The following is a 137,926-nucleotide window of genomic DNA, read 5'->3' on the forward strand; positions in this document are numbered from 1 at the left end:
TGCCCACTGTTGCTTTGGAAGGAACGGGCTGAGCAGCAGTGACACTGGATCTGACAAAGCCCAAACACAGTACATGCTGGTGCAAACCGTGTTTAGGGTCAGCATGAAAGTTTGATAAATCACAGACACAGCAAAACCACACGAAGACGTCTTGTATCATCACTTTCTCCATTAGGCTACCAGAATCCCCTACGTCCCAACAGCCACAACCAGATACAATTTCTGAGTGAAAATGTGTCCCGAGAACCCCAGAGGAATACCAGCTTGATGGCGATGGAGCACTGGCACAGGCTGCCCAGGTAAGCTGTGGAGTCTCCTCTGGAGACAGTCAGGACCCATCTGGACACTTCCCGGTTTGTTCTGCTATAGGGAATTTCTTTAGCAGAGACTCAGACTATGTGATCTCCAAGGTCCTTTCCAGCCCTTTTGATTCTCTGATTCTCTTTTCTGATCCCCAGAACAAGATTCACCAGAGGAATTCACGGTGTAGCCAGCAGCAAAACCAGCTGTCCTAACCACCATGGCTCTGCAAACATGCCCTTGTCCTCTGGAAAGGGAGAGCTGGACATTTGTTTGTTAACTCAGGAAGGTGAGGGAGTATCATACAGTTTTAAATAGCATCAGGGGCATGACAATACAGAAGCAAGTTCTGGGACAATAGAAGGAAAATAAGTCCAAGAATACAGATACATATAAATGAAGTAAGTTGGCACACATACATAGAAGTGCTATAAATGATGCAGTGCAGTGCAGGACTCTTTGTCCTCTCCTAGCTGCCTTTTAAGTCTATAGATTTCTACAACAGACATTCATTTTTTCATGTCTTCTTACTGTGTCAGGCACTAAACGTTGCTCTGCAGTCAGTGTGTTTGATGAAATGACCTGGATTTATGAAAAGGAATGAACTCCTTGCACTGAACGCATCCGGCCCACGACAATAACAGCAAGCCCACAAACCACAAGCACTGGGGCTGGCAGCACTGAGGAGTCAAAAGAAGAAACACCGGCGGTGCTTTTCAAGTTAGCTTTGCTGCCAGAAAACAAAGACAACAAGGAGATTCGTTTTACATTTAATGCCTTCTTAATTCCATAGGAAACTTGATACAGGTGCTATTCTCCAGAGGCCTGGGGCTGAGTTCCTTTATATCTGCAAGAGAAGGTAACTCACAATGAGCCAGGAGGAAAGAAGAAGAATTGGTTCCTCCACAGCTTTTTAAAAACCATGTTTAAACTCAGAACTACATCTGCGTTTCTGCATTGGTTGTTAGCCTTTTGCTCTTGCGTGCCTCACCAGGAGGTGTGATATGTCCCTGGAGCAGATGAGGGAGAGAAGCAAATAGCTGGATATGGGGCTCTCTCTTATGCTTCAAACCTTTCACAGCTTTTTCCAGATAGATGGATAAGTCTTAACCTGTCATTGCCTGCTTCCTGTGCCCAGGTCCTACAGGTACAGTCCCCCTGCAAGGACACAGTACTGGTCTCTCAGCAGGCCCCACAGAGGTTTTGCAAAGGACTCATTATCCAAGGCTGAATATGTGGCGTACGTCACAGGAACTTTTGTTATCTGTCCTTTATCAAAATGATTTCAGTTCTACCTTATGTCCTATATTTCCTATATTCCTTTCTCTATTTCTTACCACTTTTACATCTTAAATCTTCCCTCTTTTCCCTGCAGTACTCCCTGTTGCCCCTTCCAACAAGGCCCAAGCTCCCACTCAACTCTCGATATAACAGGCTCATTGTTAACCTCAAGCACCGATAACATGGAGAACGTCTTGAGAGCAAAGGAATTCATCTTCAAAACGTGTTGCTGGAAAGCATGCACAGAGACTCTGGAACTCACCCCCTCTGTCTGTACTTTCACAATTTCTTTCTGAGTGAGAATATTCACCTCGAGATAGCACCGAATATGGTGCCCAGATACAGCTTTGGCACCCAGTCTGCTCTGATTTTTTGCCTGTCATCCTAATGAAGAAATGCAAACCCCAGCATTTTCTGCTGGCAGAATCCTTGTTTCTGATAGGTGTTTTAAGGCATAGAAAAGGGATTTTTTGGGGCTGCTGAAAAAATGCTGCACTGCTGTGGTAAACTAAACTACATATCTTGACCTGACATTTCCTGTACATCTCTACGGGCTTGTTTTTACTCCATGCTCTGCTCTCTCAAGATGAGCCCCCCTTTGAACATGGGTGGGAGGAAAAAAGGGAGACAAAAGGGGATGAGAAAAATTCACTGGTGCTGAGAAAAGACTCCCACCTCCTGCTGACTGCACCGTGCTCGTTCAGTGCTGAAAGCACAGAGATGAGAGCAAAACAAAACTGAGCTGCTGCAAAAGGGAAGCAGTACTTGAAGAGCTCTCTAAATTAACACAGGTGTCTGCTGAAAGGATCTGAAATTCTGGCTGCTGAGCTTATCATCACAAGAAAGTGTTCATGCAGGACAGATGGGTGCATCGACTGCTTTAAAATCCTCTAATTAAATTGTAGTTTGGGTTAAGATAGCAGAAAAGTCCTTCTGCTTAGCAGAACTCAGACACTCGAAGGCAGGCAGCAGTTATTGATCCCCCTCCAGGATAGCAAACATCTCCATCTTGGGGCTGCAGTAAGGCAGCTGCCAATTAACAGTAGCCATGGTGTGTTTGTCGGGGAGAGGAAATGTGGCTGCTCTGCAAACATAGCATGGCCATAGAGCATCACGGGGCCTCTCTGACCATTGGGAGACCTGTGTGCTCTAAGCAAGTTTGAAGCGCCTTGGTGACATAGGATCATAGAATCATTAAGGTTGGAAAGACCGCTGAGATCACCTAGTCCAACCATCAACCCATCGTCTCAGTACTTGACCAGTGATTCAGGATGTTTAACGATTTACATGTCCTCCCCTTCACCTCCTAAAAGGTGACATCAGTGCCATAATGCTTGGGGCTCATGTGTTCTGAAAAGCCTCTGTTCCCCCTGTTGGTGCTGCCAACAGCAGGCTGCTTCCCGGGCAACCCAGGTCAGGAGTCCCTTGCTCACCTCTGACCCAGGATGTCAGGTCAGGAAAGCAGACATAAAGCGACAATACTGGAAGCACTGCATTGCACACACTAGTTTTCTTCATTCTGATAGTTCTCTGTTCCTCTCCCTTGCTGCTCCAAGCTTAACATCGAACCATTCAACTCATCAATACTACTACAAAAACACTGATGACAAAGACAGTATTTCATGTGTTATCAGGCTCCCACAAACATGGAGTAGTGTTGCTGAGCTGCTGCACTACACGTGTTATAAAACACAAGCCTTCTAGGTAGGGCAGGAAGAACCTTGCTTAAGAAAGTTAGAAATACTGGTACAGTGCCCCTTCCTGGAAAGCTGGGCACATTTAGCTGTAACTGCATTCAATCACTAGCTTTCTCCTGTACTTAAATTAGATGTGAATTAGGGCTCTCAGCAAGTCATCTGAGGTCCCAACTTGCAAATATAATGAAGCTCGGGAGAAACACAGAGCCAAGAATTAGGCTGCATGCACAACTTCAGAGGTGCCATTGGTTTGCAGAAGGAGAAAAAATTACTCCAGTGTATGGAGGAAATTGTGTGCTTTTGCACTCCATCAGGAGAATACAACCTGTGCTTCTCATCTGATGGCATCCATTTTGGCCTTAGTCTCGCAGGGCTGCTACGTCAGTTTAATGCTGGATGCATAATCACATTGCTTATGATACACAGCATCTACTGACTTCGGTTTATGAAGCATTTTGGTATGTTTCAAGGATATACAGTCCTGTACAATGCCTTTTCTCTGAAGCTTTAAGAAGCATTTTAGCACAGACTCATTTCTGTATAGCTTCCCTCTGAATTCAGCATTGCTTAATCTGAACAAATGGGCACCATTGAAACACGAGATCCCACTATACGATGGCAGCAAAAAAAGTTAGCATTGAGTCACAGTGTTCAGCGTGTGAATCACGCATGCAATTATACATGCTTATCTGGTGAGATGGTAGAAAACTTCTGCAGGAGACAAATGGCCTCAAAGTTGTGTGGTTATTTTTTTAACAGAGAAAAGAAACTACGAACAGTGTCCTTAAAACAACTTCCTTAGCATGCAGCTGTATGGAAGGACATTCTGATGTTCACATGTCCATCAACGTGTTTATTCAGACGAGTTATCTGGGAAAACTCTTATATATTCTGAAAGTTAACAGTTTTTAAAAGAAAAATAATTCCATCTTTTCTTTGCCCTCCTTGGTCTTGTTACCAGGAAAGCCGCTTGCAAGGGTAGTCAGAACTGCCATCTCTGCCTTACAAAGTGACCCTTGGTGGCTGTCCTGCAGCGTCAAGCTGTGACATGCACATCTAAGAGATGTGAGATGCACATATAGGAGAAAGCTGCAAACCAGAATGATCAGCATTCACCACAACTATTCCAAGTAGCTGTAGCACTCACAGTGTGACTGTCCAGCTACAACAGACCATTGCTACCAAGGATTACAGAAGATAACATATGTCCTCCTCTCCATTTTAGCCTCATTTCATACTCCTAAAATAGGGCTTCACTTTGATTAAAGGGTAGAGTGATGTATGAAACCGATGCTTTATCCAGGATGCTATGGCTCACAGCAACAATGAACAAGACTAAGCATGCACTTAGTCTTGTACTGAAGAGAAGTCTCAGAGAGACACCAAGTACTAACACCCTTCCCTTCTTTGTCTTACTTCAGTTTTAAGCTTCAGTGATACTACTACATTTTGGTTTTCCACTGAAGTGCAGACACAGCACGTCATCAGCCCCAGCATACTTCTCCAGCTCTTGAAGTGCCTAACAATATGCCAGCATTGTGTTTCCAGGTGAGGCTGGAAACTTGCTAGCTCTCTTTACCGGTCTCCTCACCTCCCAGGGAATGCTGTCCAGCTCCTTAACTTCCTTAAGGAAAGCTTTCCTTTCCAGCAGCTGCAGAGCGTGACCTAAAGGCTTGTTCCACAAACTACTTGGTTGCAGAAAACTTTCTGCTACAGCTTCAAGCCGTGTTAAAGACTGAAGCGCCATCTGTTCCTGCAGTGCTCGCACAGAGGGATGGCACTGCTGGCTGCATGGCACTATTCACTCCCCACCCATTCACAACGCCTGTACTCCACCTGATCATAAAGATAGAGAGCTGAACCCAAACACATACATCAGCGATGATGCAGAAGGATGCGCGGCTTTTATTTATCGGTTAGATCAGCATTTGAACAGAAGTATCTAAATAGCAATCAAACTGTACAGTTTCCACCTATAAACACTTTGCTATTTTAGCTTTCAGATAACAGAAGGAGGAGAGCCATTCACGCAAATATTTTCTGCATCTCTGGACAGTACTACAAATAAAGCACAGTCTAAACCACATGGCGATAATTTTTGACATCAGTAATTGCCCATAGAGTAAATTTTTCCCAAGCATCAACTATAGAACCAGGAAAAAGACACAGAGATACTTCTAAGCAGCACATTTTCTGAAGAGTAAAGCACTTTAGCAGTTAAGCAGACACAAAAGTCATTAAGCACCAGATGTAAAAAGAAAGATACAGTACCCTAGATTAGAAACAAAACCAAAACTGAAATCAAAGGATCACTCTGCTGGGTTACAAATCTGAAGTGGCCAGAGCAGAGCTCACCTAGAGCCAGTCAGGAATGCCATATTCCTTGGAGGATGTTATCTCCTTGGTCAGGGAGCACAGTGAAACATGTGGCACTTGTTGAGACAGCTTGCTCCCCGAAAGGCACAACCTTTGCTCGTGACAAAATAAGGCCTCCGTGATGAGCCCATAACCTCATTTTCCAGCCAACACATATGGACAGTCAGTCAAGTCCATGCCCTGGATACTGCATTCAGAGGCTTTAACCCAAAACTCCAAAAAACCAAAACCACCTCTCAAACAACTCCTCAAAAATATATAATACTTTCTCTGTCCTCTGAGAAACATTAAAATGTGTGTGTCAGTAGAGGAGAATCACTCCATAGCCTTGAAACACACTGTGGGACAAGGCAGCCATTTTCTGTGCACCTGTGCTCTTCTTAACAAATGCTAATTGCTGACAGCTTTTACTACAAGGAAACTAGAACGTGCTTTCCTCCCTGTACCCAAACTCACTGCTAAGCAGGAAGTAGTAAAAAATAACACTTTTTCTGTAACAGCTGTGTATGGGGCAGGACAAGTGCTTTTATCTGCTTACCAGATATTTGTTTGAATAGAGGGACGAAACCACAACACTGTTAATCCGAAAGGTTTAGTAGTTGAGTGATTCAGGTCAAATTCACCACTGTAATGCATTGCTGACTGCTTTTCAAGAGCTGTCTACATAGTCACCACTCCAAGTAAGTCTTTATCTCAGTGCACGTGCACACTGGTCAGATCTATGAGATCTCATAGGTATTCAGCTGCACTGCAGAGATGCCTGGGCTTATCAGCAAGTGCATGCAACCACAAAGAGTAGACTGAAGCTGGCACATGAATTATTCTTTTCTTTGTTTGTTTGTTTCCTCCTTACTGTCTCTGACTTGGCAGGCTCACATCCACAAACACGTCTATTGACTCCTAGTGCTGTGGTACTCCTATTGCCCTTCAGCAAGAGTGTCACAGTGGGGGTTCACATTCCCCCTCATGGGGGAATGGTAGAGCAGGAAACAAGGGCATTCAGTTGCTTTAGAGGTTGTACTGAGGGATGTGGTTTAAGGGGAAGTATTGGTGTTAGGTGGATAGTTAGACTGGATGATCTTAGAGGTCTTTTCCAACCTTAGGGATTCTATGGCAAAGGGAGGTGGGAGCAGAATACAGCCAGGGGTGTCTGACTGATAACAGTATCCCAAAAGGACAGCCTGACCTGGGTCTCCAGCAGCTCCTGAAGAGCTTGGAAGTTTTTCTGCATCCAGAAGAGGGATTAGACCAAAGCCCAGTTAAGAGTCAACACAAACCCTTCATTGATAACACAGGTTGTGTGTCAAACAGGAATTACAAATATCCAAGTAAATGGATTATATCAACTTTACTAGGAAATTCACTTTTTCTCGTGGCTTTTGAAAGAAGTACCATCAGACATTACATCTCTCAGAACACGGCAGCTTTCTGAGCAGAAAATAAAATGCACTGAGTTCAGTGAAAAAGCCACACTTCTGCAGGTTTGGGATGAAGGGACGTGAACAGTCTGGTTGATTTGCCCTGTGCAGAGACTGCTCAGCAATTTCACATCACGCAACACAAAAAACCCCACCCAAAGCTGCACAAGTGTGCAGTGCTAGCTTTCAGTGGAAATTTTGACAGTGCAGAATTACTAAGATAAGAAGCATTCTCTTGCTATTCCTCTTTAGTGTCTTTGATAATAAGGTTTTGTAGCATTCGGGCAAAAATAACCTGTGGTTTCCCCACAGGAAACCCATGATACTGCTTGTAATAGGAGCCATAATTTCAGGGCAATTAACGAGATAGCATTGTGCTTAGCAGTGCTTTAAGATAAAACAGCAAAATTCACAGCGTTGTCTACAATGCAAAAAAGACACCAATTAAATTTATCATAAGTGCAAAGATCCACTGTATTAGTCAGAATCACTCTTTGCAGCATTTGAGGTTGGCTTGAAAGGTCTCTCCTGGCAGCAGTTTTATGCCAGCTTTGCTGCTCATTTCTGGTTACAACTGGTGGCACACCATGTCTGCACCTGCAGTCTAAGCAAGGAGCTACATGCTAAGGTTTAAAGAATGGTTCTACTTCCTTGATGTGTTCATGAGATTAGAGACAATGTAGACGACACTTTAGCATGAGCTCCCCTCACAGAATCACAGAATGGCCTGGATTGGAAGGGACCTCAGGGATCATGAATCTCAAACCCCTACCACCACAGGCAGGGCCACCAACCTCCATATTTTAATACTAGACCAGGCTGCCCAGGGCCCATCCAACCTGGTCTTGAACACCTCCAGGGATGGGGCATCCACAACTTCTCTGTCCAACCTGTTCCAACCAGTATATTTCACTCATAGCAAAGGGGATTTCCACAATCATTTGTGCATCACCTATTTTGTAATGTATATATGTTGTGTATATGTACATATGTAGTATATATACTTATATATATACACATATATATGTATTATTATAATTACTATTATCTTTTTTTTCCTCTTCCTTTTCTGCCTTATTAAACAGTTTTTATCTCAACCCATGAGTTCATGCCACTGGGAGGGGGTGAGCTAATGACTGTGCGGTGCTCAGCTACCTGCTGGGTTAAACCACAACACATTTTTAAAAGAAAGCCTGTAATTTGAGTAGTGATAGAGAAAGTAAGCCTGTGAAACCTGATTCTACTGTCAGTTATGCAATTTATTTCACTTTCAGAAAGTCAGAATAAATGTGCACTCTGAGGCCTTCAAAAAGTACCGCTTTCTGACAACATGAATATGTCATAAAAAGTACCGAACTAAATGAGTTCTTAAGTAAATTAGAGATGTGAATTTATGCAGTCAAACGTATTGGAACCTTGTGCCAACTGCCTCTCCAACTACATTTGAAAAAAAGTTATATTCTGTTTTAATACTCATTTTCTATGAAACAAATAGGGCAATCCCAAGAATTGGGGATAGCAAAGACTTTCTCTCTTGAAAATAAGGAGGGCTTTTTGATTTCTTGAAAAAAGGAAAAGGGAAGTGCAAACTCTTAAAGGACTTTCAGGTCAATAAGACTGGAATCACTTTTCCCTAGAGATTTTCAGTCACACACAGAAAAGTCCAGGCTTGGCAGAGTGCTGGAAATGGTCCTGGATTGCAGCCACAGTAAAAGTTCCATCCTGCTAGAGGACATCCAGAACCAGCAAAACAATTTAAACACTTAAGTTCCAGTAGTAGCCTTGTTTCTGCAAGACAGCTGACCTCCTCTGGGTCTTAGCAACTTCTCCTTAATCAGTCACTTGTTGCATCCAACAGTCACTGTCTCAGCTACATGTTCTGTAGCAGTGGCCAAATAGCTCATCACAGAAAGTGGATATATGTAGGTCACTACTATGTAGGTCAGTAATACCTTCTATTTATTTCCATGGAACACGTACAAAGAACACTATAACACTGATAGAGCAAATTCTCAGTTACAGAAACATATTTTTCAGCACAGTCACCATTGGCCAATCTGTGCAGACAAGCTGACAGACAATGTACTTCATTCTGTGGTGTGACAGCTGTGTATGGCTGTCTAGAACATGTCTTTCACATCACTGTTGTCTCTGCTGAAATACACCACTCACTATTCTCACATCCATTGGTTGGTCTCCAGAAACATTCATTCATTGAAGAATGTCCATAGGTGCGTTTTTTTCCGCATGAAATAATTCAGTGACACACCTTTGCTTCCTATGCACTTCCATGTCAGATGCCATTCTGTCAGACTGCCCCTCTGCTGCCATCTGTCACACAGCAACAACATTTAAAGGATTATCTGTGGGAAAGTTTAACCTCTACTGACACACCACCAACACCTGCCTCAGATTTTGCGGGCCAAGATAATAACATAGGAACCATTGCTTTCAGAGAAGCCATCATAGATATTTACCACATGTTTAGCTGCTGTCACTTATCTCCCTCCTCAAATATGTGCGGAAACCTTCCAATTCCATACATGTCACAGATGCATATCTTACAAGTTTAATAAACTTCACGGTAAGTGCAAGCTACTGTTACCTAGAACATGAGTACTTAACAGAAAGGAACTACCAGAACCAATAGCTATTCCATTCTGCAATTAGCACAACATACTTTCAAGAAAATAATAATTATATATATATATATACATATATATCTCTGTACACACAGGTCTGTAACATACTACTAACTCTATTTTTTTTCTTGTTTTGTTCCTAACATCAGTATCAATATCGCTAATATCAAGCTTAGAAAGACTCAACTAAGAATCAATTCAAAACCCATCTTCTCTCTTCTAAACACCATGTTGCCTTTCATACTTGCTTTAGGATTCTTCTGCTTCCTTTCCTTAAAACAGACAAGAAAATACTACTTCATAAACTCTTCTTTATTTTGTCAAGTGATCTCTCAGTCAGGTTCATGTGACCATCCACATCTTCTGCCAGACTGTACTGTTAACGTGACTCAACTGAGCACAGACATACTCCTTCATATATGCCTATGCACATAGAAACTTAATAGTACTATTTACCCTTTTGGAGAACTTACGTAGCAAGAACCACTCCCAAGTGAATTGGAAACCACTTGACACTATTCATATCTTGGGGACACCAGCAGCTTGTGTTTGCCAATGATCACATAAGTACTTCAGCAGTAAAATATACCTCTCCAGAATATGCACCCAGCAGCTTAGCTCTGGGACTTCAAAACCAGAGGAACCAGCTTTGTACACTGTACATGCAGATAGAGCAGCACTGCTTTGTTATGCCTTTCTAAAATCAGGCACAATTTGTCCTTGCCTTTGCTGTCCTGAATAACAGCATTTTAAGGAGATTGCTGGTTTTTAACTTAGCATAGTTATAAAAGACAAGAAAGAGAATTAAGATGTATTCACTATAGATTTCAGAGTCTGCAGTGAAACGTTTCGTGCTATCTAAAAGAACTTGCAGTGTGTTGCAGGCTGCCCAGAAGAGCTTATTGAACTCATACCTAATCCAACAGACTTTGTTTCTCGGCAGCATCTTTGGCTGCAGAAGCAATGACTTGCTCTTGGAGAACAGATTTTTTCTAACATACTACCCCAGGCCTACAGGCCCAGAAATCCTCTGCTGCATTCTCACTATTTACCTATCCATTATGTCCATAATTATCTCCAAAGGAGTTTATTCCTTGTAAGCTTCTTGTTCAGGCTGATAAGCAATTCATTCTGAATCCTCTGCAGATCTCAGATTTACTCTTCACACTCTCAGCTGAGAAACTAAGTAGCTGTCTCAATTTACACCATACGTATTTCCCCACCTCCTATTCTCCATCTTCTCACTCAATTCAAGATCCTTCTTTTCCTTCACTAAAGGCATGTTTTTGAGTTGCATACTCTCATCGTGTGGCTTCAGGACTCTTCTGTTCAGCTGAGTCTACAACACGGAACTGTTAAATCCAGCTGTTATAACTGGTTGAGTCCTTCTTCTAAGCTCATGACAGACCTCTTACTTTCAAACGTACCAGTTGCAATTCACATTTCACAGAACTGGATATTTTCTGTGTTGAAGACTTCAGTTTAGACCACAGATCACAGCCTGCATCACTTTTTGAAAGGAGCTCTCATTCTAAATCCCATTTTTCAATGAAATGTGATGTACATATACTTCTTTATTTAATACTGAGATAATATCTATCTGTAATTTTGATGCTACTCATATTTGAGCAGGATGTTTATTGTTTATTGTAAGGTGTTATTTAGTAACTAGCAAACACCAAAGCTATGACCATTTAAAAAAATGTCATTTTTCATACATTTTTCATCAAGATAATTACAGCCTCAAAAATAATGCTCATTGTGTCTCAATTTCTCATTATTGATGCGCTTCATTCTGATATAGCTTTTCATAGTTAAGAGCTGTTCTTGCCTTAGGACTCAAATGAAATAGTATATCATATTAAGCCTAACCTGCACCTGCATAGAATGCTAAACCAGTAAATTATTTCTTAAGCATTAATCTAAGGCAGTTAATATAAAAACAATATCTAAGAGTAATAGCATCCCAAATAAACATATACTGCCAAAGACATTATCTCCTATAAGAGCCCTGCTTGAAGAGAAAGGTCTTGTGTTGTTCCTTAGATTATACTAGGGACAGTTTAAATGCACGTATTCCAAAAAGATAAACACAGACAAGTGATTCACTTTTTTTTCTTAAGCAAACTTTCCCACTTCTACATTATGAGTAATTGAACATAAAATCAACTAATCTTAAAAAGAAAAAAATAGCGAAAACCAAAACCACTCAGACTCTCAGAATTTAAAAGAAAGTCTCTTCAACAGTTCTGTTCAAGCTGGCTTCCTCTGGAAGAAGCAACTGCAATTCTGAGAATAAAATGGCTTCTCCAGACAAACACAGGCACGTTTTGTTACATTTAAAAACAAACATTCATGGCAAGCCACATGCTGATTTACTCTCTCTATCCACAACTTGCATTTGATCACGGGCCCAGATTCACAGACTTGAAAGAACAGTGTGAGAAAAGCTGCCAACAGTGTAATTCGTACATTGCACCACTGCATCTTTTTATTGTTTGCAAAACTGCAGGCTCTCTCAGCAAAAGACTTTCCAGACTTGGCTTAGAAACCTAAAGACAGAAAGAGTCAAATAGCATTCCTATGGAAAATATTTCTGTCATTTAGTTTAATAGGCACCCAAATACTTCCGCGGAATTCAGCATAAGAGCAAGACAAGATGTCTGACAGTACAGATCCTACAAAAGTAGGATTGTATTATATGAATTGAACAAATAGTCCTGTACATACTCTTCTGTAGCAAAATGGGTGGATATTTCATGCAAGTATACATAAAATATTTTATTCCTTCTCAGAACCGTATGATCAAGGAGACTGTCAGTTCGCTAGCGAAGTCATAAAAGCCAGAGCTACATTTCCTGTTTGTAAGAAAGCAGGTGAAGAGAAGATTAGAGCCCTTTCAGATTGACGACAACTCCAGAGATAGACTTGTGCTGCCAAGTCTGATATAAAAGAGCATTCAAGGCCTACCAGCACAACATAAATTTATTTCCTCTTGGATAAGGAGGTGCAGGGCATTCCTACAAGCAACATAACCAGGTAAGCCTTATTCTTTTAGTATTATACATTTGGAAACAACGGAAAGGCAGAAATGTACTTAGATTGACTATCAGTTCTGAAGTGAAATGTTTAATAATAAGCATAATGGTGAGGATGAGTCATCACCAACTTAAACATTCATTAATCTTCAGCAAAGTGGGCAAAAGCACAATGGCTTGTTGATGAAGACTAAGCATTGGCATCATTTCTGTGCCTAAAACATCTACTAAACTGGGAGTTTCTTATTTTATGGTGTGCTTCTTCCCTTCTGAAGTTCAAAGTTGATATCTTAGAAAGCAATTAGTTGTGCACTAATTAATTGCAGCTTAAGGAATCCTTTCCGGTGAATTAATCCTGTCTTAAAAGCGCACACAGATGGAAGCATTATTAATGTTAATTTAATATTCATCAGACTCTTAACAGGTTTCTTTTTAGAAGAGGTCATTAGTACAGAATATTATTTATCTCATCATTTAATTGGAGAGGAGAAAAATTAATTTTGTCTTGTTGTTGAAAAACTTTCGGTAAGAAACAAGGAGAAACAAACCATTTTGTGCTCCCGCTTGTCTTTTAAAACTTCATAGCTATCAAGTAGTCATTCACACAAGCAGGTTTAAGATCTGATACTATAGATGGCATATTGTTAAGCAACTCTTGCTAGACAGTTATCTATATATCCTATCTCTTGCTTCTCTTCAATAGGAAAGTGTAATAAAAAAATGTTGTGTTCCTGTTACCCTTGCAGAGGCATTCCCTAAATTAAAATACATTAGAAAATGACAGAACAGAGCTTAGTATCTTCTGCTAAGTATTCATATACTGTTAGGAGAATAAACACTTATTTCTAGTTCCAAATTGTAGAATCCAGTTTCTTTCACCAAAATGTATGTATGTGATTAGGAAAGGATGATCCTGCTCATTCCTTCAAGTTGCAGTAATTGCAGAACTGCAGAAATTTATCCTAGAAATATTAGAGTGTTTTGTTTTTGGCTTTTGTCATAGACTCACAGAATGGCTTGGGTTGGAAAGGACCCCCAGCTGTAGGCAGGGCTGCCCCCAACCAGCCCAGGGCGCCATCCAACCTGGCCTTGAGCACCTCCAGGGATGGGCATTCATAGTTTCTCTGGGCAGCCTTTCAGTGCCTCACTAAGCTATGAGCAAAAAATTTCCTCCTACTATCTAATCTAAATCTCCTCTTAGTTTAAAATGATTCCCACTTGTCCTATCAGCGTCTACCCAGGCAAAAAGTCAATCTTCAGCTTGTTTACAAGCTCTCAAGTACCAGAAGGCTGCTATGAGACCCCTCCCAGCACCTTCTTTTCTCCAAGCCAAACAAGCCCAGCTTGCTTAGTCTTTTTTCATAAGAGAGGTGCTCCAGCCCTCTGAACACCTTCACTGTCCTACTCTGGATCTGCTGCAACAGCTCCACAACTTTCCTGTACTGGGAAACCCAGACCTGGATATAGTACTCTAGCTGAGGCATCATGAGGGCAGAGTAGAGGGGCACAATTACCTCCCTCACTCTGCTGGCTACTCCTCTTTTGATGCAGCCCAGGATATAGTTGGCTTTCCAGGCTTAAAGTGCACACTGGTGGCTCAAGTCCAGCTTTCATGAACCAAGACTCCTGAGTTCTTCTCCCAGCCTGCCTGGGATTGCCTTAGCTCAGCTGCAACACCTTGCACTTGGCCCTGTTGAATCTCATTAGATTCTCATGGGCCCACTTTTCAAGCCTGTCCAGGACCCTCTGGATAGCAACTCTTCCTTCTCTTTGGTCAACTGCACAGCTCAGCTTAGTAACTTCCTGAGGGTAAACTTCTTTGCCTTTTATCCCCACTCTAATTACAGCAGAATAGACTCTGTAAACAAACTTAGAAACAAGCCAACAAATGCTTATTTATTCCCATGTCTTGTACCTATTGGTGGAGAAAGCAGCTAAGAGATTTTAAAATTAAATAAACTACAATTAACTATGTACTTAGAAAGGCTTTTCTGTGCCTTAGTTTTGCTGACTTGTTTAAAGCAGTGCAACGTATAGCGAGGATGTGAATAACCCCATTCCTTTAAGAACCAGTTTCAATATAATTTCTTTTAAAAATGTGACTATTGCTCTTAGTTTGTCTGAGATAGGAAAGCCTACCATAGGAAACTCACAGAAATTGCACTTATCACTCCTGTGGTAATAGCCAATAATAATTCCATAAGGAATTCGCAGGCTTTTTTCCCCAAAGATACGAAAACATTTTTTCATACAATTCCACGAGTGAAAAATTCCTGAACACTGTTCTACGGGTTCTTTAGAATAAATGTATAATTTCAAAACAATCTGGATTTGTTGTATTTGACAAGAGATGAATTTAAATTAAAATCAGATCATGGAATAAAACTATTTCAGAATACTCTAAGCTACAGTTGGACATCTCTTTATTTCTTGTTCTCCTTCCACACTTGTGTTATCCTTTTGTCTTTAGCACAAGTTGCTGCTACAGACTACATCCACTATTTTAACACACACAGACAGCAGCACAGTTACCTGAGGACTGTATTTTATCTGTTTTTATCTCTCCCCAAGCCCGTGTATTTTCTAAACTACGTATTAGAAAGAGCTACAGTTTGTAAATTAAAACAAAAAGAAGAAAAAAAGATACGTATTACTAGAAATTCAGATTTTAGGCCTTTTGTTTTGCTTTAATAGTTTGGAAGTCCTATAGCAATAACATCTTGCCAACCTTTATTTATTTATTCTTTTTCCAGTCAGTAATTCCAATATAACTCAGAAGCTAAACTGTGAAAAAACACCCTGCTTGTCCTCAAAAATTTGATTCCCTTGTTCACGTCAATTAAGAATTTTCCTCCTACTCTGGAAACACCAGGAACTCAGGTTTCAAACTCTATGTTAGGAATCTATTTCCTCTTTTTATTCTAATGAATTACAGGGTAGTAGTTTCCATCGCAGGTACATGAGAAGGAAAGCTCTCAGGCCACGATACAGCTTTTGGTCACTGAACAATAACTTTTAGAAAAAGCAGTAAGAAATGAACATAAGAAAAATGAGACAGTCATGTCACAAAAGATAGAAGGGAAGAAGGAGGAAATGCGACTTAATATTTAGGCACCGCACTGGCCATAAAGGTTCTGGTATTGACAGACTACTGGTAGTTTTGGGCAGTCTGCATAAGATGCAAATTTTTTTTTGCACTGGTTGTTTTTGAGGTAATAACATCTTCTCAAGGTGAGACATCCCTTTTAATTCTTTCTCTGGAAAATGGGAATATGTAGCTGATTCATTGGGGTGCTGTTTCTTGTCTTAAATATCTGTTATCTCGCTTCATGCTGTGAAACACTTCCTTGCTAAGTATAACTGCAGTCATTGAGAGCCCTCAAGTTCCTTTGGGATAACTACAGTAGGAGAAAAGAAACGAGGAAAATTGAACATTTAGTTTAAAAGGAAGCGTAAGTGGCCACTGGAAGGATCACATGAAGAAAAGCTACAAATTGGTCAGCTTGTTTGTTCTGTTTTGGTCTTTTAAGAAGAGTTCTGTCAAGGAAGAAAAGCTGCACCTTAGCTCACGTGACTCATGATTTCTCGCCACTTAGGAATACTTATCTTGTTTCATTGTAAGAACATCTGTGGATTGGAATAAAACAAAACTAAAAAATCTTTCACAACAGCAGCATAATTAGGGAACAAAAAACAGAAGGGGAACTTCCTGAGGTGAGCTGGAACCAATGAGCCAAAGAGCAATCCTCTATTTTCAGCATTGCCCTCAACTACAACATGGGAATGCATATTTCTCTATTTCTTCAAACCAGCTTTTCTTTAAGAATAAAATCTTAAGCTCCTGATGGATTCCAGCTACATAAAAAGCAAATGGGAATATTACAATCTATATTACTATCTATATATTATTATCTAGCTCTGATGGTATCGTCTAACCTCTACTGTTATTAAATCTAGAATTTATTCCAAACACTCCAAATCTAGAAGAACATGAAACATGCCTCTGAGAAATGTGAAGAATTTAGAATCATGCTCATTTCACCACTTCAATTGGCTTAGTCTGTTCGCTGTCAGGCAAAAGTTTCACGGGCCATTTGTGGCAATCCAGATCATTCTGGCCTTCAGACTGTGACAATCAGTCTATAGTCATCAGAAAGGTTTGGGATGGAAAATTCACACAAGCTATGTTAACTGATGAATTAGTTAAACAACAAGATAAACTGAGTACAGGTTACTTCTTGTGTTTCCAACAAGGACTTCAGCAAGAAGCAGTTTTAGACCAAAGAGAGGCTTTGCTCAATGAAACAGATCCACATGGTATAGTTATTTCAGGAACTGTTCAGAGTTTTCTCTGCAGTTGTCCATGGGTAGTCCAACTCCCAGCTTCTGCTCATCCTTTCCTATTACATCACTTGCTTTCTCAGGAAGGAGGGCAAGGATTTGAGTGAATATAAGTGGCTTTAATAGGAGATGCAAGAAAATGCACAACTGATCTTTGAAATCTGTCGCACAGAGAAATTTCCAGTGAAGTTCTGTCTGAATTCATCTTTGGAAATTTATTCATAGACCCTAACATTCAGCAAAAATTTACTGAAAATGAGAAAAAAATAAAATAAAATCAAAGCTGTTCATTAAAATGAAGCTTTCTTTTCCTTGTTAATTTCTGATTTTTACTGTGTTTTACAGGCAAACAAATATTCCACTCTTCGATTTGCTGTGAAACAGCATCTCTGTTAAAATTCACAGATGTTTTCTTATTACTTAGCAGCTGGCTTGGGTATTAATTCTTTAGTTCGTACAGCTATAGCTCATACGGTGTGGAAAAAAAAAAAAAAAATAGAAGCTTGAATTAAAGGAAGGAAAAAAAAAAAAATCAACCAGCCACAAAAAATACAGCGTGACTCTTAGATGACACATATTATAAAACAATTTTCTTCCAGTTACAGGAATGGACTGCCATTATTCTGTCTGGGGAGTTCTGGCCTTTTTAAGTTTGGCTCTGATTTTTTCACTGATACTGAATATTTCACACTATATGAAAAAGAAGCAAGAAGGTAAGCAATGTTTTCTTTGAAAGGGATGGAATTTGAGAGCTTAAGACTATCTGCAGAGAATGCTATTGATTTTGACAGATGTCAAACCAACAAACTACCTCTCTGAACCTTACAGTTATCTTTTGACTAGAACGATTATAGTTGTGAGGATGAAACTGTTAAGATTTCTTAGAAGAGTCACATAGCATTACAGGATGATCGCTAGATGCCTAACCCACTACTAAAAACAGCTATCCATATTCATCCTTTGAAGATAAACCAACAGCAATGTGTATAAATGTGAACTTATTTCTGGCTAATGTGTTATTTTAAGTATATTTTTCAGGTTAATAATTACCCTTTCATAGAATATATTTTATGCAACTGATTTAACGTATGTACTTTAAAGACGATTTTGAGTAGCTGTAGAAATACAAAATACACTTAAGAAAATTGTATCCTCTTCAAATTCCTAAAACCTTCTTTGAATTTGAGACATCATAAATTTCTGCTTAGTTTATTTGGAAAAACAAAACCTTGAATTGCTTTTCATCATGGGATTCTAGCTTTTAATCCAATTTGTCAATAACAATAATAATTTAACTTATGGAACTAATTTGTTTTATTTACGTTAAGAGGATGACTACAGTCATGCTCTGTTCTATGCTAAAATTAACTAGGATTTTTTTACATAACCAACTAACGCAGTACTACCAATCAATCAGCTGTACAATCATCACCACACCCATTCAGGAAAAAGTGCCTATACCATGAGAAATCTGCACTTTGTGCTGCATGCATATGGATGGGCAAGCAAAACCTGGTAGACTGAACCACTTTAAATATATTCACATGCATAGATAATCCAGGTAAGCAGGAAGCTCATGCCTATAAGCAAAATTCACGATGAATAAGAGAATTGGTCTGACAGCCTATTAAAAGAGATGCTGGAGAGGGAGGAGTGTTGCCTTTTTGTTGTCTTTTGTCTTTTATTGTTACTAGGCAGATATTTGTGTGATGAAAAATCACAGTCATTTACAAAACTAACCTTGAGCAAGGTTGCAGTCAGATTGGCTGATGCTGCAATATTCATGGTATCAGAGTTTTACCATGGCAAATTCTGGAGTTCTGGAGAACAAGATCGAAAGTCATGAATTCCTGAGTTATTAATCAAGCTCTAGCAATAAATCTCTCTGCCTCAGTTTCTTCATCTGTAGATCTCTCGCTTTCAGAGACAGAAGCAACTGAGGCAGTAAAACAAATGAACCTTTCATCTTCTATCATAAACACATGATGCGCCTCCCTAGAAAGAGAAAAAACAAACAGCTGGAAGCAGAAAGAGGAGGAAACAAGAAATTAATCCCATGCTCTGTAGTACACTATTGGGAGGAGGGACTGTATTTGATGTGGCTTAACAAAATAGAGATTGAAGACCTTCTTGTAAATTAACACAGAGTCTGTAGCACAGCACAGAAACATAACACAAGCAGCTTTTAAAATTACTGTTCAAAAGTAATTGAGTGAAGCAGGGGACAACTGAAAGTGCTAAGATGCCTCAGCTTTCATTTTCACTCTCTATAGCGAAGTCAAAAGCACCACGGTTAAGACAATTATCTGAATGGTTCTTAAGGAGCACATTTCATTCACTTTTCACTATTTTAATCTTATTTTCTTTTCAGCTAAAATGTATAAAGACAGTGAAGAAAACACTCAAAGGTAAGCTGTATAAATAGCCCTTTCCTGAGAAAAGTAAAATAAGCACTAAATGATGATAGATGTCTTTGAATTTTCCTCTGTGCCATCCCTCCAATATCTTATGTGGCCTGCCTGGAGATACCGGAAAGCAGAATGGTGGTTTAAAAAAAAAAAAAAGTAAGAAGGCAGGAGAAAAATATTCATGTAAGAGATGCCCTCCAGACATTTCATCAAGAATAAAAACTGCATGCCAGTATGGTAACCTTACATACTGAAGGAAGCATGACACATTATGTTAAGGCACTATTTACTGCTTGAAAGCAATTAATCTATAAAGCAAGGAGAACACTCAGAAAACAATGAGGAATTATGATCTGTTATTTTGTTCTTGTGGAACAGTAATTTGTTTTTAGATTTCTTTTACACATTACACATTCCAAAGCAATAAAGCAGTTTGTGTTGATTCCAGATGCTGGACAGCTCCCCATTGGTCACCAAGTTTGTTGAATTTACTCCGTATTAACGTTACTGTGGAAAACAGAGTCAAAAGGAATTTCATCTCAACTCAAATATATCAGGCCCTTGAATCAAAACCACAAAAGCTGATGTCTGCCCTCCAAAAATCAATCCTCATTAATATATTGCCTGGAAATTGGGAAGTCCCTCTGCTTTATTTGTTACTGCCTGTTCAGCTGAGAAATACCACTGAAATAAAGTGGTATATTTCATTACTTTATCCTCAACAAGGCACGGGATAGGGATGCAGTAGGATCAAACAGTGAACCTCTCTAACAATCCTCATTCTTACAAACATGTTTGAAAACATTTTCAAACAACACCAGGTAGCAAAACACAGAAATATTCAAAGCTGAACTTTGCTTTGATCTTGTCTAGGTGCATCGACATAAGAATTTTCATTCAATTTAATTTCAGTCTTGGTTTAGAATATGGAAAGTGTCCTTCTCCTTCTGTGAAGCTGGTGTTACTATTTTCTCATCTTGGTTTTTAGGTTACATACAGTCTTCTGCTATGCATATGTGAAATGGTAAGAGTAGAATAGGGGTTCCTAATAAAGCTTAGGAAGCAATTTAAAATTACCTTTCTATTCCTATTCTAGCTGTGATGACTGTGACACAGGATATGACCCAGTCTATGGCAATCTCAGTCAAAACATTTTAGGTAAGTTTCATTTTAAGAACATGTGTCTATTCAATACCTATAAGAAATGCAGAATTAAAAGCAGAATGGCCAACACATTCTGTGTTTCTCAGCAGTCTTGAGAGTCTTTCCCTTTTAAAAAAATGCCTTACTCATACCTACTTAAGGCCTACATCAAATTACCGTACTGCACTATTTGTAAGAGGAGGTTCTATATGTAAAGCTGCACCCATTTAAATATAACACTTAGCGCATATAATTCCAAGCAATCTAAGACTCGAACTGCCATCTGCTCAGAGTCAGTGCCCCCAGACAAGCAAGCAGAAAGAAGCACCTGCCTGCTCTCTGCGCTGGCCATTCACATAACAGAAATGCTGAAGCACAGCCCATGGTTGCAGGACAGCGGGCAGACTGCTTCACTGGGCAAACGTGAAGAATCCCCCACAGCAGCAATCCATACCATATTAGAGGCAGTAAAATCATATAACTGCAGTTGGATATAGACATGTCAGTGTTATGTCACTCAAAACCTACGAGTTTCTGCATAGCTCTGTAGCGGAAGAGCTGCTTGTACTGACAAATACGAAGGTATGTCAAATTACTCTTAACTGAAGATGTTCTAGCAGCTCCAAATAATGGCCAGTTACGGAATGAGAAACTTCCCATCCATTTGCATGGGAAGAACTTTTTTTGCTTCGGAGTATCTGTATCAGACATTCTTAGCTAGTTGCCTCTCTATAAGCAAAGGAAGAAGGAAGTAATATCTGTGTCACTACAAAACAAGTGAAACGTCTAATAGTAAACTGGTGGGGATGAGGGGGTACTTCTGTAACAGAGGATCTGTTAATTGGATCTTTTAATTCTGTGAAGCATTATGTCTTAGTAATGGAAATGTTTTTCTGTTTTGGTACATTACAGAGGAATGTTGTTACGAGCAGATGAAGTCCCAGCCTCAAAGGCCAGTTAATGAACTACAGGTATCTTTACTTTTAATTCTGGATTTTTGAATCAGAGTGATGTGGTCTGTCACATCACATGACAACGAGTAACAAAAATCTTCCTGCTGCACATCACAAAAATCACCATACTTCAGTGTCTCAGTTTACCAGGGAATGTAAGCATGTTTAAGTTTTTGTTCAATCTGAGTCCTTAGTAAGGGAGGAGAAAGATTACAGACAGCTCAATTCCATCCAAGTGGCATAACAGTGCTCAGTCACAAGCATGCAAATCAGGCTCAATTAGACACTGATCACATGATGATCACAAATTTGACTGATTCTCTCCTGCCCAGTATAAAAATCTGTATTTCTTAACTTGTTAAAGACAACCAATTTTCTATTGATTTGTATTTTGTTATTACTTTGAGACCTAAAAGCATACAAGTTTCAATTGAAATCTGTCTATAATCGAAGCATTCCTAACATCAGTTTTGGAGTTGCATTCCAGGTATTTCGTGAGAAATTATTCCTACTCTCTCCCTTCTTATTTAAAGATTTGTTTTCATAAGCATCACAGAAACAGAATCATCTATGAAAATTCCAGAGCCAAAAGTGCACAACAATTTGGCTTGAAAAACACAGAGAGAAGCAGTGCAAACACAAAGCATAAATTTTACACCAGAAATCAGATAACATATGCAGAAAAGAGTCACTCATTACTACATTTTTTCTGTACAAAGCCTGTGAAAAGTGGTGTTACTAATAATGGGATTCTAATAAATCAACCTGAGTGAAGAAAAACAGATCAAACAATGCCTGCATCTTAAAGAACTTGGAATTATTACACAAACTGCTCTTATTTCCCCACAGAGAAACCTTGAAATGATACCTGGAAGAGGGTTTCTTCTCTGCCACAATTATGAGTCAATTATCATTAAGTTACATTAGTCTGTTTTCTGTGCTGCTGTAACAATCATTTGTATTTTTAACGATATAATTTACAGATAGTTTAGGTAAACCTCAGCCCCTACTATGATTACCATGTAGACGTGTTCAAAGCCTCAGATATAATTTTAAAGCAAACACAACTACTGAATGCTAATCATAAAGTAAACTTCCTTCCAGGTGGAATCAGTTGATCAGATGTGTTATGCCTCGCTTGATCACAGCACCAAGGGAAAACGTAGAAAACCAAGGAGGAAGAAAGACCCTCCATTAGAGGGTGAAGAAGGAAGACTATCTAAATCCACCATTACAGCTTCCAAAGTTTGCATTTACCTTAACAGTGAGCAACTGGCTGCTGAAAATACAGCAAACGTAGAAGCCATTCATGATGATCCCGTAAGATTAATGGGCTTAATTCATAGGACAAATGGAGAGAATGTTTGAAGTGGCTTCATAAACCAAACATGAAATCAAAGTGAGATCAGCTTTATTCATTCTGGAAGAACGGTGAATGATCAGAGACAATACCCTGGCAAACATAAATAACAAACAATGGTGCGAAGCAGCTAAATGCAATATTCCAAGTCATCTTCTAAGCACACATATGGATTAAGCAAAAAATAGCTGCAGGTTCATTCTGCCCTTTTAAAGAACCTTTCCTTCTGAATGCATTTTGAAAGGGAGCTCTGAACACAGAGGTATCAGTTTCTATGTGGTAAAGTAAAATTAATTCTTTGTTTAAAAACAATCATCAACCTTCATACAGCCCCAGAAGACCGACTAAGTTGCCTGTAGAACTCTAATAGAGTATGACTATTCTTCTACATTCATTTAAACAGTACTTTTGGAAAGAAACAGTGTTTCACATATGCACACAAAGCATTCAGATGCTTTCCCAATTAAAAATTGGTCTGCATTCAAGACTACACCCTCAGCATGTTTGCTGATGACACCAAGCTGAGTGGTGTGGTTGACACAGTGGAAGGAAGGGATACCATTCAGACTCAACAGACTTAAAAGGCAGGCCTGGGTGAATCTAATGAGTTTCAACACAGAAAAGTTTAAGGTTTTGCACCTGGGCCAGAGGAATCCCAGGCATATATACGGACTGGGAGGAGCAGTCCTTGAGAGCAGTCCTGCACTGAAGGACCTGGGGGTCCCAGTGGATGAAAAACTTAACATGGACCAGCAGTGTGCTCTTGCAGTTTGGAAAGCAAATGGTATCCTGGGCTCCATCAGAAGAGGGGTGGCCAGCAGGGACAGGGAGTTGATTGTCTCTCTCTACTCCACCTTTGTGAGGCCCCATCTGGAGTACTGTGTCCAACTCCGGAGCTCCCAATACAAGAAAGATGGGGAGCTGTTGGAAAGGGTCCAGAGGAGGGCCACTAAGATGATGAGATGGCTGAAACATCTCCCGTACAAAGACAGACTGAGGGATCTGGGCTTGTTCAGCCTAGAGATGGCTGATGGGTGAACTCATTGCTGCCTTTCAGTACCTAAAGGGAGCCTATAAACAGGAGGGAAGTCAACTCTTTGAAAGGGTAGATAATAGCAAGACAAAGGGAAAAGGTTTTAAAGTTGAAGGAGGAAAGATTTGGGTTGGATGTCAGGGGGAAGTTCTTTACTATGAGTGTGGTGAGGTGCTGGAACAGACTGCTCAGAGAGGTTGTGGATGCCCCGTCCCTGGAGGTGTTCAAGGCCAGGTTGGATGGGGCTCTGGGCAGCCTGGCCTAGTATTAAATGTGGAGGTTGGTGGCATGTGGCAGGGGGAGGGGTTGGAAATTCATGATCCCTGAGGTCCCTTCCAACCCAGGCCATTCCGTAATTCTCTGATTCCTACGGTGCACAGCATGGGTGCCCAGCCCTTCAGCTTGCCCAGGCTGCACTGAGTGAGAAGAAATTGTCTTGGACCAATCTTGAATAATGGGGTGCACTCAGGACCAGCGTGGACAGCTTGGTTGGGAAGAGCAACTGCCATGATGGCACAGGGTGGAGAGTGAGGCTAATTACTAACTGACTTGGGCTTCATGCAGCATGTTATATATATCTCCCCACTTTCCTTTCGTGGAAAATATTGGCATAATCTCAAATCTTTGCCCCTCTACTTACGTAACACTGTATTCATTTGCATTCAAGCATAAGGAACAACACTGGCAAATAATTCGTAACAATCAGCCTCTGCAAGAGGAGAGACAACAGACAGAAAGAGCACAATAACGCTATTTGATAGAGCAAATTCTTAGCTACAAAACACTGCTTTTTTGGTATAGTCACCACCATCAGCCATATATTTTCACCAGCAACGAACAAGAGGCTGCATGTTGCCCTTGTAAAAATCTGCACCAGTGGAGCTGACTGACTGCTGCTGTCACCACTGCTGAAACACAACACCCACAGCCTCACTGTGTTCACATCCCCTGTCTGCCTCCAGAAACGTTCAGAAAGAGTTGAAGAATAATGGGAGCACATTGGAGGAATTCAATTACATGCCTTTACTTCCTATGCACTTCCATGCCTGATGCTCATTTTGTCAGACGGCCCCTCTGCCGCTGTCCGTGACAACAACATGTAAGAAAATATTGCCCACTGCCATAGCACCACCATCTGCCTCTAACATAATAAAATAGGAAGTATGACTTTCAGAGCTACCCTCGTGATTATAACAAAAAAGAAGAAAAGGAGATGTTAGGTGTAGTCTTGGTAACAAAACCTGTTCTCATAGCACTATACATATTTTGATGCAGAGGGAAGCAACGTGAAACTCCTTCTAAAAGAAAGCTTAGCACTTAAATAACAATTCAATACAACAGGTAAAAACAAGTACACTGGAGAAGTATATTAGATGATGGCAGAAGCAGAAGACTTTGAAGGGAAGAACAGAGATAAAAAACAGTATTAAGTAGCACCATTGAATTTTCATAAGTCTATGCCAGATATACTCCAGCAATCATGACAGACTCTTGGTGATATCACACATTTAGAATGTAGATAAAAAGAATGTTGGGGGGTCAAACTCCAAAAATAATATGCAACTTTCTCCTATTCCTTGCTGCTGCTGACACACACACAAAAAATAATGGAACTGGGATAAGCTCATCTTCCAGCACCTAAAGTTTTTCAAGAACAACCTTATGATTCCAATTAATTTCCATACATGAATTAACTATTTCTGTTCTTTAAATAAATCTGCTTTCCTACCTGGATAAGCTTGTATTCTGTTGCTGTTTAGAAAACATACATCCAAAGACTAATTTACAGTTTACATTTACAACAGAAAGCATGAAATTTCATACTAAGTACTTTCTCAAGAAATAAAGGGAAATGCTTACCTCAACAAATCAAAGATTTGGTTCTTAAAGAATATTCCCGACTGTTCATCTATATCTGGAGACAGAAGAAAAGTGACCTACTAAAGCATTTCTAAAAGACAGTCTTAAATTGTTGAAGAAAACGTAACTCAGGAATGAGGTAAGATAGATTGTGCCTGCAGAAACTACCCACTGAAGATTGTCATCTTACCCTAGTGTAGGATTTACCGAATATGTTTCCTTATTCCATTCAACAGCACTTAAAATCACCAGAGCCTTGATTGTAAGTGCTACAACAGTGTAAAAGCAGAAACAAAGAGCACATGCCCTAGAATGAAGTTCAGTCAAATAAATTTCTCCTTTTCTGAATTTTGGAAAATTGACGTGGGGCAATGCAGTTAAAACAGTGTAATTGATCTGACTCCTCTAAGACAGTCTCTTTGCTAAGAAAGCACACACTAAGAAAAACCCTTGGGACCCTGCCAAATCCTTTTCACGTATTTGTTGTGATATATAAGCCTTTCCTGAGAATTTATTCCTGAAATAAAGTTTTTAAAGCAGTACAATGCAATACTAAGCACAGCAACGACAGCAGAGCAGTAAGGTCCCAGGTTGCAGAAAGGGAGGGCTTGCTCGAATGCAACAGCTGTAGGCACAGAAATAAAGGAAAAAAGCTGCTTACCTCCAGAAGGCCTCAGGTACACGGAGATCACCAAATGAGATAACCTTGCCTCCACTGCCAACCCCTAAAAGAGGTCTGAGAAGGGGTGGCTCCAGATTCCACCCCTTTTGATTACTCAGGTGCACTGCATGCACCTGAGCTCCCCTGGCTTTGCCCTGCCTTCCTTCCAGGTGCTCCATCACTGTTTCAACACTTCCACTACAAGCAGGTTTCTTCAGGACATGTATTTATTGAGAGTATATATAGTATGTCAGGTAGAATTTTGACAGGACATAGAGGAATATAACTACCTAGCTTATTTCGGGCATTTCTTATTAACATGTCTGCATAACAGGAAGGGGACAGAATTCAGCAGATGCTGAGTTTGTTAAGGTCTTAGTACTAGTAGATTAAGAATCAAGACTAAAATCAAAATTGAATCATAAAACTTTATCAACAGATTAAAAGATAACATTATAACATTATAAATACTGCTAACCATGTAATTCAAATAAATTTACAGAAAGGTAACCTGGTTCCTTGCAACACCTGATGAAGCCCAAGAACTATGAAGGGCACTGTAAGAAGAAGGCTGGAATTAGTTCCTGAAGATTTGTGTTACAGGGAAGAATAAAACAGCATTAATTGAACATTAACAGTAACGTTCCTATCTACTAAGGATTTCTTCCTTAAAATACTTAAGTTGTATTAATACTTCTGTGATTTTTGAGGAAACAAGCAAGCCACAAACAAAAACTACAAAACACTGCCATTTTCTCTGTACGCCATGAAGGTTCCTTGATGAGTTTTGATCGAGACGTTGTCTAAGGGATTGCTAGGATTTCGGTCCTTCCCATCAGTGTAGCTTAGCTTTCTGGATACCCTAAATAAAATAATTGTTTAGAACAAAGAAAGTTACACAGAAATACCGTAATTGCTGACTACTTAATGAACAAAATGAAACAAACAAATCACTAAAGGGAGCTATATGAACACCTTGACTGTGAACAGCAGTGGGACTCCTTGCAGCCTTCCTATGTGTTTGGCTGAAGGGGAAACTTAAACGCCTGTTTTAAATGAATTTGGTTTATGCTGATGAATAAGTATAGCAGTATAGTTACAGGAAAGTGTTCACATATTTTCTTTTCAGAAATATCTTTTTCATAACCAGCTTCTAGATAAAGGCAGCCAAATTCTAAGTGGGAAGTGAATATTCCTTTTCTTCCCACAACCATTCGTTGCAACGTTTTGCCACCTGTTTAGGTATAAAAATTCTGAGGGCTACAAAACCATTGAAGAGCTTCACCCCTGGGATGTTTGTTACAACCACAGAAGACTAAGAATCTCCCACCACAGGCCTAAGAAATCTTGCCACTTTACAGACTGTTTAGCTACAAATCAGCAAATGTGCAGTTGTGCAAATAACGAATGAAAAAATAGATTCTAATGCAGATGGCTTCACACCACTCTGACATTCTCATTTCCTATGCTTTCTGAAACTTCTCTATTTGCATTCAACAACAAAAGGAAACCCTTTTCCTTCTTCTGAACAATTACTAATTGATAAATAACGAACCATCTTTCCGATTATGTTCCCCATGCAAATTGTTTAAAAGTACATTCAGGCTTCCTTTGAAATTTTAATTTGCATACTTGTCAGAAAAATGTTATATCAGCTGTTGGATCATCTCAAGCATGGTGAAAGTATTTATTGTCTTCGAGTCCAGGAAGGTAGCGAATTTTGTGGTGCCAAATGGGACCTTGTGGCAAAAGACTTAAAAATTATTTTATAAAACGAAGCAAAACTATCAGAGAACTTCTAACGCTTTTTAATTCTGCTGCCTATTAAATTGGCTCGTAATTAAAAACCCATGAGATCAGAAACCTGAGAAACCTTCAAAAGTCATATTTTCTATGGAAAGTAGATGTCATAGGTGAGTAATCAAGATGCTGGAAGAAGTTTTCTTGTTCAAGAGAAAACCGTTATCTCTAATAGGGATAGTCTATTTAAATGATAATACACTGCACTCTCCAGAAGTTAAGGATCTGAAAAGACTTGTTAGCACAAGCTCACAGTCCTGAGTCAAAACAATTCTGTACTTACATCACAGCTGAAATAATAAGTGCCCCTATAATGAACACAAAATGAGCTACTAGAGTAGCTGTTCAATTAGGCAATCTTGTTTTCATTAACCATCTATTTTGCCTTCTGGCTAGTTTTGTCCACAGACACTTGCCTTCCTGTGTTCAAATCTACAGGTTTGATTGTTTGGGCTCTCTCAAGTATTCATGCCCATTTTCATTTTAGAAGTACTAATTTAAGCAAAAACCTCCATACCATTAACATAAAAGTAGAATAGCAAGAATTTCTGACATTTCTCTAAAGGAACTTACTTTCGGGGGTGTTTCAGTGCATATCGAGGGCTGCTGCAATTTGGTATTGCCCTGGGCGAACCACAGTGGACATCTGCATACTCCGATTCTGGTGATGAAAAATAATATTATGAAAAGGATAAAAACTGCAGGGTAACACAAACACTGCAGTACACGGTTAAAATACTAGTCTGGTAGTAATATATATATAAGCTTCAATCAGCAAGTTTCCTTATGGAAGAATTCTAATTAAAAAGGTTGTGACAAAATTCACTTTCAAAATCATGCTATACCTCATACTTGTAAGTCTCAAATACATACAAGAATAAGCATTTTGAAAAACTCTCTTTGTTTAGTAGTTGACAATATTTCATAAGATCATCCACAGCATTTTCCCCTACACTTTGATTAGTTATTTGATGACCAAAGATCAATAAAAATGAAGTATGGAAAATCAAAGTATGGGAAATCACTAAGCTAGGAAAAGACGTTCAGCTTATGTTACAAACATGCTTTAACCAAAATCAGACTATTAGAAGAAAACTATAAAATTAGTATCTAAAATCTTAAACTAATACAGCTTTTCACTCTGGAGTTTGAATAAAATTCTCTTGTTCTGAATCACCAAAATTTGCCTTCTTCAGATCGCTAATTAAATTCACCTACACAAGTAACAACAGCCATGCAACAATGCAAGTGCACATTTTTGCATAGCTGAAGAATTCAAACAAAAGCATTTGGTTATTCAAGTGGTTACTAATAAACCATCGATTTTCTGCTGAACATTTACACACAGAAAGTAAAAATAACCACCAATATAGAAAAAGAGAAAACCACTAAATAATAAGCAATACTTTAGTAGGAAAACCCCTACAGAAAAACTTCTTAAACTGCTACTAACACACAAATCAGGAAATCCTTTTCTACTTAGATTCCTCACTTACTGAAGTAAAACTTAAACATATCCAATTATTACTGAAGAAGAAGAGCTGTCAGCTAGAAATGTGTTTGTAGAGGAAATCCATAGATAAACTTTTTAAAGAAGTGATTGTTAAAGCAGTAATTCATATAGCTTCTGACACTAACCTTTCAGGGAAGTGTTGGGAATAACAAGAAAAGTTTTATCTGAAGAATCGTGAAACCCAGAGTCCTGAAAATAAAGCATCAACCTGCTACATCAGTGGAAAAAAACTCAAGTTATTTTTTTTACTATGTGCCTTAGAAGAAACAACAAGGAGCTTGGCAATAAGGTTTTGATTTAAAACAAGTTTGGTAATTCCAGAAGAGCCCAATAAAGCTTAATTTCATTCTATCCGTGTACACAGTAAATAAAAGACAATCATTTCAGGATAATATATTAGTTAGCAAGGTCACTGTTTGAAACGATCTTAACCAGTGACATGGTATACTAAAACCAGAAGGAGTCTTCACACAACTTACTAATATTTCTTTAGCAAACAAATCTCCCTAAGTTCACAAAATAACCAAGCCAGCCAAATAGTGCTGGAAGGAAGCATGCTGCTGCTAGCCTGAAGACCATTCAGCCCTGGTCTATTTTTGAAGCATTTCTCCAAGTATCAGCAAAACAATCATTTTCATGAGGTCTTTAAATACCTGATGATGACAGTTGTGTCTGCTAGAACATCTGGTGTTACTGCCATTGTGTAGGTTAACAAAATCCATGCCAACTGTCTGAAGATCACCGTATTTCTTGTGAGAAATCTGCTGACATTCGGTTGAAAAAAAATGTTCAGGTATATTTTTCAGTCGCTTTATCGGTGAGGAAAGAAGATCGTTTTGAAAATTTCCTAGTCTCTTAACTCTGGGAATTGCATATAAAGATCGAACGGGTGAGTTAACAAGAGCATTTACAGTTTCTGACATCTGTATTCCTTCATATTTCCTTAAATTTGAAGCTCTTTGGAAACCAGGAATTTTTGGCACCACCTCACTAGACAACTGCTGATAAATCTTCTCAAATGCAATGTCATACTGTATATTGGACCTCAAAGAATCACTGAAAGTATTCTTCATGATTCCTCCTTTCTCTTCAAGTTTGTGTGAGCTTGAAGGCAGTTTTGTCAGCGTCAAAGGCTTTTGGCTTCCTCTGGAAAGCAGTTTGTAGTAGAGTTTCTCAAATGCATCTTCATATTTCTGGGGTGTCTTTGAAGGACTCTTCTTCATAGTCAATGAAGAAAATGAGTGCCTGCGTTGGAGAGAATTCCACCTCTCAGAACTTTTTATTTCAGGATTTCTGAGCAATGTACCTGATGCACGATAACAGTCTTTAACTGGTGTCAAAGTGTTACTATCTCTAACAATACTACAAATAGGTGAGCAAAAACCTGATGTATCGTTAGAAGGAAAGTAATTTTGTTGAGTTTTACCTTCTTTGACCAGATGAAGCGGCGCTGACCCTGAACTGGCAGATGTTCTAAAAGGTGGTTTCAAGGAATGTTTGTAAGTCAAGTTTCCACTTTTGTTATATTTTGAACTGTTCAATGAGACAGTGGTCTGTAATGGATCTTCTGTTAGAAAAGTCTCTCCTATTCTAGCCAAAGCATTAGGAACAGCAATCGGTTCAGAAAGCTTTTGGTCCTTTCCAAATACCAAATGATAATCAGAATCTGAATCAGAGCAGTCCATTTCCATTTCGCTTGAGTCACCGTGTGAAAATGGCACCAGACCAGATGAGCTATTAATAAAACACTGATTATCACAAGGCCTGCTATTCTCGTTTACATTATTTCCAAAAGTTTGATTCTGGATATCTTTACTACTGCCGCATATGCTGGGTAGTGCTTTCTTCACTTTGAGTGGTCTGAATTTCTTTATTTTTTCTACAGTAACACTGAGCTTTGGTCTTTTATCATGCCCCCTTTTGTGCCTATGGAGTCCGAATATGTATTTAAGTGCTTTTTTCCGATTTTCCCTTGTCATAAGCTTTGTCAGCACCTCTACCATTTTAGGATACAAGTCTGCAAGTGTTACATTACTCCAGGAACAACCTTCATCTGCAGACTGATATTCTTCCAATGTACTATTATAGCAAGTTTCATTCATTTCTTGAAAAGATTGATGCCTCGGTAGCGTTATTGTATCTGGTAACATAGGAACACCAGAAAGTTGTAACTGGTGGGAGCTGGAAGAAGAACATTCATTTGCTAACTCTGCTTTATTTCTGCAAAGACTGCTTTTGTTGCCTATACAAAACAGAAAAAAGCAACAATTAAAACATTTCAGTAACATGACTGAAAATATTGCATATGGTACAGATATTCTCTTGTATCATTGAGATTTTTTGCCAAGCTAAATGGATTATTAACATACCACTGGTTAGGAGAAATTAAAAGATTTTTCTTGATTGCATTGAATTAAAAGATCATAGAAGACAGAAATTAGATGTATTGGGAAAAGAAAAAAAAAAACAAACAAAACAGCAAACGGCTTTAAAGGAGCTTAATATATAGACAGAAAATACATTTACTGTAGAGGCAGACTGCTTTGCTCTCTAATTTCTGACCAGAAGGAACAGCTTCATCCTACAGATTTTAACGTATGTTTGTATTTCTTGAAATCTTTGTGTTTAACTAGTACCTCTGCAGCCTGAGCATAAGAATCATGCTTTTTATAGTCTTCAGGCTTGAAATAGTTACATCAATCTTAAGTTTCCAGGATCAAATTGGGAAATGTTAGTAGTGAAATACTGCTTTGACTACCAGTACATCCAAAGCCAATCCTTGAATCAAATATAAGCAGTAACAAAATAGTCATGCTTTGATTAAATTGAACATATTTCTGTTGAAGTTTGTAATACTTAATAACCAACATATTTGACCCACACCCAGAAGATATAGTCGTACCTATCAGTCCTGGCGCTGGTGAAGTGAAATGACTTGATGAAGGTGTTATCTGAAAAATGAACAAGGTAAAAAAGACAAATGAATCCTGAATTCATCCTGGATTTTTTGCATGTTAAATGGAAGGCCAACATTTTATTTATGACTCCTCCTTAATATACTAGGTCCTATACAGTCAAATTATAGAAGGAGAAAAAAAGTCTAATTTCAGACTTCACCAAGATTTCTAAAGACCTGGGAAGTTATTATAATCTTTGAAGCTTCTACGTTACATAGTATATTTCAATCTTTTTCCCAGATTCAAAAATTTATATGTGTATATATATATATATATCTCCGTATGTTAACACACACTTGTCCACATATAAATTCTGAAGTCATATAAATTTATATGGGTAATCTATGTATCTCTAGCATATCTGGTAAGAAATCTTCTTTTTTTTTCCCCTAAAAACCTCCAACTGAGGTTTTTCAGAAAATCTACTGAAGTGAAAACCAGTTCACACGTTAGGGTAGAAAGAACCAAGTATAAAATTCGGAAGTATTTGGATATTGTCTGCTAAGTGTCTTACAATCACTGCCATCAAAGATTTGAGGTACTGTGACTTACACAGGCAGCAAGCTGCAGAGAAGTTATATTAAGATACATCGTGCTACAAATAGCCACAGAATCATTTTGCTTTTCTAATTAGCAAATAACTTTTAACAGAACAGGAGAAATACGTTACTGTAATCCATTTGGGAATTCCTCTTGCATCATCTTGTACTATCACATCTACTTGAACCTGTACTTTCTCTTCCACTTTCACATCATCTTCATCCGGATTCTTAAAGGAAAAAAAAAAAAAAGAAATAAAAGATTAAAATGCAAAGATATTATTGACACAGAAAAGCACAATTTCATTGCTTAGTTTTATTTCCAACTGGTGTTATTCAGATAAGGACTTCCAATGAGCATGAAACTTATTTTTTTTTAAATGTACGTTTTATGTTAAAAGAAAAAAAAAGTCTCAAGAAGGAACCGTATGTCAAAACAGAGAGTAGTTTATTGATCCAAGGAACCGACTGACTGAAAAAAAAACAACCCCAAGTCCCACCCAACAACAAAACAAAAACAAAAAAACAACCAACCAAAATCCCTAAAAGCCTCATAAAAACCAGCAAAACAATTCCAGTGGTAAGTTACAGACCAATTTGTTGATAAATGGCAGGTGTTTTATAATTAGTGAAAGTACATGTTAATGCCTAGAACTTTTGCTAAATAATTAGTCAAGTAAATAATTTTCTGGCAACTGTATCCGAGCAAGCAGAACGCAGGATTTGAATGACTTCAGACAGAAGATGCACCTTGTACATTTCTTCATAAGTAGTTTGGGTAGTTCTGATACCTGTAGCACAGCTTTGGCAAAAAAACAGCAGAAGATTCTATTCTGCTTTTGTTACACCAGTCATTATTTCAGGCTTACTTTTAAAAATCATGTTCCCTCTTTATATTAGATTGTCTGAAAAGAACAACCATATTTAAAAGGTGTTTTTACTTTGTGTTTTGTCTGATTACTCTTTTTGCATACCTACAACAGCTTTTATCAGAGTTGCCTGTTCTGTACATTATATGGTTTTCTCTGGTGTACGAATACTCAAACATCATAATTATTTCAATAAATAATGGCATGGAGAACACAGACTTCTAATTTGCTCTACTGACTATAAACATGCATTAAGATGCACAACTCAGAGTCATCTGCTGATAGTGCATTAACTCTTCAGGCAAATACAAGCTATACAAGTCATTCAAATATTGCTATTAAAAACAAAATTATCCTGTTACATTAGACACCAGAAATTCTTACCTGGAAGTGAATGTCTTCAAATTTTCTTCTCACTATCTCAGCATCACTTTCTTTACCTACAGTTTGGTCTTAAACAGTAAATGAAACTGTTTAGCTCAAAATCAAAAATCAAATTCCATGGAAACATTTTAAACAAATACCGTGTAACACTCACTAAAGAGGTTTCATTGCAGAAAATTGTTACCTACAATAAAGCTTTACATATGTATTACATTTCCATTTTAAGTCCAAATGAAAAACACGATTTATAGTCTTATAAATAACTTGTGAAGAAATAGAGAAGAGTGAAGATAACTCATCTGCAGCCAGTTCTTCAAGACATACGCTAGCAATTTCAGGAAGTAAAATATATTCAAAGCATTGCTCTGCAAGCGTATTCATACACCATTCCCACTTTCTTCCTGCTACATTTCTAATTATCCCAGCAAAGACAGTAAGGAAACAAATACTGTCAACTTTCTTGTGGCATGCTTTTCTCACTTTTTAATATCAAGACAGCCTTAGAATTGCCAGGTGAGACTTGAGAATATTAAAAAACAAGTACAAATTTTCCAACCCAATTTTTTGGATACTCTACTTATTTCATAAGAAATAGAAAAAATATAGGGTGTAAGGTATTCCATATTTGTCTTGACTTTGTAGAACTTAACTAACAGTGTTGGCATTTTAAGCAGTTTACCTGCAGTCCTTTGCCTTCTTATATAACGCTGCAATTAGAAACAGGAAAAAAAATGTCAGAAGAATCATAGAATAATAAACTTTAAAGTATAAACTTTAGTTGCTTCAACTGAAGCCTTTATTTTCTTTAGTATATCTTACAAGTACGCACTTCCTAAGTAACCATTCAGTTTACTTCAGCTTCTGCAAGGCCTCTCCAGCAAAGCCATGAATACACAGTAAAAGATGTCTGATCTTTCATACTATTACTGTTCAAATCACTATAAGAACATATTCTTCAGTTACCTTGGCACATATGAGGAGCTAAAATGGAATTCTTCTTACAGCTTTTAATGGATTACATCTGAAAAGCTGTGCAGCCACTCCCTTGTCGCAATGTTTAGTAGATGAGACATAAGAAGTGACTGTATGTATAACAACACGACTTAGAATAGAAATACACAGAAAACATGCCCACGACACTATAAATAGAAAACTTTTCCATCTTTACTAATAGTATATAATCATTTACTCCCATCCATCTCATGTGATATTCTTAACCAATCCGTCCTGAAAGCCTATTTTAAAGTAGTTATTGATTGATGCCTTGTGCATGTATTAATTAGAATCTATTCCTATAGGAAAGAGAAATATTGACTACATAGTAGGACTATATTATTAAGTACCTTAAATTGTTTTCTAAGCGTCTTGATTGATAGTTTTTCCCATTCTTTTGGTCCTAGAAATCACAGAAAACATTAATACAAACACAGCATTTCTTAGAAAACTATTCATCTGTATTGAGTGGTAGTAACAAGATGATAAAATCTGTACAATCTTCAACACAGTGGTTGAAACAGAATTTTATAGGAAAACAAAACAGAAGAAAAATGTAATTTCAAGTTAAAATTGAGAAGTAGGTTAAAAAAAACAAAAACCAAACAACCCATCCCACTAGTCTAACAACACTAAGCTAAAACCAAAGAGCATTAACAAAACACCTACTATGAAACATGCAAAGAAAAAGCACACTAATTTGTTTTAGCAAGTACGTTTTATTTAGTTCACGCAGACTACATGCTATTTGAGGATGCTTAAAGCCACACTATAGGCTTTACGTAATGAAATCCATAATTACAAACCATGTGCATAGAAGCTGCTGAATTAAAACTGTAACCAAGCCTTTCCAAATCAAAGACTGTATATTAGTGCTGTACATATACTCAGTCTTGACCCTGCCCCCAGCCTTTGGTGAGCACTCAGTGCATCCATTACAGTGAGCTTAAAGCTGTGGTAGCACTTCATGCAAGTGTTATTCTCTACAAGAACTGACACGTCAATTACACATTATAATCCCCAATTCAGTATGGATAAAGTCCTGCAGAGTATTTCACCTCTCAGTAACCAAGCTACTAAATTACAGGTCTTTCCCCTCTCCATAAGTGTTAGTCAATCTATAACAGATTAACAATTATAATGAAGCATATGACATGGCATAACATGGTATAAATTTATGCTAAGTACTTGAACATTCAGTGAAAAATTAAAAGCAGTACTTATCTGTTCTATCCTGACATTTGACACACTAGAAATATATAACTTACAGCAGCCTTCTGAATACTAAGCAGAGCTGAAACTACAGAACCCAATCATGCCTATCAGCTTCCTGCTACTGCCTCTACTACTTTTAGTCTTCAGCATTTTGATTCTAGCATTACAGGTCATGCAAATATTAACTGCTGCTTTCCTGTTGTCTAAAACAGAGCATGCAAGGGATTGAAAAAGTGCATGTAAACCACTCCTCCCAGTACTACTAAGCTCTTACCAAAATTCACAGACCAAATGCAGATCCTGAGTAGACAAAAGCCAGAATTTGTTGTAAACTCTTCCATTATGGTAACTGCCAGCAGTCTAAATGCACAGCATGTCAATAAAATATTGAAACTGAAAGAAGTTCTTACCATCGGGTGTGTCATAAGTGAGGGTGTCTATGGAAATAAGGAAGTCATCTTCAAAAGGATAATTATACTAAATAAAAACATAATTAAATATTAGAATAAAACATAGAATCATAAAGCAACTTGGGTTGGACGGGACATCAAAGATCATCTAGCTCCAGTCCCACTGCTGCAGTCAAGGTTGCTGACCACTAGATCAACCACCAGATCAGGCTGATCAGGGCCCCATCCAACCTGGCCTCAAACACCTAAAGGGATACTCAGACTCTCTGGGCACCTCACCACTCTGAGTGGAACACTTCTCCATGACATCTAACCTAAATCTCCCTTCCTTTCATTTAATACCACTTCCTTTTGACCTGCTATTATCTACCCATGTAAAAAAGTTGACTTCCCTCCTGTTTATAATCTCCTAAATGCTGGAAGGCCTCAATGAGATTTCCCCAGAGCCTTCTTTTCCCTAAGCTAAAGAACTCCAGTTCCCTCAGCATTTCTTCATAGGAGAGGTGCTCCAGCCCTCTGATCAGCTTAGTGCTCTAGATTGTCTACAACGCCTCCAGATCTTTTTTTGTGCTGGGGGCTGCAGGCCTGATTGCAGTACTCCAGATGGGGCCTTGCAGGGGCAAAGTAGGGGGTAAGGATCCCCTCCCTCTCCCTGCTGGCCATTGGTCTCCTGATGCAGCCCAGGATACAGTTGGCCTTCTGGGCTACAAGAGCACACCGTTGGTTCATAACCAGCTTTTCACCCATCGGGACCCCCAAGCCTTTCACTGCAGGACTGCTCTCAATGATTTCTTCTCCCAGTCTGGTTAAATATAGATAAACGATTAAAAACAACTTCAGATGGAATTTTGAACGTAGTTTATATAATTTCGCTTTGACTGAAATTGTCAGCGTGTTGTTTTATTGGTGGAGATAAGAAGCCAGCATTTGGAAATACTATTCCAAGAAAAAAACACATGTATTTTAAGTGTGTACGTGTGCCGTTTAATTTCAAAATATAAGCTAGAAACGGAGGAAGTGGGGACTCAAAGAGTTCTTAAAGTGGTAAATGCTACAAGGATTCTCCTGTATGTCATCAGGAATTAGCCACCAACCTCAGATGCGCAGCTCACGATGCATGACAACACCCAGCCTGAGACTGGGTGAAGACGGTGGGCCAGAAGCTGCCTCGACTTTAAGGCGAGCACCCAGCACTATTCCCAGAACGTGACCCAGACCAGCTGAGCGCTCGGCATAAACACACGCATGCCTGCACCCAACCTTGCGGTTCCCGCTTCTTTATCGCAAAACGGCCGTGAGGTGAAGCCTCCTGAAGGAAGCTGTCAGAGCTCGTGTCAGAGCAGCGGCGTCCGCGAGGAACCAGCCGCCCTCGCCAGCAGCGCGGCCCGCGGGGCCTCACCCACCCCCGCCGCAACGCGGCCTGGCAGGTCGGCCGGGACGTACACGCCGCCCAGCGCGGTCCTCACCCGTTCCAAGATGCCGTGGATGGACGTCTGGAAGCGGACTTCGCTCTGCCGCAACCACCCGTCCAGATCCAAATCCATAACGCGGGGCCGCAAGCGACCCCAGACGACTGAGAGCAGCGCAGCCCCTCACGCCCCGCTGCCACCGCCAACGGCCTCCGCCCCTCCCACACCGATTCAAACTGCGCGCGTCCCTCCCCGCTTCCAACCTTCCACTGGGTGCCGCTCACGTCAATCCAGAGGCCGCAACGCAGTGCGCTGTGCACTGCACTTTTCTCTCTGATTGGTTATTCGGGCAAGTCAGCTCGCCTTAAACCCTCCCATCGGACGCAGGGCTCGCGGCGGGTAGGTGGCTGGCTGCTGCTCCTGGCGCGAGCTCTCACTGGCCACGTGGGAAGCTGCTTCTGTGTCGTTCCGTGCACCGCTTGTTTGTAGGCGGATAGAATTCACTGTCTGCTTGTGTTCATAGTCAAGTCTTGTCCCCTGACTGTGGAGATGCAATTATGGTGTTTAGCCCTGGAACACGAAATGACTTACCTAAGCTTGTGGATATGTATTCCTGTCAGTGCCCATGCTCACAATAGCGAGTGTAGCCAGTAATTTCTAAGCTAAGCCAAATCACAGTGTGATGTGGTGAAGAGTCATTGAACATCCTGACTTGTAAGAGACTCATAAGGATCACCGAATCATAGAGACATGCAATGGCTTTGTGTCCCTGGGCAGGGCTGCCATCCAGCAACCCAGGCTGCCCAGGGCCCCATCCAACCTGGCCCTAAATGCTTTCAGGGATGGGGCACCCACAGCTTCTCTGGGCAGCCTCTATCAGGGCTTTACTGCCATCTGAGTAAAGAATAACCTAATATCCAACCTAAATCTCCACTCTTCCAGTTAAAAACCATCCGCCTTTGTCCTATCACTATCAGATCATGTAAAAAGTCAGTTTCCATCTTGTTCATAAGCTCCCTTGAAATGCTGGAAGGCTGCAAAAAGCTCTCCCCTAAATATTCTATTTTCCAGGCTGAATAAGCCCAGCTCCCTCAGCCTGTTTTCACAGGAGAGGTGCTGCAGCCTTCTGACCATCTTTGCAGCCCTCCTCTGGATCCATATAAATAGCTCTACATCTTTCTTGTGCTGTTGGCCTGTCACGGGGTTCTCCCTAGATATCAGTCCATGACAGGGAGTCACAGGCCCTGGGAAAAGAATAAAAGGAGAGACAAAGCAGTGAAGGAAAGAAGAAAGAAAAAAGATAGGTTTATGGCATGACCTGGCCGGCCCCCAGGCCACATACTCCCAGAGAAGGGAAAGGGCAAAGAGCGAGCAGATAGATAGATAGTTTTAACAAAGGGAAAACACAACGGCAATGATCTGAGGAGGAACAGTAGCTTAATAAATGTAACCATATCAAAAAACAAAGAGACAAGAGTACCCAACATACAAGTTAAATCACAACCGTGCGAGGGAAGCAAGTGCTTTTCTCATGGCCAGAGGCAGCAAGCCCATGTCCAGCATTTTTGTCAACCAAGACCACCAAGACCCCCATGCCCCCTCTGCAGGGCTGCTCTCAATGAATTCCTCTCCAATTCTTCACACTGCCCTGAGGAAGGGGCAGCACCCTGCATGCCTGGATCTGCTGAACCTCATTAGGTTAAAATGGGCCCACATTTTAGCTCATCCAGTCCCCTTTGGATGACATTCCCTTCTTTTATTGTACCAGTGACACTACTTAGCTTGGTGAATGCCCTGTGAACTCCAGCAGTCGTGCCCACTGCCCTGGGAGCCTGATCTATGCAGTCCCTGTCCCTAACACCCATCTGCCCCTTCCCTAATACAGCTCCATGCCGTTCCCTCGGGCCCTGTCGCTGTCACACAGAGCAGAGCTCAGTGCTGCCCCTCCGCTCCCTGTGAGCAACTGAAGCTGCCATCAGGCCTCAGCTCCTCTGCTCAGGGCTGAACTGACTTAGGGACCCCAGGTGTTCCTCATATTTAAATATGTTAAGTGCCATTTCTTGTAAAATAAGCTTTTTTTGTTCAGCCAGCTTTTTTTTCAGGGCTCCCCAGGGCAGCAGTGCCTTGTGAAGGAACAGGGCAAGTAGGGGCTGTAGAGAAATCCACAGAGGAGGGGCTTGTCACTGGCATCACTGAAAACATCAACTTCCCACCATTATGGAGCTGTTGGATGCCATCCCATTCCTGTCCAGTACTTTTCAAGCAGCCGTTTATTTTCTATAAATAAAGATTAAAAATAAAAATGTGCTCTCAGCACATCAAGTGCCCTGGAACTGTCCTTTTTTTAAAAAAAAAACATGCCTTTGCGTTGGCAAAATGGTAAACATAGTTGCATTTTTTATAATGGCTTGTAATCTACAGTTGATTTATATTTATCTACTTACTATTTATGAGCTTCGTTGCAATAAATTTATTTTTGAAATGCCAGAACTCAAGAAACATCAATTTCCTGCATTATTACTGTTTCATGGTGGAGAAGTTTCCACAGCTCACTAGTTCCGTACTAAGGCTTTACTCTTTTTCTGGAATCAGCAAGACTCAATATTTCTGTCCCCACTGCATGAACCTCTGTGCTCAGATGTTAAACCATCTATGTAGTGAGCAATCCAGTCGCAAGAGCAGTGAAATACTGCTTGGGGGCAGCATGAAGAGAAAGGATAAGCATGGTGATTTGAAGCTAGCAAGCTATATTGCACCCCAACACTTATCACTATCACCTGGAATCATTCTAGAGATCACCTAACTATGTTCGTTATTTGCCAGATGTCTACCTTGGAGTGGATTTGTTGCTGCTTCCTTTGGCTGAGTCTACACTTTGACTACATAAGAGCTTATATAAGCTATGTAAGATTATTATTTTTTCTTTAATTACCTACTTGGAATAAACCCAAATCTATGCATCTCAAATGAAATTGCCAAAACTATAGGACACTCAATGATTTGTCCCAAGTCCTTCTAATTTTTCCTTCCCCCTGGGTAAAACAGGAGTAATATTATTACTTTTACTGTCCTGGATACTGGAGAACTTCTATAATATTTCCAGCATAATCATATATTTGGATAAGTCAGAATTTTATTAGGAAGTTTATAAGTAGACAGGTAAGTCTCTCTATATAGATGTGTACTCAGGGAAAGCTTTATATGGTATGTAGTAAATAAGACCTCAAGCCACCCTTGGCCACACTGGTGGCTCATGTTCATCCAACAACCCCAGGTCCATTTCCTCTGCAAACTCAGGCACACTGCCCCTGTGCTTAGTTACATTGTTCTGACCAAAGTGCAGGACTTGGCACTTGTTCTTACTGAACTTCATCCCATTTACCTCAGTCCAGCGATCCAGCTTGTCCAGATTCCACTGCAGGGCCTTCCTACTCTCAGACAGATTGACAGTTCCTCCCAGTTTGATTCAGTTCATTATTATTCATGTGGAAAAACAAAGCATATCTTAAAGTCATTGGTTCTTCACTTTAGAGTCCAGGGTTGCCATAGCATTCGTTGTGGGGTTTTGTGCTGCCATTGCCATGCTTTAATAATGAAAGGTTGAAATACAGGACACACAGGATGAGATTGATTAGTTTCTTCTGAAATTTTCTGAGGAGCCACTCATTTTGAAGTTCTCATGCCCTGTAATTTATTAATGTGTAATTTTATACTGCAAATAATAAAAATAGTCCCAATTTATTGAGGTAATCCCTAATACAAAAAAATAAGGGTATGTTATTTTTATTTCAGTTGCCTGTAGAAGATCAGTCATTCAGCCAGTCTATCCAGATGTTCTGGCTCTTTGAATCCATGTCACACCACAAGAATGACAGGAATGCTCAATGGTAAAGAACTTTTTTTTTTACCATTCCAGTGAGAAAATGTGAGCCAGCATTCAGTAGTTGAGTGCAAAAAAGTTGTCACTGGTTTATTTGATAAGATGTAGCCAAAAGTGATCTTAAGAATCAAAGCTGACAAATGCTAGGTAATGCTTTTGCCTGAGATGTTTATACAGGCTGCAAAGCAAGGTAGTGTATTAAACTGTAAACAAGCTAAAGAAAGGACTAAAGGGAAAGCAATAATGCTAAAACTTCATCCATTAAGACTTCTATAAGAAATAGAGCAGCAATCCAGAAAACGGAAAATCTTTTCTTAGTGCTCCTCTGTATTTTCTTATATGTCTGCTGCTTGCCATGCCTTGCTTAATTACTGAGATTGTAAATTAATAGGGACTACCTATTTCTCTTTCATTCACATAACGTCCTTATCTTAAGTTCTATTCCAGTAAGAATACTAAACAAATCATTATAAAATCATGAATATTGGGAAGTGGTTTGCAGTCTACACTTGAATGGGGGAGACTGGACTGTAAAGTTTTAATTGTGCTATGTGCTGTGAGGAGGCACAGATCTTGAACAGTACTGGCAGAGACATGAAAATGTCCTGTCCTGCAGTCACAGTATGCACCCTGACTTCTGAGGCTTTGCTGTTATAAATAGGTTCTCACTCTTTCTCTGCTACAGGTAAAAACCATGCTGATATCAGCAGGAAATTTCCTACAGTGTGAAGACTGCCAGTACCCATTTAATCTTATGATTAAATAAACATTGCCGTCCTTTTTATTTTTCCTGTTATGAAAGAGAATATTGCTGTTTAATATGTTGAGAAAGCAAAGCCTTTCATGAAAAAATATCCTTGGTCTCTGCATAGTGCTAGAAACTCGTCCTGTTTTGCGCCCAAACTCAACCTTTTCTGCAATTCTATTTAGTAGGTCTTCACAGAAATGGTTGACAGATGATTTAACCTCAACTCCCCTTTAATTAGTTTGGATTATGGAATTTGTAGGACTGGTTCAAATGTGCCATTGCTTACCCTGTGGTGTGCTGCCAGATGTAATTGTTTTATTTGCGGTGTTTACATCACTGATATATATTTCAAAAGAGAGCTGTGTTCTCACTAGCTCATCAGTTAGCTCAGCTTCAAGCTGTATTTTATCCTTTTAATCTCTCTCTCTCTCTTTCTCTCTCTCTTATTTTAATAAATCAAAACATCTGTGCTAAGTGATCATTTTTACTGTTCTGCTCTGAACTCTCTCCAGTCAGTCAATATCTTTCACTATTTAGGCATCTGGAGTAGTAAATCATATTCTGAAAGCAACCTCTGAAGAACTATAGTAAAAGCGATTTACACATCTATTCTCTGTAAGTGTTGATCTTCACATACAACCAAATCAGCACAGTGACTATTTAGAGGGCAAACTCGCCTCTCTTCAATGTAGTTCTTTAGGATAACGTGCTGCTCTCTTTGCACAGGGAAGTATGAAGACATAAGATAACTGCTCTTTTCCAGAAACCCTTGCAGAGCTCAGCTTGTGTGAAGACAGTGAATATAATCAGGCACTCAGAGGCTGTGGAAAACCACAGTGGTGGAGCCAGGAATAGCTGTAGGCATGGAAAAGAGCTGTCTGCCAGTATGAGAGGCAGTGCGAGCATCCCAGGAAAGCACAAGGTGCCTCTTTCTGCAGAGGGCAGGTGCAGTGCCCTGAGAAGAGCCCTGCTCTCTCAGAAGTGAGACAAACATGGTATTTCTCTCCTCCTTACTCACAGCTCTATCCAGAATAAACCATGGCAATTGACTATCATCAAAAATCTTGCCTGTTGAAACAAAAACCACTTTGCTGGGTTCCCACAGTACTGGGCGGAGGCTTCTCCAAACTGCATACAGGCCTGCCCTCACTGTCTTGATCATTCTCTGAAGGCTGCATGCTGCCTTCTGTCTTTTGAGAGTATGTTTACTTTTGTGGGGGAGCAATTTATTTGGCTTCAGCCTAATTACTTTGGGGCTTCTGGCTCTAGCGGCTTCTGGCTATTTTCATCTCTTTCTTGATGTGCTGGGTCTGTCTGGGATGGAGTTCACCTTCCTCATAGCAGCCTCTACAGTGCTGGATTCTGGATTTATGACTAAAAGAGTGCTGGCAAGACATTAAGTTTGGCTATGGTTTAACAGTACTTGCACTGTGTCAAAGCTTTCTGTTTTTTCCTCACTTTGGCCCTCTCACGAATGTGAGTAGGCTGGGGGTCGGCAACAAGCTGGGAGGGAACACAGAGGGACAGGTAATCCAAATTGTCTACAGGGATATCCTATGCCATATAACATGATGTTCAGCAGTAAAGCTGGGGTATGGGAAGAAGGTGAGGGCTTTTCTCTTCCAGAGTAGCCATTGTTTTGGGGTATGTCTGCTTGTGGGAGGAAGAGTCATTGTCTTTGAATCACTTTGAATCTCTTGTTTTGCTGGTGCTTCCCCCTCTCCTCCCCCCCAGTCCTTTCCTTCACCTGCTCAGCTTTCCTTATCTTGACTCCATGTTGCTTATATTTTCCCTTCCTATTTTCTCAGCCCTAAAGGTGCTTGTCTGATGGCAGGACTCTACCCACACTATCCAGTTACTTCTAAAGCCTTCTGATGGCTGAAATACTTGTGTCTGTAAACTCATTTATGAAGGTGTAAGGGGTGGCTAATACAAAGATGTTAACAAAGATTATGGTAAATATAAAAAGGTTATATGCAAAGGAAAACTCACCAATGTCAATACCTTGACTGGAGAAGCTGGGCCAGTCTCCACCAGGGAGCAATCTCCAAGAGATGCTGCCTTGCTGGTGGTCAGCCCTTAAATGAGGTCTTAGAGGGGATGGAGTCGAGCTGCACCCCTTCTGGGAGCACAGCTACATTACTCTCACCTGTGCTCCCAAAGCTGACCCAGCACTTGCCTCAGCTGATTAATCAGAGTTTCAGGCTGTGATTTCCCATACAGAAGGAAGGTCTGAAGTTCAACCACTATGTCTAAGAATAGAGCAACAAGCAATTATGAGGACAGCGATTACCTTGAAATGGTCAGTCTTCTTTTCATCAAGCATGGAACTGGAGAATGAGAACCAAAGTCACTTTTTATCATTGAAGAATCAGGGCACAAAGCTCAGGAATCAGAGCTAATAAAATTATACAATAAAATCCAAAAATGAGAATGTCTTTTAAAAGGAACTAGTAGTTCCTGCCCCTTTCACTACTTTATTTCTCAGTATCAGCTAAAATTGTCTGGAATGACTTTTCTCCAAACTCTTTACCATCCAATAATCCAGCTCCTGCCTGGACTGGCAAAGAACTGAGTGTCACCAATGTGCTGAATTCATGCCACCACTCAACAGTCACATTATGCCTCTACTGCATGGATTTCAAGTTATTTCACAACATATAGTAAGTATTATTATCCTTGCTTAATAGACAGAAAGTCTGAGTCAAAGAGCTAAGTGATTTGCCCATGGTTATGCATGTGATGCTGGCAGATCAGTCAGCAGGCTGCAGGCACATCCTGTTCTAGTCTAGTATCCTACTGCTTGACAGTATTAACATCAAAATACTTGTAGGTAATTCCCATGAGTTCTTCCACACTCATCAGGATGGAAGTCTTTGGGTTTCTCTCTACTGTGCCAGCCATCCTGAAGAATGCATGACTATCTGTCAAATCCCTTTAGATCTTCCTTTGAAGGAATGATAATTTTGCATGACCCAATTGGAACTGGCTTGCAGAGATGAATGATCACACTCAGATGCGTTGAAGGTGATACCAGAACATACTCATCTGTGGCAGGGGTCAGTAAAATACAACCAGCATAGCTACCTACCCTCTGTCCTGCATGAGCAGATAGAATTGTTTGAAAATGTTTGAACACAATACTCATTGTCATCAGTGTCACTGTGTTGATCACATCAGCAGGAATGAAAAATAAAGCCACATTTGCTGAAAACCAAATATTGGCAGTGATTCAAAAACAGGCCAAGGGCTTATTGAAAAGAATATTGATTGAGCCAAGAAAACGCCAAGCAGTTATAAAAGTTTAATCATATTCTCATTCAAGCCTGTCTTCAGTGCCAGGAATTAAAATTCTCACATCTCCCGAGGATGGAAGATGTATTTCCATAATATTCTGTAAGTTTCATTGCTCTGCATCTGTACCAAACAGTCGAATTATTCACTGCAAATGATTTAGCTGAGATACATAGCCCTTTCTACTGTGAGCACACAAATTATGCATAAACAAGCTGTGATTTTTTTGAATTTGTTTCTCATTTGCAGTCACTCAACAAAGAGCTGGGCAACCTAATGTGAGCCAGCAAGGTATTTTTGGACTGGCCAAAATAAATATTTGGTCTGCATGATTCAACAACATATGCCTGATCACTTACCAGATGAAATTACTGCTATTCCTCAGCTAGAAAAGATTAGTTTCACTAAAAGGAAGTATCTGTGTCCTTATAAAATTGCTCATAAACATCTGTAGCTACCTGAGAGAATTACAGTATGCAGAGAGTGTAAGGTTGTTTTTAGGACAGCAAGTGCCATTGCAGTGCTTGGCTATAGAGTCATTATGTGGTTTAAAAGCATAGAGAAAGTAAGTACTTAGCAAGAGGAAACAGGATGAGGTGCAGTTACAGAGATTCACATCTTTCTAAGCTCGACTCATTGCTGTGAAGAATAAAAGAAAAATAGAGCTACGCGTCAGTGATCATTTCCCCTCCTCCTTTTTCAACCCTCTGCTTCTCTTATGGCTGTGGCAAACATTACAGAAGTATGCTCTTGCTAGGTCTATCCTGCAATGGGAGATGTGAGCATAGCAGAGGCAGCAGTAGCTCAGCAGCTTCCCACCAGGAAGGTACTGATACACAGAGCACTGAAAGTCCCTCTACAGATCTTGGAGCCCTTGAGCATGCTGCTGTATTGTCAAGGGTTTTGATGCAATAGCTAAACTAGGTACCTTCTGGCATCTGTCTGGCAGTGCTGGGCCTGATGCACCCCTGTTTGTTGGCCCCTTTGACTGCCAGGGCACACTTGCCATCAGCTGGAACCCCCAGATCACTCTCTATGGGGCTGCTCCCCTCCCAGTTTAATTATATCCACAAACTTACTTAGTACACCTCTAAGTCCTGCATCTGAGCAGGATGCAAACATTAAAGATAACTGGCCCTAAAACGGAGCCCTGGGGAACGCTACTAGTGACTGGCCACCATCTTGATGGCCAGCCACTTTTTGTCTGACCTGTCAGCCAACCACTAATGGAGAGGGTCACTCTGACCCTCTCTGTTTACAAGTAACAAATCTAGAAGGACATCTTTACTGGTTCGCTTCCTTACTACCTGTACCAGGAAGTTATCATCAAGGTCTTTCAGGAATCTCCTGGATCAATTTTTATTAGCTGTGTGGTATTCCCAGTTAATGTCTGGCAAGTGCCCTGAAAACGCTACAGACAACATGGACCTCCCCCACTTAGGATCCAAATTATGGGCGCCGATAATCAGGTAAGACCCCAAATTGGCAATTAAAAGAACCTTCTGCTCCCTGCCCTGAGAATCTAAAACCAGGTACCCACAGAGTAAGATGTCCTTGGAAGGTACAGGTTGAACCTAAGTGGTGTGGCCTACTTGCATGTTGGGTGAGATTATTGGAGGTGCGAGACCCAGTAGACCCTCCAGTAATTAGAATATGGCCTACAGATGTTGTGGTCAGCATTCCAGTCTTCATTGCTAAAGGGACCCCCACGATGTCCCTAAGGCAGATCAGGACACCCCCGTTGGTGCCTGATATACTTATGCAGCCTTAGGCATCTGGCCAACTGGCCAAAGGTACAGGTGACTGTCCTGTCCTGTCCCCTCCTGTATTGCCTTTCCATTGCACTAATCTTTCTGACTGTAACAGCATCCTTTAAGAAATGTTTATGTTCACTCACTCTTCTCTAACTTTGTGCTCTTTTCAGTATCACAGAAACATGTGGAGATAGATCTGCAGCCAAATACTAATCTCATAAACTCCACAAATACTAACTAACACCATCTGTGGCAATTTTTGCTGGAGATTATTCCAAGATATGAAGGACTGCTTTCAATTGGATAAGCAAAGCCCTGCCACAGGACTATTGTCACAAGGTTTCCTTGTATTGTGGCTCACACTTTCAGACATGTCTGTTTTAGATATGTATGAAAAGATGCTTTATTAACTTTTGGTGGTAAACAGGAAAGTTCTTTATCTTAGGGTGCCTTGAATATCAATGCAAAACAGAAATCAAAGTAAGCAGCAGGAGTAGCAGATCTGCGAGAAAACAGTTTCTTCTAGCACAGTGATAATCCCCAGATGCTGGGAAGTCACTTCTATCTGGATCTGGCACTTTTTGGGACAGGAGGCAGAGCAGATGAATGGGCATAAACCTGCTTTCTAGAACAGTCAAAAATCACCAGAGAATACCGAGTTAAGGTTTGTAATTGTGCTCTGCAGAGGCACTTACTAACTCTGGCGGATTAGCAAGTGACTTTCCAACTTGCTTTTTTTTTTTTTTTTTTTTTTTTTTTTTGTGCATGCATGGAGCATTACACCCTTATTTTGTCCATTTATTCTTATCAACTAGTAATTCTGATGCTCTGATATATTTCTAGATGTGCTTCCTTTTTCCACTAGATATCTTAGGAAAGCCAACTCAAAGCCTGGGACTCACACCAGATTAGTTAGATAGTTTGAAAAAAGAAAAACAAACAAACAAACAAACAAACAAGTTCATGTGATCTGTAATTACTACATATATTCAAAAAGCCCGAAAACTAGATTACATGGGAGAGGAGAATGGAATACCATTTTGTCCTTAGATCCTTTGCTTGGTCTCAGCTGTAAAAACTAATTTCTACACATTGATGCCATTCAGAGAGTGTTCGGTGACCTGATAAAGGGAATGAACGTTTCCTAAATAAACAGTTTCTCACAACATGCAGAATTCTGTTCTGTGTTGAACAAACACACCTCTTGGCACACTGGTAACTTGGACAACTAAAATGAGTTGGAGAGGAGTAAAAAAAGTAAATTTGTTTTGCTGGATTTCTGGACCTCCTCTTTGAAGAAGTGGAAGACATCTCAAGTGGTTAATTCCCCTGATATCTGAGAAATAAAGTGTAATTAGTACTTAATTAGAGTTTGGGTGGAAAAAACTGGAAACCATCACTGTTTCAGTTCCATATTTGTGACATTGCCATTCTGATTCTTTCTGAATGCTAGGCAATCTCAAAAGGCAATTTTGGTTTGCCCTTTTGAACAGGAGATTAGTATGTACGGGACAGCATATATGACCTATTTTAGACTCTTCTTTCAATGGTGCACTGATGGAAAAATTTTATTATAGCAGCAAGGTTTGCCAGATCTCAGAAAGGATCTCAGATGAAATGCTATGTACCGTCTGTTTAAGGTTGCACTGAACACAGTTTCATAGCCTTTGTCTCTTCTTTTCCTTTCTCACACTTTGACATTTGGCTTTTTCTCTATAGCATAGGTGTCCTACCTTTTGCCTTGTCTGGGCCACGTGAATGAAGAGGAATTGTCTTGGCTTGCATATAAAATATGTGCAGTAGTTTGTATATGTATGTAACAAAACTTCTTTTTAAAATATATACTTCTCATTAAAACATAAAAAAGGAGAGGGCAACAAAAACATAAAACTAGTGGGATATTTGTCCCTATTTTGTGAAGCCAGTGCACAGATAAGTTGAAACAAGGCACAGACAAGTTGATTTTCACTTTGAAGATGCCTGTTTAACTCATTTAAATGAATGGTCAAATCCACTGAACTTGTCAGGTCACTGGAGAACCAAGAAAGTATTCACCAAAGCCTTGAAAGAAAAAGTGCTTATTTTCTTTCCTAGCATACTGAGCTACCAGAAGAAAAAAGGAGATAATGTTAGGACAATTATGAGTTGTTTGAAAGAGGGGGCTGTCACACTAATCACCTTCCACTGTTTGGTTGCAACTAAAAGAGCATAAAGTCAAAAGGATTTCTTAACAGTAAAAGAGATTATAATAGAAGAGAAACTACCGATATCCTTGTTGATTGGCTAAACTTACCCAGCTGCAAAGAGTGAATTTGAAACCTGTAATTCTTTCCAAGGCGAGTATGATGACAAAACAATTAGTCATTCTCAGTGCCCATCTATCCTAACTAACACCTAACCACCTATGCTGATGATAGAGGCGGCCCAGCTTCTCCAGACTCTCACAGCTGGCATCTGCATCAGTCTTGTTGACAAAGACACTTCCTTGAGAGCATATGCTATATATTTTTTTGTTTCTTCCGTGCAGGGCTTTGAGGGAAAAATGTTCTTCAGGGTTCTGGCAGCCTTTAAGATCAGTGGCTCAGCAATGCCCCTTAACCACTTACATGTTCGCTGTGGGGTAAGTATAATATAAGCTAACATTTGGCTTGCTTTTTCCTGTTTTGCTGTCTATTAAGCCAGCATGCCAGTAGTCTGATCAGCTTACAGTATCCCTTTGTTACTACAAAGCACTTCTGCTATGATGAACTGCAGCTTCAAGCTGATTCAGATAAAGTCTTCTGAAGAGTTCCATTTGACAGATTTTGCATGTGCCACCTACTCTCACTGATACACTCAGTGAATATCTGACAAGTTTAGCAGACTGAGACAAGTAGAAAATTGTGGCCATAACACAATTCAGAGGGTTGTGATCAGGAGTGCAGAGTCTAGGTGGAAGCCTGTAGCTAGCAATGTTCCCCAGGGGTCGGTGCTGGGTCTGGTCATGTTTAATATCTTCATCAGTGACTTGGATGATGGGATAGAGACCACACTCTGCAAGTTTGCTGAAGATACAAAGCTGGGAGGAATGACTGACATACCAAAAGGCTGTGCAGCCATTCAGTGAGACCTGGACAGGAAACACAATTAGGCAGAGAAGAACTTAATAAGGCTCAACAAAAGCAAGTGTACAGTCATACATCTGGGGAAGTATAATTGCATGCATCAGTACTGGTTAGGAGCTGATCTGCTGGAGAGGAGCTCTGCGAAGAATGGCCTGGGTGTCTTGGTGGATAACAACCACTAGTAAGTAAGCCACTAGTGTGTCCCTGTGGCCAAGAAAGCCAATGGTATCCTGGAATGCATTAAAAAGAGCATGGCCAGCAAGTTGAGGGAGATGATCCTCCCCCTCTACTCTGCCCTTGTGACCCCATGTCTGTGTCCAGTTCTGGGCTCCTCAGTTCAAAAAAGTTAGGGAACTACTGGAGAGAGTCCAGCGGAAGGCAGCAAAGATGATGATGGGCCTGGAACACTTCTCAGATGAGTAAATGCTGAGAGACCTGGGACTGTTCAGCCTGGAGAAGACTGAGAGGTATCTTATCAATGCTTATAAATATCTAAATGATAGTCAAGTGGATGGGACCGAGCTCTTTTCAGCAGTGCCCAGTGACAGAACAAAGGCCAATGGGCACAAACTGGAAAAGAAGTCGAAAAGTTCCATATGTACATGAGGAAAAAATGATTTACTGTGAGGGTGACAGAGCACTGGCATAGGCTTCCCAGAGAGGCTGTGGAACCTGCTTCTCCGGACATATTCAAAACCAACCTGGATGTTTTCCTGTGTGATTTGCTAAGGGGAACTGCTTTAACATGGAGTGTTGGAGTAGGTGATCTCTAGAGGTTCCTTCCAACCTTAATGATTCTTTGATTCATCTTCCGCACCTGGGTATCCAATAATACTAAAGTACCTAGTTGAACTTCTTGTTAATGAACTAATACAAATTTAGATGGAATGTTACAAGGGCCCTCAAATACACGTGGAGTTGCTGTACGTGAATATTTTTGGAAATATGATATGCTATACTAAACAAAATATACTTATTCTTAATTATACAGGTTTCTGCTAAATTATTTTATATTGAAGTCTGGAAGGTGAGAATGTAACATACCCCTTTAAAACTTAGGTTAACAACAAAAAGCAAAAGAATAAGAATTTCCTTACAAATGATATTTTTAATACAGAACAACGCTCTTCTTGAATTGGTAATTCAGTTCATGTAATTACATTTACACGGAGAAAAAAATGGGTAAATTCAAATATTCTTTTATAAATCCATTTATTTATTAAAAAAAAACAAACAAACAAACAAAAAAAAAAAGAAGCTCCAGCATACACAGACAGTAGTTAGTTTCAAAGTCGGTTGTCATTAGTTTAAAAGTGAGAATCCAAACCACAGCTGTTAACCATACACCCAAATTGCTTAGACTGGACAGCTGTATTTAAAACACTTTAAAGCCTGTTTGGAAGAACACCAACCTCACAGCATCTAAATGTAAAAGAAGGATATTAAGAAAAGTGATTTTTTTAAAGCCTAGGTGTGAGAAAACTGATAATGACAGTGAGATATTAACATGTCAACAATGAATAAATACAAGAACTTAAAGTTCAAACCCACCAGAAATCTCATAGATCATTTTTTTTTTTCTTTCTGAAAAAGATATACAAGATTCAAATGTCAGAATTATAATGTCAGAACTGTTTATAATGTCAAGTGATGCTCGTTGCATACTTTTACTATATTTTATTGATCAAACTAGAACCTGAGATAATTGCAGATGATGGAGCATATTTCTTGTGCAAAGGGACATGGATTCATAGTGAATTTAGATGAAAAGCTTTTTCATATGGAAGTTTTAATAACTGTTTATTTCAACCTACATCAATCCATGAACTAATTATTTTGTCTTAAGTTGATGCTTTTGAGAGCATTTAGTATCAGTGCTGTGGCACTGCCAGCCAAGGAGTACTTATGACATAATTGTAGTGATTTGATATACCTTGTTGCAAACTTAAGAATCTATCCCAACAGAACCCCAGACAGAACTAGAATTTTAGACAACCCTTACAATTACATTTCAGAACACAGAATTCCTCTTGTCTATTAAAAAGAATAGTAAGTTGTTTTTAACTTGGTTTACTAAGAAAATGAGGCATCTGTGATCATGCCATCTACAGATCTCTTCTGTACACTCCTAACGACTACCACATTCAGAGATGATTGCAACCCAGTTTGAAAGAAGGTAGAAGTCTCAAAGAGACTAAATTGCTAAAAGCTTTCGCCCAAGTATCTGGGCAGGACAGACATACCATAATTTGTACTCCCTGTCAAGGAAAGGCAGGAAGAATGCAGCTGTTAAACAGTCTGTTTGGCAGAAGCCAGCAGTCCCACCAGTATGAACTTGTCATGATACTTCTTACCTTTTGTCTCATGCAGCCATGGCAAAGAGCCCAGCGAAAATGAATTATTTTGCAAAGAAGGATATATAAGTGAAAGGACACAAATCTCTGGGAAACCAGATGATGTTTGTTCCAGTGCCTCCAAAATCGTTTGTTTTAACCATTCTTTGAAATTCTAATTTTACTCTACAAAGTAAACAAAATTTCATTCCAGTGCTTCTCTAAAGGTTAATTTGAAAGAACAGTAGCTGAACCCTGCCAAAAGCATTAAAGCATCACATTATTTTAATTTACAGATGTAATAAAATCAAGAGTGGTATATGGCTTGTTCAAGAGGATGCACATCTCTGGAATACTGAGCTGGCTGAGGTTTTTCTCCAAGAATCTGTTCTTATTTTGAGCGCTGATTAGAGCAAATGTTAAATTAATGCAAAATAGTCTTTGTTTTTAATGGACCCGGATAGAAGCCAGTCCTACCTATCGCCACACTAAAGTAGTAGGTTAATGAACCTATACTTGGAACGTATTAAATGTATTAAATCCACGTCTTCTAGAAAGGTTGTATTTTGCAATATCGTCACTGTTTTATTGATTACCTTGAGGCGTTTATAGAAACCAATCAAAAAAATTATTTGTACTGCATCAAATATCTTTTCTATTACACATGGACAAAAGTTTGTGTTCTGTAGCTGCCAAGGTCATTAGTGAGAGACAGAATAAAGAAGTGGAGAGATGTGGAATCAAGAGTGAAAATTCCAAAGGAGAATTTTTCTTAGAGCTGGTGGGTCAGTACTGTCTGGGCTGGTTTTGACAACATCAAGCTCTCTGAATGTAGGAAATATTGTCTTCCTTGAGTAGACGACACAGATGCAACATCCATCACTGAATCCTTCAGATGCTGTGCCGCCTGCCATTCTGTATGACTTTGATTACATTGGAAAGGTCAAAACTTTTCGTAATCAATTCCATTAGATCTTCGTCTCTTTCCACACCAGTGATAAACTCTTCTAAAGTTAGTTCCCCTAAAAGGAAATCAGATACTCCTTAGGAACCAAGGAATGTAGCAATCATTCTCAACACAACACAAGGCCATTCAAGCCAAGTTGCATCCCTCAAGAATATTCTCTGTTCTTTACCGCTGGTATGCAAATACAGAAAGAATATTTTGTAGTATATTCCTATTTTGCACCAAATTCTAGAATTCAGACTCACTTTTCTCTCCTAAAACAAAGACTGCTACCACAGAAGTATAAGCCAACTTTAGTGATCAGACTGAATTTAGCTACACAGACCTATTCTTACCAAGGTAGCTGGAGTTTATCTTATAGGTGGCTTTACCATAGACTAGGGCATGATTTGCCAAGGATTACAAGGCATGGCCACTGTGTTAACTATTAGGATTATCTAGAGCCAGGATAAGATGTAGTAAAAAATCTATTAAGTGGTTTGCTTAGAGATAAGCAACTAAAATGGTCTTGTTTTTTTTAGATTTCTTTTAGAAAGTGATTTTTTGGAGGGTTCATGCCAGAATCAAGTAGTCCTTTGGAAGTTTCAAGACAGCTAAAAAACCACTTTTTATTTTTATTATTATTATTATTATTATTTTTATTTTTATTTATTTCTTTATTTATATTTAATTTTTTGAGGAGCTTTAGCAGTTTTTCTCTTTCCCTGCTTCCTTGCCTAGCAGCGAAGGCAAATGTCAGTCCAATGCATGTGTCTGCTGGCAAGGTACACTGCAGTGTACACAGTTCTCCATTTAGAAGTTATTTCAGTGATGCTGTTTCTCTGTGAGAGGGGAAACAGAGCTTGGTTTAAAAGGAACAGTTTTTTTTTCCTCTTGGAATGGTTTAAAGTTTTTATTAAAATATAATAATGAACGATTTCTTACTGGAGTAATAAATTACAAGAGGCCAGGAGAAGAAGAAATAGCTAGATGACTCAGCGCCTGTTCAGTTATGTGTTATTATTTGCACTGTAAGCAGGTTTATATGCACACTTTTACAGAGAAAGGATCCCTTCTGATGCAAGTCTTAGCACATAGGCTGCAGCGAGAGGAGTATGTGGTATTTCAAAGTAACAATACCAGAATGCAATTGTACAAAGAACACTGCAGTTACCAGTGAGAAGTTACGCTGGCATGTCCAGGTGCACTGGGACTCTCACAAACCTTAGATTTCCTTCTAGTAATGAAAATAAATTGGCAAGCCGTCAGGAGATTTGTTTTAGGAATTGCTCCCCACAGCCACAAGATTATTTCTTGTATTTTAATGTGATGAAGGAGATCACAACTTGTCTATTTACATTTTATTTTTATTTTATATAGATCTATAGTTAATAGCTAGCTACAAGATCATAGCATAGTTTAAGATAAACTTGGCCATTTTTGTCTTATTCCTCAGGTTGGTTTAATCCTGCTGCTTTGCAGCCATTTAAAAATAACTAGCTATGGAAAGCAGCTTGAAATAGGGGCTTTATGGAGAGGATTCTGAATAATTCATGTTCTCATGTCCCATAGCTAAAATGTAAGACATACCAATTACTTTTTCAGCTAATTGTCTAACTCAGATACAACTATTACTTGCAGTGAACAAATATCGACACAGGGGCCAAAGTAAAAATAATCATAGTATTGAGGTTAGATTCTAGAATATGACTATGTTGTTTGAACTCTATTATTTGCCTTTACCCAAACAATTGTTACAGTAGGTAGGCAAAAATGCTCTACCAATCATTCATATGCATCACAAGACTATTATTTACGTTCTGATCATATACTGCAAGCAGCTTTCTTAAAAGTAACCCTAATACACAAAGTAAGACCCCCAAATAATGAAAAACAACATAAAAGCCAAAAACCCTGCCTCCATCTGATCTTGCTCAGCAATGCTTTCCTTATGTTCCTAATTTGTTAATGATTTCAGTAGACGGCAGTGGAAGGAGGATTTTCATGGTTAGAAATAGGAAGGAGCATATTCACGTGTCACATCTTATGTTAAAAACAACTCCAAAGCAGTGAGTTAAAGCTTTAGTTTCTAACTGCAAGTCCAATTGGCTTAGTCTAGCTCTCTTGAGAAGAAACAATAGCATGTGTCTTAGCATATGTTAACATTCAGATTCTGAAGAGACACCGAGTATATTTGTCCAATCTTTTCAAACATGGCACGTGCAGCCTTGCATTTTCATTTTCTTATTCAGTTTAGGAAAGTTATGACACATGTTTAGGCAGATTTTTGATCACGTTGATTTTGCTGATCAGCCAGAGGACTGGCATTTTGGATGAACAGTGCAAGATGCTGCAGCTCATGTTTTAGCTGCTACTACATACAATTCCTGTGCTAAGTTAATAGAGGCAGTTGATCTACACTTCACTGTAAATTTGAGAGAATAAATATTCAGGTTTTCAGTTCTTCAGTTGTATGCTTATCTTCCTTTATGATCCCACACTCCCCCATGGGGTAGGGGGAGGTAAATACTGCCAATACCAAGAAAACCTAGATTCTTACCATCATTGTTCACATCTATCTTCTGAAATATCATGTTAGTGAATTCTTCGGCAGTCATGTTGGTCTGTCCATTAATAGCCTGGATAGCCTGGAGGCAGAAATGCAGAAAATTCTTTCAGACCTTTTTCCCACCAAGTTATGAAAACAATACACTGGCAACCGCAGTAATTGGAATGCAGCTCTTTAGTTCAACAGCCCTTCAAAAACACTAAATAAATTGCTATTTCAAGTAAATCTTAGTAATGAGGATCGGAAATTTAATTAACATCACACAGCCTGAAGATTAGAGACTGCATTTACATATCTCTAAAGGTCTTCTGAAACCACATGGCACCTCTGTTGTTCAATGCACTTGTTCAATCCACACCAGCACTTTTTTTATTCACCCTAGAGAAATCTTTGTGTTCAGGGAGCGCCCTATGATCTGTGTGACTTAAATATAGTATTATTTTTCACAGCTGAAAGCACATGATGAGAAAGCCTAAGTTTATCTTTTAATAAAACATGTTTAACTTACTAATTACTCGTCACAAATTAGAGTGGCAGTCCTGGAAGTTGGCAGAATGCAGTTGTCTAAAAAAGATGTCTCCCCTCTACTTTTTCTATGGCAAAGGTATCCAAGAATAAAGGTATAAATGAATACTTTGGCAAAATTCTGTCCCGTTTACCGTGGCAATCATTATTGAGTAACGTTGGTCGTTCTGATCAATAAAATAGAAGCCTACATGTTAATAAACGTCAGTCCAGATGCAACAAGCACATACTGAAAGAGCTGAACTCAAAATCAGTATCATAATTATTTATTAAGTGACTGGGAGAATAGATAAAAATATATATGTAAACACACATGTATGTTCTATAATATACTATAGACAATATTGATTGAATTAATTGAATCATCTTGAGATGAACTGTACTGCATAGAACAAATACACCAGTCATTTCTTTTGGTATCCCTGATATTATCTTAGAAATCATCGTGTTTAATTAAAATGTATGTTAAATGAGTTCAGCACCGATATGGAATTCCTGACCACCACTATCTATCTATCACACTTTGCACAGAGTTCCCCCAAAATGGCAAGAATTTTACAAAAAATAGGTAGATAACCTTGTTTGTATTACTCATTCATACTTCATATACTCTTTGGTATTTTATAAGTCTGACCCCACTGCAGCCTTCATAAGGCTGTACATCTGTCATGGTTAATTTTGTTGTCACACTAAGTGTAAAGAAGTTGTTCCTGATGTACTGACTACCATATAGTCCCTCTAAATAATAAAATACACCAACTAGACTATTAAAAGGGCACTGACAGGGTGCAAGGTGATCTGGACAGAATTTTGATGGCTTATAATGATCTGCTTGTCCAAAGTTTGTATAGCTGAAGGGACCAATGAAGTTTTAACTGGACTTCTTTGGTCTAAATTAGAGTCTCAGATCTGATATATCTTTTTGGATAAGCCTTTGCTTACTCATGCTTGGAATAAGCAGAGCTCTTAATGGCTGTAAGCCTGTATTTTTATTTTTGTTTAGTGTCCACCTATTTTAATCTAGCCTAAGTAAAATGACTCGTGCAGGTTTAAGTTCTTTTACTCCAGAAGAGAAGCAGACACCTGGAAGTTTGAACGGTTTAAAAACAAGCAAAGAAATACATTTTTGCATTAAAATGATTTTAATTCACTTTCCAGATAAAGCACAAGACAAAGGTAGTTGCATCAGTACCTTCAAGTGAAAAATGATTGAGAATATCTACAGTAGAAAGATGACATTAGTCTTAAAAGAGGAGAAATCTGGGCTGTGCAGACTCTCCTATCTTCAGAACACTGTTCTTTGTAAAGGGATGCATCAATTTCATTTGTTTGATCACATGGCTAATCTGGCTCCTTTAATTTGGGTCAGTAGCTCTTGAAAGTGCCCAGTCAGGCAACAGCACTAAGACAGAATATGGGAAAAGTAAGTTCCTTGTTTATTATCACTTTAAATAACTATTTAGATTTTATGTCCCCTGCAGCAGAACCTTGATCTTCATATTTGCAAGAAACCCTATGATACTTTTTAGATGAAAGCAGCTACTGAAGTGCAAAAGATTCATTCACTAGAGTGAGCTGAAAAATATGGAAAACATTTTACAGAAAAAAAAAAATTACCCTGCTTTGTTTTCATAGGTTTGAAATTGACCCATTCCTCAGTAAAAAAAAATCTACAATATTTGTATTGAAATGTCTGTTCGTGATTTAATGACGAAATTATTTTTTTCCAATTTAATTAAAAAAAAAAAAGAGTAATGACATTTGCAGTAAACAAATCTAAAAGCCTTTCAAAAAGAATTAAAACATTGGAATGTTTTGATGACACCTATATTGTTTCCAGCTTCAAGTTCAGTTGTAGAAGCCATTTTTCCACAATAAACTGGCACAAACCCTTGTAACCATCTGTTTTGTTCGTTATGCTTCTTCAGTTCTACCCTGCATTATGATGCAGTTTATCAGAACAACGTTTCTACTGTTTCTACAGTTTTTCACTTCCACTAAAGCAGCATATAGCTGCAGAACTCTGGTTTACAGTAAAAAACTACTGTTTACTTCAGTAAGCAAGAAGCTAGTAACCAGAGTGTCATTAGCTAGAACAATTTTGGCTTTACAACCAGTAAAATACAACACATGTGGAACCACTGTTTCAGAGACAACATACTATGCCAGATGCAATTGCTGTAGGTCATAATTTGCTTACCGCGAATATGCTCAATAGTTCTTTTTTGTCGATGCATCCGTTTCCATCAGCATCATATAGCTTAAAATACCATTTCAATTTTTGGTCAATTTTTCCTCGTATAACCAAATTTATTGCTGCTATGAACTCCAAGAAGTCTATAAATCCATCCTAGGAGAGACAAACAAACAAACAAACAAACCTGTTTAACAACGTTGCCTTTTTGCTCATTCTGGCAGTTTCACAGAAACTGGTTATCAAATTCACTATAATACAAGCTGATATATAAAGCACCTTAGCATAGAAATTTCCCCTGGCATTTAGAAAGGATGAGCTCAACTGGAAGTACTGTAAGAAGGAATGTTAGCACAGGCAGTGTTGTTCTCCCTGGAAAGCTGTGGGGGAAGCAATTTTGTTCACAGCAATTGTTTCTGACATTGAGGAGAAGAAAAAACAGGTTTGTGATAAGACTTCCACATAAGAAAAAGGGGAATCTAGGATATCCAACTTCATACTGTTGAAATGTCTGCTGTGGAGCTGCTTATATTCACATTGGTGCTGCAGAAATGTGGATGTTTTACAGTGCAACAGAGCTGCTCCAGATGTTAGTAATCTGAGAGATCATGAAATAAATATTGCATACGGTAAATAATAACTCAGCATGAGTGATAGATACCATAGTTTATTCATATAAGCATCAGTTCTCTCTGACCAATAAATTTCACATGGGATATAAAGCTTTCAAGTCATAAACTAGCTTTGGAATAGTGAAGATTGGGGGTAATTATAGGGAAGAAGCATTTCAGAGGGATTTAATTCCATATGTCTTGCTTCCTTCTGTGATGTTACTGAAGGAAACCTGTCAAGGACAGGACTCCATGGTCAAGTGGTCTAAGTTACCGTGACAATTCCTCTGTTTCTGTAAAAATCTGGTGAGGGTGGAAGAAACAGTTGTTGAATTTGGAGACTACTAGCTCCAACTGTTTCCCATGTGCATATAAAAAGAATTAGCAGCTGGTAAATTTAATCTTGTGATCTTTACATTGGTCAGAATCCAACCACTTGGAAAACCTTGGAAAGACTGTCATCAGCTTTAGATGGCTTGTGGCTGAGAAGATTGGATGAATATCCAGTGGGTTTAACATGTTACTTATTTTTATTGCCTTACATCAACACACATCTTGCCTTCTGAGGTTTTGCAATCAGCAGGCATTAGTCTGTCCTCCAGACTGTACTAAAGTAAAAGAAAAGAAGACTTGTAAAGGTATGTTGTAACCCATTGCCATACATGTAGTGCTTGTTTTGATTTCTCTTCAAGGTGGTTTGGCACCGTAGTACCTAAGATTCAAATACACCAGATTCAATATATATGTAGACAGATATTGGACATGCATAACTTTTGCAGGCTAAGCCTCTCTGTGCAGGTTCTGCCATCATTGCTGGACTTACTTTAATTTTAATTACAGCAAATTCACTGAAGGCAAAGGTATTTCTCAACCACAGTTTGGGTTGAAATGAAATTCATCAATAACTGCACGTAGTTTTCAAGCAAGGCCCAATGTTAAAAGGAGATAAAACAAACAAACAAACAAATACACACAGAGAAACAAAAACAAAGAAAAATAGACGCTATGTAACACAAACTTTGCGCTTCTTAACTGTAACACCAATTTGGATTTCAATTTTGGGAATACTATTTCAAGAAATACTCCACCAGATATTTTACTGAGGGCTCCTTTTACTTACTGATTATATTTCCAACCTTGGATTTCATAATCTACTGAGAATGTGATTAGGTGTATTTTGCATTGCTGTTCCTTTATAGAATGTCACAATATTTAGTTAAACCACAGATTAATTTTAGGCTTGCTAGATATTCATGCCCAGGTTCATTTTCTTCTTCTTTTTTTCTGTGTATTTCAATTCCGTCGGTCTGACCAGCAACAGAATACCAGAAGCTTGGGAAATGTAACAATAAGGTTAATATGGTGGGCATAACCTCTTGCCTAGTGGGTCATTTGTCCTGTTCGAAGCAGGAAGGGATGAAAGACAAAGGTTAAAAAACCAACCAAACAACAACAACAAAAAAACAAGCCCAACAAATAAACAAACCAAAATAGTTCTGAAATACATCTGAAACAACGTGCTTTTTAGAGAAGCCCCAGTCACATGGAGTTGTGGACATAAAAAGACTGTGAACAGCATGGTAACCTCAAACACACCAGGAACAGAGATACTAAGAAGCCCAACGTTTATCTGCACAGTATGGAACCAGAAGCACTCTATAAAGGCACTGATAAGAAATGTGCTGTTTCTCTTTTGTCCACAAAAAAACACACGTTGTATGTAGAAAATACTTGCATGATGTGAAAGCTGTAGAGATCCTGTTAGACATCCAGAGTTTTCTCAGATAAAAAGAAATATTGTGCTTTTTATAGTAGTATACAGGAGCCTCAGAATAGTGCATTAAATAATGGAAAAATCATAACAGTAACCTATGAAGATCATCCTGTAGCTCTATGAGTACAATAAATAGTACAATAAATGTATTATGATGTTATTAAAAGAATACTGCAGTGCTGATTTACCCATCTGCTGCTCTGTAACGATTCACAATACACATGAGGTATGTCCTCACATATCTCTGGGCTCTGTACAGCCTCATGCTGTGCAGCACACACGCTAATGTATCTGTTGCTTATTAGGAAGTCACTCAATCTCAAGAGAAGGGCTATCATAAAATAATAAACAGTAGTAAAAAGTTTAAAATAACAGAATAAGCAGAGCTGTTTATCTAGTGGAAGAAGATAGAAATTCTTTACTTCTTGTGTTTTATCCATGTCAGTTTCCTGCCCCCCCCCCCACCTGCTTTCTTGTTCTGATGGATAGAGAACTCTTGTACTCTCAGAAAGGCATCCTTAAAACATAGTCAGCTTTGTTCCACCCCTTTGTCTATAAGAACAACTTCCTAGGAGATTGCAACCAATAATTCCTTAAACGACTGGAAGTTTGCTCTTTGCCAGGCCCATGTTCCTCAAGATCACAGACTCAACAAGGGTTGAGTTGTGGCTGCCCAAGTTGCCTCCAATCTTAATATCTTTAACAATCTTATCTGCATTAGTGAGCAAGTCCAGCAACAGTTCAGCTCTGGTCAGGCCGTCCAATACTTGAACTAGAAAGTTGTCATCAATGAACTCCCGGAGTGTCCTGAATTGTTTACAGCTTGCCATCTTGTCTTTCCAGTGGATATATAGGTGGATGAAATCCCTCATCAGGATGAGAGTCTGTGAGCACAAACTTTCTTGTAGCTGATGCAGAAAGGCCTCATCAACAGGTTCATCTTGATCAGGTGGCCTGTAGTAGAGTCCAAACACCAGATGTCCTTTAATGGTCTAATCCCTAATTTTAACCTGCATACTGCCTACCTGCTCCTGATTGTTTCTTAGTGGGAGCTCCTCACATTCTATCCACTCTTAAGCATAAAGGGCAACTTCCCCACCTCTCCAACCTTGCCTGTCCCTTTTAAAAGCTTATAGCTCTGAATAATGGTGTACCAGTTATGTGAATAATCCCACCATGTTTCAGTGATTATACACAGCAGAATTTATCCCTTTCATTTTAGAGCACCCATGACACGTAGGCATCAGACTTATTTCAGAACAAGCTTTCATGCAGGCAAAAATGACAGTCTGAGTGCCTTGATTCTGCTAGCAGAAGTTTCTGGCACTGCCCAATTCCTGATCAACCAAAAGCTGTTCAGAGATGTTAGAATTGGAGAAAGATAAAAACCAACCAAGTAACAGCTTGAGAGTGTAAACCTCAGTTCCTCAGTACCGGAGAGGTTACAGGAGATGTGAGCTGGAGCTCAGGAAGTTTGGAGACAAATATTTAGGTGAAGAACTTACAACTAAATTGGCTTTAAGCAGAAGTTAGTAGTTTGCTTTAGGCTAGGTCAGGCTAATCATAGTGATATAGCCCACATACTGAAAGGAATGATGGTAAGGTCTACATGTTTGAGAATAGCTATTTTGAAATCCTAGCTAGAAACTAGCAAATGACAGGTGACATCTTCCTTTCTGCCAAAAACATTAAGATTTACCTACAGCTAGACAAGGGCAAAATGATGTATAAAAATGGAGTTCTTCATTAGTTATGGGATCTCCTGAGAACAGAGTCATTTAATACTAGCTTTTTATGAGATGTTTTTTCTTCAGAATATCAGCTTATGTACAATTGAGGCTGCTGACTTTTATTCAGTCAGGACAGCCTGCAAGGGAAAAGCAAAAAAAAGAATGGCAGCCTTATGCAACAAGAATTAGTACTCAAGCCCTGGAAGCCTGAAAGGCCATTATGCTTTGATTCCAAGAATAGCGTTGCTAATCTTCACGTGTCCTTAAAAAAACTCTCACAGTTTCATATTATTTGAATGTAGATTAAAAATAATTGACTGTGAATACACAGCCAATGCAAAACAGTGCAGTCACTCAAGGGTGGACTAGAACTGCCAGACCTGGGCATTTTGGCTGTGTAGCTCTTGAACGTGGGTTGCTGGTAGTGTTGATGCATCTCTACTGAGATAGCTGCTGGGTTAGTCAGCCATTTCCTGTGGCAAGCCATAGTTATGCATATGGAAAAGAATGGTTTCTATTCCTGTAAAACCCTACTACTTGTGAACTCCTTGTCTTACTTAAGAGTACTGAGGACTCACATAATAATAGTAACATACAAAATAAATGGTGTAGTTTTCAGTTTTGCCCTTAAACTGTACAGAACTCAACCAGGCAGCAGGAGAATAGCTCAACAGACTGCATCTGGATTAGTAAGTGTGCAAATATAGACTGTGCAGGTATTTCAAGCCAAGAGCTTAGAATGTTAAGCCACCTATCCTCCCCACCCCATCTCTTAGACTATTACTTAAGCCTGATAATGCAGCGAGAAGAACTTATGTATATATTGGCACAGGTCAAAGAGCAGATTACAACAGCTCAGAATAATTTCTGTGAAATTTATAGCTAAACCCATGTGCTCCTCCATTTCATGGTACTGATTTCTCCATTCTCAGAAAACTAAAAGTGGATTCATTTTGCTCTATTTCATCTTTTCCAATTTCAACAAGTCCCTGAGTTCTGATGTTGGAGTCTGGGGCTTGGAGAGGATGCCAGATCTCTGTCCAGCTGTGGCTAGAATCACCAGTTTGCTAAGTAAACAAATCTGACACGTCACATTGAAGGGGGGAAACTCTTGACATACTGCTAGGCTGCTAGGTAAGGATGAAGGAAGAAGCAGGAAATAAGGAGTGGCAAATCACTCTGTGGTTTTTTGATAGGTGCATACTCTCTGTTACATAAAGAGGCCGTGCTGTGTTGACCAAACTAAGAACTCAAAAGTTCTGTCTTGTCCAGATGAAGAAGACCTTCTTTGCTTGGTGGCTTAGAAAATACTGGGCTTTCAGGTTTGCTGGCAAAACTTTTGAAAATCCAAAATTTTAAGATGAACAACAATTATTTATTTTTTATATCTCCCCTTCTCCCTTTTTCTCCCCAGTCTCTTGCCACCACTTACTACTTTCTTTCAAGGTTATTGGACAAGGAGGGAGACAGGGATATCACCAAAGCATGGGGCTGAGGCTTACAGCATGACAGAACAGTGTACAGGAGGGCTGTGCAGAAGAAAATCTTGTGCTTAGATGATGTAGCTCTCTGCCATCATCTCTTGGATGATTCAACTTTCTCCAACCCTAATGTTGAGCCTTTGTTGAGGATCATCTTCCCTGATATATGACAAAGCAGCAGGCAAGACAGAATAAACTAAAAGACACAACCATAACCACAAAGCTTTCTATTTTTCATCACATTTCTTGCTGACAGTTCAAGCAAACTTTTCTTTTTTGACAAACCCTAGTGAGACAAACCTATAGAAAAAGAACTTTGAGGACATAGATGCCTTCTAGGGGCAAGGACTCTCTTTTTTAGTGGCAAAGATGCCACTAAAAAAACATTGTTTCTGCATCAGATCTTAGGAATTAAAGTCTCAAAGGTTGTATGCAAGAAGGCTCCCAGAATTTAAACATATTTCCTATTATTCTCTAAACTACTCTGTATTATCACATCAAGGACCTTAAGGAAGGAAAAATTTTAATACTCTTCTTTCTTTACCTCATAGGCTTTTTTATTTCTATAAAAAATGAGACATTATATATCATGTTTTGTCACAAGAAAGCTGTACATTTAGTGTCACTAATTGAGTCTGTAACCAGGTTGATTAAAACAGATGATCTGATTTCTGTTGTACTTTTTCTGTAATTCTTATTCCCAAAGCTCTGCTTAGTGACATTGTTTTCACCATCGAATACATTAATCGCAACTGCACATAGTTTTGGGCTTAAGCAATGCTTACGTGAGAAAGGGGAAAAAGAACAGAATGTAAACTAGAAGTAGCCTTCATTTCTTCTATTCATCAATAAAAAGGCAATAAATAGAAATAAATGATGGCTGCCCTTTTGAAAAATACTTACAATTTCTTTAAAAAAACCCACTATACAGATTAATGAAATCTTTCTGATTAAAATTACCGTTCTCTTTATCTATATAATAATCTAACAGTGTTTAAAAATAAGTATGATTAACTGTGCAAAGTTAATCTTCATTGCCTGTTCATATAATGTGACAGAATTATGGTGTTAGCTGGTAATGGTAGTAATATGCTCAGTAATGATCGCAGAGTGCATTCTAATTTGTTTATAGTTAAATTAAAATTTCAGAGAAGCCCTACGTACATTGTTACAGAAGTGTAATTGCTTCAGTTTTGTGCATAATGTTGGTCACTGAGTAGCTGCAGAGAAGACAGCTTTAAAGCTTTCCTTATAATTTCCTTTTGTAAAGGACCTACAGGCTGGACTGACTTAACCCCTGAATCTCAGGTGCTCTAATAGGAATAGGACACAGACCTCACTTCATGATTTCACTTAAAGAATCAGCTTTTCCATGGTTGATGGTGCAGTGCTATTGCTGGGGAATTACTCTGAACTAAAGCTTTTAGACCAGAACTCATACCAACAAAGCTTCATTTAAGAATTCAAAGATATTGTTATTAGGCAAAGGATGGTTTTACTAATAGTGATACAACAGTCTTTTAGCTGGTAATGTCATGCTATTACAGCATTAGCTAGTACTATTACAACAGTAACTCCTGTGAGAAACCACTAGAAAATAAAATCAGGATTGTGAAATTGCACCAACGATTGTCTGAAAGTACTTAGAAAGTAAAAGAATAACACAGTTTTTTTTTTGGAATCAATATAAAACCGGATTTCAAGAAAAATTCTGCAGGTAGTTAAGAAGCAAAACAAAGACATTCTTTACAACAGACTAAATGAGTAGTGTTTAATGGTACCAGATTAAATAGTTACAGAACATTGTTTCTATTCTATGAATTTTTTAATAAGGGTAGAGTACCTTTAAATGGCACTTAAGCATAGTGACAAAAATAATACAACTGCACTACTTTGAACACAGCAAACTATAATTTAATCTCATACTTATTTACAGTAATCAGACTAGTTACTTTATGTTTGAAATAAATAAATTGTGCAACATTACTTCAGATTAAGGTATAGCAGACTGTCTGGCTTTATTGGTTTTGTTGCTTTCATTGCATTGTGTCCAAAACTAATGTGAAAAGGATTTCTACATGTACATGTCAACTCCAAAAGCCAAAATATTTCAAGAAGAAAGAGCTGCAGACTTGTTACTTCTGACAGAAAGGCTATTTCTGTCTAAGATACATCTCTGTTCTTATTATAATCTAGCCCTTTGTTTAGAAGCTAATGAACTGATTGACACACGGGTTTTATTGCTGACTCTACGATGTGACAGCTATGATTGCCATGAAAAGTGTTTTTTTAAATATTTCCTGTTGTGTGGACTTAATTAGAGGCAACTGGGAGAATGAAAAAGGGTTCACAATCAGAGAAAGCAATAACGATATTACACTGGGCAAAGTGGTAGCACTATCCATGTGTGCAAGGGCAACACAAGTATCATAAGTAGAGAAAACAAATAGCATGAAATGTAGTGTGTCTTGCCAAGCACAATACCAGCCTATATGGCTCTTGACCCCTTACTGTATTATGCAATGCATTTGTTGCTGCAGCAGCCTTACATCCTTGGTTAGAGTAAACAAGGAAAAATGTACTTGCCCAGTTTTTTCAGCCTGAAGAGATCTCTAAAATTATGCACATGCAGCTGAACTTATATTTGCACAAATATTTGAAGACTTAGAATACAAAAACAATGACAAAACCCCCATAAACAAACAAGCAAACAGTAAAACAACCAAACAAAAAGGAAAGATGTTCAGAAAAGTCTGAGAAAATATTTCTATGCTTATCATCCTCTGATGACTATTAAATATGACATCTAATGTGAATCAACTTTGGTAATATCTCCTGAGATGAGGATGCCACAGTATAGGCAAATCTCTGGTTACCATAGGGACACTTACATGAAGGCAGCCCTGGAAATGATGCTCAACTGGAAAACAAAGTTTCAAGTGAAGGAGAGTTGGCAAAAATACCAAGTAATTCTAATCGAATTCATAGGAGATGGAAACAGTTCATGTTTAGGTCTCAGGTAGTGTTTGAAGTATTGCTCACCAGCAATTCTTTAAGAGTTTTTCACGCTTTCACAGGAACATGGAAGGCAGCTGTTGTGTAGTGACATGTAACCTTTGCATAGTTGGGTCATAAAAAGAAAATAACATTTGCATATCACAGAAAATCTTTTTCTGTCTCTTATAGTTCTTAAGAAGTGGAGGAATAAAATGACCCAAAGTCAATTAGCTACATTAATCACCAAAACATATATGAAAAATATTAAATATCTATTTGTAGTTTTATCTGAGAGCGGCAACCTGTTCTTTCACAAGAGAATTTCATATTCTAATTACGTACATTTCCTTCTGCTACGACATCTGAGAATAGATACTTGCCTAATCCAATTCATGCCAATGTAATCAGAGAAGATAACATCTATTTATAGTTAAACCACAAAATCAGGTAATGAAAAGTCTACCTGAAAATCACTGAAAATCAAAACAATAAAGGCACAGAAGTTCAGTAGGGAAGGAGTTAGGATGACAAAACGGGAAATAGCAATCTGCCTCCCAACACTTGTCAGTACTGTGCAAAGTAGGAGGGGTGAAAAGACACTCTTGTTCTTTCGGGGGAAAAAAGGGTTTTATATTTAGTTTTCTTTGCTACATAGATCATTTGACACATAACTAAATTCTACTGAAGTAACACACTTTTGCATTTCTTATTATCCGTTCTACATCAAATAATCTGCTTTAACTTTCTTCTTTAGAATGTAAAATTGATTCCTTTTATTTTTTTTTCTAGGTTCTGATCTGCATAATGATGTCAGATGAGGTCTAGTTTATCACAGGACTACTTTAAATCTTAAATGAAAAAGCACAAACTAGATTGATATCAACGCTTAGCTGAAGATTTTGTAAACTCTTTAATGTGGACTATATGTCTGCACAATAAATTTAGGAAAAATGCAACTACAACTCTCAGTTGAGAACTACCCAACACTTCAAGAAATGATAACAAAAAATCCTCGAACTTGCATACTTTTTCACTGCTGCTACAAATCAAAACCTTATTAATCTTTACTTTTCACACTGCATTGTGGCAGCAAGACTGCTAGGATTCAGAGAGTGGTTGGACAATGTTCTCAGCTCCTGTATGGAGCCAGGATCTGGACCTGATGATCCTTATGGGTCTATTTCCACCCAGGATATTTAATGATTCTATATTTATTTATTTATCTATTTCTGCAAAGCAACAAGACCATTTGTGCCAAAATAAGCAATAAGAGAACTAACACAGCAGCATCCCATCTCCCGTATATTGTTTCACGTAATAAATGGCTATATAAATGTTGTCCTTCACAGGTCACAAGAACCCTATCGATCAATCAGTTCTTACAATATTTGATCATTAAATTTATTAGTTGCAAACCTTTCTGCAAGTTATTAGAAGTGGATGACAGTACTCTGGGTTTTTATTTAAAGTGAGAAGGCTTTTCAGCATAAGTGTTATGTGGTATCAGTGATGACTACAGATTCTACTCCATAATTCTGCTTAAGAGAAAATAACGCTTCCACTGAAATATCATTATAGCAGACAATTCTTTTCTAGGCATATTTTCTTCCTTAACACTGGTGTAACATCATTTTGAATTATACAACAATCTCTGAAATCTGTTATATATTCTCACAGAAAACCAAGTATACATCAGTACATTTGGCAACTACTTAAGTACTTTAAATAAGCATAACAGTTTCCTCTCTAAAATTCATCACTAGGCTACATAAACCAGGGCTGCATGGCAGTTATGCCTGAACTGAGATGCAGAGAGAATAAAATAAGCATTCTAGCTTACTTTTATTTGCTATTTGTCTTTGATTGGTGATTTTTCAATTTTTATCACAAATAGCTTAAGAATGAAGACTGAGATCATTTTTTCCCTTAAATGGCATAATTAAATGTCATTTAAAAATGAACTTTTTTTTTTGCACTTGCATTTTAAAGAAAACATTATTTTTGAAGACTTCCATTGGTAAGCTGTGACAAAAGACCATTTATTATACTGCCAATGCTGTGATAGAAACAATACTTACAAGTATTAACACATGAGTCATGAAAAAAACAACTACAGTGCTACCACAATATTTTTTTCCTTGTTTACTGGCAACATCTGGTTTAAATGAAAATCCTGAAAAGGAGAAAGATGTCTGTAACAGACCAAAACTAGAAGGACCAAGGCTAGCAAGGAGGTGAAACGCAATGCAGAAATGCAAACAATTTTTTTCCACACAAAACTCACTGGCTTCCTATGAGACTAATATTCCACACTCTGCTTGCTAGAAGGTTTAAACTGGGCATACAGGAAATGGATGAAAAAGCCTATGGATGTTTTAAGAGCATTTGACCATCATAGTCACAATGGGCTACCCCTAAGCACGGATGACCCCAACTTATCTCAAGAAGCATTATGCTGCTATAATTGGAATTGTAGATTAACCTCAGGCCAAACACATTAACACAGCTTTCTGAGGGGATTCCTATTTGTAAGAAAACAGGAGCCTATGTGAGAAATAAATATCTTATTCTGACAGTGTAGGACTTGATTAAATTACTTAAGTTTTCCAAAATGAGTTTCTTTAAAGCAGTCCACAGATTATATGCTTTTATGTCATAGCTTCAGCAATAGAAGTCATGACTGTTTTAAATCGTAAAAGCTCCACTTGCAAACCACGATACTGTCTGGCCACAAAAAGTTAGACAAGGGAAAAAAGCAGGTAATGTATCTATAAATGTCGGGTAGGCAACATATGAGAGAAAGTTCAAGTTTGCTAGCTGTCTAGCTAAACTCTGCTATATAACAGGAAAGAAAAGGGAAAACATTCATATCAAGAAATTTTATATACTCCAGTGCTTACTGTGATAACAACCCCTTTATTAGAAAGCAACAACCAGACAAGAGAGAAAAGCACAGAAAATCAAATATTGACCTTCAAACTTGAGATATTTCTGTAGTTCTGAGCAAAACTGAATGTGGGCAAAAACCCAAATGACCAAATTATTTCTGAATCCACGTGTATTGTACATGCAACCACTCACATGCATTAACTTTGGTGGTTTGCAAATGAAAAATTATCATCTGTTTAATATTATGCAGTGCCTAAATGTTCTACATAGTTTTGTAGAGAGATAATGATCCCTTATACTCCCAGTAAGCTTTCCATTGATCACTCACTCTTCACATATCTGTACTTAACTAAAAGCACTTTTCAGGATGAAAGCTTATTTTTTCCACCAGAATCCCTCATGGAGACAAAAAAGCCATATAAAAGGAAAAGGACAAAAACTGAACATGTGGAATGAGGAGATCCTCCTATTTTACTTTATTGATAACAGCATTTCTTTCTCCTGCTCTGAGAAGCTGCTTTATTTTCAGCCTCACCACATAAAAAACATCATAGACACATACTTGAAAAGTTTTTGATTGATATTTGCTGTGTCTAAAACTACACCTTAAGAATAGTGGTTATCAGTCTTGAAAAAAACAGAGCACTGTTAACAACATTAGAAAAAGAAAAAAATATTCAGGCCGTAACAGAAAGGCAAATCACGATACTACACAGGGATAAAAATACAACAAATCTGATGGCGTGGGCTCAGGTTATAAGTCTTACATCTCTGACCCCTGACATTACAGAACAGAGACACAGAGAAAAAAAAAAAGTAGTAGAAAATACTCTCTTGATAGACAGTGACAGGTAAAGTACTGTCCCTTTATGTCTTAAACACATTTATTAAGTGCCAGTGTGCAGCTGCTCATTAATTAATATGGGAAAAATTACTGTCTGGCAACCTTACTGCTTCAGATAGGAGTGATGAGTGTCTGTAGAGCAGGGTGACAAAACTCTAAAACACCATACAGAGAAGTGGTAACATTAGTGGGGTGTTGCCATTTTGTTTGTGTCTGGCCACTGCCCTGGTAACTAAATGTGAGCAAATTCTCTCTCCAAAACTCACTCTCCACACTTCTACATCAATCCAGAATCTTAAGGTCTCAAAAATTTACAGAGCACGTGCTGGTAGATACATTGCAGCATTGCAGTGAGAACCTACCAGCATGAAGGCAGACCTAGAAAATACCCCACACTTGTCTGTCCATCTGTTAAGATATCTTTTACCTTCTTCCTTCACAACTACATAGTCTAAGGTCACCTACACCTAATGAAACGTGCTACACACAAATACTAGATGGACGGAGTTTTGACATTGCCTGTTCCCTAACAGGCAGCTACATTAGGGAGTGCAAAACTGCAAACACAAGCACTTGCTGCAGTAGCTAGGAGGGTAAATTGGAATTATAGCCAAGAGAATTTACTTTACCTCTTCATTCAGTCTATCTAGTCTTGTAAACACACAGTGTGTATTATCTCCTTATCTTAATTACATTTTCCTCTCTGCCATACACTCAATACAGTACTTTGGGCAAATTTGTTTTTCTGTGATGCACTTCACTGGTGAAGTGGAGATCATATTTTCCCCCTTGTCTAATATTGTTGTGAAAAAGGAGTTCATTAACTTTGTATTTGATCGTATAAATATTTTTATATACTCACATACAAGCATCAGATAAGCAGAGGATAGAAGTATCACCAGTGGACTGCAAATTACATCTCATTTTTAGAATACCTTCTTGACATTTTTAAAGCATCCCTAGAAAAGTACTAGCAAGAGTTCTACCCAAAGCCCTCAAAGGACTGTCCCACCTCTTGGCCTCTGGTGCTCCACACCAGCAACCCTGTCCACGACAGCAATTTTTTGAACAAAGGACAAAGAAAAGCCTGAAGGCTACAACTCACAAGCAATACTGCATGATTAAAGAAGAAAAGATGTTTTACCTGGTTCAGATCGAAGATATCAAACACTCGTTTAATGTATAGATCTCCCTGTGGATCCAGCCCTTGCAGACCAAGGAGTTTCTTGAATTCGTGCAGGCTAAGTTGCCCAGATGGGCATTCTCTCATAAATTTGCTGTAATAATGGTGCATATCTGGGATAGAGCCATCACCTGGTAAAGATTCGTTGGCACCCATATTACTATGCAGATGTCTCCTATTCACAAGTATCTCTCCCAGGTTCAGAGTCTTGCACATGACCAGAACTCAAGCAAGTACTGCATTTAAAGGGCCGCAGTAAACCTCTTACGGCTAAGCTTCTCTTTTTATTTAGTGACTCTTTGAACCCATGTGAGATTACCTTTAATGCCTGGTCCTAACAAAGATAGGATTTCATAATGTGGTTAAGGTAGATGTTTAGATGCCCAGGCTCAAATAATGGTTCATGAAAATCTAAACTCCCACTAATTACAAACACACATATTAGAAAAGCTGGGAGATTCTCAAAGCGGTTGACTATGAAAAATTAGCAAGACATAAAAATCTAATCCTGGATTGGCTGTAAGAAATAGGTATACTTCATGCCATAAATAAGGATGAAAAAGTTGAGACTCCAAGTGGGCAGCTCACTGTTACATCTCCGCTATAGGAGGATTAAGCTTTTCTAAACACAACCTATTGGACTCCTCCTCAAAGCACTTCTTATCATGGATATGCTAGTTATCTCTTGCACCTGTGCACAATTGCACCATATTTGCTCCATCAAAGCATGTTCCCCAAATAAAATACAACTTTCTGGTCATCAGTATAGTGACAGATCTTGAGCAAAAGAGGAATATTTTTCACAAATTTCTTCAACAAGAATCAGCTCAATACAAGGTCCCTTGATGTAGGTCTGTGCTGTAGTTCTCATTTCTGTTCTACAGCTTTCAGGAACCGAATTATTTCTTCCTCTGTAAGATCAGGGAAGGGGCTGGGTATCAATAATACTTCTCTGCTGATTAGCTTCTATACAGGGAGATGAGCAGCTCAGGGGCATTACTAGAGCTATAAATACTAGTGTAAAACTATAGAATGTTAGAGACATAGGAACAAGGCACTCCCACTCATCCTTTTCATTTGCAATCACATGGTGAAGTTAAAGAGCACGGTCCTGTGAGGTGCTGAGTGCCTCATGAAAAACAGCAACCCCCTTCCAACCGACAGAGGCCAGAAAGCAATCAATGTTTTATGGGACTGGGCCTATTTTTAAGGAGACTCCATATGATTTTAGTGGGTTTTGCTAGAACACTCTCCACAGGAACATGGTGAAGTTCAATATCATATACTATAGTGCGGCATATGCGTAAGAAAGCTGCACACTCCTTGAAAGTACCCATGAACTTATGAAGATTGAGCAGGAAAAAAAACATCGTCATGACTTCATCCAAAGTTGGTTCAGTAGGCAGTGTGTATACACCAAATTAGGTGTTGGTAGTGCAGTCCTTTCACCAGAGAATATCTCTGATTCCTAGAGCTTTTTTGTGATGCCACTGACAGAGGGAGGATGAGGTCACATCCAAGGAAGCATGTCCTGGGTCTCCTGAGTCTGTGGGACCAGTGAGTGCAGGGAAGGCCCCCAGGCTGAATGAACAGATCTAATGGAGAACAAGAGGCTTTAGACCATTTGTTGGAGCTGAGGGAGTCTCTGAGCTGAGACAAAAAAGGAGAGGGACATAATACCATCCCATCCATGCCACAAAAAAGCTCTTCTCTGCAGAAAGAAGAGCATCCTAGCTTACATCCTAGCTTATATCCACTGCCTGTCTGCAGGTGAGTGTAAGCTGGGGCAATGGTGGGGAAGAAAAAGGAAGCAGGGACAAGAGAAGTGAAGGGAAATAAGCAGACAAACCTTTTGGTTATGCACAGTAACAAAAATCTCATTTTTTTTTTCTTTCTCAGTCATCATAACGTTCACTTAAAGCAGCAGACAACCACTGTGTCAAACTCCACAGAAAGACAGAACATCAGGGATCTCATTTAGGCTAACTTCACAAGATGGGATTAGTTAGGGATTGTCCTTTCCCTTATATCTCTTCTCTCATTCAGTGGCAACTTCCTTGAATCTCTCCACATCAACTCCTGCAAAACCTGGATCCCACTTAAGCAAACAGAATTTGGGAGCCGCCCACAGCAGTTGATTCCTCTCCATTCCCTCCCCTAATTCTCACCTTTCCACACCAAAACCCAAACACTTCCTCTGCTACTTTCTTTCAAATAGAAAGTCTAAGGAAAGCACGTGCACAGTGTTTGAGGCACATGAGAAAGACTTTTGCTCTGACTTAAAGATGGGGCCTCAGAAGTCAGACTTTTGTCAGATTTTGCACTTTCTCATAAAAAGGAAATGTTACTTTAAAATCATTCCAAGTTTACTTTAATACTTGCTTTCAGGATGACCTGCTTTCATTTAATAACAATAACTAAAATATTTGTAAAAGACAGCAAAAATGCCTGAAGAAAAAGAGATCTGATATATAGTTCGCTCTCACGGTATCCTTCACCTGTAGTGAGGGTCTGGAGCAGTATATAATAGCTAATATTACACCTGACAAAAAAAAAGAATTGAGTTTTATGGAGCACAAAAAGGCTAAAATTTATAGCCTACTGCATAGTTTGACAGCAGTTAATAAACTCACTGACAAAGCGTGTGCTGAGATAGATAGTAAAAATTCTACAGAAATTGCCTATTCCTGAAGCCAATGGCAATGGAACATTTCTACTTTTATAAACAAAAAAAGAAGAAAAAAAGGAAGAAAAATGTCATAACAATGTGGAATTGAACTGAAGAAACGAATACAGCAAAGCCATCTCAAAAGCACTGAATGGGTATAGAGACCACCGTGTGTGTGTACATAGATAGATATATATAAGAAGTCCAGTGAAGCAATGTCAAATGAGTAATCTGTGTCAAAATGAACTGATGCTAAATGACAAAAATAAAATTTCAATGTCTATTAAAACCTACACTGGAGATGGCAAGAAGATTTCTGGAACTTGTACAATGTTTTGGGAATTCAGAAAGAAGTACATACCGGTAACAGGGAGACCATGGATTTGATCTGAAAATTACAGTCCTGTAATAAAGATTACTGGTTCCAGAACAGCCTGCTGCAAAACTGAAAGAACATGAGGCACACAGAAAGTGCACTGTATCACAGAATCACAGAATGGCCTGGGTTGAAAAGGACCATAATGATCATGTAGTTTCAACCCCCCCCACCATATGTAGAGCTGCCAACCACCAGACCAGGCTGCCCGGAGCCACCTCCAGCCTGACCTTGAATGCCTCCAGGGATGGGGCATTCAGGACCTCCCTGGGCAACCTGTTGCAGTGCGTCAGCACCCTCTGAGTGAAAAACTTCCTCCTAATCTCTAACCTAAACCTCCCCTGTCTCAGTTTAAAACCATTCCCCCTTGTCCTATCACTATCCACTGTCATAAACAGGTGTTCCCTCTCCTGTTTAAATGCTCCCTTCAAGTACTGGAAGACTGCCGTGAGGCCTCTCTGGATAAGAAAAATGGCAGAAAAATAATAAGGAAGACATTCTTTTTCACTTGGGTATTATGAAAGTGGTGGTGACTCAATCGTAAGGAGCAGATACTAAGTCCCTGTGTTGTGGAACAAGGTGGCACATCTTTAGACTGTAATATATTCAACTGAATGCTATCTATATGAAGTGTAAGACAAAAAATGAGAGCTGCTGGTGCTTGAAGAAGCAAATGCCAAGCACTAAATGCCCTTGAACAAAAATCAGATTGCTGTCTAAAAGTTGTGGCACCTTCGCCTATTCACCTTTTTTCTTCTAGATTTTTGAATCCATTCAGGCTCTGAAGGGCCCCAGTGCTTTTCCTTCCTCAACAGTTCCTACCTGTCATTTGTTCTGAAAAGTGCAGTTTCTGTCTCCTACATGATTTGCCTTCGCTGCTGGACTTTGCCCCTTTTCTTCTTGCATTCCTTTCCTCCTTGTGCTTCGCTGCTATCAGATGATGTTGTACTATGGCTGAGTGCCTACAGACACCTGCAGCTGCCGTTTACCATCACAAGTCATCTGTCACTGCTTGTTTCAGTTGCAAAGGGGAGCTACCTACAAAGCACTACAGAAAGCCACACTGCAAAAATTCTCATAACCCAGTCTAGCTGTCTGAATTAGGAGCGTATTTCCCTTTCTCCATCCTGTCACTTTCCTCCATCACTGCCAGCTCTGCACATGCATATAGCTACTCATCTCTTGCTGACCTCCTTCATAAACAAGAAAGCTTTTCTGCTGGTGAAGCAAGTTTCTAGCAGGACATAACCTTCAATCTCTCTTCCAGGGAGAAGAGGATTCACTAAATTCCTGCTAACTCTGACATCAGGAGCAGGAAAATAAGGGTTTTCATTGTTTCCTATGGCATACCATGGTGTATGCATCAAAGCATGTTGAGATAGGTGTAGTCGCTTGATTATTGTTTCATCAAAAAATCCAATTAAGCAGTGGTACAACTCTGTCAGTTACCAAAATTAATTCTATGACTTCTATTACATGCCTACACACAATGAATTCCTTGGGATTGCCTGTAAATTTAAAACAGAAACAGAAGGCAGTGGCCATTTAAAAGTACAACTACAGAAGCCTCTTATGTTTCATTCCTTTGTGTTCTACTATTACAATAACTACTGTTATTCCTGACAAGGAGATTATAAGAATAGCACAATGATACACGTGCTGCTGATGAGATAAGCATTTGTGCTTACTCTGTGTGTAGTCTAGCCCGGGCTTCTTTTCTGTCATTAAATTAAGCACTTAGAGATACAACTCTGCTGATCTGGTTAGCTACACACTACAACACACCAAGGTCTATAAATAGTCAGCATCATGATAGAACGTCTTATACTTAGAGCAGAGCCATTTGTAGTACAGTTGTTTTCATTTGAAAGATAAGGGGTTATATCAGGCTGCTGGCCAGTCACTAGTAGGTTCCCAAGGGCTCCATTTTTCAGGCCAGTTGTCTTAAAAGTTTTCATCAGTAACTTGGACACGGGATTTTGTGTGGTCCTGTGTGGGGCTAGGAGTTGGACTCAACTATTCTTGTGGGCACCTTCCACCTTGGGATATTCTGTGATTCTGTTCTGACACTACATGTAGACTTCCCATTTGGACTTAACACAATAAGGCGCCCCTTATGAAGCTGTTTATTTTCATCAAAGTTTCTAGATGCCTACAGAGGCATCCTAAGGCAGATCTGCATACAGGTTCGGGAACAGTTTCTTTTTTTGAGTGTACTGCTTATTCAGTGATTTTCCTGAACTGGCAAGAGCTTGGGCTGTGCTTTTTTTGCAAGGGCATCTGGGAACTGCTAGTAGGACTGGCAACCTCTGTCTGAGGACAGAAAAGCAGCGTCATGACTTTTAAATTATTACTTTCAAGTGATCTTAGTGGAACTGAAAGAAAGGAAACCATCCTCTCAGCCAGTGAAAATCTAAGAGGTCAATGAATTGTCCTGATTCCAAATGGCAGAAACAAAAAAATCCCACAAATCCCTCAACAGTCATATGCTGACAATCTGAGGAAAACCAATCAAACACTTGATTTTGAAAAAGTAAATAGATACTCAGTTTTCAATTGCCTGTAACTGCCATTAGTTTATGAAAAAAACAAACCCAAACAATTTCAACTTAATAAATTATTCTTTCAAGAGTTCAAAAAATCTTTATATTAAGTGTTATATTTCTGAATTGACTCCAACCCCAATTATATTTTGATGCCACAGGCTGTTTTCATAAAGGATTTTGGCTTAGACAAATTGATTTTTTCCGGTTAATAATGTTACATGAAGCTCTTTAAACAACTCTAAATCCTTGCTGCTTCTTTTTTATCTGCCTACGCAGCACAACTATTTGGAAGAACTTCATCTATTAAAGCATCCTTAATTTTTTTCCCCCACCAGCAATAAATAAATAAATAAATAAATAAATAAATCCACTGAGTTAAGCATTTTAGAAGAGGGAAAATATAGCCAATAGAGAGAGACGTCAGTAAACATTTAATTAAAAGAAGAGGTCTTCTCTAATTAGGTACCGTTGCTTTAATTAGAGATGTTCTCCTTGGTGTCTTAAGCCTTACCCAAGCCTAGCAGACACTGAGCAGCTTGCATCTCCTAGTGGCCTCAGTTAGCAATGCAGTAGTTTGTTGTGACCACTAAAAAGCAGTTGCAAATTGGTGATGAGCACTTCCCGTCCAAGCTCTCTCCTAAGCCTGCGGGAAAAGTGGGCTCTATAGCGTGACACCCCAACATGCCATTCCTGGTCTCTTCTTTTACCTCTTACTGCAGCTCAGGAAACTACTACATTTATTCCCACATGTTTGGGTTTGTTGTCCTTTTTCTCCCAGCATCAGCTCTGTTTCTGATGGAGAATGAGTCTGTCACTAAGATTTTAACTATCTTTTACATACTCCTTCTCTGCAACCTGCATTTCTGTTTCACAAGGGTTTGAATTAATGTACCAAGAAGAGATTAGACATTATTTATTCTTTCCACTCTTTGAACAGTTATTTCTCTCTCTTTATATGTGTACCTTGTTTTTGTTCCTTTGATATACATATTAAATATATATATATATATATATATATATATGTTTAACTATTTCTTATTTCCCTTCCTGGAAGACTGGTACCAACTTATTCTTGTCTAATCCTACTTTTTATTCTACTTTATTTCACCACACATCTTGAATTTATTCAAATTTATCTTCCTCCCTTGCTCAGACTTGCATGTTCCTTCTTTTTTTGTTTGTTTGTTTGTTTTTTCCCCAGAGGGTGATCAGGGAAATAAATCTGCTATACTGTTGCTCCACAAACTTTCCAAATGAGAATAAGAACAAATAATAACAGGTAGTAAGATAGAGGAAAAAAAAAATAGATTCATTGTAATGATCCAAATATGCAGCTCAGTAAACGTGAATAGATTTCACTTTGGAAACAGTGGGGAAAATATATTTTTAAAAGAAGGATGACAACAGAAATTTTCACGGAACATTTCAACAGCGAAAGGAAGGAAGTTGATAATTTCCAGACTCTCGGCCAAACCGACCTGCAAGGAATCAAATGTTATTTGGTAGATTTTTGAAGAGCTCTTCTCTTAAATAACCTCCGTGACATTAGAAATAATCCAACAAATCAAGTTTTCTCAATTAAAGCAGTGCTTCAGAGCTACTGGAAATTAATGAGAAAAAACAAACAAACAAACAAAGAAAAAGAACCTGGTTATCTGTCCCTTTGTATTTGATATCACTATGCCAAAGTCTTCTACTGTGCAGGCTAACATATACATTTTGTGATGAAAATAGTCCAAGAAAGTTTCTTACCTGGTTCACGTAAAAAATGTGAAACACTTGCTCAAGATATCTGTCTGAAGGTTTGTATCACAGAAGACACATGTTGTCTTAAATTCATGGAGAGTAAGTTATTCAGAAGGGCAATGGTTCCAAAAGCTCTTGAACCACAGACTGTTTTCTGCTGCAAAATCATCAGCTGATTCTTTGGTATCTATAACACCGTCCACTCTTCCTCTCCATCCGCACTCTGCTGTTAATACTTGCACAGTGGTCCCGTGTGCCCTGGCTTGCTTCCAGCTAGAACTGAACCACAATCTAGGAGCTGTAAAACTACCATAAACCTCTCAAAGATCCCTGCAGATTTAGATTAGGTAAAAATAGAAACTCGATAGGATCATCCTCTGTGATCCGTCTGAGCCAGACAGGTTTGTCAATAAGCATATACTTCTCTCTGGCCAGAGCTACCTTGGCACCTTAGTGAGTTCCCCGGGCTCAACCTGCATCTGCAGGGGCAGTCTCGAAGACAGAAGATGAGATTTTTGCTTGTGTTATGTACAAGCTTGCTTCAAGTTTCCAGGCTTGATAATCTTGAAAAACTTTCAACGCTTTGCACAAAAAATGCTCTACGATGACTTTGAATAGTTCACAAACAGCTAAATGATGCTGCTGTATTCTCTGTTTGAGTGGCTTTACTTTCAAGCCCTTTGGAAAACAAGGAGAAAAACAAATCCTGCAAAATACTAATAATATATGTTGGGACTCTAGTGTATGCTAGAACATGTTCATCCACCTGAAAGACCATACAGAACATACTGGAAGACAGCACTGGCAGTAGAAACAAATGTTCTGAAAATCTCTTACAGGAGACATCAGGTTATTTAAATAAGAAAACTTGTGAAATTCACATATGGGAATGAACGTACATAAATCAGCACTAGTGAAATTTAGGAGGGGAACATTTTAATTGAAAGCAGACTTGTCATGACTCTCCAATTAAAGTATATGCTTTGAATTTGACTTAGATCCTATCTAAGCCAGGAATGAGTTAAATACTTCTCACATAATCTTGAGGTAAAAAGAACTAGGAATATGCCCTTATATATATATAATCTTGAAACAGCAGAAATAATGGAATTGTAATCATGTTGCTCATAATCCATTTAACACTCATGTTCTGTTCACACAATCTCAGATAACGCAGTGATATAAATTAAGAGTATTTAAAGCACGTATCATAGAAACTGTAAGTTGATAAAACTAACTCCAGCAATTTAAGGCTCAGAGAGAAGTTTGCAGTACACAGATGACCATTATTTGCTTGGAATCTCAGTTCCTAAATGCCAAACACATACTGCAAGATATTAGATTCCAAGTTTGTTTCCACATTAGATAAGGTCAGAGATCTGGCAAGCGACTTTTGCCATTGTGGCAACAGAATAATCTTGTCCTCTAGCAGCAGAAAAAGAACATGCAGATTTTAGAATAAACAAACAAATCATCCCTGCAGTTTGCAACTTTGAAGTATAATTACATTGCAGTGGGCAAGATGGCCTGAACAATAACTTTTGGCATTTCTGAATGCTATGACACATGAAAACTTTGATTTATATGAAATTTCTATAACAAAGTGACAAAATATGTGCCTCTTTATTCTACTAGGAAGTAAACAATTTCTGCTGATCAAATCAGGTAGGTTGATTTTCCACTGAAACGGAGGGCAGAGAGACTTGGTTCTCCTAATGTGCAAAGAGCTGAGTCATTTTGTAATAAGATCTTTTGGCACAACATGGAAAGGAGTTTTAAGCTGGATTTTTGCATTAGGACCAGAGTCCAGAAGACAAATGCATGTCATGCTCCTGTTAGAGAAGTGTCAGTGTGGTCAGAATGATCAAAACCAGTATGAAGATACAATTTCTGACAAAGCTCATTGCAAATCATAAAAATCCACTATGAATTATTCTCATGTGGCTGGTATGCCAACAGGTCACACTGTTTTATATAAATTGGCTGAAGTTGGTAGAATGACTTCACAGGAAACATTCGTTAAAACAGATATCACATCAAACCAAACACATCCAGTGTGAATTCCAAAGGAGGATCTTATGAAATGCCAGCACGTGGACTGAAAGGTCCTGGTCTTCATGGAATCACCTAAGCTGGAAGGGCCCCACCAAGATAACCCTGTTCAACTCCTGGCTCCACACATCACCATCCAAAATCCAAACCCTGAGAGCAGTATCCAAATGTTCCTTGAACTCCGGCACCTGGGGCTGTGCCCACTGCCATGGGCATCCTGTTCCATGCCCACCGCCCTCTGGTGCAGACCCTGTTCCAAACCTCCACCTACCCCTCCCCTGGCACAGCTCCATGCTGTTTCCTACAGCCCTGTTGCTGTCACACAGAGCAGAGCTCAGCACTGCTCCTCTGCTCCCTGTGAGGGTCTGTAGCCACCATGAGGCCTCCCCCCATCTCCTCTGCTCTGGGCTGAATACACTGTGGGACAGCTCAGCCCCTCTTCACATATCTCATCCTCCAGACCCTTCTCCACTTTTGCAGCCCTCCTTTGGACACTCTATCAAAGTTTTATGTTTTTCTCACATTGTGGCACCGAAAGCTGCACTCTGTGCTGGAAGCAAGACAGTACAGCACAGAAGAGAGCAGGACAACCCTTTACTCTGCCCAGCTGGCAGTGCTGGGCCTGATGCACCCCAGGGTACAGGGGGATTTTATTTGTTGAAGGGTTTCTATTGAGATGCTCACAGAATTTTACCTAAGAGAAAAATAAGACTAACCTACAGCTCATCTAGATGCCATGTGCTGGATCTGAATCTTTTGAAGCCATACTGTTTTAAAACACCGGAGTTCAGTTAATGCATTTCCTTGAGCTAGTACATTACATAAATGGATTGCTTAAGGAGAAAAACTTGACAGCCTTTTATCCGGGAGTAGATGTCACATTTTTAGTAATATTCCTCGCTGCAAAAAGATACAGATGGCACAATCTCAGGTATATGGCTATTCTAAATGTGTGCTGACAACCCTTCCTTCTAAGAAGCCTCTCCTTGGCTTTCTGCTGCAGCAGCTCAATTAAGAAAATACACAATAAAATCTATGCTTCAGATTACAGTAGCTAATGGCAGACTGTTAAAACATCTTGCAGAACTGGAAATGAAGATCAGATCTTTAGCTGGAGCTCATTATTAAATAATGAAGTTAAGAGCTTAGCATATGCAGCTTTATGGTAGATTTTATGAAGCTCTAAAGGCCAAATTGTTGCTTAATTTCATCAAAATGGGGGGAAGACTTCCAAATAGATAAAATATTGAAACATCTTTTTTTTTCTGTCTAACATGGAACATTAATTAAACAAGCTCTTCTGGGAACAGCAAAACAAAAGCCTACATTTATGTAGACTGTGTCTACTCCCTGCTATATCTCCTCACCCTGGTACAACAGCTCCACTCCACATTTTCACCAGGCAAAAGAAAATAACTGCCTGATTAAGAAGCTATGGGTTGACAAGAACAGGGGATCAGAGACTGCTAGATGGGACCACGTAACAATAATACTTTGGTGTGTGTATAACGTGGCAAGTTTAAGGAACTTAACATTCATCAGTTAACCTGAGCAAGCTACTCCTTGGGTGCTAAGAGACTTGAATGGGAAAGGAAGTTCTGTGGTCCATAATTTTAGAAAACAACCAATCAATTAAAAGACATCCCTATTTTTAAAAAGCTGTTCCCCTTTATAGATTGGAGTCTGTCCTTTCTTATAACCCCCTTATGGATGCCAAAAGGCTGCTACTAGGACTCCCCAAAGCCTTCTCTTCTCCAGACTGAACAGCCCCAGTTCTCTCAGCCCATTATCAAAGGGGAGGTGTTCTATCTGTTGGATCATTTTTCTGGCCTTCCTCTGTAAATGGCTTATCCTTATACTGAGTAGCTACGTGCTTTGGCAAAATAATTTTTTTCTTATGGAAATAACCTAGACATGGAAAGTTATTCTCCATAACTTGTTGGATATTAATATTTGAAGTATGTAAAAAACAACAATCATCCTATCACTACATTCTCAATACTATGAATATTATGAATAAGTGAAGAAAACTGTTACCATTTCAAACATAGTTAGTATTATAAGGGCTACAAATATTAGAGAAAACTGAATGGGATGAGGTGGTAAAGAGCAACTGTACCTTGAAGTTTTGTGACCCAACTTACTTGCTGCCTGCACTGTTATCACCATTTACTAAGTAGAATGGGTATTTTCAAAGATAAGGACCAACATCAACTGTAGCGACAAGTTCTCATGGACATATCTGTCGGAGCAAAACTATCCCAAAAGGTACTTTTCCTCTTCTTACCATCTCTCACTCAGTTATTCCATACCAAGAGCCCAGTTTCCTGATGCCTCTAGTTGGTCTTGCACTGGTATGCTATCTATCTTCTTCACAGAAACCTGATTTGAAGAAGTGTTTATTTCACATTCTGATTTTCTGGAAAGTAACTGAAGGTCAGGGATCAATTTTCTGATAAAATAAAATGCTTTTATTTATTTATGTAGTAATCAGCTTTTACACTGTAATGGGCCCATACTTTCTTTCAGCTGAAAGCTGACTTTGATTGTTGTTTTACTATTGCTAATTCAGCCTAAATGTAACTTAAGTCAAGGACAGACACTTTTGTAGAGGTTATAAGTCTCTACTTCTTCTGTAGTATTTAATAAAGTGATACTGTCTCAAAAAGGAATAACAAGGCACAATCTTCTGGATGGGTCTCATGGCTAGAAGGAATCTGATGTACTCTGAGTTGGAAGAAGAAATTATGACAACACAGTCAACAGCTGCTGGAAGCCTTTGTGTTCACTTGGGATGTTAAAACTGGGAAAACAGACAAACACCTTTGTCTTTGGAAAAGGGAGATTGACTGATACCAGCCTAAGCCATACAAGGTGCTCAGAAAGAATACAGAAGCATTTTATCTGGTGATGGAAGAAATCCCATTGAGTCTCTGTTACACATAAAGCAATAACACTGAGTGACCCTGTTTAAAACTTAGTGCTCTAATAATATTTCTCAAGTAAAATAATGTAAATAAACTTCCAATTACAGAAATACATGTAAAACGATAATAAAAATCCATCTTTCAACAATGAGAAATTATTGAGCACATGTTAGAATGTATACTATTTCCAAAATATACTTGGAACAAAGCATTCAAAATTGTCTGCCAGACACTCACATTTATTTGCCAGTAGTTTTCTGTTGAATCACTTCTAATGCATTTGCATTACCTCTGAATAACCATCACGACCAGCACTGTGAGACATGTTGGTACAGCCATAAGAAAATCATGAAGTTAAAAATGAATACTTACCTTATTCATGTCAAAGGTATGAAACACTTGTTCAACATAGCTGTTAGCTTCTGGAGTAAGTCCATGCAGGTCCAAGACATGTTTAAATTCATGCAAACAAAGTTGGCCAGATGGGCACTCCTTCATAAATTTTGTATACCAGTGGTGAATTTCCATGGCATTAATGTCATCGGCTGATCCAGAAGCACCCATAGTGTCAAACATACCAAGTAACCTTTTTCAGTATTTATTCATCCAAACGTTCACTCTTGCTTCCCAGCAACAATCATTCAAACACCAGCTCTGAATCCGAGAGCCACTTTAAACCTCTTACAGATTGCTACCAATATAGACTAAGTAAATATAGCACCCTAGCAAGATTACCAGCACCCAGTGTCAGTGCACCATGGTTTTATTAGCTAAGCACAGTCTTTGTGCACAGTCAGTCTGCAGAGCCTCAGGAGGACGTGAGGACGCATTATGCTGTTGGAAACTGTAGTGCTTAAGCTATGTGAAGTGGATAATATCAAGTAAGCAACGCAGAGGGATTTTGAGAGTAGTTTCTAAACCTTTGTTTTAATAATTTCCAAGTTTTTAACTAAACGCTTAGCCGAAATGTCCTGTCACCATTCTGGGGATTATACTTACAAAGATAAAGAACTCTTTGCAGTAACTTGTGGAGTCTTGATAGAAACTACAGCATCTCAGTAACCTGAAGATTGCATGGGTTGCAGTCAGTTTCTCTTCTCACCCTTTCTTTCCTGGGACAAGAGCACAAAGGACAATATACTGAGTATATGAGAGGACAAAAGCATTGACCAAGTCCTGCTGTGAGATCTGATCATGCACATGTAAGAGCCAAAAGGTCTTTACACAGTAGAAAGCGTATAAATTATGCCTTGGTGATTTTCAAATACTACCCTTAAGTAAAGGTTCCCCAGACAGTTATTCTATCCTTATTATAATATTTGGATAGCATTTTGGGTACTTTTTGGACAGCTGTCTTATAGCAATTGACTTTCATTTTCAATACTACTGTATATATCTCCTCAGTTCAAATATAAGTTATTACCTCAGAGGCCAAAACTGTAAGATAATTTGTCTTTGATAACCTGAAGACACTGAAAGCTCTTGTACACTAAGAAAAATCATGCCACCTTCTTCAGAAAGCAGTTCTACAAGCTGTGAATCTTGCCTAAGCCACTATTGCCCTAAAAACATCCCCCCCACTGCCACTGCTCCACACAAACGCTCACCATAAAATTGAATACTAATAAATAAAGTTAACTTGAGACGACATTATTTAAGCTTTGCATTGCCTGGTGTCTGTACACTTCTTTGTATAAGAAACCAGATTGATGGAGCAGAGATGGAGAAGGGTGACCTGCAGTCGAGAGAGTGCAAGGCTGCTTTTTTTTTTTTGCATGGGGAAATGAAATGCTTGCAGGAGAACACAGCCCAGCTGCCCATGAGGCTGTGTGTGGCTATATGAGCTCAGTTTTCATTGGGAAAAGAGTCAGGCTGCTATAGTTGTGAATAGCCAACACAACAGACACTAGAGGCAAATCTTTCATAAATTTGATCTCAAAACCGCTAAGAAATTAAATGCTACCCTTGGTCATGCTGTCAAACCCAGTTTTCAGGCAACACAAGGGACAAGCTACATTCTGGTTGGGTGGCACGACTGAACCTGGGCCAAGATGCGTCTATATGTTTTGAGGAAGACAAAGTTAAGGGCAGCCTGCATGCCTTCATACACATTCACTTGGTCATCTGGTATACTGAGCTCTGTTTAATTCTTCATGCAAACAAAGATTTGAGATACACAAATGTAAGAAAATGGCAATATATTTCTCACAAATATGCACAAGTATTTACTGTAAAGGTCTGGAACAAGCTGGACTGTGACTGCAGCAGGTTCTCAACACACATATATAGCTCTGTTGCATAATCCAGACTCTGCGGTCAGTCAGGTGCAATGCTTCTGAGGATGGAGAGTAGGGGAAGAAAGCATGCCTGGATGCCTGGAGGACTTCAGTAGCAACATATACTATAGCTATCACTAAAAAGTGATTTTTCTAATATCTCTGCCCTTTCCTTGCACCTTTTTTAACAGTCTCCCTAGAGTAACAATAGCTGTCTGCTAACATACTGTCATTTGGAGAATCAAGGTTTTCAGTTCTGAGAAGCAGCAGGAACTACTTATCTAAAATACTTATCAGTAAATAAATGAATGAATCTGAAATGCACAAATTAGTCTTTAAAAATATTTCACTTTCAAACGTCACTAACTGGAAAGACTCACAGACTAGAGTGCTACATTTGTGGTTCAAAGTAAGAGCAAGCAAAGAAAAGGTAGCTGGAAGTAGCAACCTTCAGTGTTTTATCTCTGTTCAACATATCAATTGAAAATTCCAGCGCAGGATTTTTCAAGTTCATACCTCCTAAAATTCTTATTCAGCAAAAAGAAAAAGCATTTTAGAACTCAAATATAACTTCCATTTCTGCAAAAAATAACAGGAACATTCAAGGTAAAAAGCAAAGGTTTTAACTTCCAGAAGCGATACATTTTTGGCTTTTTTTTTCCTGATATAAGACTTGAATAAGAGACTTGACAATCATTCTTATACATTTTCATTTTCAAACACACTTCTAAAAACTGACAGCATAAATGCAAGTATTGAACCAACTCATTCCTTGAAAACGTGTATATTTGTTTCACATGGTGTGGAAGAATCTCCTAAATCTTTTGTGTTTGTTCTTTCAAAAGGAAAGTTAAAGTGACAGGAAATTCACATTTTGAGCAACTCTTCAGAATAATCACCAAGCTCTGCCAAATAAGGCATTTGAGGAATAAGAAAAATAATTAACTACTTAACATTTAACAAAATAAGCATATGAACAAACAAACAAGGCACGCTTATCAGCAAAAGACATAACTTTAAAAAGGAATTAAAAAAAAGGCCTGAAAACTAGAAGCAGCAGTGCAATGGTCTAGAATAAAAAAGAAGTATGTAATAAGAACTGAATGCAAGCAGGAGAAGATGCTTTCAAAGGAGTTCTTTTAGGCCATGTTCATGTTGGAATAGCTTAAATGGTGATTTATAGTGATTATTTATATACAGAACAGAAGGGTTACATTGACAATGCTTTCTTTAGCAATTTAATACTATCCTTGTTTCTACTCTGAGGAAAACAGACCTCTCTAGATAAAGCACAATTTTCTCAGACTCATTCTATTTGCACGCATTCAGGTTATCGTACTTCCTCATATGTGTAAGAACCAGCAAGCAAAGTTTGAAGTAGAATGATGCAGAATTCTGAGGTAGGTCCCTGCAGACCTATATGTAACAGAGAGAAAAGCGGTCAGAAGAAGAAAGGAAACACAGAGCAAAGACACCAACAGGACTTTGAGAATGTATAACCTTATGGATGGAAGAACATGAATTGAATGCCATAAAAGAAGCATGCAGCCTGGAAAGAGGAAGCTGAGCTTACACACATCAGGTTGAAAACCAGAATTTAATTTCAAAGGTCTCATTTGAAAGACCTCACCATCAACAGATGCCCACTGAAAGCCATTGCTGAAGTAGCGTTTGTATCAAATGTATCCCAGATGCTTAGCCTGAACACAGCTGGAGAAAAACAAAACAAAACAGGTCAACTATAACCTCTCAGCACTCTGCCAGAGTACACCATGCACTCAGACCTTCACGATGTATTGGAAAGATTCAAGATTTCTATTACTGTTTATTGTTATTACCCCGCATCTCTGACAAAGCATTTAGTTAATCTTGAGCTTTTGATGCATGATACAATGAAACATAAGGAAAAATATAATGAAGCATTTGAAAACTAAGAATGCTGACAGTAAAACACACAACATCACGAGAGGCATCATGAGTTCTTTTATGGTGAAGCTTCAAGGAAGTAAACTCTAACCCCATCACTCTTAAAAAACCCAAATGTTTGCAGAATTCTACGGTGGAACAAAGTATAACAATTTCACTGTGCCACAAAATGCTATGGATTCAAATGACAATTAGACAACTACGTGAAAGTAGTATGAAACCCATTTATTGACTTTGTGATAGGACTGAGCAGCCATGGGCTCCAAGAAACAGGGTGACTGAAGGGAATCTGTTCATCAGGAATATACTCCCGGCCATTGCCAGAAGTACTTCTGAGCTGACTAGTTTGTACAGCTATTTTTGTATTCCAGACATGGACCAGAGAACATTTAATTGCCTTATCTTTATCCAGCTGGTGCTCAGGCTGAAGGAATGACTGTGGAAAAAAAATAAGGTGTTTCTGAAGAAGGATCTATCCTAGATGGAGGACTGGCTGCAAGATAGGCAATCCCAGCTTATTTCTAATTTGTATGTTTGTCATTAAAGTACTGATGTCAGTTATTTTTTCCTCATAGTTTTCATTTTTTTCTTCTTATCACTTTTTCACACAGGCTTAACACTTCCTTATTAGGACACTTTCTATTTCAGTTTGCCTATAAGCTTCTCATTGTGCTCCTATGTAACGCTACCCAATTCTGAATTTACAGTAACAAGCTTGTAAATTTCTGACTTATTACTGTGTTAAGTTCTATGCCTGTTCTCTAAATGGCCAAAGCAAAACATGTATAGGAATTTGACTGCTATCAAAGACATTATGCATACAAAGACAAAACTGAGTGCCACTGATACCAGCTAGAAAGAGAACAAAATCAGAAGAGTTGTGACAGTATAGACCAAAGAGATGACTAGATGGCAGCTAACCTATAACTCTTCTACTTACATGTTATCATTGTATTAGTTAATTATCAGTGTTTCTTGTAAACATTAATAGATACCTCTTGAAATTACTGTTGTAAACAGTCTCTAAATTGTTTGTGAGATTACTCAACTAATATTCTAATTCTACTAAAGCCCTTTATATAAAGAACTGAGGTGACATCATCGTCTTTCTGGAACTCTTATACAACACTGACACCACTTTATCTTTCAGAAAGAAAAGCAACACAAAACAAAACACAACAATGCAGAAAACAAAGTCATCGCATCCCCTTCACTTCATGGGGAAAAAAAAGAGGCAGAACAAACAATAAAAGTTATCACTCCTTTAAAAGCACACTAATTATTGTTTAATTATTGCCTTTAATTAACGTTTAAAAAACAATTTTATGAATGAAAACTGAACATCCATAATATGCTCAGTAGCACTGACCTTGAGAAAAAATCTTGCATTTAACAAATTAATCGTAACTTGATTTGACAGCACTAATTGCCTTCAATCTGTCACTCTTTGCTGGGGCAGAGTCTGGGATTATCTAAACGCTGAGATTAGTGCACTGTGAGTAGGGATTCACAGCACGCAAAACATTGCGCTCCTTCTGAATGCTTGAGCACTGAAACACTCAGTGTGAAACTGGAGCAATGCAGCTCCAGGATACCAGGGCAAAGACCACCGGGCTGCAAATGATCCATGTCTACTTGTACACAGACATTCAACCAACTTTAGAAGCCCAGGACACACCACATTTTTCTCTTTTTTACTTTTGCTTAATAACTGGAAATATTTAAAATTTCATGCTATTTACTCTGTGAGGGCTGTTGGGTAATTCTGCCATCTTTTCCCTCAGGCTACTAAGTATTTCTGAAACAGCTGTCTTTGCAATTCATAGCTTTGCTGTGATTTATGAACATACTCTGCTTTGTAGATGCTGAAAGTAAAGGACAAAATTATTTTCACTTTTTTTTCTGTTTTTTTTTTGTGTTGAATATTTCAAAGACACTGTTTTGTTTTATATCTTGGCTGAAAGAAATCCTGTATGCTTTACCTGGATGCAGGAGTTCAATGCAACCTTAGCAAGTTCCTCAACAATACAACATTGGCAGGTGCTCAAGGGTAGAGAGGCCTTGTAGAGGAATTTAGGTAGATTGATGCACTGAAGCAATCATCAATAGCGTGAAGTACAGCAAGGGTAAATACAATTGTTTCACCTAAGGTTGGAGAGTGCTGTTCACAAGCACAGACTAGGAGATGAATGGCTGTGAAACAGCTTAGCGAAAAGGGACCTGGGGTGACAGTAGGCTTAATATATCCACCAGCGTGCGCTGGCAGACAAGATGGGATGGCAAACTGCCTTTTAAGATGCATTAAAAACTGCATAGTCAGTCAGTCAAAAGAGGCAATTCTCCCACCGTATTTAGTGTTGGCCTTTGAATAGCGTGTTCATTTCTAGGCTCCAAAAGATAAAAAATGGTGTCAAAATCCTTGAATTTGTCCAGAGGAGTGCAACAAAGCTTGTACTAGGGCTGGAAGGCATGTCCTGTGAGGAGAGGCTGAGGACACTCAGGTTGCTCCATCTGGAGGAGGCTGAGAGGTGACCTCACTGCTCTCTGCACAGCCCTGAGGAGGGGATGCAGAGGGAGGTGCAGGGCTCTGCTCATGGGAACTGATGGCAGGATGGGATCAGCACAGATCTTATCCAGGGGAGGTCAGATGGGCATGGGGTGCCCCAGAGAGGTGGTTGATGGCCCGTGTTTGTCAGTGTTCAAGATGCATTTGGATGATGCCCTCATTAATGCGCTTTAACTTCTGGTTATCATTGAAGAGGTCAGGCAGGTGGACTCAATTATCTTTGTAGATTCCTTTCAGCTGAACTACTCTGTTCTATTCTAAATTAAATTCCTACTGAAAACTACTTAAAATATACATTAAAATGCGAACTAGCAAGTCATTGTGGCTAATAACCCATAACAAAGGGCAAGGAAAGAACATCTGGGAAGGTACATCCATATTTCATATGCGGTCAACAGCAGAATGGACTCAGGTGATTACAGGAACGAACCTTATAATCTATCCAAAAAGCTTTCTCAGAATTTGTGCCAGTCAGATGTGAGCTTTTTCATTACTGAGGTCAGACTGAAAAGGCTGGGAAGTTTTGTTTTCTTGTCCGTAATTTTTTGTCTGAAGGAAGGACCCCAGACAGTTGAAAGTAAGATCACTTAATAGGATAGGACAAAGAAAATAAAGAAGAAATTGATACAATTTTATCTTATGATCAGCACTTGGCATTACACCCCAAGAATCAATTCAGAAAAGTGAAAACAGCATGAAATTTAATTTAAAGGAAAGACATGAGAAAATATTTTGGCATTTTATATTTTATATTTCTCTAGAGGAATTTCATCACCACTGAGCTATGCAGCAATAAATGTGCTACAAAGTCGTCTCACATCATCACAATCTCAAAGTTAGTTCCCAAGCGTTGCAATGCTCAACAAGTTTTAAGATATGAAAAAGTACCAGTAAGTACAACATTTATTCAAGTGGTTGTTTTTTTTTCCACTGGGTATTGACAAAGAGAACTCCACTGTGTTTCACTCTGAAAAACTGATGGAAATGCATCTCAGAGAACCTGTGTTTCACTAAGAATTTGCACACTATGAGCAAGAAAGCACAACTTCAGTGCTCTTAGAAAAGGAACGTAAGCACACAATCAGTGCATGCAATTAAAATAAAGACACAGGAAATCTGGTAGAGTTCAGAAAGTAGAGATTAATGTTTCCAGACAAAACTGCTGATGCATTACAGATTTCTTCTTTTCATTTTTAAACTATTTTCATCATCATGTAATATGTCAGTATATTAGCGTTGACTGTTAAGAGAAAACCACTGGCACTCGGATCTCTGAAAAACTAGATTCAGGCTTGCAGTACAAATTTGAAAAGAAATTAGGGAAACATGGATTTAATTTCATGAAAAGTGCTTCAGTGGAGGCCACATTTTCAGTCTGTGAAATCAAGTAGGTTCCTCTGAGCCACGGTATGTAGGTGGAAATAAAGATCTGAGATTATTTGCAACCCCAAAGATGTCATTTTTAGAAACTCCCTAACTAATTCTAACTTCCATTTTCTTAGAGAATACCAATGTCTACTGAAGTGCTACAAGCTTACAGGAAGATACAGGATGACAGTAAAAAAATTCTTCTGTATTACACATCATATGTTCAACACTTAACAGCAAGTGTGAAAATGCTATCAAACTATTTTCCACACAAATATGAGATAGAAAGTTTCTGTGTTGTCTAAGTTCATTTTCTTCTTAAATCACATCTCATCCATGTAAACCATGAAACACGCAGACTATTTTTTTTTGCATGAGCCTGGAAAACCAAATTTTAATGGAATAAACTTTATTCTCTAACAGATCATAAAAATCACCATGCTGACCTAATTCATCTAAGACAGAAGGTACAGCTCCTGAAGCTTACTCAAAGATAGCCACCCAGGTTTTGCACACTGTGCTCTGATGATTTGGAGACCAAATTTTCCAGCCTGTCCTCAAAGAAATGAATGTATTCAAACACACACACCAATATTCACTAAGAATCCCTGTAAGTGAATTAAATTCTATCTGTATCAATACTTTTGATAGGCTTGATTGCCACAGAATTTTATGGGAATAACGAAAAGTAAAAGCTGAGCTCGGGTTTTCTGTATTAGGCATAACCCTTTTTTTCCTCCACATAATTCAAGAATACTCTGGAGCATTATATGTACTTATGTTATTAAATTCAAGAATATAAATCAAAGAATGCTCTATTCCTTCCCAAGTAGTATCCACAAAGAATAATTATACAATACCACATCATCTTGCAATATAAACGATGAATTGCATATCATATTTTCATTTTACCTGTATATAGAGTAATTCTGACTGATTTAATGGTTCAGGGGAAATAATAATAATTAATGGTTATTCATATAAGTAAGGGAAAAGGATTATATTCAGGAGAAAAGTACTTTAAGTGCATGTAAAGAGTCAAGAGAAACTTGTAAAAGAAACAATAGTCAAACAAAAGGAAACAGAGAAAGGAAAGACAGAAAAGGAGAAAGCAGTATTATCAAACACCAATTAATTCAGGAGGATATAGAAGCCTAGAAGAGCAGACTAATTCTTTACAATCAGCTGGAGAATAACTGCATTTTCACAGCCGAGTTATCCTCCTATGCCTTAAAGGGGATACTGGAGTATTTAAGAATAATTACTCTGCAGTACTGGAGAAAAAAACGCCAGGACCTGCCCTCAGATAGCAGTAGTAAATTTCCCTGGTGCTGCAAGACAGCAGAGTACAAAACATAAGAAGGTCCCACAAAACAAATGGGCAAGCAATTCAAACATTGCATGAAGATATCTGATCATTAACTTTCACCTTAAAGCTACTTGGAAGCTGTTCCCTCTCTAAATTGAATTAGCAATATATAGAAGCCAGAGAAAAGCAGCTTACATACAGGCAGACTGAACTGCAGCTTCCCTGAATGGTCCTGCAGTGGTGTCTTCTGAGTTCATCACAGATCTGTGAAGTTTTAGAAAGTGGGTAAATATTTGTCCATGGGAAAACACAGCACGTGGGCACTAAGCGCATGTAATCTGCATTAGTAAAAGTAATCAAGCTGAGTATATACCTACCAAACTAGTATTACCAGGAAATACTCCAAAGTAAATATATACTATTTACTGGTGGAGGGGTTGATCTGCTCCTTCACTGCCTGTCCTCAACAGGATGGGGAGAAAATAAGATGAAACAGCTCATGAATCTAGACAAAGACAGGGAGATCACTTAGCAGTTAATGTCACAAGCAAAACAAAGTTAACTTGCAGAAAATTAATATTATTTACTGCCAATTAGAATGGAATAGGATGTTGAGAAACAAAAACAGACCTAAAGGAAAATCTCTTCCCCATCACTCATATTCCCAGGCTCAACTTCAGTCCTTCATTCATTCCCCACTCCTCCACCTCCTGCTCTGCAAAGCACAGGAGGAAGGTTGCGGGCATAGAATCATAAAGGTTAGAAAAGACCTCTATGATCACCCAGTCCCACCAACATCCCCTTGCCACCATGCCCACTGACCACGTCCCTCAGTGCCACAACCACATGGTTCTTGAACACCTCCAGGAATGGCGACTCCACCACTTTCCTGGGCAGCCTGTGGCACTGCCTCACTGCTCTTTCTGAGAAGAAAGCTTTCCTAATATGCAACCTGAACCTCACCTGGGACACCTTGAGGCCATTCTCTCTCATCCTATTGCTAGTTACTTAGGAGGCTGATCCCCCTCCACCCCCCACCCCTTGGTGACTCCTCTGTGCAGCTGCTTCCTCCTCACACTCCCTTACACCACTGCAGGTCCTCTCAGTGGGCTGCGGTCCCTCAAGAGAAACCTGCACCAGCATGGGCTCTCCATGGGCTCCTGCTCCTTTAGCGCATGTCCACCTTCTAAACCATGAGACATGAAGTGGAAAAGGAAAGGACATCTGCATGTCTCCATGGGCTGCAGGGAAACACCTGCTATGCTATGCTCCATAGGCTGCAGTGAAACTTCTCTGTCACCTGGGGCACTACTTCCCCCTCCAACTTCTTTGACCTTGGTGCTCACAGGACAGTTTCTCTCACTTCTCATTGTTACTTGGTGTCTGCACTCCCTTCCTCAGGCTGACCATGAGGTCTGCATGACCTAGCCATGTCCTGTGGTGCGGGAAAGCTTAACTTCTTCTAGCTCAGTAGGGAAAAAAGAAACACCCAATGGAGGAAGACTGAAATCCTGCATGCAAACTGCACTTGAAAGACTTCAGTGCATGCCATGCCATTCCAAAAGCTAGCAGAAAATTTACTTAGTGGGCAGTTTCCAATTTAGTACAATGTTAAGTAGCAGAAAATGTCTCAATTTTAAGAGAATTATTTCTGTTTTTCAGCCAGCTGTCTAAGATGACACTAAACCATCTGGCAGCAATCGTGTATAATTTTGTGTTTAAAATTAAAAAACTGGACCAAAGGCCAACTCTTTCAGTGCTATTCGGTGTGTCTTCACTATGTGTCTGTGCTACCTACTGCCACCAACGTGTCTTCCACACAGTGCCAACAAGATAGAAACCTTTTTTAAATAAAAACTTTAAATTCATATCCCTGGTAGAAAATGGCCACCTTGCCATTTTTCTTGCCATTTTCTTGCCAAAAATGCTTCCTTGTCTGTCAATTAAGAAGCTGAAGTGCTGCAATGAAAACATGCTGGGATCAGAAACGGTGATTTAGTCAATATCACAGTTCCCTCCCAGTCTGTTCATTCTGTCTTTGGAAGAGGTGTAGAAGAAAAGAGCTTCCCCTAGGCAATGTACAGCACATATTCTCATATAACTAGCTGCATGCATGGTGGCTGAGAGCTCAGTATGTAGAGCAGAGGAGCAACAGAGTAAAGATTTGAAGAGAGAAACAGTAAAGAGGGGAAGAAGTGAATCTTTCAGAGAGAATATCCATCCTGCCTAGCTTACATTGCTTAATAACTCTCCTTGTATTATTGGATACCCTACGATAAATGCAAGTTGAATTATGGATACTATTCAATAAATGAAGTGCACTCAGATTATAGACAGATGCTTATAACATCTGGAAACTGCACTACAAGCTTGTGTGCTTGCACATTCAGCTATTGTGTAACTTAACTCACAGAATAAGGGAAGCTAGCTCCTTGCAAACTTAATTTAATTTGCATTTCAGATGCCTATTCTGATATCAAGACAAATATGCTTTCCTACATAAACAGCACTGAAAGGCTGAGTTTAATGCGTTTCTCCGTGATGGCAGAAAAAGTCACCTTAAGAAACGACTGGTACTGCTGGCAATTTTATTGGACAATTATCCAGTTTATAGAAACACGATAATGTTAAAGCTGTGGTGTCATTTTTATAACACGTTTAAAGAAACTGTTTAATGCATGAACTAAAACCTGGCAGTTCAGTTGCAGCATGTTCATAAACTTTTCCAAACTGTATCTGCTGGACCAAATAATAACAAAGAAGCACAAAGTAATAATTCAAACAGTGGAAAAACTGTTAAACCCTTTTTGAGCAATTTCAAGATTTCTTCTTATTCTGGAATTATTCTTCTCTCAGAAATTGACAGCACCTCTATCCACTCAAAAAGAAATATCACCTTTCTGCTAACAAACAGGTTCTTCATGGCTCCACATCTTCACTTCACAAGTTGATCATTCTTGAATAAGAAACCTGATTAAGTTTTGCCTAAGCTTTATCAGTAAATCTTTATCAGTAACAGGTAGCTGTTACTGAAGAGCAGAAACTTACTCTGAAACTACGTCCACTTTAAGTCTGACCAAATGCCTCCCAGTTTCAATGATCAAAGTAACGGGAGTATGGAGATATGCCTCTAATTCTCTCACTTGCTTAGTAATTTATTATTATTATTTGCTTCAGGAGACAAAAAATATCTTCAGAATTTGGCATATGGCTGTGCCTTTTACTACAGCCTAAAAGCCAATCCACAAGTAACTCAAGTTTTACGCTCTGTGTAGAACACAGCGCAAGATGAGCCAAATTTAAAATGCAGTAAAAGGTGAAGATGCACTTGCCAAGAGTTCACATAGAACTACAGCTACAGAGCATCTAGTTTCAAATCAAAGTGTAAAGGTGCAGGGATGCTTTTGAGCTCCCATTCCTCCTTCAAATCAGCATCTGCCAAAAACTTCAGGTACTCAGTTTATGCAGTTTCCTGACTGCCAAGTTCAGTGCTAAACCAAAGATTTCCTCCCTCATCCAAGGTACATGCAGCTTTGCTCTTAATTCAATTCACTGTCCAGAAGAAGGAGCACTCTTTTGAAAAGCAGTCCTGAACACCCACAGGGTGCAGCTATGAATGGCTTTAGAGAGAGACGGAAGCAGTAGTAAGAGACGAAAATCCTTGCTTCACCCTGCTAAATCCATCATTACACTACAGTGCTGTGACAGGAAAGGAGACAAATACCTGCCAGTTTCATCCTGCTGAAGTGCTGAAACCAGGATTAGTTATGTAACATCATAAAATGGGAAGTGAACTTGTGAAGGAAGAAATCTCTCAATTCCCCTCCTTATTAAAGTGACTGCATATGCATCTGAATAGCATTTCCCCACTGAGAACAAACAGAGAGGAACCAAGTCCACAAAGCTGCAACTCTTGCTCAAGCTTAGCTTTGGAAGAGCACACTCTAGGTTAAACTACACGCGTCTGAGAACTTCTGCTTAAGAATGAAACTGTACGGCATATCCTACACAGGTGAAATCTTCATCTTATGTTCATTATGTTCTGAATATTCTGCACAGCGCTTAAGTTTTGTTTGTATTTATATGGAAGATTTGAACCAGTGACTGAAATCAGGGCATGTCTCAAGGAATTCAAGATCCAAACCCAGTAGCACATAAGATAGGTACAACACAATTGCTCAGATGTTCACCATAGAAAAGCTGATCTTAAATGAGAGGCTGTTTCTGGCATCTTCCTCCGCATGCACAGGCAAGATCCCATGAACATTGTTACTGCAACCCATCTAAAAGCGGCCCATGCTCAAGTAAGTGCTACAAATAAACAGAACACAAAATAAACTTAGAGAAAGTTGGAGATAACTTCTCATTGCCATCATACAGTTAACATCTTAAAATTGTCACTGTAAACATCAAATAAAACTTGAAATCAAGGAGATGATACTGTCCTTATTTTTTGCATGCCAGTTGTAATTTGGCCCTGCTGAATTATGACGGTACTAATGCCTCGCAGGAAGAGGTGTTGCACATCCTCCAAAAGGACTGGAAGAAATTGAAAGAAGCGAGAGGAAAGCACCTTGGGTATTTGCATCTTTTGATTTGGGATCAAGAATGTAGGTTGTTTGGGAAATCAGAGTCTCCCTGACAGGCTGGCTGTGTAGGTCATAAGGTAATATGCATAGCGTAAGACAGGAAAATATTGATTAAATAAACTGTTTGTCAGTTGGAGTTCAATAATACCAGACAGGGCTGAACAGAAAACATTCCTGCATGCATCAGGAGACAGGTAATTCCTTTATACTAGGAAGACAAATGAATGAGTGTTCTAAATTTTATTTAGGAGCAAATAAGAATTGCTTGGTGGATTGAAACCCTAGAACTTAATTAACTTTACAAGCCCAAAATCAAACAAGCAATAGATGAATAGGTACCTTTGCAAAGAAATAAGGAAAAAAAAAGAATCCAAATCATTTAATAACCAGCCTGTATGATGGCTTTACAATTTTATTTTTTTTAAAATTTACAGTAAGATATCTAATATTTGGGTACTGAAAAGCCATTTTTTCTTACTCATCTCCACAAAAATTAAATGGCTTTGAGAATTTTACTAAAACCAAAAGCTTTATTTGGTGGGCTGCCCTTCCCTGAGTTTTTATGAGGAGAACATGACAAAAGCAACAATCCCCACATTTTCAACATATACTGTAGACTGCAGAAATTAATACAGCACTCAGCAACAGTCCGAGATAGTATATAAAGATAAATGATTGAACTACTGCAGAAAATATATTTGTCCAGATACCATCTTATTCTGATATAGCAATATTTTGATACCCACATTAATCTTACTGATGTGTCTTTTCCATTTATCTTACCTCTGTATGGCAGGTATCTACAAGTTTTTAACTCATTCATCCTACAAAACCAAGACAGTTGTCTGAACGTTACACTGCATGCAACCATCCTGACATGCCCAGGGTCAGGCATCCAACAGCTCCATTCTAGAGCTTACGACAACAAATTTATAAGAGCAGATGTGGCTCCATGCCTTGCAAGGCTAAATGTTGTGTTTGGCATGCTGGAGTTAAGCAGCTACAGTACTTAATATATTTTCCTACAGCAAAATAAAGTAGGAATTATATCAGTCCAACTATATGCTAAAATATACAACTGAAGCTAAGCTAACATTTTTAAGGGGTCTGAAATTGTGAGCAAGTCCTTACTTTATTATTGTAAGAGAGAACTGTTTGCAGCAGAGGGTCTTGAAAGAATATATTACAGCTATTCAGGAAGTAAGTAATTAATCTCTAGTTTTAAAGTTTTATTTCACAAAACAATTGAAATGCTTGTTTTCAACAAGAACGTCAGATTTACTGTATTTTATTCATAAATATATGGATAACAACAGGAAATAAAGAGAAATGTAGATAAGCCACTCATTTCCAGAAAAAAAAACCACAACAAAACAACAAAATCCAAACACCAAAGAAACACGCATGAAAAAGCATTAACCAGCAGTTTATTCAAAATGGTCTTAGTTTCAGCTGGGATGGAATTGTTTTCTTCAGAGTGTTTTCTATGATGCTGTGCTTTGAGAAAAACCATTGTAGATAACACACTGATGTTTATCATTTCTGCTAAGCAGTGTTGTACAGAACCAAGGCTGCTCTCAGAGAAGGGCCCAAGGAGATGGGAGGGAACTGGATTAGGACAGCTGACTTAAGCTGGCCAAATGGATATTTCATAACATAGGATATCACTAGGAAAGAATTTTAAAGAGGAGGAGTTCATTTCATTCTCTTCCACTTTTCAGTGTGGCACTAGCTGGGCATCGGTCAGCAGCTGGTCAAAAATTGCTTCTGCATCATTTGTTCCATACATTCATATATATTTACATACACATACATATATATCCTTTTGTTTCTCTCCACCTTAGTAAATAGTTTCATGAATTGTATTTTTTTCCCCACAGTTCTCTCCCCCATCCCTCTGGCAAGGGGAGGAGTGAGCAAACAACTGTGTGGTGTTGAGCCACTGGCCAGGATAAACCACAACAAAAATCAACTAGAATTATGACTCAAATATTTCAAAGAACAGTTTCAATGGGTATGGATAGCAAAGTTTCCTAAATAAGACTCAGTTAAGTTCACACTCAAATTGAGGAAAAGGTTGCTAGAGGCAAATATTTCTGTTTCTCTTGGTTAAAGGAGAGGCCGCTGATTATCTGCTGCACTAAAAGATGGATCTTGATTGAGTAGAAGGGAATGACATAGATGGCTGTGGGCTGAGGAGGTGGGAAATTATTTCTCAGCAGGATGTTTCTGATCGTGTAGTCTTCAGATAGTACTAATACTCTAATTTTATGTTTTGTAAATTAAATGTCATATTGAAGATGCTCCCAATTTACCAGCATGCCTGATGATAGAAGTAAGTCTCTAGTCTTAAACACTTCTGGAAATCAGTTCATTTTTTTCCAATCTAGTCTGTATATAAGATCGATTAAATATATTTGGTAGTTATGAAGTCACCAAAAATAGAGCATAAATACAAGACATCAGACGTCATTCTCCAGCAAAATGTCATCCCTGAAACCTGAGGGTATCATTACCCCCAATTCTGTCTCTCTCTTATATACAGCACAGTTCACACTATGCAAAACAGGTTAGGTTTTGTGCCAAAATATCTGGTATTCCAAGTACCAAAACATCTGGCAAGTTGTTTTCTGTTTCATCTGCAGCATCATACCCATCAAATACATATTTCTGCATCATAATCATGAGAATATAAGATTTGACCAAGAATATCAGCTGAGTTATTTGAAAATGTTATATATAAATACATTTTAAACATGCCTGCCTTCAGTAACAGTAGTCATAATTCAAACAAAATATTTGCAACTACACAGGAGCGTCATTTTGCTCCCCATAGAGTGCAAGCTGAACAAAAGGTTCTTCAGCATGATATTTCTTTCAGGTAAAAAAAACCACATTCTAATAGGTAGATGAAATTCAGATTGATTCACCGCTGTTCCACATGAAATACTAGCATAATAAGGTTTGAGTCCTGCTATGTAAATAGTTTTGTCAAAAAACTCACTCAAAAGCAATGAAATCTCATGAATGCAGATTGAAGCTCAGAAGAGCAGTTTTCTTCCTGTTATCAAGGAAAGCCATCTCTTACCTTTCCTTACACCAAAGTCTTCAGTCCTACAGCATCCAAACCTGAAATCTGTAAAACATCACTTAGAATAAGGTTTCCTATGCCTTAAACTACTTCACTTTTCATAACAGTGTGGATTTAACTAAGAATAGTTAAATGATGTTTGTTCATCAAGTTCAGTTTAGGTCCTACTTTATCTTTTATTTTTATCAGAATATTTCCACAGATGTTAATGGGTCCAGGAGGGCACAGCTAAGCTATAAACATTGCCTTGCTAATTGTTTGCCACCTTCAGTCAAAAACAGTTTCAGGCCCTAGCTCATCATTATTATGAAACAGATTATGAAGCAGTCTTTATCTTGTCCCACACATTTTTCACTTTAGCTCTTCCAATTCTCTTTTCTATCTCATGGGAAGTGAATGTGGGGGTGTGAGCAATTGGCAAGTGGATACTCAGTTACTTATCAGAGTTCACCCACCACAATATAGAAAACATATATGCATGCACATAAGGCATTTAATCAAAATTCATGAAAAAGAGTAAACTTACTGAGAGTTGTTTATCTTCATTATCTAAAATATGTTTATTTCCTGATAATGACTAAATAACTTTGTATGTATATATGTCGGTGCTTAAAAGAAGCGCCTAAGTTGATACAAGCTGAAGAATCCTCTTAAGAATGGCTGGTAGAGCTGAAAGAACAAAAGGATCCAAACCTCTCATCTGACAGCCCACAGCAGCAGCTGGTCAACCTCTCTGCCCTTCTACGTGGAAACTTCAACAGGACGAAGCAGAAGCAAGGCAGGTCTTGCAGAGAAAACAGTTAGATGCAGGCTCTAGATTGGAGACAGAAAGTGAATTCACTGTTTGACTAGAGGTATAGGTTCACACTATCCTACAATTTCCTGTCATTTATGTATAGACCATAACTGCTTCAACTGCTCTGTTTTATTGCCTACTGAAAAGTGAGTGGGTAATTTCACACTAGCTCTTGGACATTAGGTTTAATCATACTGAGCTTAATCTTAGAGTATGCTTTGAGAACTGTCATATATTTCAGAAGAGGTGGAATTTGTAACAGAGCCAGCCACAGGTCTTTTTATTATCGAGGAGATAGGAATTGCCATCTGAAAATAGTAGAGGCTTTTTCACAGACTGACAGGGATTGATTTTGTTCTATCCACGTGCACTGTCACTTATCAGTATGGATACCCTGGAAAGATGTTTTTACAATGGGTCCATATACATTACTGCAATGTACTTTGCAATAAGAGCAGGCTAATTGTCACTTCTGATCAAATAACAGACCAGCTACAAAAAGTTAATCTCAGGTTTAGAAGTACAGAAGCAAGGTATGGAAAGTCATGAAAGATTAGCACACAGGAGACAGACAAGCTTCTAGGTTAAAGCAGGCACCAAGACAAACAAAACCTTAGAAGAGAACAAAATAGTGAGTCCCTGAAGTCCAGATTGATGTTGGTGTCCTTGGCATTTGAGGAAAAAAAAAAAAAGGAACAGCAGAACGATCAGCAAGCATTAAGTACTTGTTTGACTTGTGGCTATAGTAAGTTCCCACGACTGTTTAGATGAGCCTTAGCTATGCCTTTTCCCTGAAGTATTTTGACAGAGCTAATGACAAGGCCCAACAGGTCACTGAAGAGATGAGAAAATGAAGTGACATCACACATTCCAAGGAAAGTATTGATCAAGACAGATGTAACCTACTCCAGCTCTTAGCATCACAATCCTACAAAGAGAAAGCAATACTGTAGCAATTGTTGTCACCATTCAGACATAACGAGAAGTGTTAAAAATAATGAACTACCTGTCTGAACACATAAAAGTGAGCATGGTGTAAAGCAGAGTTATCAGACATTTCAGCTAGTCCTGCAACAGGAATAATGTCTATTCTGTGAACTATCCATCAAGCCTATCCTACATTACTCCGACAGAGTAAATAGCTAAACTTCTGCATATGTAGAATTGCCAGATATCCAGCAACTTGAGATGAACCAGGCTAGTTTTTATATACAAAGAGATTGAGTATAGTAGTAATGAAAATTGCTGCCTTCTTTTATTTTGTCAGAATGCCAGAGTCTATGTCTTGAAACATAAAAGTGAGAGAAAGACTGTGTCCAGACAGTTAATCTAAGAAGGCGGGGTTAAGATGAAGAAAAGCAGGTTACACACTTCCAGTTTTGGGGCAACAGAAGCTGCTAAGGAACACAAAGCATTTAAATCTTATGTTCATTTTATAGCATGGAACAGTGTAATTAAAAAGTAATTAAGTATACATGAGGTAGTAGCGATCAGCTGATTGATTTTTTCCACTAACAGTCTGGAAGTAGACTGTTGTCTGTGATCATCTAGTCATTCTTTGAGGAAGTTATAAGAGTAAGAAATATGTTTAAAACATAAAGAATCACAAAACATCTCAAGTTAGAAGGGCCCCTCAAGAATGAGTGAGTCCAACTCCCAGTCCCACACAAAATCACCCAAAATCCAAACCCTATGTCTGAGAGTGGTGTGCAAGTGCTCCTTTAACCCATCCCACAGGGCTGCTCTCCAGCCTCTCATCCCCCAGACCATACATATAGCCAGGGTTGACCTGTCCCTGATACAGAATCCGGCTCTTACAGTTGTTGAACTTAATGCAATTGGTGATCTCCCAACCTTCAAATTTGTCAGCATCTCTCTGCAAGGCCTTTCTGCCCTTGGGGGAGTCAGCATCTCTGCTCAGATTAATCTCATATAAAAATTTACTTAGTATATCTTCAAGTCCTGTACCCAGGTCATTGATGCAAATGTTAGAAGAGAATTAGCCCTAAGACGGAGCCCTTGGGAACCCCACTAGTGACTGGCTACCAGCCTAATGTAACACTATTTACTGTAATGCTTAGAGCCCAAACTATCAGACAGTTATTCACTCATCACATTATGTTTCTACTGAGATGGATGTTGGACACTTTCTCCAAAAGAACACTGTGAAAGATATCATTGAAAATTTTGCTGAAATCCAAAAGTGTTACATCAACAGTCTGAAGTGGGACTGACTTTCCACAAAGCCATAGGATAGAAAAAGCTATCTCTTGTGCACAGGCACAGTGTAAGCTTTGGACTTGAGCTGTAGTACGTATTTATTCTGACCTTAGAGATCACTTTTTCTGATGCGGGTTGCTCTACTCCCTCGAGATCCAGATCCTCCTGGACACACTGCAAATGGCCTCACTCCAACTCATCATATGGGTGGGAAGGGAGAGTACCCTGACATCTTCCTCCATGCGATAACTCACCCTTCAGAGCTTCAGGCTCTGAAAATTTCTGTTCCATAGGGAAACGTTATGTCAGGTCCAAAGAATCTTGTTTCTACAAAACTCAGGCAAATCCAAACACAGGATCCCTTTGCACTTCACTAGTATCTGGACTGGGCCCTTACACAGGAGGAGTTCAGTACAATGAGCAATAAGGCAACAAACTAGGATGTCCTTATTGAAGTTGTAAGTGCATTTTAAATGATTTGCAAGAACATTATTGCTTCAGCTTAACCATGATAACAACGTGAAAAACATTTACTGTAATTTCCTGCACACCAATGTTGATCAGAACAGCCTTTAGACCAGGGTCTTATTTCCTTTAAACTATGCCTATGATAATAGCACTGTGGCTCAGGCATTCCTTATATCAAACTGCTTGTGTACCTACAGACTTTTCAGAAGGATCCAATGAGAAACACTGAAAGACAAACCTCCAATATTTGAGATACACAGGTATTTAGAACTTGATTAGTACATCCATGTTGGAAACATGGAGAGCTGGAAAAAAGTCAGGTTGACTGTAGTGTCAGTTCTACCCTTCCTCTCCAAACCTGTTTTGATCTCCGAGTCAAATGTCTCAAACAGCAAATAAACTCAACTCTTTCTCTGGCAGAAGTAGTAGTTCAATGAAGAATTTCAAAGGACTTGGACTTTTTCTGCTGCATGCCATCAAGCAGCTTTTCAAAGTCTGCCTCATAACAACTGCAGCAATTGAGCAAGCAGCACACACAGCACTGTGATTATTTTTCTCTCCTGACTGGATCCAGACTTCATGTGAGAAGGAACATGGTTCTTAGGATGCGAGACTTCAGGAGAATACGCACTTGCCCTGTCTCTTGCAGCTTATAAAACTCGCTCCCTTCCCAAGCTCTGCCAAAAGGAGTTAGCATTTAAACTACATATGGCTTATCAGATCTGTAGGTGCCTGGTAACTCTGCATGTATCCTGATTAGTCTTCACAGTAAGTTTCTGCAGCTATGGCTGAAAAAAAAACAAACAACCAACCAACCAAACTATACTGTTCTGGAGAAAGAGCTGAATGGTGGCAGCTTGGCGGCTTCTTCTGTCTACAAAAGGGATTGCTGTCTCCCCAGACACATCCTACCAACTCTGCTTTCACAGAACAGCCTTTCTGCAGAAAGAGCTTTTCTCAATATATACCACAAAAAGACAAATGCTAAAAATCCAGAACTTCGAGCCATACATCACATCAAGGACATCACATCAAGGAGCAGATGTTCCTCTTCCTCATCAACATACGCATAGCTTAGCTTTCACCTCCCCCTGGTTGAGCTCAACTGGGAGCATCACATCCCTTCACACTGAACTCCTTATGGTGCACAACCAAGCTCCCACAGGGTTCTCTGACTCTCTGGAGCTGGATGCTTGCAGTAACAGCAGGGTATCACAGAACAAATCTTGCACTAATTCTGCCAGTAAAAAGCACCACCCTAGGACTGAACCCCATAAAGGGTGAGGGAAGTTCAAGTCCTGGAATTTGACTACTGAGATGGCTGGGAGCCCACAATGAGTTGGCTTCATTTCCGTGAGCTTAATATTTCTGGCATAGAAAAGCCCAAACTGAACAACAACTAAATACAGTGTTTAAGGGACAGGCACAGAGTGGTACAAATAGGTCCAGGAAAAAGCATAATTGCTCACTGTAAGTTCAAGATTTGGCACTGGGAGGTTCCCACACTACTTCATGCTCAGTTCACCTATTCCCATAGCACCCTAGCAGTAGCCCACAGGGATTTCCTTACTGCTGCCATCAAAAGGTGCAGGGCATGACAGCTTGCTCACAGACTTCCCTGCAGCACATCACAGGAAAACCAGTGACTTCAAGGAGAAGAGAAATAATGACATTGTCACGGCCAATCACTATGCTGTTTAAAATAAGAACAGCTTAGCGTTGGCACAGCAGTTTCTTCCCTCAGTGGAGATTTGACACATTTTCTCAGATTCCAGCTGCTTTGGGGAAATGAATCTTTGAAATCTATGCTTTCCAACAAGAGTGTTTCTTGAATTACTGTAAAGACCAGCCTGTCAACTAGCCAAGACTGCTGAGGAGGGATTTGCTCCCTTCAGCACAGCCTGGGGAAGCCCCAAGGGCATTTCCACCGGGGGAGCATATGATGGTTGAAAATGCAGCTGGCTCCATGGGAGTGCTGCCACAGGAGTGCTGCCTTCTGTCACTGACTGTGGCAGAGGAAAGCCAGAGGTAACAGTGTGGGATATGGCACCACTGCTTTTTTAGAACAGGGGAGGTCACTAAAAGGATTCTGTACGCTTGCAGACAGTGAGACACAGCTACAGACAAGCTGCTAGATTCCTCAGATGCTGCTTTGCCCAGCATGCAAGGAAGGAAAATCTGACGCTGCCACTGCACCTACAGAAGGACAAAAGATGACAGTGAGGACAGTGGCATTAAAAGAAGCTGTCACCTTTCAGACTTCCTAGCGAGACGGTTGGTGTCCCCAGCTTGCATGCGGATGTTCAAGAGACTTTTAGATTATGCCCTTGATGATGATGTTTAACTTTTGGTTAGCCCTGGAGTGATCAGGCAGTTGAACTTGATCAGTGAAGGCAAACAAACAACAAAAAAAGTACAAGGAATCAGAATAAAATAACCATTATAGCAAGTAGCATATCTAGAGATACAGTAATTTTAAAAAGGTAGTTGTATAATCAACAAATATACAGAGAGGTGTGGTTATGGCTGTTATTTAAAGATAGAAAGATTACATGGTAGAAAAGGATAATAAAAAATAAATGAAAATGCTCACCTGTGTCCTGGGTTCACAGAAAGACTCCGAAGAGAAATATCTCCAGAAAGCAACCCTTCCCCAGCATCAGTCAGCCCTTAAATGGGGTCTAGGAGGTGCAGCCAGCACCTCTCCACCTCTTCTGGTCACACAGCTGAATTGCCTTCACCTATGCTTCCAGGGCTGACTCAGTGCTTGCCAAAGGTGATCCATCAGAGGTTTGGGCCATGACTCAACGGTTCCAGTAATGTTTCAAAATGAGTATCATAGTAACTTGAGGAAAAAAAAAAGCAAAACAAAAAAGCATTGTCACTTGTAGGGAGTTTATAGTCATTCATCATTTATAGGACAGTCAGAATGTTACGTAGGCAGCAATCAAAGACAAATTAGTACCAGATGATATGGAAGAGAACTTGCATTATGGTTAATTTTTAGTCAGTAAAATAAATACTTCAGTGTAACATGAGAATCGGTTCTCACAAAATGAAAGTGGCTTAGCAGCGAGAAGTAGTGTGTATGGACTCAGCTTTTGTCATCACTTCAGCAGCACAGACCTTCTGTTAGAGAGAAAAGACAGCACTAAGTCAGTTTCGTTTGCAGCGTGACTTGGTAAGATCTGTAAACTCAGGCCAGAAGATATGAACTTATATAACAGTTGTGCCATACGTCCTGTCTCCCAAAAATGACATTATTTGCATACAGCCAGGACCTTATTTGCAGGAAAACATGGAACGCAATGTAGGTAAAAGCAGCACAGTTACAGTTCATCATGATGAGAGCTGCTCCTAAATGGCTTCCTGTAAGGAGACCCCAAAATGGATTATTTTCAAGGTCTGATTAATGACACACACTTTAGGGACTAACTTGGTGTCAGATTTCTGCCCCTTATGAAGAAAGAGTTGCGAGTTATAAACACTCAAAACTTTACCGACACTTAATTTAATGGAAATAAATTATTTTACTCTCAATCCATTCTTCACAAAAAATTCTCCTCTTAAATTAACTGCTAATTCTTAATGCAAGTCTGCTCTCTATGCATACTGTAATTATAGAAGCTGCCCCTTAATTTGAAACTCTTCCTTTTTCTCCACCAGATATGCCATAGATTGGTGGAGATTTCTTCAATTATGTATAGCATTAAGATTTTTTTTAATATGTGTATATACTCTTTGTATTCTAAAAGGCTCATTCTTTGCTGCAGTGAAACACTGCAACAAATTCATATTAAATAATCCAATAACTTCTAAGCCTTTTTCAATTTTTTTATTTTATTTTTTTTTAATTTATCTCCCTTCTGTAATTTAATCATCTTGATCCTAGAGTATCCAATTCACACTATCTTCAGGAAATGACTTTTCCTGTATTTTTTTGTAATTTTCAAAATTAGCCTTTGGCTATCAAATTTCCATTTATAAAAGCAAATACATAATAGATGTCTTCACCTCCTATATATTATATGAGTGGGATTTTTCTTTTTCTTTTTTTTTTTTCTTTTTTTTAAATTTATTTTAAATTTCCTTCCAAAGATAGAAAGAAAGAGAGGGAAGGAAAGATAAAGTTGCTATTTAGAGATTTTAATGTTATTGTAGGTTGATTGTGTTAATATAATTGACTGAAAGGAAGTATTAATTGAAGTTATCTAGCAGGTTTATAGGTTGACTTTCACTGTATCACTAACATGTTGTTTTCTAGAAAAGCCAGGGCTTTAAGACTGCTGATCCACAAGTAATTAAGGCAAATGATATCCTAAGCCAGAGATTTAGAGTGCTCAGTCACCCTGTTAAGAGTATTACTGTCTTCAAGGCATTTAAAGCCAACTGTGCTAAAGACCATTCATAGTCCTTACCCTACATTAAGGTCTTGTATCATAATTTAAAAGAAACTTAAGTTCATAATTAGAATAAAAAAATCATAATGGTCATAAAACACCTCTAAGATCATGTAGTCCAACCGTCCAGCCACCACCAATATTGCCCACTAAACCAAGTCCCTCTCTGCCACATCTACACATTTCTTGAACACCTCCGGTGACTCCACCACCTCCCTGGGCAGCCTATTCCAGTGCCTGACAACTCTTTGTCTGAATATCCAACCTGAACCTTTCCCTGGCTCTACTTGAAGCCGTTCCCTCTTATCCTGTTGTGCTATTTATATACAACTGCTTTCACTCCCAGTGGTAGCACAGTATTGCCAACTACCAGATTTAATAGTGGTGTTTAAGTAGCAGAAGATTTAGGATTACCTCTGTGATTGGTTTTGATATGATTTGTTCCCATATAAGTTTTGGCGATTTAAAGAAATTCCTCACACAGAATTTCTGGGCTGCTGTCTTTCTCTTCAATTGTAACAATACGTATGGTTCGTAGAGCAGTGTTTTCCTCTAGACTGGAAAGAGAAACCTGCAACATTCTATAGAAAAGAATATTCTGAAATTCAGAAAACAAACACAATTCTAATCAGCTCACAGGTAGCCACAGAATTACTCACTACTGCTTGCTGCAAATATGACCAGGAATTATTTTATCAAGTTAAGCCAATATCTCATTTAATCTCTAGCAGGATTCAACAATGAGAAAAAGCAAATAAACCAGGATGCAAACAATCAATACGCTCACATTCAACAAACTTGAAGTGAAAGGAGAAAGAATGGGCTGCGAGTGGATGATTTTTTTTCCTGACCTTTTTGAGTGATCAGTGTACATCCAGGAGCACGAAGACTGACAGTACCAATAAGCTTTTATCCCAGTCAGTTTAACTGCTTGTATTACTCACATTGTTATTTACAGTTTAGACTTCTATTAGCATGAGGTTCTATTTACTGCTTTCTGACATTCTTTTTCTTCTAGCACGACACAGAAACATCGGGCAGGTTGAATTATGTGAGCTATAACACCACAGTATTGTTTTCCCTATTGTACATACATTATCATTCTGATCTCTTTCTTTTGGAAATAAAATCTGAAGTGCTAGAGGCCTGATCTCTGTCCAAGGCAAAACCATTTATTTAGTTCAATGTTTTCTTTAATGTTTGAAGATATATGTGGGGGTGGAATTTTCAGCCATCTGAAATAGAAATGGTTCTGTCTTTTTGATGCTTGAGGGAATGAGAGAACAATGTAATTCACGAGAGACAGCTTTTTTTTTTTTGTTTGGAATAATAACCTGTATCAAAGTATTGTGAGCTAACTGCCTGAAAAATGGCTTAGGAGCTATTCTAATGAAAAAATACATAGATATGAACAAACCTTCACAGGAGCAATGTGATTAGGCCTCTTGTCAAATGAATGACCTGCAGTATCACAGTGTAAGATGCAATTGTCAAATCTAAGAAGCATCAATTCTGAGTTGATGTGATCACTGTAATGAAATTACCAACAGGAAAGGTGAGCTTCATTGTCATTCACAAGCTATAAGATGACTGGAAATACTCATAGTTCATCTTATAAATGTCCTTTCCAAAAAGCTTGCTAACTGCAGTGTATATACCAAACACATGCTCCTGAGCCTGGGATTTCACACAGTCAGCATCAAAGGCAGTCAAATAGACCATCATCTTTCTCTGAACTGCTGCACCATTTTCAAAGTGAAGATATTAAAATCTACAGTTAGCATCCATATCCACAAGGAACTGAATCTCTTTGTTAAGTGAGATGCAGTAAAATTTGTTCAGAATATTTACAATTAAAAAAAGCAAAAAAGCAGGATAAAGGTCTTATGTGTATGACTTTTAATAAACAAATCAAGTTCTGCATACCTGAGAGAAAGAAATTAGAGGTTCCCCAAGCCACCAGAAAACACACATTTGCACTCTGGCATCTAGTAAACATGAATCAAACAAAGAGAGAGCTACATGAAAATAAGCGTGTAACAACAGTGGAAAGCATATATACTTACTGCTGACAGACTTGAAGATTGTTCCAGGGAAGCTGGCACCCATTGTAATGCTAAGCAATACTATTGTTTATTCATTATAACCTAGCCAAATCAGCTTAACGCCAAATGTGGTGATCCTTCCTGTACAATCAAATGCCATTTATGGTGCACACATATTTTTGTATCTGTCTCGACACGCCTTAGGCTGCTCTTATTCTCGTTTCGGAGCCTTCCCTTTGTAGTATTTAACAGGACAGATTTTTTCACCACTTTACCTATTCCATGCCTCTGGCTGACAAATGACAAGGGGAAAACTTGCGTTTCAGTGTGCACACAAACACAGATTGCTTGGCAAAAAGTCTTTGATTCCTTACTTATTTAAAGATTGTTTCAGAACCTGAAATAAGGTTTCCCATGTTATTAATTGCTAGTCAGATAGGAAAACACAAAGTAATTTCATATGTACATCTTAGCTGCGTTTTGGCCAAGTTTTGTAGGACAAGGACCATTTTAAAAATAGTGATAATGATACCAGTCTTGAGAAACCTATTCTGTAATGTGTCTAAAGGAAGCAACATGTGGGCAATATTGGCTGAGTTGGACTGAATGATCTGGGAGCTCTTTTCTAACCTTAATGATTCAGTGATCTTAAGATTAAGTACATGGTACCCCCTCGCTTCAGCTTCTGCTATGTAATAAACCTTTTCTTGAGCAAGTGTTGCTGTACGAAATAAACACAAAAGCAGAATTAACTTAAGGAGGGAAAGGCCAGGGAGGGAAATTGGAATGCTCCATGGGGTCCGAAAAGATGAGAGAATTTGTTTGTAATTTATGTGATGTAGTTTTCTTCTGGGAAGTAGGTCTCTGCTGAAATATACCCTTTTAAACCCTGCTTCTTGAATACAGCGCTTTTAATTTTCCTACAGATACCTAGGTGCAGAAATGGCAGAACTTGTGAATCAAAAGCAGTTTTCTTGCAGTCTTTTGTCTTTGTTCTCTTTTTCCTTAAGGAAAGGAAGCTTCCAGTGCTACTGCCACTGGCACTTCTCCCGCTTTGGTTCATCCATTTAAGAATTGCCTGCGTTTGATTCTTTACAGTGTAACTCAAGAAGTGTGAAGTTTGACCTTTCCTAGTTCCTCACTAACTGACAATGGGCTTCCAAGCAGGCAGATATCTTCATAAGATAAAACATGTCTTTTTTTTTTTTTTTCTGGGGCAAACTTCTACTTTGTATGATGTAAAGCCAAAAGTCAACTGTGTGCACAGACTATTTGGTACTCTATCACAGACTTGTCTGTGTTTGTCAGAAAGCAGGAAAGTGAATAACAGAATACTCAAATTTGTTCCATTGGCACTCCTGCCTCCAGAACAAAGAACCTCCCATGGTCCTAAAAACAAGGCCTCTGAAAAATATACCTGAAATTTAGGCACTTAATTAGACATGCCTGTCACTAAATGGTAAAGGCTGACTGGATGACTGCTCAAAAGGCTAGCACCTGACATTTTAAGTTCATGTTCAGATTCAGTATGCCCCCTGATGCAGGGACACAAAGAAACTACAGAAATAAGCTGCAAAGCCCCTTTCTAAATGACTTCTGACTACCCTTACGAGCCTGTAGAGAAAAAGATCACCTCACCTATGGACATTTATTCCATTTCTAAGATGAGGAATCCTGGGCACATCATACAGCATCTACATAGGGGCAACTATGCAGGCTTGTATACATGTATCTGTATTTTCTGGTTTTAAAAAACTCAGGGATTTTGAAAGGACCCTCATTTTTTTAATTTTCAAAGATCCTGAGGTTTGGTATTAACCAGGCTCTCCAGAAGACCATATGATGAGCAGACTGCAAATGTATATTTATTTAAAAAGAAATTCAAAATATGGGAATAATACGAGCAGTCTGCATAACAAATTATTATAGAAAGCACTATTTCACAATCCAAATTACAACTCACCTTGTATTTCTTTAAAAGCTACTTAGCATACATTTCCAACATGTATGAAGTATGTTTTGTGAACAATTGCTTAATATTATTTGCACGAGGAATGATAGATTTTATAAAGGTGGTCATTCAGCACAGAATTGTGTTGGGACCTTCCTCATGGAATAAATAGCTGTACTGATTTCATAAACGAGACTGAATCACTGCAGCTAAGCTCATAAAGTGGTTCAGCCCAAGCGCCTATCTTGACTTGTATTCTGTGCTCAGAAGTAAGGAAGTGCTGAGGGGAGAAAAGGAACAGGACAAGCCATATGTAATAATTCCATAACAGCTTTCAGCTACTTTCAGTTGATTCTTTTCTATATGAAATTTTCATAAGCTCTATAAATAGGTAAGCTTATGCATGAAAACAAACGCAAATTCTCAAAAATATGAAAACACTTATTCTTCCTCGACCTGCAAAAAAACAAAATCCTTGAAAGATTCTATAGACTCTGAGAGATAATTTTGAACAAACTGACTCCGGAGACAGTAATGATCAGTCTGGAGAAGAGAATCCTCCAGGAAGATACCTTTGTGGCCTTCCTAGACTTAAGAGGAACTTGTAAGCAGGAAGGAAATCATCTTTTTACACTGTTTGACGGTGATAGGACAAGGAAGAATGGTTTTAAATTAAAAGAGGGGAGACTTAGGTTAGATATTAAGAAGGAATTGTTTACTAAGAGAGTGGTGAGGCCCTGGCACAGGTCACCCATAGAAACTGTGGTGCCCTATCCCTGGAGGCAGTCAAGGCCAGGTTGGATGGGGCCCTGGGCAACCTGAGCAGGTAGGGGGCAGCCCTGCCCATGGCAGGGGGATGTGAGATATTTAACGTCCCTTCCAACCTAAACCTGTGACTCTACACTTCATTTGAAAAGACATCAGTATAAATAGTATAAATAGATACTGTAAAGCTGCCACATTTTTCTAAATTCCACTGAAGTGTTACTGCATACTTGTTTGGACATTCATCTTACCTGCAAGTGTCCTTTGAATCTATTGCTACCAATATAAAAAGAAAATTCAGAAGACATAGTTATATTTAGATTTTCAAAAGCATTTGGCAAGGGATTTCAATCAAAGAAACAGAAGGTACAATAGAAAAGAGGGTAAGAAAAAGTGCCTGAAGAACAAAAAGAAAAGCCTCATAGCTGGAAGCTTTTCAGTTGGGCAGAAATGACTCCTAATGCCTGTGGTCTTTCTACAGGGGCAGTTTTGGAGCTTCGTGGAGATCATCCACAGATGAAAAGTCAATAGTTTAGATAAATGAGAGGTTTAACAAGAAGAGAAAGCTAGGCGTTCAGCCACACAAGGGTATTCAATTCAATTTCAAAGTAAAATTTCAGCATTTCTGTGATAGCTATTGCATGGTCACTAATGATTTTTATTATTATTTTTTTTTAATTATTATTATTATTATTTGTGCATTTATGAACTGTAAGCTAATTCATATATTCTCTGGATTTTAGCAAACCTTTGTCTCGCATTCTTTTTGGGAAAAATAACAGATTAGGATAAATGGATCAGGTTTAAGTAAGAACTGCAAATATTGGGCTAAATAGAACATAAGTGATGTTTAAGGCAATTAATTACCAAGATAAAGAAGATATAAAGAAGATAAACAAGCATAAATAATGCTGGAATAACCAAACAGATCTGGATGAAGACATAAGCAATCCTATTTTTTAACCTACTGAGAAACAACATTCCTAAAAGAAATACTAAGGAAGTCATATTAAGAAGAGAAATTATGAATGTCACATTAAATGAGAAGTTCTGAATCACAAATAACTTAATTTGAAAGTTAATTTGGTGCTAATTTTTGGTCAGTTTTCAGCTGTGTAGGGAGAACATTTATTCTAGAAAAGAGAGAAATACAAACCTTCAGTATTTCATGTTAAGGAACTTGTTTGTAAACATCCAAAGAAACAAAAAGGGATCAAAATTACCAGATAAAATGGAGGGCATGGGATTATTACAGAACTTTCAAAGGACATCAAAAGAGGCACGTGTGAATCACTTCTCTCCAGAGAAAGTTATTTCAGTTTCGCTTTTAAAAACAGATTTGAAAAAAAATCTACACAAGTGCTGACAGTTCTTCTGCAATCATATTTCTGGCTGGTGGCTTTTGCAAGATTTGATACGTGCCCAAGCATCTGATTCCTGCAGAAACCATGGCAGAAATCCTCAATGAACTAAAAAGATATTGGCCAGAACATACTGGTGAAATGCCAGACAAAACCAGATTCCCCAAAATGTAGCGATTTAAATAGAAAATTCAGTGAAGCAACAGATAAAGGCCAGGTTGGATGGGGTGCTGGGCAGCCTGGTCAAGTATTAGATTACAGAGGTTAGTGGCCCTGCCTGTGGCAGGGAGGTTGGACCTTAATGATCCTGGAGGTCCCTTCCAAACCAAGACATTCTATGATTCTATGATAAACAGCTTCCATTCCAGAGCTATAAAATACCACTGACAATGAAGCTGTAGGCAGACAAAAAGTGAGAACCAGGACCAGCCTAAGCTGCATTTAACAGTAAGACAGAGAGGACACTCTGTAATTTAGAAGAGAAGGCTTATCTTCTGAAGCGACATTTAACAGAGGAAATAGAGAAGGGAAAGTAAATGACTGTGAGAACACATCAAACCCTACCATGCAAAACACCTGTCAGTGGTGAGGGAGTGGCGGCAGGATGGCATGCTGCTTAAGTCCCACTTCATCACAGAGCTGGAAAGAAAGAAAATGTTTCAGAAATCCCATGAAAAGTCCATTGTCTTCAGCCACTATACATGCCCAAAGTAATAAAGCAGGAAGGCACCTGAGCAATGGAATATGGCTCTTGAAAAGGATGCACTTGCCACTCTGGATACCCTCAGGTAGAAAGTGTCCAGCTTTCCTAAGGGGATTCCTATAGACAGTGGTCTTGTGCCCTAGTGTTTCCCCTTGGCGTGGCAGCCTTAGCAGGGAATGGGGTAGAAGGGGATGTGGGCTGCCACACTGTGCAGCCTGAGAATAAACTACACCACTGCAAATCATGTCCGCTGCATTTTAGGCAAACTATGATGTAGAAAATTGGTCTTATGAGAATTACAGAAAATAGTTAAACATATCTGTGAAGACATAAGAACAAATATATCATGAAACCATTTCCAGTTCTTTATGAGCAAAGGACAGAAATTACAACGTGTGAGGCACTGTGTCTTAATTTCTGATCATTAATAACAACTCTATCAAGCCCTTTCTTGGAAAACAGTAGAATAATTGGAAGAAGAGCACGATGTGAAAGAAAGATGGGATTAGATGACCTAAAATGAGCATGCCAAGCAATTTTTAGAACTACTACTACTGCAAAACTACTTAATAAGGAAAATTACAATTGTTAGGATGGAAATTAGCCATTAAATATATTTATGGAAGGTCTTATGATTTCTTTTTCACTTAGGACAAGACAGAATTGGAAATCAGGATGAAAAGAATATTACATGTCATTAAGTGATAACTTGACCAAATAGTAATTTTCTGTTCCAAAAATTTGGCAGAAACAAGCAGATGTCCTTGTTCACACTATTAGAAACTTGATTCTGACCAAAAAAAAGAAACACACCAAAAAACAACAAACCCATAAAAACATTTAGTCATCCAAAGAAGTACTATTCTATACAGTTCAGTAATGCAAATTTTTCTTATCAGCAGATATTTCTTTAGCCCCTGCCCCTTGATATAATACAATAATTACTGTTGCAGGATTTCTCCTTGGAAACCATATTTTGGGTTTAGACTCAAGATCCTTAAAGACTGACTTACCCTTGCACTCCTTCTGATCACTATTTTGGTGGATGAAGATATATAGATTTTAAGAGCATTTACCAAACTTGCCTGTAAGGAGTTGATATATCCTTTTCTTAACAATCTACAATTCTAAAACTCATTACAACTTGAAAGCAAACAATGGTTTCTATATTCCAGGTATAGGAGTTGGAAGGTCTACATTTTTCAAACAGATCACTGTTTCTTTCTTAGAGAAGTCAATGCTTAGCAAAACTATAAATGTATTTTTTAACATTATTACCTCTTACCTTATGTTTGGATATGAGGGTACAGAAATTGATTCCAGAATCCTAATACCTACCTGGAAAACTGAGTCAAGACAAGCTCACAAACTCTCATACTTTAAACACATACTTCTAATGCTTTTACAGTCAAATAGAATATTTTATTTCAAAACCAGACCAATTCTGAGCCTTCAGTTGTTTTAAGTTTTTGATTACTAACAAAGGAATTTCAAGCAAAGAATCTCTAATTAGTCAAGGCGAGCCCCATAGCTGCCATGGAACAAATACCCAATCCCTTTAATCATTTTATTTTGCTTTTATTTTTTTCAATCTTCCCAGGAGATAAGGAAGGAAAGGAGCCCCTCTCCAAAAGAAAAAGAAAAAGACAGCAACCCCCACGATTAATTCTCAAATGCAGACTGATCTCAACAGAACTTTGTACAAAGACAAACCAGAAATGACTCAAAAGGAAGCTCGATAGTCTTCAAGCAACAGCTGACCTGGGACTACAGGTTTTCAAATTGCTTTTGATGTGTCTCAATCGACTGTCTAAGGTGATTCTTTTTTGTCATTTGACAGATGTAATCATTTCTTCAAAGCACCCAGAGGAATGCAGGATGAGCCCAATGGTCTATCAGACCTACAGTATAGGACCAATCAATACAAGAGAAAGAAGCAGCAAGAGAGGAATATAATGTGCATCTTGCATTCCCTAGCAAGAAGCTATATTTAATGATTTAAAATAAGGAACTGTTCTCATATGTTCTCATTCTCCAGAGGGACTATAAGAGAGGCTTTATCTCATACAATAGATCCTTCTCTGAATGTACTCTGTATCATTTCTGTTAACACTGAATGACAAAATAGGTATTACTAACTTTAGCTGGTAGCTCTAGGAAACATGCAGCACTCAGAGAAAGGCCCTGGATGTATGCTAGCAATGCTTACCAGATCTGCAAAAAAGGCCAGTTGTTAATTGCACCAAGGGCAGGTTAAAGAACACTTTCATAAAGACAGCCACAACAAAGCACTAATGTGACAAGTCTGCCTGAGCACAGCTGTCTACCTGGAGACAACAGCTTTTCCCTGTCAGGTATGTGGATCAATTGGAAACAAGGTGCTGTTCTGAAATTTCTTTCACAAAGTTACTTTCTGGAGTAGAATGGTACTGGCATATGGTTCCCAAACACAGTTTTGCATCCAAATGTCCATCCACAGATTTCTCCAATGTTTCCAACACAGAACCAGTATTTTATTGAGAACCACTTGCTGCCAGGCTCTCAGTCACATATCCACTTGCTATCTGAAGAATCTGGCTGAAATTGAAACCATGAACTTATTAGGAAAAGCATGGTTACTCAAAAGCTATTTTCACTATTAGATTGGGTCCAGGAGAAGTATACCATCAATGTTTGGTGTGAGCTTGCCAGAGGTGAGCAGAAACATCCACTGCCGTGAGACTGAGATGATGAAATATACTAGGGAATTAGATGCCAGATGTGGTTCACAAAAAGATGCTCAGTATTTTACTCTCTACAGTTACACCTATACATATACAATAACATAACCCCACAATAATAGAGCAACTCACAGACATACAGAGGATCATTCAGCCTTTGCTTTCTATATGTACTTTTACTGAGTGTGATCAATTCCTGTAGTGGCACTGAAGGTGTTAACTCAGTGCTAAATCTTTTGCTACATCAACAAGATTCAAATGATTAATTGGACGGTTACTATTCTCCCAGGCACAGGGATTTTTTACACAAGACCAAGTTTCCCCAGACTCTTTGGTTTTTACACTGGAGGAATATGTTTGAACTCTCCATGTAAATCATAAAGCAAGGAGTGAACCCAGAGAAGGCAAACCAAAGTGATTACAACATTAAGGTGGGTGTGGGACCTGATGATTAACTTTGTGCCATATTTCTTCTGCGTTCTGTGCCTAACTGCATTTTTCCTTGATGTGCATTAATTTAACATAGTAAGAGGACTTCAGGCAAATGGCTGCCTCTGAAAACCTAAACAAACTTTCAGCATAGCCCATCACAAACAAGCCTGCTTTTTATCACATTCCCCAAGGTACTGCCTGGTCCCAGAATAGATAAGAGTCAGGACAGACGAAGGGCCATGACATGAAGTGTAAGAGATGATTGCCCATCCGCAGCAGGGATGACTGAATCCTGCTGGCAGCCTTCTCATTAAAAAGTCAGGAACTGGGACCACAAATCCTACTAGGATAGAAAATATGGTGCCATAGAAATGACATGACATATGATAAACCATATGATGTAGTTCCAAAATGTTTCCAAGAGTGATGCTGCTAAGTGAAATCACTTCACAAAGGAAGACAACATATACCACTTCATAGCTGGTACAGTGCAGTGCTGCAGCCCAGTAAACACTGTCCTGACATTGCTAGTACAGGTCACAGGCCTCCTGCTGAGTTTCCAGGGATTCAGGACCACAGTTTGTCAAGCTCACTCTATCTCAGTTTCTCTTGAAATGCCTGCAAATTCCCAACATAGCTATAATAACAATTTTTCTTATGACTGCTGGTTATGCCTAATACTTATTTATTTATTTATTCTTATGTTTGTATGATATAAGCACAGTTTTATAGAGAGCTTCTCCATAAAAGGTGTGGTATGGTACAAGTGGCCTTAAAAAGTACAGACACAGGATGTGGTCTGGAGAAGTGCACATGTTGGACAATGAGATGGAGCACAGCCTGGAGGCCCCAGCACCAAAATAGCTTGCTTATGGTCAATTGAAGAAATGCAGACAGTTGGGCGAAACCACATTTAAAGGTACAAAGAAAACAAAAAGAAAGCATCTAGCATCCATAGAATTCACCGTGTACAGGAAATTCAGATGTACAATGATTAAAGAACAATCAAGGTGTAAAGTATGTTAGCAAATGTGTATTACTTCAAGAGGCTCCAAAGCTGAGAGAAATCAACAATATTACATTCCTTCTGACTAAAAATTCAAGCTGTATGATTCCCTCTTACCTCCCAAACCTTCAACGTCAGGGCCCATACACTTGTGGGAAAGCAAGGATTCTCTCCTTTGGCATCATCACTCTCATGACAGCAAAAGAATGAATAGATCCATACCCTGATCCAGTCCTTCTTCTCTTGAAACATCCTCATGTGCAGCCTCACATCTTACCAGGAGAGCTATGTGCCTCTAAGAATACTTACAGTCACGGACTTTAATTTCATGCTTTACCAGAGCCAAATTACCTTTTGCAGGATCCATGCAAGTCAGCAGCTATCACTAGTTTTCTGAATGACTAAGCACCAAACAAAAAAACCACTATCAACACACCTACAGGCACTGGTGGACTAAGAGGGTGAGCAGCACCTTGTTTTCCTCCACCTCATGTTACTGCTGCTGAGATTACAACATGTGCTTGGCACAGACATCTCATCTCTTAAACAGTGTTCAGAGCTGTGAAGAAGTCACACAGATTCCTTGAATGTGGGATTCACTCTTGTCCCCAAAAGCAAAGTTCAAAGTCCCAAAGTTCCCAAATTTGAGCAAGTGGTCCATTCATTTCTAATTGCTTCTAAGTTAAATACTAAACACAGAGAACGAGAAACAGAGAGAAAGTTGTGTAAAATGCTATCGAAAATCAAACCTATGTCTCCTGTTATCCAGGAGACTGTCTGCTTCAGCTCATGCTTGGATGATTCCCCATTTTGAAAAATGAATAAAGAAGGCAGCACATACCCCACTTGAGCTCTTATGAGTAGTACTCGTGCACTGCACACTGGAAGTATTTTATTCCTTCTACACTTCCTTGCCAGCTAATGTTGAGGAAAAAGCAATATTATCTTTATTTATTTATTTTACCTTTCGGAGTCAGATTAATGGATGAACTGGGCAACAAAAAGAAAGGTAGTTAGACAGAGATAGACTGAGGCTGCGTTTAGCAGGTGGAATCAGAAATATGGAGACTTAAACCTATCAATATATTTCCAGAGATCTGTGTAAGAATGGCAATTGAGGGCTTTTATAGCTACACAAATCTGTCAAACACCGCTTCTGTGATTTTTCAGGATCGAATTGGACAAAAAGCTTTTTTACAGAGAGATAGGGGAGATCGGTTCAGACCTGATCTATTTGATACTCCTTTAAAGTACTGAAACACCACCTCTCCCCAAGGTGAAGAAGGGAGTGCTATCAAGCAAGCCCAAAATAAATTACAAAAAACTGCAGCTCTCCAGAGGCAGTCAAAAACTCCTCCCCAGAAGTGCACTGCTGAGGGTTAGTGTAGGATAAGGAAACCAGACTGGGAAAGAAGAAGTACTGGATCATGCCAGAGGCTCCAACAATGTAAAAACAATCCCCAAAATGGAGGACACTTCTTTCAAAGTGACAAATTCATGTTTATACTGAAAGAGAGTCTCTACTTTCAAAACCTAATTATTCCAGCCACCAGCACAGAACTGAGGACTTAAAGACCCTAAACAAAACAGGCTATCATGTTTTATTTATAAGACACTCATACTAAGATTGTTTATTACTTTCACTACTGAATTATAAGGAAGCTCAGGTTTTATTCACACTGCATATATTTTGTAATACACACTGGAATTAAGGAATTCCACCAAAAGCAGATTACAATTTTTAAAACATTGCTTTAACTTGGATACACCAAGGGTCTCATCTAATTTGCATATATATATAGGCATATTGTGTTTTAAATTAACATCTCTTGTATTTGCTTTTCCTTTTCTCCTTCCTTGCTAGTGGAACAGAAACAGATGGAGTTCCCCACTACTAAAACATCATGGAAAGGGCTGGCCTTTGCCTTTCTCTTCTGGGTGATGGTGCAAGCAGGCTGCCCTTTGGGATGAATCTGCTTCAACAGTACTCTGCAGCCAAATGCCCATTTAGGATTGCACTTGTTTATCCCAGCCCTTCTGCTTCTTGAATTAAACACTGCCTATGTCAAAAATAGTCTGACAAGCAAACGACCTTGTTTAGATCCCAAATTAGCTTTTGAATTGCTAATATCCATCTACACAAAATATGCTTCTTAAGCGGTGTCGGGGCATTTACTGATCTTTGTTCCCACATCTATTCCCAGACAAGGGGACAGCTGCACAGCAAGAGCCTCAACTATCTGGTTACTATTTATTCTCAGCATGAAAAAAAGCTCCAGAAATTGTCACTGGTGCTGCTTATGACCTGTGCCCTCTCTCCCTGTGCTTCCCTTCTACTTTGCTGATGGATTAGCAATGACATCGAGAGAGGAGAAAAGAAAACAAATCGTAAAAAACAAGCACTAAACAAGCCCTGTTCAGTTATGCCAAGCAGTAAAGGCTTACATATTGCTGTAATATTCCAGCACTGGACCAGAATACATTCTGTGGATACAAGCAAATTTCCAACTCAAGCCTGCTTCTCACAAGCTGGCCTCGTTACTTCTAAAGGCACACCCATTACACCCGCTGTGCTAGAGAAACCAGAGCAAAACCAGATGGAACTCAAAGCAATGAGCATGGCAAGAACCTGAAACACATCACTGGCAAGAGAAAGGGAAAACCTTCAGAGTTCGGGAGAGTAACAGATCTGTTAGCCCAGCCCTGAGCTAGCAGGGGCAAAAGTCATTGTCATTAAACTGCTGCAAATGTGAAAGACAAAATAATAGCACATTCCATTTATAAACTCCTCCTTTTTGACATCAAAAAGTCAGGGACTGTTGAACACTGGCAGCTGATGTGGTGAATGTGAGCTGCAGAAGTGTTTCCTACTGTAATCGTGAAGATGGACAAGCCACTTTGCTTGAACAGGCTTTTTAAAATAGACAACTGAGTGTTGCCGTGCACAATTATAATCCAAACCCCATACTTGCCCAGGTGCTAGCGAAACCCTCGCTAGGGCCAAAAGGACCACCGTGACTCATCAAGAAAGGTGGCAAAATGGCGTTTATTAGGAGTAATCAATACCTTATATACCTTACTACTTCGTCTACGCCCCCTAGGGCACGTTTGAAATGCGCGCGCCCAAAGTACATCACTAGATAGGGGACGGAAGAGGCTGGTTTACTATCACCGTCACATCCCGAAAAAGCCCCGCTACCGCCTATATGCTTGTACTACAAGGTTCAGCCTCGTTAGCATCTACAACATCTCCCCGTCCCCCAAGACAACAATTTATCCCTTTTCAATGTGAACACTAAAATCCCAAGTATAATCTACTATAAATTTGATATTATTCTATATGTTCTATGCAATATACTTATACTATTGTACTCAGCTTAACTGAATAACTCATCTACTTAGTCAAATTTAACCTTAACAAAACTAAGATTGATCTTAATGCAATCCTTACGATTACTAATATATTACTCTTATCATAACTCTATTACTCTATTAATATATTACTCTTAATATAACTTACTCTATAAATTTATATAAACCTTAATATCTATTAATATATTACTCTTAATATAACTTACTCTCTATAAACTTTATATAAACCTTAAAAGCTTCATCCGATATAATGAGTAGTGCAAGTTACATTTGTGCAAAAGAAAACAATACCACAACTAAATGAAGTGTATATTAAGATAGTCCCTTTGATGTCTGGAACCATCCGAGAAACAGTTCTCATCCGTGATGTTTTCTATTCTTCTTCATTCTTCGTCATTCTTCTTTCCATTCTTCATCATTCTTGCATGATGCATCTTCTCTGTATGGTGAACAGTAGTCAAAGTCTTCTGTCCGTAGCCTCGATAGCATCCATCAGCTCATCAGCACACGGCAACATGCACCATCATTACATTAGCGTGTAATCGATATGTAGTGACTAGGAAACTAGAATCACGCTCTATAGGATAAGAAGAACACATCCTAAAAGATAAGTGAAGTTGCAAATACAGATAAGTGTGAATCTACTGTTGGCTGAGACCCGACAATTCTAGACTGAATCCAGAAGGTCCCCGCGCTTGTTGTTTGAGCGGTACTAATCACCGAGACCAACAGCAGCAAAACAGTCTCAGGTACCAGATTCGGTAGCTTTAATTTCCAGTATTGTTCCAGAGATCACGAAGCCACGCTGTGCTGAGGAGATAAAACTATAGGGAGTAGCTACGGAATACAGCAGAATACTGGTTTCCTCTGGAAATATTCCCAATGATATCCCAAATCAGCTCTGAAGGCAATCTGGCCAAAGATAACAACAAAAATTCTGCATTTCTTTCCCACTTTCCAAAGGAATACACCAAGTGGATATCAACATTCCCATGAGGAAGGATTATGAGCCTGACTGTTTATAACAGAATACTGAAATGAAACAACAGAATGCTACATCCAGAATCCAGCACAGGAAAATATTAGCTGGCTTGGAACAGCATAACATTCCTCTTGAGAATCACACCACTTACAGACTGATGGCAGCCTCCTGTGCTACATCCATAGTGGCGAGGCTGGTCTGTTTTCAGTAGTGCGTGGGGACAGGACTAGGGGAAATGGGCTGAAACTTCAGCATAGGAAGTTCCGCACAAATGTGCGCAAGAACTTCTTTGCGGTGAGGGTGACGGAGCACTGGAACAGGCTGCCCAGGGGGGTGGTGGAGTCTCCTTCTCTGGAGATATTCAAGACCCGCCTGGACGCCTACCTGTGCAACGTGGTGTAGGGAGCCTGCTTTGGCAGGGGGGTTGGACTCTATGATCTCAAGAGGTCCCTTCCAACCCCTACAATTCTGTGATTCTGTGATCCTTACTGTCCTAAATGGCTCAACTACATGCTTCAGAACATCTGCTTTGACATGAGTTTGGTTTGATTTCCCAGGAACAGGGGTTATTTTCCACTAATATTTCCAGTAAAGAGACCCACTGTTTTAGAAACTGATTACAGATATGAATAGCATCCATCTATCCTACAACACTTTTTCTCCTATCCACTAAATAGGGAAACCATTCTTTGCATATTTTGCAACTTACTTTTGCTGCTTCTTCAAGCTTCTGACACACACTTCCTGTGTTCTCTGACCATTCAGTAGCACAGCTTGAGGAAGATAATTCACCATGGGAACGAGGAGGAAAATCAATTTACATTTACATCAGGTAAAACACAGCTAGTTAAATCCTCATGCGAAAGAGAATATGATCTGTGTCGCACATTGATGCAAAACTGTTTCTTTTCTCAGAGCTGTTTTCATGCTTCTAGATACCGTTTGCACACTGGAAACCGACTCTGAACAACTTGGAAAGGCTGTGAAGCCACTACTCCTACTGCTCAGGAGATGGGGCTGAAGGCAACAGCAGGACACCCAGACGCAGGCCTCTTGAAAGATTTTACCTCTTTACTTTCCACAGAGGTAAGAAAATCAAATCAAATCCAGTCCTGTGGGATGAGAAAAAAAAAAACAACAAAGAAACAAAACAAAACCACTGGATTTGACGAGTAGAAATAATACAAACAGTGGAACATAGTTAAAAACGACAGGTTCCTTCCAACACTACAAAATGTGCACAGTGTCAAAATAATCATTTAGAAAGTAATTTAGGTTCAATGGCTAGCAATTTACTTACCTGCGTCTGCTGCTGGTTCTCCTTTTTGGTGTTTTTATTACTCCAGCAAAATTGTCTATGTTTCCAGAGGGAAGGAGCCTTGCTGTTATCACCCCCTGGAGAAACTAGAGAGAATTCATGTCTGTGTTCATGGAGAGAAAGAAGACTGCGCGAAGAGGTAAAGGAGAAAAAACATTTATTTGTTCTCTCCCACAGTACAACTGATTTAAACTTAAGGATATATATATATATAAAAGCAGTATATGTAAACTTAGGGAAATATAATCATATACTCTGCTTACAACCTGATCTTGGAGGACTAATAGAATTCGATACCGAAGCAGCTAAGCACTTCCTGAAAGCAAATATGTAATTAAGAGCAAACTGTTTGGTTGATTTTCTCTATTGTCTAATACTACCGGCAGGATGCATTTCAAAAGCCTTTCACGCAGTTTGTTTTTAACGTGGTTTGGAACAGTTACATGGAAAAGAAACTGGGTAGTTATCCAAAAGTATGCCATTGTTGATCTTCCATAGGAATACCCTGGGTCCTATAAACCAGGTGTTGCTATACCATACTGGAAGTGAAAGGCAACATTTCAGAATTTTTCAAGCAAGATTACGCATGCTACAGTGCCTCATGGAGTTCATACAAGTGGCGTTCTTGCCAACACTTTAATTGGCACTTAGCTTCTTTTACAGCTTGTTTGCCTAGACAGCCTGCACAAAGTGTAGCTTAGGGCATTATAAAACACAGCCTTACAGGAAATACGAATATTCATTTGATAATTGCCATGACAACTCAGCAACATTAGATTTAAAAATCATTACTTTGGTATCTGCGAGATGCTGAGTGCTTTTCCACCTCCAGGCATCTCAGGGCTGGAGGAGCTTGGAGCATCAGCTCCGAGAGGGCTCAGGCTCAGAGTCACAGTCGCACACGCAACAACAGCAAAAATTGTTCAGAGATTCATGGGGCTGAGCAGTGTATCCCTCACTCACACTACAAGATGGCTCACGATACGTCCCTTTCAATGAGAAAACACAGTTTAATTGCAGATACAGACACATAGGAAGAATAGAGAATAACGCAACCTATAGCAGTCAGAAAATACATGTTAAACAAACTCAGACTTCACAGCAGTGCTGACTGCTGAAACTTTTTGACAAAACCAAACGGGGAGTGCATGGGATGGGATGGCAGGCTTGGGAGTTACACAGATGACAAGATGATTGATGGCCGGAGAATTAGTAAAATGTAATTTATTTAGTCTCAGAATGAGAGTTTCACAGTTCTCTCTTCTAGAAGACTTAGAAATTTCACTTCTTGGCTATAATTTTATGGTATATAGCATTTGCCATTAGTACATTTGTATTTGGGAGAGGGGGTGGTTACTTTTTTTTTTAAGGGATGAGGAAAGCTATAGGAAAAAAAGAGAAGGAAATAAACGTTCTTTCATAGAAAGGAAGTTTTCCTCCATGTAAAGAAATCTTTCATTACTTCTATTAAAACTGAGGTCCATTGTCATGGAAAAATCAGTTGGTTCAAATGCTATCACTCATAGTGATCGCTCGTCACAATTAACGCTGTTAATTAAAAAGTCCTGAGTCTGCAAGTATATGGGAAACCTGTGAGCAAAGTATAAATTCAGCCATAACGGTTCTGAAAACATGATCTGCCATTTGAAACCAATATAGAAACCAAAAGTTTATTCTCAGCATTGCGTTACTGTTTTCAAAAGCACTGTTCATGAGACTAAAAAGAAGGGATTTGTAACCTGCATAGCCTGGATCCAAGCTATCCAGTGTGTGTACCTAACAAGCATCATGAACAAATGCACCACCAACACAGGCTGCTCTTTGATTCATACAAATGGCTTTCTTAACTCAACCTGACATCTCAGCTGATTAGACAAATAAAATCTCTTGGATAACACTAGTGTTGGTAATAACATTTTCTGAATGAGACAGCTATATTTCATGCTACAAATGAATATATGACTGCAGGTTGTTGGAGGTCATGGAAAAACTTGTACAACAACTAATAAGAAAAAGCAGGTATTTTATAAATGACTGTCTATTTTTTCATAACTTGTTTATAAAGGTTGTGTCTAGCTAATACACAAGTTAGCCAAAAGATGCATTTAATGTACAAGGTAAAGTGCAGAACATAAGCTGCTTAGCATTGCTGGGCATATTAAAGTTGAGTTGACAACAAAGGTTAACCAAAGGAGGCTGGAATTTTCCAATGCTGGAAAAACTTTCCATTCTTTCCATTCCTCTGACCTGCTCTATCAAACATTCCCCTGTCCCTGGGAAGTACCGTATGCCAATGGAGAAGGCAGCAATGGAGGAGCAGAGGCTAGAGATGTGCATTGCAGCAGCCCAGATGTGCATCAGGGGATGTCCATGGGCAGCAACAGAGAAGCAGCAGAAAAGGACAAAGTCATGGTCATCAAATACTACTCTGAAACAATAAAAAGTAAAGAAAAAGGTTGGGAACTGCTGATTTACGTCCTGTGTTGTGAAATTATCGTCACTGGTTCCCTATCAAAGAAGCTCTTGGAGTTAAAAGGAGACAAAGCCTAAATCTGTGATGTTTCTGACACCAGATTTCAATGTTTAGCTGCAACTGGAGAGAATCAGAAAGCACTCAAAACTACTCAAGGGAAAATACTCAGATGAAAGAAGACACCATTAAGATAATTTTGCATACAAGAGATCACTGCAAGACAGCTCTTTCTCTAAAAAGGAGTAGCAGTTTTGTGATCTTTATACTTAATCTGGTTACTTTCATCGCTTACACAGAGAGCTTTTCAGAGAAAATTGAAATGGGAAAGGGTTCTTCGAGTTAAGAATGATTTAAGATGATAGGCCAATGCTCAAATGATGCTGTAACTTTTGAAGAGTGAATTAGTCTCATTACCATGCTTTTTTCTTTTCTTTTCTTTTTTTTTTTTGTTTCCACTAGAGCTGAATTTTAAGAGCCGTTTCACAAATGTTATCAGAAACATCCATTTATTAGTGTTCATTTACTTAGGAAGCTTGCACTGATGTATGAAGTGCAGGCTACCCGTGAACATGAAAAGTTACAATTGTCAGTGGAACTGTAGCAATTCCAAATCTGAAAATGATTAATTATATGATTTAATGAATTTTTGATAGCCATCAAGATTCTGTTTCAGAATGGAAACTGGTAACATATGAAAAATATACCAGAGATTATATATTTTCCCCAAAGTCACAAATTCAAAACACTAAGCCTAAACATATTTGAGCAGTAGGAAACAGCCATCCAAGAACTGAAGATTTCCGATTAGAAACAGAGCTATCGACTGCTTTTCCCAACTAGCAGATTGAGCACACATCCCGAGGTTCCTTTTCATGTGCAATTTCAAACTGATGCAAAATGCCAGCTTCTATAAACTGGATAAATTCGCGCAGCGCTAGGAAACCCACTCAGTGCATCCTCAATGGCTCATTTTGAACAAAAGATAAATTAAACAGACGTTACAGCTCCACCTACTGAACTGAGAAGGGCTCAGAAGGGGTGTAATTAGACACTGTAACAAACTGGAGCAACTGAGGATCTGTGCAGACCCTGAAACAGATTTTTTTTGCTTGTTTTATTATATTTTGACACAGCCATCTGATCTACCCTTGCGCTCTTGCTCAAGATCACATACTGTTGGATACCTTAAAGCACCCTAGCAAAGCAGGAGGCTATCAGCTTGCCCCATTAGAAGCAGCAGCCTGGTTTGGAAACTCACATAAGTTGTAATGGTCTCATTTGTATGCTTACTTACTCTTTGGCTAGCACAGAAGCCAGGTTTGTGTGTAGCCTTCACTTCAGAAAAAGCTTGCTGCAGATGCTGTGTGTGTTCTAAGACCATGAAGCAAACAGGGATTTTGTAAACCACTAGTGCCTTTTTTACTCTATATGATATAAACTCGATAAGAAATTGATCAATACGAAAAAAACAACATCTTGTAAAAAAATATAAACATGCAGTTATAGTTTCAGTAAACAGACTCTATGCCTTAATCCACTGGCAGTAAGTGTGAATCAAATATGCTATTTCGAAGAATGCTACTCACATATATATGCCTTTTGGTACAAAGAGTGGCAGACAGCCAGAAATTCTGTCTGTTGCAGAAACCTTTAAGACAACAGCAGATCAGCCAAGTACCTCCTACACATTTGGATTGTGGTAACAGAGGAGAAATAACTGACAGATGCCGAAGAAAAACTTCTTAGTCAACAACTTACCAAGGAAAGTACAAAGGAATGTGGCAACACTGCAGGATAGGAGAAATGCAGTACAGATAGCATTAATCTTTCAAGCTACCTGAATGATTTTTGCAATGAGCAGAGACAGCGCTATGTGATTCCAGAGCCAGTAAAACTAAATATTGCACCTGAAGGAATGGAGCATTCAACAATACGACAGGTATAACAGACGAATGATGAGACTTTTAGTCAGGAGTATTACCAGAGCCCAGACAGCCACGGAGCATTTGCAAACACAGAACCCAAAATGTCAAAACAAAAGTAAAAAGAAATGAAATAAAGAAGCTGCATAAAATATAAAGCAAACAAGAAATGACACTGATAATAACTGGAACTGGAATACATGCCTTATGTTTCCAGGCTGCAATTCACCAACTTTAGGACTGGAAAGATGATGGCTAAAAAAAAAATATTTAAATCAGTGAGTAGGGAATTTGGAGTCAGACTCCTTGAAGGGCAGACTCAGTTATGTGTATCTTGGTCCTGCACGCAGTGCATTTTGCTTGCTGCTGTTCTGTATAAAGGATTTTTCTTGACAAACACAGACTGAAGTGGAGAATTGAATTCCAAATCAGCAGGCAGTGAAGGAAGGTAGCTGATAAGGAGCCAATCCTGAAATAAACAAGAGTGGATGAAGATGAGAGTTTCCATGAACACAAAGGGACTAAACATGTAAATTGAAGATTTATAGCATAAATAATCCATTTTCATATTTCATGTAATAGCAATCCAGAAATACTTTTCCATGCAGGAGGCTATCTGAGGGAGGCAGCTGATATCTGGGGAAAAAAGCCTGACAGGAGCTGAGAAGCAGCACAGGTTTCCCTAGGATCTCTGGGGCCTCAGAGTGTCAGATTATGAATGTTCTAATTCTACTCATCCCAAACACCGGCAGTGGCCCCATCTGCATGGTGTGCAGAAGAGAGAGGCTATAAGTCAACAACCGATTCATGACAGAAGAGCAAGACAAATGACTTCTTTCCTTCCTGATTTAAAGAGCATGAAATTCCCTACTGCAAAAAGGTGTAACTACATGAATTCTTTGTTCCATTTCCACTACTAAAAAAAGTTTCAGAGACAAGTTATGAATTAAAAGCAGTGCTATCAAAAATCTATCCAGCTGATCTTTCTTCGCCTTACAGACATTTTCCCCAGATAAATAAAAAGCATTTAAAATAGCATGCATCAGTGGAGAGAACAAAAAGGAGCCAACAAACACAACTGAACAAAGCTCTCATCCCTCAGGTGAAAGGGGCATTATGTGGACTTTCTGAAGTTGTAATGAACATAAGAATGTGGGAGCACATTGTGGAATCTAAAGAGATTTTGATTTCTCAGGAAGGAGCAAGAATAGATACAAGTTCAAAAACAGAATAGGCAATTGGTACTAAAATAGAACAAATCACAGAAAAGTCCATTAAATATGACTATGAGCCAAGATAATGGGCTTCATATTTAAAAGTGATCAAATAAAGAGGGGACGTGCATATGAATGAATATTATTCTAGGGATGAGACATTGGAAGTGATGGAGAAAGGGAATACTGTCACTAAAACGTGTTTAGAACAGAAGAATAGATGATAGTTTCTCTTTCAAAGAAGGAATTAAGTGGTTTGGTCCCTCAGAAATGACTTCAGCATTTACCTAGCACCTGAAGTGTGAGTGGCATTGGGTGGCACTGCTAAAGGATCACAAAGCAGCATCTGTCACAACTGCATGGTAGCAACACTATGCCCTGCAGGCTTTCTGATGCAAACACTGAAGATTGGCAAGTGGCTTTCAGAGGTTATTTAAAAGGCACCAGTTAACACATGCTAATTATTGGAGAAACAGAAGCTCACATTCCTGCAACCCTTTCTGGTCGAAAGCACTTTCCAGTTTGTAACAGCAAACATGCAGTGACTCTTTCCTTGATGTTGGTTAACAGGCAGACACCCTGAGACTTCAAGCAACAAAAAACAGCTCCTCAGGATGGAATCTAAAGATTTCCCTATGCTAATATCACAACTCATCATAATTTTCTTTCCTCAAACCAGCGCTCATTAGCATCTCCTTATACCTCATGCTCAGCATTTTGCAAGATATCTCCCTCGTGTTGACATCTCCCCCCCTACCGAGCATACCTTTCAAGTTCTTGTCATGCTACTACTGGGCTCAGCAGCTGACTTCATGTATCTATTTCAGCTTAAGTGTTTACAAAATTCAGATAGGTAGAGAGTTAATGAATTTGTTCAAACACCTGTAGTGATTGAACAAATTGTTTATAGCTCAGATTGGAAAATTTGCCTAGCAGGAGCAGCTCCTTTATTATCATTGAACAGTTTATCACAAATGAGCTGTTACCACAATTAGGAAGAGGAAGAAATGATAATAGTGCTGGGAAGAAAATAATTGTTTGAAGTCAAACATCTTAACACAGATATCTAAAGAAAATGTGCATTCTTTAGGAGACCTCTCAGTCAGTCCCAGCATGATAGGAAAATAAAGGCATAGAGCAAGAATTACTTGTGGACAGATAAAGCAGCCAGGGAGAAACCTAAGACAAAAATATGAAAGTCATGAGTTTGTGATCCATGATTAGTCCAAACAGTCACAGCTGTTTTTGATTACAATTTTGTTTTAAAGAAAGGTGAGGTTATCACCCAAGACATGCAGCAGAGCCTCAGTCCTTGCCTCAGTCTTGATGTTTTGCTGAGTTTATAAAGCAATTACTACAAAGACTTTTCTAAAAACCACACTTGTTTCAAACTAGGTGTGAGTCATTGATGACATTCTGCTGTGTACATGACAGGTCCAATCTGCATCTCATCCTGCAATGAATAAGCAGATTTTAAACAACAAGCTTGGAAAGATTTTCAAGAGCACAGTGATGCCAATCATTGTTAAAACTGGAGAGGACAGAAATATGGTCAAGGTTAAGCACTTCGAAAAAAAATCTGCTTTTGAATTCCACAGCCACAAAGGATACAGGATGAGAAAACTAAACAGCAGTGAGTTTAAATCTGATAAAATCACTGAAACACGGACCAAATTAAAATAACAATTAAGTGTTGTCATGCAAGAGGTATCAAGCAGAGAACAGCTTGATAAAAGATGTAATTCTTCAATGCCAAGAGCTTAAGGACTGGAACTAAGTCTTCCGAAGGACTCGCTTAAAATTCTTACCCTAACAGAAGTTGTGTCACCAACATCTACCTGCTGGGAGCCACAGATAACTTTCTCTGTTTGCTGGACCTATCTGGCACAGACTGAATGCCCAGCAAGCCCAAGACATGGGTCATGTGGAATTCCTGTATTTTATTGAGCTGGTGTTTTACCAGAGCCCTACAACAAGACTCACAATCTATTTATGTGTTGGCACCTGTGTTACAGACTAACAGAGCTAATGATCAATCCTTCCATAAAGACACTGTGTTTACAGCTTAGTTGCTGAATAATTGATGGATTCTGCTTGTACACTTGGTTGGAGTCCCTCTGCCGATATTTGAGAGAGCTGAATCAGGTTCCAATATGAATGGGAATTTGTGCTCTAATCAGGCACAGAAAGATTTACTTTAGAAGCAGTTCTGTGTAAACTACATGTTAAAAGATTTAGGGACCACAAAAAAAGAACAGCATAAATAACTTATAATCTTACACTGTGACTTAAAATACACTTTGGAGACACTCAAGAAAAAAGGACGTACCTGATTATATTATGTACCAAGTTTGCTGCCTTAGGTTGCCGTGACTGCCAAGCTGTTTTGTTGTTTTCTTTTTGTCACAGATGATTACATTTAAGTAGACTTGCCTGCCAATGTGGTTTGAACTTCGCTTAAATTATGTCATTCTGCCATCTAAGTCAATTTCTCACCATCACAAAAAGGTCATTTAAGCTTTCATGTGCAGTGGTTAGAAAATTAAAACATCTAAGGGTGTAACAATAATGCAAATCTGTTCACCTGAATTTAGAAAAGAAAAAAAAAGGCACGAGGTTTGCCTCTGCCTTCTCAGCTTGAAAGAACATTCTCATCAATGGGTCAAAATGCAATAATGCCTGCAGTTTTCCAGTGACTGTCATTCTGGAAGACTGAAATATTTTGCATGTTAATAGGTTTATTTTAGGCTGCAAATTACAAACTCTTTTGTATAAAATATTAAGTGCATTATGAACAAAAGAACACACAACCATCCCAGAGCTATAAAACTAAAGAGTCCTGGATGCCCTCTGCATGTTTTGTAGAAAATTGGAGTGTTTTGTAAATTTTCTTTGGAGTCAAGAAGCTTGTTAGATCCTTGCAAATAAGCTTCATCTTGAGCATTTTCACAATAGTTGAATCTGACAGAACCCCTTACACTTCTCTAGAAACAAGATTTATAACCGAATACTGTGGGCATGCAGGATGAAAATTCACCAGGCGGTTGTGTTTAGTGAGGTGTGAGTATAGGCCAAAGGCCCGGCCACTTGGCCGACTGACCAAACCAAGAACAAGAGCCACCTTCCTTCAGAACAGGAGTCATGGCTAAAAGCAAGGGGAACTGAGCTTGAGATGCTAGGACAGATGAAGGACATCATAATTCTTTGCCTTACTAATGTTGCTGTATTAGGCCTTATTTTTTTATTTTTTTTTTTTTTTTTCAGAATTTTTGGTCTACACCTTTGGAAGACTCAAACCATAGAGGACAATGGGTGTCATGTTTCTCTCCCACTGCCTACAGACAGAGAACTGAAGAAGCATCTTCACAAATGGTCTTGTCATGTTTCTTGACAAATCTCTCGCTTAGCCCAAAGAAAAGAAAAACTGTGGGGATCACAGAGTAGGGAGAAGAAATTTAGCTGGGGTACAGAAGAAGACTCTTCTCCTATGGTCTCACTAGAGCAATGTGTAGCATTACTGAAGTTGGACCATTACCTAAAGTAGATTAAAGAAAAAATATTTTGGAAATATTCCCAAATGCCAAACAAAAGAACATTCCAGTCCTATTTGTGGTAACCTCAAAACAGGGTGAGCTGAGTGTAGCCTTGCAGGCTATACTTCCTTCCCCCATTTGCTGAGAGTCTGCTCCAGGACCAGAAGTTCAATACCCATTTTCCCTGTGCTTTGTGCTCACCAGGGCTTGATGCTGCATTCTGCACAAAAGCGTGGGAAATGAGAAGTAGAGAGTGCTCTATAGGGAACACCGCTGACTGTCAGTTTTTCTTTAGGATTTCTTGTTCATAACCTTTATTATTTTTCTTCTTCTTTTTCTTTTTTTTTTTTTTTTTTCCTCCTCTACACTTTCCTCAGCTACCAGAAAACTCTGTTCTATTTACACCATTCCTGTTCCCTGTAGGATGAAGATTTCTAAGGCATCTCTTCTAAAAATTCAGTAGTAGGATTTACAGACATCTTGTGCCCTCTCTGGCTAAATGTCAAGAAAAAGACACTCCCCTCCTCAAACCAGCAAAAAATCCCTATCCAACTAAAACATAAACCAAAAAGAAGCATGCTCAAACTTTCTTCTAAAGCATCACTGAATGATATGAGTTGCTGTGAATTGCTCTCCAAAAAACAACTGAAACCACAGATCTTATATGTCTACAATGAAGACACACACATAAAAGAATAATGTTGAACCAAAAGAGCAACAACAAACAAACAAACAACCCTGAACAAAACCCAAAGATCATTCTCTAATAAAGCATCACCAATGGGTTTATCCCATCCAAAGGGGTTTATTCCATCTTTTCTGTCTTAAGAGGTTAAGTAGTCTGGTTTTTTCCCTTTAGGTAATTCTTGTTAAAAATGCATAACTAACACAGGTAGAAGACTATTTTTATTTATTTATTGTTTTTAAACACTGTACTGTTCATCCAACCTCACAGAAAAATGAATAAGAGCGGTGCCATAATATGATCACATTTAATTTTCTTTTTACCTTTCTATATACCCAAATGATACTTCACTGTTACAGCCTATTAGCATGGATACTCAAAATGACATCTTAAGGTCATTATAAAACTATCACCATTAAAGCACTGTACACCATAGATCGCACCAAATAGTTGCATCAGTTTAGCTTCACTATCTCAAAGGTATTTCAAAGTGACTGACGTCTCCAGAACACACAGAAACTTTATAACCTATGACAGGTTCTCTTGTGCTTGGTCACCACAAATACATTAGGACAACTATCTGAAATAACAAAAGGTATTTCCTGCATTGTTCTTATCCAATATTTTTACTCCTTGATTTTCACTCTCTTTGAGAAATCCTAAA

At 38.9% G+C, this 137,926-nt stretch overlaps 3 protein-coding genes and 1 long non-coding RNA gene across 4 annotated transcripts; 1 reads left to right on the forward strand and 3 right to left on the reverse strand.

The window, feature by feature from the left end:
- Window positions 1–17,697: 17,697 nt before the first annotated feature.
- TRAT1 (T cell receptor associated transmembrane adaptor 1) lies at window positions 17,698–22,965 on the forward strand. Its single transcript, XM_072326768.1, has 5 exons — window positions 17,698–17,806; window positions 19,465–19,501; window positions 20,598–20,659; window positions 21,557–21,615; window positions 22,702–22,965. Exons 1-5 carry the CDS (start codon window positions 17,701–17,703, stop codon window positions 22,963–22,965), a joined length of 528 nt encoding a protein of 175 aa, XP_072182869.1. The 5' UTR covers window positions 17,698–17,700.
- A 3,761-nt stretch (window positions 22,966–26,726) lies between these two features.
- HJURP (Holliday junction recognition protein) lies at window positions 26,727–38,825 on the reverse strand. Its single transcript, XM_072353122.1, has 11 exons — window positions 38,658–38,825; window positions 37,192–37,258; window positions 35,917–35,969; window positions 35,253–35,280; window positions 34,574–34,641; window positions 33,452–33,550; window positions 32,727–32,775; window positions 30,478–32,066; window positions 29,950–30,013; window positions 28,885–28,972; window positions 26,727–27,373 (listed from the first exon to the last, which is right to left on the reverse strand). Exons 1-11 carry the CDS (start codon window positions 38,733–38,735, stop codon window positions 27,247–27,249), a joined length of 2,310 nt encoding a protein of 769 aa, XP_072209223.1. The 5' UTR covers window positions 38,736–38,825; the 3' UTR covers window positions 26,727–27,246.
- A 14,384-nt stretch (window positions 38,826–53,209) lies between these two features.
- Window positions 53,210–86,347, reverse strand: GUCA1C (guanylate cyclase activator 1C). The gene is made up of 4 exons (XM_072354148.1): window positions 86,144–86,347; window positions 59,954–60,103; window positions 57,220–57,307; window positions 53,210–54,735 (listed from the first exon to the last, which is right to left on the reverse strand). Exons 1-4 carry the CDS (start codon window positions 86,345–86,347, stop codon window positions 54,605–54,607), a joined length of 573 nt encoding a protein of 190 aa, XP_072210249.1. The 3' UTR covers window positions 53,210–54,604.
- A 13,092-nt stretch (window positions 86,348–99,439) lies between these two features.
- LOC140249356 (uncharacterized) lies at window positions 99,440–112,309 on the reverse strand. The gene is made up of 3 exons (XR_011902998.1): window positions 112,198–112,309; window positions 108,974–109,225; window positions 99,440–99,527 (listed from the first exon to the last, which is right to left on the reverse strand). It is a non-coding gene; the product is annotated as an uncharacterized lncRNA (long non-coding RNA).
- Window positions 112,310–137,926: the final 25,617 nt, after the last annotated feature.

This window comes from Excalfactoria chinensis, chromosome 1, assembly GCF_039878825.1.
Source record: "Excalfactoria chinensis isolate bCotChi1 chromosome 1, bCotChi1.hap2, whole genome shotgun sequence".
In the NCBI taxonomy this organism is placed as follows: Eukaryota; Metazoa; Chordata; class Aves; order Galliformes; family Phasianidae; genus Excalfactoria; species Excalfactoria chinensis.

What these genes read in the sequence shown, in the direction of transcription:
- TRAT1 (XM_072326768.1), top strand. Translation starts at nt 17,701, where the DNA reads ATGGACTGCCATTATTCTGTCTGGGGAGTTCTGGCCTTTTTAAGTTTG. An exon ending in AGTGAAGAAAACACTCAAAG is followed by an intron (nt 19,502 to 20,597) that starts GTAAGCTGTATA and finishes TTCCTATTCTAG; the next exon opens with CTGTGATGACTGTGACACAG. An exon ending in TCTCAGTCAAAACATTTTAG is followed by an intron (nt 20,660 to 21,556) that starts GTAAGTTTCATT and finishes GGTACATTACAG; the next exon opens with AGGAATGTTGTTACGAGCAG.
- HJURP (XM_072353122.1), bottom strand. Translation starts at nt 38,735, where the DNA reads ATGGATTTGGATCTGGACGGGTGGTTGCGGCAGAGCGAAGTCCGCTTC. An exon ending in CGCTTAGAAAACAATTTAAG is followed by an intron (nt 35,281 to 35,916) that starts GTACTTAATAAT and finishes TTCTAATTGCAG; the next exon opens with CGTTATATAAGAAGGCAAAG. An exon ending in GCACTGAAACACCCCCGAAA is followed by an intron (nt 27,374 to 28,884) that starts GTAAGTTCCTTT and finishes TATTTTATTTAG; the next exon opens with GGTATCCAGAAAGCTAAGCT.
- GUCA1C (XM_072354148.1), bottom strand. Translation starts at nt 86,347, where the DNA reads ATGTTTGACACTATGGGTGCTTCTGGATCAGCCGATGACATTAATGCC. An exon ending in AACTATTGAGCATATTCGCG is followed by an intron (nt 57,308 to 59,953) that starts GTAAGCAAATTA and finishes TTCTGCCTCCAG; the next exon opens with GCTATCCAGGCTATTAATGG. An exon ending in GATAGATGTGAACAATGATG is followed by an intron (nt 54,736 to 57,219) that starts GTAAGAATCTAG and finishes ATTTCCTTTTAG; the next exon opens with GGGAACTAACTTTAGAAGAG.